The sequence below is a fragment of the Numenius arquata genome, chromosome 1 (assembly GCF_964106895.1).
Source record: "Numenius arquata chromosome 1, bNumArq3.hap1.1, whole genome shotgun sequence".
Classification (NCBI taxonomy): Eukaryota; Metazoa; Chordata; class Aves; order Charadriiformes; family Scolopacidae; genus Numenius; species Numenius arquata.
Genome location: NC_133576.1, coordinates 5,451,990 through 5,581,887, shown reverse-complemented (window position 1 = coordinate 5,581,887; position 129,898 = coordinate 5,451,990). Strand labels below are relative to the sequence as shown.

Genomic DNA, 129,898 nt, shown 5'->3' with positions numbered 1-129,898 from the left:
AGGCAGGAGAGAGACCGCATACAGGCACAGCTCACAGGAGATTATTTTCTTTTTACAACACTTTTTTCACAAGCATCAGCGAGCGTAGGGGAAGGCAAAAGGATCTGACCCAATTCCTGATGCATCTTCCCCCCCGCCATTGCCACCTCCTCCTCCCAGCTCGCCTGCTGCCCTCCGGCCGGCCCCAGACTCTGGGAAACGACAGCTCTTGCCAGCACTGCAGCACCTCGCTGCCGAAAACCCACAGTCAGGGCAGTGCACGAGAGGGATTAGCCCCACCAGGAAGCCCTTATGGTCTCACAAAGCACCCAGAGCAGCCACGTTTTCTGCCCCATCAAGCTGATGCTGATTTCTGTGCTGCTGCTCCGGCTCTTTGGGACAAAAGCAGGTGACCTGGCTTCTTGCGAGCCAAATCAGGGAAGGCCTGAGCAGAAAACAGCTTATCTCACCATGTTATCGTCACTGGCTCCCTCAGCCATGAAGCGTTACCTTTCATAGATTGGTCCAGGCCAGAAGGGACCTCCAAAGGTCATCTAGTCTGACCTCCCCGCAGTCAGCAGGGACACCCCCAACTAGACCAGGTTGCCCAGGGCCTCGTCGAGCTTCACCTTGAATATCTCAAGGGAAGGGGCCTCAACCACCTCCCTGGGCAACCTCTTCCAGTGCTCCACCACCCTCAGAGTAAAGAACTTTTTCCTAATATCCAATCTAAGTCTCCCCTTCTCCAACTTAAAACCATTGCCCCTCGTCCTGTCACTGCCGGCCTTTGTAAACAGACCCCCCCCAGCCTTCCTGTAGGCCCCCCTCAGGTACTGGAAGGCCGCTATGAGGTCTCCCCGGAGCCTCCTCTTCTCCAGGCTGAACAACCCCAGCTCCCTCAGCCTGTCCTCGTAGCAGAGGTGCTCCAACCCCCTGGTCATTTTGGTGGCCCTCCTCTGGACCCGCTCCATCAGGTCCATGTCCTTCCTATATTGAGGGCTCCAGACCTGCACACAGTACTCCAGGTGAGGTCTCACCAGAGCAGAGCAAAGTGGCAGAATCACCTCTCTGGATCTGCTGGCAACACTTCTTTTGATGCAGCCCAGGATGGGATTGGCCTTCTGGGCTGCGAGAGCACATTGCCTGCTCATGTCCAGCTTCTCGTCCATCAGCACCCCCAGGTCCCTTTCCTCAGGGCTGCTTTCTAATACCCCATCCCCCAGTCTGTATTTATACCGAGGATTGTTTCGGCCCAGGTGCATAACTCTGCACTTGCTTTTGTTGAACCTCATGAGGTTCATCTGGGCCCACCTCTCCAGCCTGTCCAGGTCCCCCTGAATGACATCCCGTCCCTCTGGTGTATCGACAACACCACACAGCTTGGTGTCATCTGCAAACTTGCTGATGGTGCTCTCAATCCCTCTATGTCGTTGATCCCCTGCCAATCCCCCACCTGCCAATACCTTTGCCAGGTGAGGGAGAAGAAGCAGTGGCATGGGGGCTTCTCTGGCTTGGCTTCAGAAGAGCCTCTTTGCTTCAAGGGTGTTTTCTCCTCCTGCTTTGAAGACCAAACAGAGGCACTGAGAAACCAAGCATGTCTCCAAGGCCACCAAATCAGCGAACGGCTCACACTGATCACAGTCTCTGCAAGGCTTTATCCGATGCTGGACCCGGGCAGCCCTGGCATCTTCCTCTGACCCTCTGCCACGCAGCCGGTGACTCTCATTTCCCTCCTTTATTCCCATGTTTTGTTTTTTTCTTCCCCAGTGCCCAGGGTATGAGCGCTTCATTCTGCCATTTTATGCTCTATGCTCAGACCAATGACCAGCCTTGTCTTTCAGCATTGTCCTATCCCAGTCTCACGGCTGCCACATCACCCAAAAAAAACCCAATTTCACGCAATGAAAAGCTCATACAGTGAAATTACTCCTCTGAAGCAATTTGTTGATGTGACCCTTACCTGGCCTCACCTCATCCATACCTTGCCCTTTGTGACGCCGTATGTCTCTGCCTGTGGCAGGGTGGTTGGACCAGATGATCTTCGAGGTCCCTTGTCACCCAAACCATTCCGTGATTCTGGTGACATTGGGCAGAAAGCAGCTGTGTAAAACACTTCGCACCCACTTAGCACAAAGAGCAGCTGGATTTCACACATTATGATAGAGATAGAGGAGTGAAGTTATTTTAGAAGGTTTCTCGACTGGTTTCTTTTCTGTTTGTTTTAAAAGGGAACCAACCCTGGAAGGCAATCAGCTGTGGGTATGAATGCAACAGAATGCTCTCGGTTACTTCAGCATATCCCTTTTCCCCAGCCCGTACCGAGATGTGGGGGTTGAAAGGAGGGGTGTTTATGCGCGGGATGATATGAGAGGCCTCTCTTAAATTGTCTCCTCTGCTCCCTCCTTAGCTGATCTTGTCTGGCCCCACAGGCATCAGGCCCCTTAATGACTATTTCATTTCTAGCACAGAGGGGGTGCAAGAAATACAAGCTTCCCTGCTTGTAAATCAGACTCCTCTGGCTCTTCACCCTGAACTGCCCAACCTGTTCCTTTCCTCCAGCCTTGCCAAGTTATTCCCTTATATATACATATATTCCCTTATCACCTATATATGCTGAAGAGCAATCACTGTGTTCCTGAGCAACTTCAGAGAGTCACCTGTAACATTATCCTTTCTTTTTATTGCCACACACTTCCAGGATGCTTCCTACCACACACCTTGCATCCTTTTCTTCTTTTTTTATGCTCTACTTTCCTAATTCCCCTCCACGCACATCCCCAGAGAGGAACGAGGGGCCTGGAGCACAAACACTACGCCCTCATTGAACCTCTCCTCTCTCCCCACAAGTCCCTTCCAGCCGCATCGGTCCTCCCTGCCCATCTCTGATCCGCAATGTTTTCCTACTCTTTCCCTGCACAGGCAACTGGGGAGGGAAACTGGGAGCAGCTCTTACAGCACCTGAGCTGGAGGTGAAGGCTTCTGGGCTTTCCTCCTGGGACAGACAGATTCCCCACCACAGGCTGCCAGCACCCCAGTAGCCATCAGAGCCGCCTGTAGCCCTTTATTCAGCAAAGCGCCAGCGGGGACCGTCAGTGGTTTGAAGCCCCTGCGTTGCGCAGGGCGACGCAGGGGAAGCTCAGTGGTGGGTCACTTGGTCACTCCTCTCCAGCCAGGTGCTCCACGGGTGGTTATTGGTGGTTATTGGCTTCTTGGCAAGGAGACCGGGCTAAGAATTTTGGCAACAGTGACAAATAGAAAACACTTACCACGTGAAATCCTTCCGTCTCCTCGGACCCAAACGATATTCTTTTACTCGTCCTCAGGGAAGCAAACCTCGTAGTTCCTGCAGAGCATTCCCCTTAAACTCATGAAAAAGGTATCTTGCTGGGAAAGCAAAGCTGGGGTCAGGTCACCGCTGTGCCACACCGAGCCAGGTAACCCCGGCGTCAGACCTTCCCTACTAAGCACCTTCTTTAGGCAACAGAGGGTGCAAGCAGGAGAGGGCCGGCAGCTCCCGGTCTCTCGGGAGCTTTCAGGGAGTTTGCCTTTAGCTGCCATCATAGATCTTGTGGTTCCCGAGGTCAAGGTAAAGCTTATTTACCCAGACATGCGGTTTCTACAGGAGAAATGAGTTTTTTGTTGCGATTGGTTTACTTTTTGAAAAGTCACTAGGCCCAGCAACACACGTCTTACTCCTGATGGACCAGGAAAGGGGATGCAGGAATAGCTGCCGCACACGGCGGGTTTGATACAAGGCGAAACTTCCCCTTGTCAGGTGCCTGCTCTTCAGCGGGCGGTTCTAGCAATCGTGCCTTGATTCCCATGCAGAGGTTTCTCAGCTAGGTACAAAACCTCCTCCGGGAAAACAGGTTAAACACGTTCAGCAGTTCCCCTCCAGGAACCAGCATGTGATTTCGCATCCTCGCTTGCTTAGGGAAGTGCTGCCAATGCCGGTGGATCAAAAAAAAAAATAAAAATCAAATCTTGTTTGTGTGCACTTAATGAAGGGTTCTCTCCACTACCAAAACAACAAGGCGGTGTGCTCTCTCTCCTCTAGCACAAAACGAATCGCAGGATTCCAGCCCTTGCCGTCACCTCTGCGCGTGTGCACACGTGCAAGGGAAGACACAAAATCACGCAGAGGAAATCGATTCTTTTCAGACTTCTGAGCGGTCATTTCTCAGACACGCAGGGAATATATATATATTTTTTTTTTTTTTTTCTTCAGTGATGGAAAATACCCCAGTGTCCTTTACTACACCTGCTGCCCCTTGGTGCCCGGTAAAGACGATTTCAGCAGCTCTGCCATCTCTGGAGGCCTTGATAACTGCTGCAGATAAGACACATGGTGGAGCTGCAGCTGAAACACAACTTCTGTTTCCCAGGCTACGCTCTCCCTTTAAAGAGTATTGGGTTGGTTTTTTTTTTCCTTCAAGATTTATCTCAAGTGGCTGATTGATAGGGGCTGATCCTGCTCTTTGTGGTGTCCATCCATACCGCCTCTCTGGATATGCACCTTCAAGAATTGCATTTGAGATGCACCCAGACGCTTAACAGCTGTATCTGGAAAAGACTAAAATTCAGGGAATCCAAAACATGAACGCTACACACAAACTTCTGCCCTATTACAACGGCACAGACTGTGTAGAAAGGCAGCAACCATCATTTACCAAAAAAAAAAAAGCAGCAATTCAAAACTGGCATTTTTAGAGAAAAAACGCAGCACCCAGCAGCTCCAAGCTAATGGCTCGTTTTCCAAGGTAGAATAAATACAGCATCTTGAAATAAAACAAGCATTGCACACTAGCTGAGAGTGAGTACCATTTGTTTTACGTCGTGAGACTGATAAATGTGGGCCCTGTTTTACCGATACGGGCAGTGATACGTGGCTTGTCCGTGCCTCCGTGGAGAAAAATGAGCTGTAAAAGAATCTTAGTATAGCCAGATCAACAGTAATACAAAGCCACATTTTTTTTTCCCCAACCAGTGGATGCAAGTGGAGCGGGAATTCCTGTGCTGAACTTATAAATTCACAACTGCTTCCTATCCAATTGCTCGCTACAGCAATGGGGGGTGGGGAATTTCTTTTATACTTTAAACACTTTTCTCTTTGTGAACATTTTGACACAGATTTAAAGATCAGCTGTCTCCAAAATAATCACCAGGCATCCGATAAGGATTTATTTGGTAAAATCGCCTGGTTTGTATTACCAATCCGAGTGATCAGTAATGGAGACTTGTAGCTTTAAAAGGTGTCCAGTTGGGTTGCAGAACAACAAGCAATCAACAGAACTGCTCGAAGGCAGCTGTTCAGTGTTTCAGGCAAACGCATCAGGGTTTGCAGAGTCTGCCTACAGCATCAGAAAACTGAGCACATTCTGGCTTTTACGGAGAGCAAAGACACACATGGACTTCTACCTCTAATTACCTGTCCTCCAGATGCTGAAATAAGATGAAGAGTACCTCTCCTTTTTCACTCTTAGTTTTATTATAAAAATCAACATTTCATTTGTTACAACTCAGTTTATAGTAATAATTGGAAAGGATTTTTGTACAAGGTTTATATACACCTTACAAGTAAAGCACTTTATTTTACAAAAAAGAAAAAAGTTAGTGAATAAGTGAATAGGGCTGACCAAATGTTGGTCATTATAATATAAATACATCCTTGCAAAGCACCATCGTACCAAAGTTGATGAACAAGAGACACCAGCTGGCTTTAAGACAATGACAAACAGTGATTAAAGCTTACAAAAAAAACCAAAAAAACCAAACAAAACAAACAAAAAAAAAAAAACAAAACAAAACCAAGATTAAAAATCTGAAAGCAGCACCAGATCCTTCACTTGCAAACAAGGCTAGTTCAGCTTAAGCCTGGTGGTATCCTCTTTACAAAAAGACACTTTCATTTTCCCTCCCTGACTCTTTAAACTGCCTGGCTTAAGGCTACAGCCATTTTAATCAGGACTTCAAAGCCGCTCCTCGTTCATTTAAAAGAGGGGAAAGAAGAGAGCTCGCCAATAGTCTCATCATCGCAATCACCCTGTGTGCTACTAAGACAACCTCTGGCCAAAATGGAATATGGACGGTTTACTTACCCTGCCTTGCCCGGATTTGGAGTGGATCACCCAGTCCCTATATAAATGTTAGGCTGGCATCACCCCCTGAGCTGCCCTTTTTAAAGATGGAAAGAAAATTGCCCATTTTGGATCACTACTGTATCTTGTTTGACTTCTTTTAGAAAGAAATGTAATGTTTGGCAGCCGTTTCCAAGCTATTAGATCATTCCTAACTTATTTTCAAGGTGTATCTGTCACCTGCCATTTGAGCTAAAGGTTAATTTTCAAGCAATAACCCCACGAAAATGCAATTTAAAAATCTCAAGGCTAAGAAGGTAAGTTTTGAATAAGAATGTTCAAATTATTTTTGCACCCAATGAAACAGCTATTTTTTAATTTTGTTGTAGAAATAATAATCTGCTACACACACAGTAGACATTCTGTCCTTAAAAATACCGTGCGACAAACGCGCTCAAGACAAAAATGTCAGGACAAAGAAGTGATTGATTACTTCTTAAGAGATATTTTGAAGAAGTCATTCAATTCAACAGCATGTGTGACCAGGGAGCTCTGTAGTTCAAGCAGTTCCCCCCAGAATGCTGGTAATGAATGAATTCGAGGAGATTTGCCAAGCAATAAGGAATGGAAATACTCAATATTCAAGAAAGTGGCCTTTCCTTCATCTTAGCACGGGCTTAACTGCTTTAAAGTAAAACAAATGAATCTGTGTTTAAGACTCAGCGGTCAAGTCAATTCTAGAGAGTGGGCTCTAATTAACAGAGAAGCAGTGCACAACTGGAGACTAGACCACCACCAAAGCCCATTAGTGCAATAAACAGGGATTCTTCTGCATGCACCTTCCCTTGCAGTGGATTGTACCATGTCAAGCAGTTTGGGTGCAATTTTCTTCATTATTATGCTAGGTCTACAACAGATTGATTTTTATGCACCTACAGAAAACAGAAGTTTTACTCATCTGCAGAATGGACTCCAAAATTAGGGGAACAATATAAACAGGAGAACGGTATAAAAAATGTGCTTCCTCTCCTGGTCTGGCTCGACAAAGCATTAACTATTCAGGTTTAAAGTAGCAAGTATTCTGTTGTCTGTCCTGCAACCTGGCGAAAAGAAGCCCAGCTTACACGAGACAGCGGGACAGCATCCAGCATTAGCACTCTGGAAAGGCAAGGAGGCTGAGTCTGTCCCCAGCGGGGGCGTGTAAATGTGTACACACGAGAGAGAAAGTCACTAGCTTTGGGTAAATTCACATTATCAAAGATACCTCCATAAATATACTCGTACACACACGGGGGGGGAAATGTTATGGGAGTAATCTGGAATTTACAATACTGAAAGTTACAACCCGCAGCAAAATGAATCCTTTGATATCAATTGGCTCATTTGCATGTTGTGCATTACTGTAAATATTTCATTTAATGTATGTGCACAGGTTGCATGAATCTATATTCATGGAAACCATTCTTTATTTCAAATACAAATGCTACGTGCGTGTTCCATTTATCGTATCTAAGTGCTTGTCAAATAAATACCTCGGTATCCAGAAGCAGTGGAGAAATGCGGAGCGCGCCTTTGTAAGGTATGAAGTGCACGCAGTGTGACGTGGCAGGTATCATTTCAAAAGGCAAGAACAGGTCCTGTTAACGTTGCCATTTAAACACGCTAAGCTCCCGCCGGCCATGCAAAGGTTAGTTTTCAACAAATTACGCTGTGATGTCCTTTTTTATTTTGTTTTGGATTTTTTTTTTTTTTTTTTTAAACTACAAAGGACTGTTCCTGATTGAGCAGTCAATCAGGCTGCTATTTCCCTCGCCAGCCAGCTATGAATACTCCCCAGGTGTCTGCAGAGAGGACAAAGTGCACGGCGAGTACCTGTGTTAATGCCTCGCTGTGTATGTACCCGATGCTGTAAGATAAGGACATCTGTGCTCGGTTTAAGAGACAAGGAGCAGTTTCACTGACATCAGTGAGACCACTTCCATGCTACTACTACAAACCCACTCCGGCGACCTCCAGAATTGACACGTGTGCGTTACCTACAGCCCTAACATCTCAGTCAATTTGGGAAGCGGGAGAAAGCATGATCCTTGCGCTGAGGGAAGGAGGGAATACGAATCACAACTGGCTCGGTGGCAGAGAGGAACAGAGAAGAATTGTTCAGTCTCAACGTTCAATCAGTCTATCCCTGGTGAATCCACAGGGAACATGTCAGGTGTGCAAGTTGCATCAATGCTTTTGTAAGCTGGAGATCGGCCCAAGAGGAACTTCACAGATCATCAACTCTTTCAGAATTTTACTCTAGATTTACCGGGAAAATACATGTACTTGCAAAGGCAGATCACAGCTTCCCACTAAATAAATTCTTTGGTTAGTCCAGACGAGAAACAGCCTGCTCTCTATGCTGGTCATCTTCAGCAGGAAAACATAAGTCTATCCACTTTCCCCTCTTCACGTGAACCTCCCAGAGACAGATCACTCAAAAGATCACTGGTGAGACCTCACCTGGAGTACTGTGTGCAGGTCTGGAGCCCTCAATATAGGAAGGACATGGACCTGATGGAGTGGGTCCAGAGGAGGGCCACCAAAATGATCAGGGGGCTGGAGCACCTCTGCTGTGAGGACAGGCTGAGGGAGCTGGGGTTGTTCAGCTTGGAGAAAAGGAGGCTCCGGGGAGACCTCATAGTGGCCTTCCAGTACCTGAAGGGGGCCTACAGGAAGGCTGGGGAGAGTCTGTTTACAAAGGCCTGCAGTGACAGGAGGAGGGGCAATGGTTTTAAGTTGGAGAAGGGGAGACTTAGATTGGATATTAAGAAAAAGTTCTTTACCATGAGGGTGGTGGAACACTGGAACAGGTTTGCCAAGGGAGGTGGTTGAGGCCCCTTCCCTTGAGATATTCAAGGTGAAGCTCGACGAGGCCCTGGGCAACCTGGTCTAGTTGGGGGTGTCCCTGCTGACTGCGGGGAGGTCGGACTAGATGACCTTTGGAGGTCCCTTCCAGCCTGGACCAATCTATGAATCTATGAATCTGATGTACAAACTGAAATGTACGTATCAAAAAGACTTAAACAAATCCTACACTGAACGGTATGTCCAGCCCGTTGACTCGAGTTATGCGTGGCTGTAAGCTAGCACAGAAGGCAGGCAGCACAATCCATATGCAGAGAACGTTTTTCTTCTAAAGAACCCTCGCTGTAATTAACACACTTAGGAATTTACCTGCAGGAAGTCCCCTCCAAGAGGAAGCCTCAGTGAGGCAGTCCAACCGCACCAGAAAGAGGATACCACTCCTTAAGCTCAACCACCTTAGAGTTTTTCAAACAGAAATTGGCACACTGAAAAAAGTATTTTGCAAGAAGAGACCATTGCCATCGCAGTACAAGCACTTGGACTGAGATACAACAATGCAATATTCTTCTGAGTTCATTAGTGCAAGTTTCCACATGTGAACCCCACACGGAATGCTGCACGTGAAAAAATGTAAACAACAGAGAAGTTTCCAATTCTCATCGGCGTGCCAGCCTCAACACCCCCTGCCCCGACACACCCGCCCTCCCCCCCTTCATATAAATGGTTTCGAGTTCCCTTATAGTTCACAAGACCCTCCTCAACATCCATCCTGCTGGAGAACACAAACAAGCTTCTTCACCAGCAAGGAAGAGCCAGAAGAACAGCTACCGCGATTCCTAGATACCTAGAATGAAGCTGGGCAAAAAAAACCCCTTAGTATGCCAGATCCAGAGATCAACTGCAATGGCCTGGAGACCACCAAGGCTTTTTAAAGTTTCCTCAGGTATCTTGGACCACTAGAAAGACCCTTTATTACCGCTGGAATCTCAACGCCACGGTTTTCCTTGGAGCTGAAACCAAGTGAGGCCCTAGTACTCCAGATGAGCGGCAGCACTAGCACGAATTACTTGTCACTAATTCTGTCAACAGCATGAATTAAACCCCATGCCACATTTTCATATTATTTCTCTTTTAGTTGAAACTGGCTGGGAAACAAGCAACAGAGAACAATAAAACCCAAACGGCACCTCTGAAGAGTTGTTACACCCATACTATGCCCAAAGGCTAGGAGGCAGGAGCTCCTCAGCACCTTTGTTTTGATAGAGAAGACTCAGAGGGCCAGTCTTTGAAGGCATCGAGCACCTTCAATGGATTTGATGTCAACAGAAGGTGCAAACGCATAATGCCATCTAAGATCAGGTATGCTGTGAGCTCCACTACAGTCAAAGCAAATTCAAAACACTGCACTGGAGTCAGAGGAGTTAATAATATCCTAGGTTGCCCCTCAACCCACACAAATAATGTTTTCACTTGATTATATACTCTCCCTGTCAAAATCACCATGGTGAGGCTGACGGGAGAAGGGGCTAAATATGATAATATACAAAAATAGAGATGCGAATATAAAATAGTTTGGTTAAGAATATCTTAAAATTTGACATTCACAGCGGTTAATACTAAAGTATTAAACTCACACCATGCAAAAGAGGAGGTATGTCAAAATCATACTGAGCAAAACTGGCTTTACCCAACAAAAAGAAATCATGAGCAGTTAATACAGCACGGGAACCCCTTCCAATGGTCAAAACATCTTTTTTTCTTTTTTTTTATGGACAGTTGCTCCACTGAAAGTTAAATGCTTCCTTACTAGGAAAAAATAATATATATATTTTTATATATATGATTTGTATACTGTGATATCAATATACACTGAAAGTACTGCAAGGATATATTATTAATTTACAGTAAAACTAACAATCCACGGTTAAATTTATAGTTTATAAATATGCTGTCTATATTATATGTGGTATAAAAATATTTGACATTTTGTGGGCACTAGGTCAAAATAAGGTTTTCTTTTTTAAGGGACTAGAAATCATTCAGGTATATGCATATTACCCTTGTCAATTACGTGAAAATCGTACTGACGTGGTACAAAACAGAATCCTACCGCATCGGCAAAATGAAGAAGGTAATGTATAGCATGATAACCACTGCATGACAAGGCTAATTAGGAGAAAAAACAAAACAAAAGAAAAGAAGTTACAGCAGCCTGGTTCTAGCAGTACTTTAAATAAGGATATCATGATTTAAAGTGACACGGGCAGGAAGAAAGGATGCAGAAGAGACGGGAAAAGCTAAAAAGGAAGAAAAAGCAAACTTTCAAATATTCCCAACAAAATTCATTGACATTCCAGAAGCAAGGAGAGAGCTCTAAATGCTCTAGTTTGGTAAATGCATTAAGGAAAAACAGAGGTGTATTCATTTAAAAAAAGCGTGTGATTATTTTTCTGGATTCACTGCTACGATTGCTGTATTCCTGTAGAAAACAAAGCCCTTTGTGTAAGGTTAATATCTGTCCTGACTGCATTTTCAAGTTTAACTTTAGTTGCTGGCCCTCCGTAGTTAACATAGAGGTTATTTGGCTACTTCCAAGTATCTATGGTATGCTGCTCTAAGACGGACTTCTTTATTATTAATTACTTTAAACATTTTTGGTATTGACAAACCCCACATCTCACCTCGCTGGACAAGTAACACATCCCGGTCCTTCCATTTCCTTATGTGCTCAGTCACTTCACTGGATTAAGGCATGTTTTTGTGTTCCGTTTGCAAAAATAAAAACTTTTTGTACAAATGTCTGGGTTCTTTTATACAAAAATTTTTCTTCTTATGGCACAAGCAGCAGTTGCTGTTTAAGAAAATATATAAATATCCTTTTTTTTTTTTTTTTAACTTCTGTACAAATATCTTCAGTATTCCTCCACCCCATTTAATAACATTTAACTGTACACTGTCCTACCTCATCCTTCGCCGAGAGCTCCCTCCCCCCTCCCCAATAGAACGTTATTTTGTATTTACACTTTCACGGCGGAGGCAGATAACGGGGCGGGGGGGCTACCCCTCATGAGGAGTCCGTGCAGGGGGACGGCGGCGGCGGGTAGAGATGGTGAGAGTAGCTCCGCTCCGTGTACGGGGAAGGCGGGCAGCTTTCGTAGTTCTCCTCCGCCGACAGGTACTGGCTGCGTGGAGTGGGTGGTGGGGGGACGGGCTCTGAATCATAGTTCAAGTCACTGGTATAGCCCTTGGCCGTCGCTGCCGTGACCCTTCGGCTGGGGGCATAGTCACTGTCACAGACATCCGTGCTGCAGGGCGTCGTGGGAGGTGCAAAATGCCGGTAGCTGTAAGGCCTGTAGCTGCAGCGGGGAGATAACATGGGAAAAACGTCAGCATCCGGGCTCCCCAGTTCAAGAGAGACAGGGAACTACTGGAAAGAGTCCAGCGTAGGACAACTAAGATGATTAAGGGATTGGAGCATCTCCCTTACGAGGAAAGGCTCAAATAGCTGGGGCTCTTTAGCCTGGAGAAGAGAAGGCTGAGGGGAGACCTTATCTATGTTTACAAGTACCTACAGGGTGGGTTGAAGGATGATGGAGCCGGACTCTTTTCAGTGGTTGCCAGTGACAGGACGAGGGGCAACGGGCACAAGCTGGAACATGGGAAGTTCCATTCAAATATGAGGAAAAACTTCTTTAGGGTGAGGGTGCCAGAGCCCTGGAACAGGCTGCCCAGGGAGGTGGTGGAGTCCCCTTCTCTGGAGATTTTCAAGACCCGCCTGGATGCAGTCCTGAGTGATGTGCTCTGGGCAATCCTGCTTTGGCAGGGGAGTTGGACTAGATGATCTCTGGAGGTCCCTTCCAACTCTGACAATTTCCGTGATTCCGTGATCTAGGCTGCCCAGCACCACAGGCTGCCCAGGGAGGTGGTGGAGTCTCCATTTCTGGAGACATTCAAAACCCACCTGGACACGTTCCTGTGCAACCTGCTCTAGGTGGACCTGCTTTGGCAGAGGGGTTGGACTAGATGATCTCCAGAGGTCCCTTCCAACCCCATGTGATTCTGTGATCTAGAAAGACTGTGCATTTTGAGCAATGCGCCCACAAACAAGCAAGCGGCGGATAAGCTACGGTGGAAACGGAGAGTGGGTGAACCTCTCCGCAGGAGATCCACAGCATCACGCTCTTTCCCTTACACCGCGAACTCCCTAACTGCCCTGCAGAAAGCCCACCTTTGCACTACAGCATCAAACTACAGCAACGAGTGAAAGGGCTGCTAATTATTCATTATCTACAGTCAACAGGCTCCCTAAGGACTTAGTTGAGGTAGAAAAAGTTGCTCGTAAGACAGTGGGGCAGGAAGGGCACAGAGAGGGAGGGCAAAAATAGCTCTGCTGCAATTATACGGAAAAGATATTCCATTTCCTTTATGCAATTTATGGATACTAACTTCTAAGCCCAGACAGGGAGACTGAAAATCGCCTGGCGCATTCATAGCAGTCAGGAGAATCGCTCCCCAGAGCAGTAACTGGGATGGAATTCCCAAAGGCTGCTACCACAAAACATCTTTCAAAACGAGTCCAAGACAGTTTAGAGAAAACAAATTAGAAAGGGAGGTGGCTTGGTGGCTACAACTACCAGCATCACAGTCAGCTGTTGGGGGAGGGCGGGGATGCAGCTCCCCTTATTCAAGTCAGAATGTTAGGAAAGATAAGAAGCAGCAAGGCCAGGGTTTATTTTTGGATGAGGGAGCATTCGGAAAACATTCAACCCTACGCTCTACATCCCTAATAGGATTTATGATACTAAAAGTCACAACAGCTAACCAGCAATCAGCATGATTCATGCCGGTGCCAAAATTTGGGTTTCTTTCATTAGAAAATTACTCCTCATTTTAAAAGATTTTTCATATGGCTGCAAGGGATCATTAATAACATCTGGTCTGACCTTCTGCACAACAGAGGCCATATTTTCTGCTAATGGAGAAGAGATGTCTTTTCAGCCCCAGAGACCTCATTATCCAAAAGCCCCCAAAGGCTCTGTGTTCGGGAGGCATTTCTTCCAATAGACAAATACAGCGCTCTCTTCTCATTGACCAGATCTACTAGTGATTTGGGAGGGGAACCTCTGCACCCTTGGGTAGTAGGTGTCTCATTCTTTATTTTTGGTAACTAGTTATAAAATGATAACGAACTCCAGCATCTTGCAGGGAAGGTAAGAAAGGTACATTCAAGTAAACAGAGATAAAGCTTGCAAGCTCATAAAAATTAGTCAGAGAAAATAAGCAAAAGGTTAGTAATCTTTTTCAGATATTAACCCTTAATATGTCTAACTAGAATTTCTGTGGCCTTTATCTAGGCCATAATATTAATGTTAATTCTGAACTACTAGCCTCTGCACGGTGTTTGCCTATCATTTCTGATAATTACATAACATATTATTTATTACAGAAGCCTAAAAAAAAGGGCAGGATTCACTCCAGGGTAAGTATTTTTGGCTCAAAGCTATCGCAGTACCGGGTTTCTTTCGGCATTTATCTAATTCCGTGACGAGTGTTGTCATTCCCCCTAAAGCAAAACACCCAAGAGGTGTACCACTAACCCACTTACTGTACGATTTACCTCGAACAGTGCTGCACTTACACGCACGCTTCACTGACACGATGCACGTGAACCCATTTAAGCACCTGTTTTAGTTCTTGCAGAATTAGGGCCTTTGATTGCGATTCTTAGGGAGCAGAGGCTGTCTTTATTCTGCGTTTTCTCCACTAACTGCTTTGATCCTGACGGAAGCTATTGTAATAGTAATTACCTGTAGGATCTATGAGTGGATGGGCTGTTTGAAGAATAGCCGAATTCCATGGTATAATGTGAACGTTCGGTAGCTGGTGATGGTGGTGGGTTCAAAATCTAAGGGGGAAAAAAAAAAGAAAGAAAAAAGCCGCAGTTAAAAAAAAACAAATAAAGGAGACTCAAGAAAACATTAGTTTACAAATTTTCTTTTTAGTACTGTTTGATAGGAACCTTAAATTAAGAATTCATGCACAGCCCCTCCCAACAAACAGGATTTTTCTCCTGTCTATTCCCCAGTTCTTTAACAGACACTGGTAACGCCACTTTTTACCATTCCCACAGAAGCTCTTACTAAGCTCTTCTCAAAAAACGCTGACTGCTGTTGCTGTTTTGACATACCCAGTGCTAAAAAGTAAAGTTGAAGCTAGCTGCTCAATACTAGATTGTCACTAGGGATACCACCGCCCTAGGCAAACTGGCAGATGTCTGCTCCTGCTAGCTGTAGTCCCCAAGTATTATGCTGTTAATGATAATTGCAGCGTGCTGTCCGAGACAAGCATTTCTTCCCTATACCGGCATGCTCTTACTGCACAAACACTATTTTGATTAACTTAAAGATATAACATGATGGGTTGATTCTCAGAATTGAAAACCGACAGTTGAAGATTTCAGCCCGTGCTGACCGAGCACGTAACTCTTTAACGCTCGATGGTGGCTCGGTGGACTTCACATAAAACTATCTAAAACACCAACCACTGATGCTTGAAGTAAAGAGACAGGGAGCCCTCTAGGGCTGGTACCAACTTTTATATAGCACCTAGTGCAGCACACCACCCATTTGTGACTATGGAGTTGCACGACACTCATTTGCTTATCTGTCACTTGCAAGACACAGGACACAAAACTTCATTTTAATTCCTTGAAAGGTCTGTACAGAATCAACCATGGTTTTACCTTCAGAGGCACATGGCAGAGTATAATGGAAGGAGATTGCTCTGCCGAAGCTGCTCAACATTTGTAAGGAATTTTTCGTCTTCCCTGACATTCAATCTAACATCTTTTTCTGGCACTGAGCGCTCTCACGACTTTTTAAAATTCCTATACTGTTTTGGAAAAAGACAATCTCCTCTCCTTTCCCTTTCAAAATCACTTACTCCATATTCAAACAAGTGTATCAGGCTAGAAACTTAAACCAAAACATTCATCTGTCAATTATTTATCCTCAGAAAGACACTGGCACTTCCCTGAAAGTTATAAAAGATCTATGCATAATAGAATGACTTACTGGAGGAAAGTAAGTGCCTTTGGTACTTGAAGAACTACTGGAAGAGGCTCCAGTAACATGGGCTCTGTCATAGGGTGGCCCGCTGCTCCCTCCCATAATGCTGAGGGAGCTGATCACAGATTTACCTCGAGACATCCCTGAAGAACAAAGGTGTATGTCAACATTCAATTCTTTGAAACAAACAGAGGAAAAAAAAAGCTTAGAAAGAAATAATCTAGAGGACAACGGCGGTATAAGCTCAACTCCTAAAATCAAAATTAATCTTCTTGGTGTTAAGAGCAAATTCAGTGCTCCTTGATGGACAACTGGAATGAAGACTGTCAGGGAATAAACATGTTGGTTTTCTGTATCTGCTGCTCAACTGCAGGACTTGGCACTGGGCTACACTAGAGCCGTGTGAACAGACACAGATTTCTTTCACTTGAACGGCTGGAAAAGACTTGAGAGAACAAGCATTCAGGCGCTATTTCTATGCCTCAGAATAAAACATGAAACTGACTCTGACCAGCTCAACTGAGCAACTGAAATGTGTGCAACAGAAGAGAGGGTTTGTGTTCTTTCATTTCCACACCGTTAAGTGAGCTTTTGCTACTGGACTGAAGCAGAGAGTCCAAGCGGGAAATGGAGAGGTGTGCCGCTGTGCTGGAAATAATGGTGAAAATTCTCTCAAAGACTCTCTGAATGAAAGCAGGTTATTAAAGAAAGCAAAGAAATTTGGCGCATTATTTTAACCCTGTAACAACCTCACAGAACCTCCGTGTTGTGACTGGAACCTGCTGGATCCAAAGCCACAAGTTACAGTATGCATTTAATCAATATATACAGAAGCAATGCATATACATGAAGTGCAACACTGCAGTTAAGCCTTACTTTTTAAACAGCATGTGCTTGGACTGGTGTTGGAAGCTTCATCAATGAAACAAGACCAGTTATTGCTGGTCATTACAGACTTTACAAGAAGTTTCACAAGCATACAAACCCAGTCTACAAATCTAACAAGAATAATTACATAATGTTTAAAGTCCCATGAATAAAACTCTGTGTAACTTTACCCTGTACTGTCACGACACCTTGCTGATGCTATAATAGTCCAAAAAGAGGCTTCTTTAATAGCAAAAGAAGAGAATTCCCACAACATGTGTATCTATTTGAGTTTCTAAATGCTCGTGAATAACATAGGTAAAATAGCAGTTCATTATTATAAAGAAGGATGGCAACAAGCCTTGACAGACCTCGCCTTCCAACAATTACGTATCTGGAACTGACATCTCCTGTGCATACACGCACAGTACCCTCAGCTACAATTATGTGGTGACAAAGAGCAGGACAAGGATCACACCGGTTACTCACCAGGGAGAGACCCTGACAAAGAGCTTGGGTGAGGCACATAACCAAGAGGTACAGAGGCTGGTCCGTGCACCACATAATCATTGGTCATTGTTTCCCCATCTCCCTTCATGCGTGGGCACAGCACCCTCTGGCAGATGAAGTACATCGCTCCAACCACAAAAACTGTAAGGATCACACCAATGATGGAGCCGATTGTGTTGTTGGGCTGTGGCGCAGGCTCCTCCGTTGTGTCTAAAAGGAAAAAGGAAAATCGTACCGTGTAAGTTAAACCAACTGCTTCATGTACCAGCGTCAGTTTTCCTGACATCTTTCCACACAGGAAAAATAAGAGCCTTCTCTTATCTAGGCAGACAACAGCTTTTCAAATTAATATATGGGAGGAACAAACCGGCACTGGGACAGGTCTGTTTAAAGACTCAGAGTGTCCATGAGGGCTACCTGTGCACAAGATGACCTCCAGACATGCCGAGAGGTTTTTAAATCACAAATGACAGGAAACAAACAGTACATGCATGTGCAGGGGGGCTGATAAACCTGATCTTCCTTCATGCTGACAGGCAGGGCTACCCTTTGAACTTGATGAACAAGACCTGCAGCCAAGACCCCGGATGGCACTTTGCTGGGGACTCCAGTTGTGGTTTTTTTGGTCATTAAAGATAATGACAACTACTTTTCATGTTGCACCTCACCACATAAGCACCTGGGTTATCGCTCAGTGTAACAGACTGGCACTCCCTCTTCTCAACTCTGTAACCTTCAGTTATGCTGAGCAGTAGAGTTGATGCACCAATGATGAATTTGGGATTTGCTGCTATGCATTGAACTGCGTAACCTACTCCACATCTGACCCACACTGATGGTTACAGACATAGCTAAGCATCAGCTTTAGAGGTGCCATCCTTAAGAAGAACCTATCTGAAATGATTATTCAACAGTCAAACTGAGTGGCGTTCCCTACAACACCAATTCTAAGCGATGACATTTCTGGGTATAACTGACAACCCCCTGCCTGTGCTTCATGAATTTGACAAGAAAAGCAGACTTTAAAGTATTTTCTTGTTGTAGTCGGTGTTTTACATCTTATCCATTACTGAAAGTCTTTTCCTCAACGCGTTTTCTTCTCCCAGAACACCAAACCCACATTTTAACCAGCTTGTCACAGTCTACAGAGATAAGTAATCAGACTTCTGATCATACTTGAAGAGGGACAGCCACAACCGCAGTCTTACTCTGGGTAGGCTGATTTTCCAGCCACTGCTACAAAACAGGAAAATATATGAACTATAATAAACTACACATGTTTGTGCTAATGTCACTAACAACTTGGTAGCATGACGGAACACCTCCTATTACTCCTTCACAAGACCAAGGATCCAACTCTGGCTTTGCATTTTCAAGTTGTGTGTGTGTGTGTGTGTGTGTGTGTGTGTTTTTTCAAGATCTGTGATATACAGATCTCTTAACACAAGAGGAGATGTCCCTATTTACAATTTCTTTTAAAGCAGCAAGGGTGAAAATGAACTTTCAGGTTGGAATTTTAAAGGCGGTGGTTTTCTTGCAGAGCCCGGGAGATTTCAAGGTAGGGGATATCACATGTTACAAACCATAAATCAAGCTCAGAATTACATCTGTTGAAGATACAAAGGAAATTTTAGAAGGTTTACTCTATAAACAGAGTGCTCCTCTGATTCTAAAAGCACCTGCTAATAATTCTCTGGATGAGAAAACCATGAAGCTGAACAGTTATATATAAAAGCCTCATGCTGCTAGAAAGACGTTTTTAACACCACACCAACTCAGCATACTAACAGATTATAGTCAAGCAAACATTTTATTTCTTTTAAAAGTTCAAAAAGGTAAGTGGAAATTTTACTAACCTGCTCTGCCTCAGAGACTACTTGTTCAGAATACTAGTTATTTTTGTTATTCCTATTTCACCATGTTGTGCATTAATTGCGTGACAGCAGTTAGGAACAGGAGCATTCATTTTGGGAACAATTAATTCAGTCTGGTTGGCAGAATAAAATCTAACTCATAGAGAAGGTAAGAAACAAGTTTCGGACGCTGCAATCATGTCTCTAGTCTCAGGTTTTACACTTACAGCATCCTTGCTCATCTGAGCTGTCACTGCAGTCCAGGTTATGATCACATTTCTTGCTTTTCCCGATGCACTGCCCACTGGCACAGCGGAACTGGTCGGTTAAACAGAGAACTGGAAAGAGAAGCCCCCACACAACAAGAGTCAGTATCAAAGACTTCTACCCTTTAAAATGATTAAGAAAACAAGACACCAAAGCATACAATCAGGAGCATCCTGGGAGAGCTTAGCCTGCCGATAGTTTAATTTCTAAAGTAGCCAGTGGCACGCAAAATCCCACATGCCGATCATGCAGAAAAAGTGATTCAGTGTTCTGTTGAGGATATTGCACAGTGGGTACCCGGTCCTTACTGTCTATTTACAATAAGGACACTACAAGATAAAGTTACCTTGACTACAAAAACTCAGAAGCAGAAGAACACTGAGAACGCAGGCACTTATCCCATGTTCTGGGATAAGTGCCTGGATAAGCTACTGCAAAATTACTACAAGAATCGCCAACTGTAAGCTTTTGCTGTAACGTAAGAGAGAAGAATTAAGTTATTAAAAATAAATCTGCCAAAAATGATGATAAAATTGTTTAAGAAAGATAAATGAGATTTCTCAATGCCCTTGTGCTCTTCCTGTAAACCAGAAAACTCCTTGATCATGAGACAATATATTTCACTTGACATTACGTTTTTAAACTGAAATGAAAGACAGAAGATAAAACTGGAGCTTTGCCAGTACACTCAAAAAATAAACTACCACTTTGGGAAAAAAGGTGCTGCAGGCAAGGTGCTGGCTGCTGTTGTTTACACATATTTTTGCCTCCTGTTTCTCATAAATCCAGAAATTCTTTCTGACTTCAGTGGAATTAAGAAGTTAAACTAAAGGCTTTTCTGACCTGTAATCAACTTGAATACTCTGAATAACAGGGCCACTTTGAAGGTGATAAACAGCCCCTAGTCTGATATCTCCAGCCACTGGATGGCAACTGGGAAGCTAACTTGCACGACATATTTTCAGATGTCAGCATCTGATCTGGCTAACAACCACCGTTCATCACACAGGAATTTCAGCGCTGGTCTGGATGTTTTTGTTTGAACTGGAGCCCATCTTTTGGAAAGAAATTCAGCCTTGTTTCAAAGACCCTTAGACAGTCTCTTCAAAGAAGGAAATTGTACTGGAAGGATATAGGGAAGAGGCATCCGTTCAAGCTTACGAGTCATTCCTACACCTCCTCACTACTCGTGCAGTGGGGAAAGGGAGAGTTTGCTCATGTCTCACGTTCTATAGTGGTGAGGTAGTTCAGATTCCACCCGCATAACCTGTCCTTTCCAAAATTAAAAGAACCTAATGCTCATTGTGTTGACAACAGCACTTTCCTCTGTAACGATGGCTTAAATATTCTCTTTTGCTGTGCTCTACAGGAACAAGAGGTCTCCAGGAATCTCGTCTGTCTCTCACTTCCACCTACTCAGAAAAGCTTAACTTCGTTTTTTTCAGGTATTATAAAATAAATGATCCCAAGACCTTTACTTGATACAAGGCACACAAAAAACTATGACAAGGATTTGCTCCACTTTGTAATTCGCTCCTATTATCAAGTTTTTGGAGCTTAAAAATATATTATCTTTTTAATAGCATTTTTCACAAACAGAGCTTAAATCACTGTGCAGGAGATCAGTCTTATTTCTATTTCAAGTGGAAAAACGAAAGTATGGAGTTGTGAAATAACTTCCCATTCAATAGATCAGTTTAAAAACTAGCAGAATCTCAAGATTCTTCCAAATCCTACTCAACAATAACTTTGGTATCTGTCATAGTGTCCCCATGACAGCTTTATTTTCATCACATTCCAAAAGATCCTCTTTACCTTCACAGTTCTTCTCATCCGAGTTGTCCTGGCAATTTGCTTCTCCATTGCACCGGAGGGCACTGTCTATGCACTGTCCACTTTCACACTGGAACTGGGTGTCTGAGCACACCGGGCAGTTCTTTTCGTCACTGTGGTCTTCACATTCAGTGAAACCATCACAGCGCCAGGCCACCGGGATGCAGTCAATCTCACCTGTGAAACAGGTGAACTGCTGAGGGGAGCATGTTGGTGGTTCTTTAAAAATCAAGCAAACAAACAAAAATTAAAAATCCAGGTGAACAAACAGCAGGTCAGGACAGGTAAGGACAAGAAGATCTCAGCTGCTTTGATTTACCAAGCAGCTGATAAACATGCCACGTCATACAGTAACTTCCACCCCCACTGCCTCTGCAGTCATTTGTGCAGATCTTGAGCCCCACGTGACTGATGCAGGCTCACATTGATAGAGGTTCATTAGACAAAGAACAAGAGGAACAGAGACACGTGCACACTCAAAGCACAATTATTTTCTTCCCTTCCCGCTCCAGCCTCTTACACCCTTCTTTTAGTAGGGTCTTCAAGAGTCAACACACTTTTCCACTCCCCCTTTCCTGCAACACCACTGTATGCACAACCGATGGCTCACTGTCTCTCTCATGTTCAGCAGTCACTGTATAGAAAACGTTAAAAGGATGTAATGCGCTGCAGATGGATGCACTGTGACTCAATGTCTAGTTATGTGCCCTCAACAGCTCTGTTCAGTCAAAATTCTTTTAAAACAACAAAAAAACTGCTCCATCTAGTCAAGTCCCACTATCTCAACACAGATGTTAGCTGTTATTTAACATTTACTACAGCAACTGTTAATCTCATGCAGTAAGTAAGTGTGAATTTTTTTTCCCCTTTTTTAATCCCCCTTTTCTCCCCCCTCTTTTGGCCTGGTATTAAACTTGCTCTGAGAAAATATCTGGATTATGTTAGCTCTTGTTCCATTGTGAGACCACACGTCGCCTTGATGGCGAGAAGATTGCATAATAAATCCATTCAGTATGGTGGCACAAAGAGACCCAAGCACCAAAGTGCCTTTCCTTTACCCAATTTCAACCCCACCCTCGGAGACACCAGGGCGGAGGCTACAGTGGCCGTATCACCACAGAGGAGGCAACTCGCCCTTCTGGGACCACAGTTCAGAAAGACACGCACGGGGTGAGCTCGAGGAGGACAGCAGAGAAGAATAAAACGGCACAGCTATGGTGCAATACACCAGAACATGAGAACCTACCGCTATTTGAAAAAGCAGAACATACAGAGTCATAGAAAAAAAAAAAAAAGTAATAAAAAAATCACACCATTGACAAATCAAGTTGAAACAATTCGGCGGTCTTAACTAGGAAGGGCGAACAGAAATCCTTATTCAACAGTCAACTAGCGAATTTTTCTTCTCTTACTCCTTCTCAATACTTGTGGATTTAGCTAGGCAAAGAGGTAAACGTGTAAAAGCGTGTAACGGCACCTGGTGCACTGTCACACTCTTTCTGCTCAGAAGCCACCCCTGAAGTGAAGACACGGCCCCCGCATCAAGCCAGAAGCTGAGAGCTCAGTGACACAGTGACACAGAGCGTGGGAAGGACTTACCTCCGCAGGACAGCTCATCCTGCAGCAGAACAAGGTGGACTGGACAAGAGCAGCGCGTGGTGCCGTCACCCTTCACGATGCAAATGTGCGAGCAGCCACCATTATCTTGAGAACAAGGATGCTGTCCTGTGATTTTAAAAATAAGAAAGATGGCTACTGACAAGAAACCCCCACCTCTTTTACAATCTTTCAGTGATTTCTTTGGGCGCTCAGGACTCCCTTCATTACTTCCTTCCCCCTGGGGAAAGTGCTACTAAAAACAACTGAAAAAGCTATATTTTGCTGTGTGTGCTTTTTCCCTTTACGCACATCAATAATTGTCATGCACACCGATCACTGTCTGCGATCTGAAACATTATGAGAATCATGCCACGGAGCCTACGAAAACAATACACGGACTCGACGTATTTTGCTTCTTGTGCAAGGTAGAGTTAGTTCTGCAGCAAAAATAGCAGCATTAGTAATACAAAAAGATGCCTTGAATTCCATACTTCATCTTGTCTATCAAAGACCATTAAAAAAAATAAACTTTTCTAATTTATGAATTCTGAAGCTTCCGTACTGTGTCTGAAACTCAAATTAACATGCTCTAGATAAATATGTCTCTTCATTTTAATGTTTAATAAGGACAACATACTTCTCTTGGAACTCCTGACAGATTTACTGAGATTAATAGCAAACAAAACTAGTAGTAGTCTGCACTGATGCTTTAATTAAACATCCCCAGACATTTTTCTACATATTTCTCCAAGGCATGCACCACAGCCTATTAACCAGGCCCATTTCCTCCAGGATGACAGCAGCTCCACCGCTTTAACCATCCAGCTCCCGTTGTTTCAAGCATGTGTGTTCGGGAAAGGCTGTATCCTGGTAAACAGAAAACTTTTAAAAGTGCAGCCACGTTCAACAGAAGTTGTTATTTAATACACACTTCCTTTGTGCAACGCAACGTTGTTCTTTTGTCATTTACTTTCAATATGAATTGCCACCAACAAAAATTGCTCACTTTGCCTTCAAGGCAGGCAGTCCATCGAAACATTTACTCCTAATAAAAGGCTCCGAGAGCTGTGCTTGTCTAAAAGGAGTAAACACCTAATAGCGACTCACACTAGTGTGTCAAAGCTGTAATTGTCTACTGGGGATAACAGGGCTTTTCCACTGTGCCTATCGACACCCAAATGCCAGGTGCCTGTACAGGACGACCAATAAGGTTGTCATCAGCAACAAAACACGATGCTGGGTTTGTGATAGATTTCCAGACCAGGGCCAACTGCCTGAAGGAAAGAAACTTAATTGCACCCTGGTGATGTACAGACACAAAACGATACCAGCTTCTGGCCCCTTCGATCTGCGCTGATGTCGATCAGCAACACGGCAAAACAGGCTCATCTCTCTGCGGCCGCTCCTTGCCTCAAGCCCCACAGGCACCGCTTGCACTTGCAAACAGGGATTGCACTTACTGTACTCCTGAATGTTGAGCTCTTTCACAGCATGGATGTCACTGAGTTGTGCAATACGAGCTTGGACCTTTGTACGTCCTTCTCGACCGGTCATATCAATCTTTTCAATCATCTGCTGTTGCCTGTCGATCCAATACAGCCAGTTTTCAAATACAGTTAGTCCCACGGGCTGCAAGATATTAGAGTCTTCCAAAACGATCCGGTTAGCACCTGCAGAAGGGGAAGAGTGGTTTAGCTCAACTGGAATCAACTCAAGTACTACCACAAACATTTTCTACGTTACTCACACCACTATTTTCCTCTACTTCTACATTACCAGGTAAGCCTACTATAAAACTACAAGGAATCCTGGGTCCTCTGGTGCAAGACTGATGCATTTTGCAGACAGGTGATAATTTTTTTTTTTCTACTTTCACCAAGAAGACAGTTTTTGTGCCTCAAATATATTTACTGTATTTAAGAAGCATCTGGAGCTGGGGATCAGCTCTCATGAGCCTATCCAGCCTTTTATCGATACGATGGGAATTGGTAATTCTTTCCATTCTTCTATCCCTTCTTGGAGAGATTAACTGCTTTGTCTTGGCACACAACAGGGAATAAGGAGATGGATTATTAGCTTGAGTCAACTAATACAAGATAAAATCCAAGCGAAGACAAAGTAGTTAGTACTTTTCACACGAATTATGAGATTAAAGTAAGCACTTGACTTCTGACTTCCTCATATTCTTTTGTTTCAACTACATTGTTTTCATGCTAAATTGGGAACACTCCTTCCTCCCAAGCGAAGACTTATTTTCCTCAGTTCCTTTAGCAATCACTGGTAGAAGCCAAGAGGCTTTAGCCTTACACCTCTGAAGAGTATTTGTTGACTTTTATGCTAGATAACCTGGCAGTAAATACAGTCAAGAGCAACTGCCACACTTCATGGTTAACACTCCATATAAATAGAAGACAGTCTGCAGCTGTTTTAAAGGTATCGTTAAAGACTGTCCAAAGACAGCGAAGACTTTGTAACTCAGGCAGGAGGAAAATGTGTTATTCAAAAACCTGAGAGCTCACGAATGAGGTTTAATCCACGCTTTATTTACTTTACATGACATGGTCATAACACTGAAGTATTCGGTGAGGTTTATCAGATTCTGAGCATAAAATTACTCATGAACATAAGGAATCTGCTTCAATATTGAAATGCTGAAACAATATCACACGGTCTAAAGTTAGGCCACAGCTTGAAAATTTACATATAAATCCTGGTATTTCAGATATCTGGGCTCACCACTATGCTTATTTTTCACTTTTACTACAGCAGACAATAGCTTTGCGTATGCTCATCCATGAAACAATATCCAAGAATTTTTTTTTATATTTTTTCCTGTAAAAATATACTAGTACAACCGAATACCACAGAAAAATGTCTCTACCGTGCCCACACAAGATAGTGTTATGGGACAAAAGATACATATGTTTTATTATTTTATAATTTGAGCAAGTTCTATCCCTCTGCTTTGTTCAGCAGCAAGAATGTTTTTTGGCTTATGGAGAATTGAAGGAACAGTATGTCAGTGACGACAACTTACAAAAAAATTCGGCTATGAAAAGTGTATTTATCCTCTTTTTACTGAACGCATATAGAGTTCAGAAGTTAAGTAACCTTCCAAACATTTAGCAAGTGGTAACACCTAAAGCAGAACACGGAAATTCAAATATTAATCCTCAGCTAGACTGGGCTCTCGCCCACAACTTTGGAACAGCACCAGCAATGATCTGATTAAGAAAAGACGTTGATGGATTCTGAAGGAGGCTTCACCCAGACTGATGTAGGAATTAATGGACTGAGTGATGCAAGTCAAACTAAATAACTGCAGCCGTCTATTAACCCCTATGAACATGACTCATTGTATAGGGAAAAGGTAAGAAACAGCAACTTGCATCTCGAGAAAAAAAGCTTAAGCTGGGAACAGGGGAAAATGCAAAGATGACAGGGTGAAATATAGTTAAAACTAAGACCTTGACCTACCCAAATGGAGTCTGTACATGCCCTGCTCTGCCAGGCCCATGTCAATCAGCATGGCATTTTGCACTATGCTCCTAAAGCTCTGAAGCTTAGCATTTTCACTCCCTTAATGTCTTGATCTTTCTTTTTAATATTTGTGACCAAGTGTAACTGACTATTTCTGACTAAACAGAGACGCTGAAATCCCTCCTTCCATAAACCAACAATAAAATCTGAAGCTGGCTCATCAGGGTGCTGGTCCCCTTTATTGGGAATGTCAGATGAAAGGGAGATGTGATTAAGAGGAGCTTTGTCTCCTGGCATCACCATTCTCTTTGTAAAAGGTATTGCTGGAAAAAGACTTAAAAACAAACAAATAAATACAAAAATCCTGACACACCCGTAGCTCATTCTATTTCCAAAGAAAAATGACTTAATTCCAGAATCATTAGACATTTCCAAATCACACTAATTATTCTGGAATAGAAGAACTAATTTCCAAATAGTTTCCATGGTAGGGAGCTAATTCCAGTCATCTTTTCATAAACAACCCCTTAATCATGTGAAGAATCTGGTTAGCTTCAATAGGATCTCCCATTTGGGCAGCATAACCCAGTCCTAACTGCATGCCTGAAGGACAGGGAGGAAGAGAAGGACTGCATCACATAAAAGGCGTTTTAGCTCTCCTCCTTCTTTATGGGTACTGGCATCTACAGAGTCGACAGAGCAAGAGACTGTGCATGTTTTAAGAAGTTAACATGCAGAAAAATTACTCCGCCGGTCAAAAGAGCCTATTAATCAGCATTCCTAAGCACAGGAATGCATCTCAGCAGTTAGCAATTTATCGTGGTGATTATAGCAATCTATTTGTCATGCAAATGCCAAAAAGCAAGAGAGCTTTTGGAATGATTTTTCTTCATGTTCTTCAAAAACATGGCAAGCTTTTACTACACAACATTGATGATCAACAGCCACATCTTTTTAAAAAAATGCAGAATCATTAAAACCAGACTAGATTAGAATTTAGACCCATCTCCTCCTCTGGCAGATAACAGACATAAAGCACATGATATTGTGCTGCTGCCTGTTACTTTATGCATGTAGACCCTGGATCTGGGATAGCCTAGAACATAATGGGATACATCATAACACTTTTTTAAAAAAAAAACAACAATTCACTAACTCAACTTATGCCCTGTGTTTTAAAAGAGTAAATAGTCAGGATACCACAGTTCATCAGTGACCCTGAATATTCCACTGACACACTGCATTAAACACTGAAAAAACCCCCAACTATCTAGCTGAGCCTCAATTCCAATCATCTAGAAAAACTGAAATGTTTTCCAAAACAAAACCTTATTCTAGCAGCTTAATAAAAGGCTGAAAATCATACTGGTGTCAGTGGGATTATATGCTACTATTTTGAATGAAGGTATCATGTCATCAGTGAAAGACATTACTACAAACCACCATATTCTTGTTAAATTTTCAAACTCCCTCAGAGATGGCAAAGATGGCATAAGGTCCTCATTACCTTATGCGTTTAACTTATGCTTCTGACAGTAGAGTAACACTCAGCTGAAGTACAAGGATATTCAAATTGGGGATGGACTTACGGCAGAGGAAGGAGAAATTCTGCCCCCACCCTCCACTAGCAGCAGAGCGAGGGGGGCATATATCCCACCTCCTAACAGAGACGGGTACCTATGTGCTCAGAACATCCTGGCACTCCCATCAGCAACATCCAGCCCAGGTCTTATCACAACAAATTACTACCAAAGCCGCATGAGACAGCTGAGCTGATCCAGCAGCTTGATGGATCTGGCTAGTAAATAAGAAATGTCTCTGTCTCTCTCACTCAATCTGACCCCGTGATTTTGCCTCCTCTTTTGCTCCAGAGTGCTGGCTGCTTGCTGGACATTTACTGAACCAATTCAGCCTTCCAAACCAACAGAACACTGTTCTCTATTTCTCTTTCTGTATATTGTTGTTAGGTTATTGTTTTTGCTTATGTGCCTAAGTGAGCTGAATCAACTCATAGAGGAGGTCAGACAAGCAGCATAATCAACCTTAGGGAGCAGGCAAAGAATTCCACAGCTGGAAGAGGGAGGTTTTTGCCTTTTGAGAACAGAGAGATGTTAGATCTGCTCTATCCTTCTCAAATCATTTCACCTTAAATGACAGGTACGTAAGTGACCTGCACACCTGCTGCTTTAACTCTGCAGCAAAGACTTTTCCGCTAACGGGAAACTTTCCTCTGGTTGACAGTTTACTGCACCAAAACTAATGCCTTTAAAAACAACCCTCTCCCTCCCCTTTCCAAAACTGCTGCAATTTATTTGTGAAGTGACTTTGGGAAACCACACAAAGGTCTTGCAGAGAAACTGAAGTAAATAGCATGTGTAGCAATTAATAATGCAAATCACAGATAGAGGCATGAGACTGTAAAGGCACGCTGCATGAATCATGCACATTCCCTGGCTGGGAATTTAGGGAGTGATTAGAATCACAGTACAGACTGTTTATAGTAGGAAGGAAAAGAAGACACCTTTCTCTGCATTCCCCCACACCCACACCCCACAAATGAATCACTGAATTAAAGTGTTACTCTACCTGAAAGGTCACTGCTTTCAATTCTCCGCAGGTCTGAATCAGCCCAGAACAACTTGCCTAGCTGGCTGTCAATAGCTAAGGCTATGGGCTTGCTCAAACCACTGAAAAAAAGGACCTCTCGTTCAGTTCCATCCAATGCTGCTCTCTCAATTTTAGGAGACCTCTCCTGTAGGTTGGTGAAATACATGTATCTGGAACAGGTATGATTAGAGGAAAAAAAAAGTTTATTTGATCTTTCCACATTTTTGCTACATGACCAAGATATCTTAACAAATTTCAAAGATGTTTTTATTCTGACAAACAGAAACCAGCCAGCAGCAAGAAAACAGTTTGATTCTCAAGATGATTCCCCACATCACTCTTTCAGCTACATACCCCTTCTCTGGATTCACCACAATGGCCCTGGGCCTATCTTGTTCTCCTTTGAGCACCACTCCCATGGGCCTCCCATCCAGGCGCGTCACATTGATCACATTAGTAGCTTCGCAGGTCCAGTAGATATAGCGGCTGTAGATGTCAATGCTCAGGTCGTAAGGCTGCATATCTAGGTTCTGATTGGGAACTGGACTTGTGACAACAGTGAGGCTCTACAAAGGAAAGAAAAAGAACCCACAGAAGAGCATTTAATCTGATCCAACGTGAGCAATTTTATTTGCTCTGGATGCACCACATCAAGCTACTGCTCAGCAAGAGGAGGCAGCCAAATACAGTAAGGAGACACCTTGGTCCGGTTGCCCCACCAACACCTTTCATCAGATATAGACACATAGTCCTGATGGCTTGTTGTAACGGCAATCATGTAAGCTGGTTGCAGCTCATAAGACTTAGAAAGTTTGACGTTTGACCAATAAATCAAAAATGTCTCTATGTTCAAAAAATCAGGGTCAGCTTCCGTATTTCCTCTGCTTTCTTGACAACTCTAAGTCCAGTTTGCATAGACCCAAACCCAGCACATTTAGCACTCTACAACAGAAACACATCACCACTAATTCCCAAAGCGCAGCTCAACGGACTGAAGCACGGGCAAAGTGAGGCCAGACAGCACTTGAAATTCTTGCCTCGTTCTTCTCCACCATGGTTGCCGTCACACTTGGGGCATATAACATAAGGATGAATAATAAACGGGAAGGCAACTCAGCCAACAGACAGAAAGGATATCAGCTACTCTAAGACAACGACTTCAGAGCATTTCCAGCTAACGCTCTTCTGCTTCAAAGTTCTTGCCTTTTACTGGTCCAGACCTCGAGTTCGCATGATTTTTTTTTTTTTTTAATTTATTTTTTTTTAGAAAGAAACTGCATAATCTCCGTATAGTGAAAGGTGAACCTAACTGACATCTTTCATGAACTTTTCAAAAAATTTGAAGAGGAGTGACAACTCACAAAACATAGCCTGACATAATCTTTTTGGAAAACTTCATGCTTTTGAGGTGAGCAGCCTCCACCCTCTCACCCCCAAATTAAACTTCACCAGAAAATTTGCCTAATTTTTTTATTTGGCTTGTCACCTCTATGAAAGGGTGTGTCTACAAGTCTTGCATTTGTTTATTCTGCTGAAGCTGGCAAAAACCTGGTGCCTTTGACTAGTTTTGGGTGTTAAATTATTTAAATATTCCAAAATTAAAACCATTGCTAAATTGAGTTAAGGCTGAAGGGCATTTCAGCAGTACCCAACTGCTGAAACTACCACCACACCCACCACCAGAAACCACACTCTCTTACAAATTAAACTGTATACAGCACCTCTGTGTTGTTTATCTTAGTCCTCTATTCCTCCCTCATTCAAAAAATCAGGAAGAAAAAAAAAATCTATTTTAAAATGTGAAAATGAATAAGCAGTCATTGCTCACAATGTACCTCACTAAACCTGTATCACCTTTTGCCTTCTATCATCCTCTACTTCTTCTGTATTCCCCAGTCAAGTATGTTTTCCCAAGCCTGCTGCATCTCTTACGGGTCACCTGTTTCGACCTCCTTGCTCAATGCCTCCGTAGTTGACAACAGCCCTCTTCCTATCCACCACCAGAACCTGAGAGGCTTCATACACAGCCATGTGCTCACAAAGTCCCACCCTCTTCATTTCAGAATCCATGTCCCTGCACCCAGCTCATTTGCAACTCTTCCTTCTGTCTCACACACTGCATTTCTCCCAAGAACCTTCCCTTCCATGTTTCACTTCTCTCAGACAGGGATTTCCAACAGCCCCCAGCCAAAAGAGAGTGTTGAGCAAACGATGCACTGTGAACAACAGTATCGTTAAGCTGGCCTTGGTTTTCCATGTTTTATTTCCTGCTGTACCTCCCAGATTACTGGCTGAGGACTCCAGAAACTCCAGATGCCACTTGTTTTGCCAAGAGACAGCTAGTAAATCTACAGGAAGTCCATGTATCTAAATTATTCATTGTTGGGTGTAGGCCTCCCTCATCTTTTAGTAATTCCATCATCTGCAGGATACCTGGCTGCCATCTTCCTGTGCTTTCCGGATGATGTTCTGCCGAGAATCAATCCAGTACAGTTGCTTATCCAGGGGGTCATAATCAATGGCTCGAACGTTCCTGAGACTATGGATCGGGAGTATGATATCTGGACTCTGCTGCTCATCTATCACCATGCGATTAATTGCATTCTTCTGACTGAACAACAGAAAGGTTGTAGGAGCTTGATGGGTTACAAAAGAAAAAAAAAAAAAGGGGTGAAAGGTTTACACATAGCAATAAAGTTGGGTTAACAATGTATGTCCAACAACAACAACTACTATATAAAACCAGAGAGGACATATTATTTCATTCCCCTTCTCCTTCTGCTTTCGCCAAAAAAAAAATAAATTAAAAAAATCAAAACATAAAAACCCCCACTGTCTGATCAGTATGGAAAGCTTTTCAACGGGCCTCTTTTTACTATAAATGTCTGAACGTGGATGTTACAGGCAAAGATAATTTTGTAAGTCGCAGGATGAATGAATTGTGAAGGCTTCTGTCAAAATCACCTCAAAGAAGAACGGTCAACCACGCCGCTCAAGGAACTGTCAATTTTCTTTCTAAAGGGGTCTCAGGGAAATGCAGCTCCGCTATTTTGAAGTTGAACCTTTTGCTAGGTACACTTCTACTTGCAGAGGAAGCCGAGCAAAAGCCAGCACCGATTCCTTATTTAGAGGTCCCAGGGAACAGAGGTTGTCATTGGAATGGTTCAGTCCTGTTCCCACAAACTATCTTTCCGCCTGCACCGGAATGGAACAACAACTAGTTCTCAGGAAAATCTTAGGTGTGTGCAACGCTGCATTTTTATAGAAAAATCTATTCACTCTTCTCAAATGTATATATCTATCTTATTTCTAGCTGCTCACCTGTGAAAACAAAAAAATCTGCAAGAAGGAAAAAAAAATTTGATGCTCCGCTCCAGCTTTTCAGACACCCAGCAAAAATTTCTTGGACAAATGATTTTTTTCTTCTTATAAATACCATCAAACATCAGAAAACAAGACTTCCCCACCCCGTATGGCTGTAGTTTACCAGCTACATCTTACAGCAAGCGCACAAGGCATTTAATACATGGTTAAAAAGAAATTATCCCTGCATTACATAACTGGGTCAGAAAGCAAAGGAGGCAGTTAAAGCATTTCCCCCTTTTCACAGCGTTCTTTTCAATAACGGTCCACCTGGAGCCACCGCTGTGCAAGAACGGCACAAGAGCCAGCAGCCAGAAATGCGGTTTGCAGCCTCCCTGAAGTTTGTACAATCGATTCTCTGTAGGGCAAGTCTGGAGAGAGATCAGCAGTGGGGACACTGCACTCATTCAATGCAGCCTGCGAAACAGGTAAGGGCAGCACCTTGGCAAGGGAAGGTAGCAAAAGTCTTCCAGAGAACATCACCGCCTTGCCTTGTTATTTTAGGTATACACTTTGAACGTTTATTCTGGCTACTGGGGAAAAAAAAGAAAACCACCCAAACTAAAAAAAAAAAAGAGAGGTGGTGGGGGGGGGGAGTTTCCTTGGTAACTAACATTCAATCCTAACATCCTGTAACAATCAGGCCCTAATTTGCAAGGTATTCTTGCTTTCTGCAAAACCTGTATTTCCCCTCCAAGCGTTTCTCCAATAATTTAAGCTGCCTTCTACTTAGCTCTAAACTGTAGAAGAAAGCACGCAAAAAAGCAAAGCTAAGTTTATATGAACGTGTACAGCAAAATAATAGATTCAGAAAACATCCGAATTCTTACCAAGCAGTTAAGAAAGCAATGGAAAGGGAAAAAAAAAACTTAAGATAAAACAGTGCAGGTAAACATATTATCATAAGCACCTAAAATTCTTTCCACTTTTCCCCAAAGACACTCTCTCACCGTCTAAGATTGCCTGGCTTCCAACTTTGAATTGATGGCTCATTATAAAAAGCAACAGCAGAATTTCCCCCCCTTGAGTCCCCACGTCTCTGAAACAGCACCAATTTCAGAAATCCCTTCCCAGTTTTCATCATTCTCCCTCCCAACAGTCACATATTTTAACTATATTTTTGGCAGGCAAATGGAGTACAACGAGCACGTCCCCTGTGTAACGCCGCCTTCAAGCTTCATGACATGTGGTAGGTTTGATGAGATACCAGATCTCATCGGAGCTGTGTGTCCTTCCCGTAATTAAAAGAATCTATGCACGCATGAGCCGTGTGATCCAGAAGGGAGGAACTGGCCTCTAGACAGGGCTTGGACTAATAATAATGTTCAGGAGTACATAAGCAAGTAAAACAGGCAAGAGAAAGTTTAAACGATTCATGCTCCAATTATAGTGGCCAAGAGAAAAATTAAATTATACGCAGAGAAGCCTAAGTCTCCAATTACCTACAAATGAGAAGTTGGAAAGTTCCCAGGTTTGAACATGGCAGAAGCAAAACTCCTAATACCTCACGAACTGCCCTAAACTGTACTGCGGGGAAATGATTCTATTTGCTCACCAGATATTTCCTGTATTTTTCTCCTTCCTTTGTTACCAAGGGCACTTTCACAAGAAAAGACAACCTTTGATCATTTTGCTACCTATTCTCCTCTGGAAGTCACACTCCTCCACCTACAAAATCACATTCACCACCAGAGAGGTGCCAGCCACGCTTCTAACTCACAGAAAGGTGCGAGAGAGTTAGAATACCAAAATCCAGTTGTCATGCAAGCGCCCCTTGGAACAAAAGAAAAAAAAGGAAACGAGTACAGGACACACGGCAGGGTGGGAAAAAAACCCTACCGGAGTTTACCGAAGAGGATGATTTTCAAAAAAATGCCATGAGGTGGCATTCATGGAACGAGCTGCCCTGCTTTTGGCTTTAAAACAACATTTGGATCTCTCTACTCATGCATTATGCGGACAAGATACAATCTGTCTCTCAGTACCATGAATCTCTTCACCCACTGACTAATCTGAATGACACCAGTGGAAATCAGCCAGCCAGCGTGGCTGCCAAAATTATGAGAGCTTCACTGGCAGCCAGTTCTTGAGAGATGGATAAATTATTTGGTTAGAAACTAATTACACACAGCCTGAGGGGCTGTGCGGTTCATATTCTGCACAACAATAAAGAAAAATGGGGCTCGGCTGCACTGAGATCAGAAATCTGAAGTGCTGGGTTGACCGTGGAGCCAAGAGTCTCCTCACTGAGGAAGAAACACTTTTGGGTGTATGCGAGTGGCCCACCTCAGCATCTCATCAGTCAGCAGACAGAACTACTACAGAGTTAAATCCAGACCCACCTAAAGGCTACGCAAAGTCCAGAACATAGACCAAACTATCACATAACCTTTACGTCAGGCAAGATTAGAAAAAAATAAGCAAGTAAGCACTTGAGAAGGGTCTGACAGACAGATACAAAACCAAAAGAATTTTGAGCCTTCCTGCTTACACAGATTTATCTGAGTCACTAAAAAGATTCACTAGAGCCACTCTTCTTATTTTACTGTGATGCTGGTCTGCGGCAAGATTTTTTTTAATTTTTTTTTTTTCTTTCAATAGCCTATCTTCTCTAAAAAGTCAGCAGGATTTTAGTATTAGAAAATTGTATTTAAATATACCCTGCTTCCTATGGAGGAAGGGAGGCTAAGGAACCAAAATTTTTTCAAATACACATTTGGTATTAAAAATTGAAATTAGCTTTAACTTGGCCTAAGAGCAAACAAGCTTCACCATCTCTCGTAAGAATAAAATCCCTCTTTCCTCCAAGTCCAAAGCTTGCATCTGTTACTAAACACGTCTCCTTTCCTGTTTTATTTTCCTTCATTACAGCTTACCACTGCAAGTCCTGTTGTCAGAGTTCAAGGAATAGTGAGCTGGGCAGCCGCAGACGAAACCACCAACAGGGACTGCTAAGCACAGGTGAGAGCAGTGACCGTTGCTGGAAGCACACTCGTTCCAGCCTGCCTGCCTGGAAGAATGGAAGACCAAGATGTCCATAACGTAATCCAAATGCCCTTGGATGATAGTTCGGTTCTGGCCACTGGTCTTGTTGGCTCGTTCGATGCTACGCCGACTCCAGTCTGTCCAGTAAATGTAATCCTGATACTGAGTCAAGCCAAATGGGTGAGGCAAGTCATCAGCTATAATCTCACGGTCAAGGCCTGTTTCAAAAAAAGAAGGGAGAGAAAAAGCAGAATTATATGAGGACAAACGATATGCTGTTGGATGCGTCCCCTGCACAGAAAGGTTAACACATAATGACTTTAAAGTTGCTATTTCATTATTACAGAAGCAAATTATAAAGTAATGTACAATATTCAAAAGACCATCCTGAAGTCTCAGAGCCTCTCACAGAAATGGGCTAATCCTGCTTGTGGTTCACAGAAGAGAGTTTATTTTACTAAAGAAAAAAGTCTCAGTTTGCGAAATGATCAGGCTTCTCGGAAAGAGTCTGTCCTTTCCCTCCTCCTCAAAACAAACAGGTTCCCTCTGAAGAAGACGCAAGATCCTGACACTGTATTCCCAGTTCAGCATCTCTTTGCACCACACCTGGGTCTCTGCCCGCTGCTTACAGACAGAGAGTTGTTATGAGCTTAATGAAATTCTACGTTGCATTATGAGAAAAATCAAATACATAAGGTTAAACTAACCTGTCTCTGGAATGCCGTAACAGGAATGAGCAGTCAGAAACTCAAGGTAGGAAGCAGTTAATTGTGTACACTGTGGAAATGTTAGGAGACCTTAAGGAGCAGGGCAGGAGGAGGGAATGATTTCAAGCACATTATTTCAACCACTTCATTACCACGGGACGTCCTACTGTCTAGTCACAGAAAACGAATGGGAGATTATGAAGCAAGAAGTCCTTCCCTCTTTGCACAGAGAAGATGAGGATGCACAGCCCTGCACTACGCTGCCACCAGCCACAGAGAAGATGAAATTCTGATGCGGTGTCCAGTTCACAGGGGAATGCTGAGCTGGCCTCAAGAGCACACCAAAATACATGAGAAGCTGAAGAAAAGCTTTGCTAATACATATAATTTCAATAATGCATTTTCCTGTTTTGATCTTCTTCTAGCTTTGTTCCACCATTGCAAACATACTGTTTAAAGTGAACTAACTCCTTTAGCCTTAAATATTGGCTAGTGATAATGCTAATTTGAATAATTTGGCACACAACAGGGCAGTCCACTCCTGCGGGTGCCGAGGGGTTAAAAAAAGATGCTGTGCAAAACTGAGAGGGCTTGGGTCCTCAGTACAATATCCCAGGCAGTGAAAGAATAAAATAGTCCACCTCCATTTAGTTGTAATGACCAGTTTATAAAACAATCACACAGACCCCAGCGTGAGAGAGAGCCCCCCCGGTGACCAGTACTAGCCAGGAAAAGCTCCTTAGCGTGCAGGATACTGGAGAAAAAAAACCCGCCTGAACCCTGAGGATACTAACAAAGATTAAAAACCAAACCATATTAAATTACATTGTGAAAAATGTCCAATACGCCGTTGTTATCTTGGCTTTCTCTCTACCTTTCCACAGATGATGAAGTGTTTGTTATGTATTTGCCAGTGCTCTTCAGAGAGGCAAAACAAGACTCTCCAAAACGCTGAAAGTTGACAGCTTTGTCCTACATATAACTGCAACATGTACGGCGTGTATAATTTTAACTCTGTGAGCAACTATATCACCTACAAGAAAAATCGAGGCCTCGCTAAACGCTGTGTTGCATAAACATCAATTATAGAAGCAAATGTTAGAGGCGTGCGAGTTTGGAAAAAAAAAATATCTATTTTTGTCTTACGTCTTAACGTTATCTTTGCGTTATTTAAGGAATAATTTGCCGCAGGGAACTGTGAAAAAGCAGCAACATCCCCACGACCCTGCCTGGGCCTCTGGGGCTCACCTAGCATGTTGGAGGATTCTATCAGGTTGGTATCGAGGTCGGTCCAGTAGAGTCGTCTTTTAGCGTAATCAATAGTTAGGCCGTTAGCCCGTCCCACGTTCGGTACCAAGGTAGTCCGCTCAGTGCCGTCCATAGCAGCTCTATCAATCTTTGGTTTACCACCCCATTCAGTCCAGTACATAAACCTGATTAAAAGGGCAAAAGGAAAAAAAAGTAATCACATTTAATCCAAAAGAGAGCTCAAGGGGAAAAACAAAGCAAACCAAAAATGCTTAGAAGGAACAAAAGAAAAATAAGAGCTGTAAATTCAAGCATTTATTAAGCCCCATTACACGAAATGTTTTTTTCAGAATACAAGCAAGGAAGTGAGTCAAGTTTCCTCAAAATGCTTCCAAATTTATTTTTTTCCACTTGGAGCTGGATTTTCACCACTGCAACCTTTTTCAGCACTGCAACCTTCACTAATCCATGCACGCCAGCTAAGAGGCAAAAGGTCGGCAGCTGGGCAGATTCATTTGTACCTGGCTATTTAGCAAGGTATTTTCCATGGCACTTGGCTCCTGTTTCTATTCACGTGTCCATCAAATGAAGGAATACAAAAAGGCTGGTGTGCAGGGTACTTTTGTTGATAAGCGGCCCCACTCGTCTTCACACAAGTAAATTAATCAGCTATATAAAGTGTGTGACATTTCAGCCAAGGGTAGAATAACACAAAACTGTAGGGCACTGCCACTGGAGCAGAAGTACAAACTATTACACACTCACACGCCAGTTTATGCCTCATTTGACAGAAGGACAGACTTGTACCCGGTCACATTTTCTTTATGCATCGTACAGTAGAGAGGGTTGTATATTTGACATTTGGGGGCTAGTTAGTCACTTCTTCCATACTGTAAAGCCAATACCACTTGTTTTTAAGGCGAGACATAGCTAGCCAACGTTTACACCTTTCTGCTTTAATCCCTCTGGAAACAACCACCTGTGAAATGCTTTTAATTTCAACCAACCACACAGTGGAAAAGGTTGCTTCAGAAACTGATGATCAAGGGGATGCTATTCTTTAGACACAAGGAATGCTTGCAAATTTTTCTTAAAAATTTTGCAAGTATTTTGTGTGTAAGTTGTGCACAGCATGGACCTAAGTGTTAGAAATACCCCCATGACAGCAATGCCATGAAAACTTCCATACGGAGTACAATGACATAGCTCAGCTACAAAACAAAAGGGAAAACAGGCATTTAGGCTCAAAACTGAAGCAAATTTTTTTCTGGTCTGTGGTGAAGAGACAAAGCATTGAATTATACTAATCCTTGGGAAAAAAAACAAAAACAAAACAAAACTATTCCCAGTGTAAAACTAGAGTAATCTGTAGCAACCTTTTGTTACAACTGAGCAAGTGAATCTAACAATCTGGCTTTGGATGCCATCTGAGGTACTTGCCCAGGCCACCCCTGGCACATCAGGGCTGAACCCCACCTACGTGTCCCACTGGGGGCAGCGCAGAACTTCCCACTAAGCACTGCCACAGTTGCCACCACCTTGTTGAAATGGAAGCAGGACGACTGTGTTGCAGTCTCTGTGTTGCTGGAACCCTTGCAGTGTCGCTGGAAAATGTGATAATTTCTTAACATTTTCAAATGAGGTGTTCTCATTTGTAAAATAAGACTAATACAATGCTGGTGTAACCTCAAAAAGGTTTTGCAGTAGTTAGTTAATTTCAAATGAGCATTTCATGGTAGAAGAGCTATTTTGGAACCTAAATAGTTTTACCTTGCTTTGCCCCACTCCTTCCTCCCTCCCCCTGCTCACTGCCCTACTTTTGCTATTACATTTGAATCCAACTGAGAAGTTTCTTCTCGGGAAATCTTTCATTTTGGGGATAGGTGGGTACAATTGTTTCCACTCTTTCTCTGTCCTTGATTCCCTTGTCCATACCAACTAAAAAAGCTCCCTTATCTGAAGGAACAAACACCTTCCTTATTCTCAGACAATAAAGCTTCACTCCCCCACTCTCAAGTTAAATCATTTAATACCTTTATTGGACCCTAACTTTGATAAAAAGGATCCTCATTTTTAAAAGGACAAATATTTTCTTTTCAATGCTATAGTCCTTTTCTAATTAATGAATTCCATAAACCTAAAACTACTTTGATTCTGTGGTTAATTAAAAAACGAATTATAAATCCCTTTTTAATGAGCTGCTCTGGTTTTGGTGTTGGGGTTTTTTTTTTGTTTTTTTTCGGTTTTTTTTTGTAGTATTCCTAATGAGTATTCAGGACATTAAGAGCATATTCCTCCAGCCCTCACACTCTAAATTACCAGGTTGTATTCCCCAGCTGGGTTCTCTCAGGATTTACATGCAGTGCCTAACTAACATGCCCTAGAGGAAACATTATCATGTTGTTTTTCACCGTTCACAAACATAAAATTAAATAAGCAAGTTACCCCTCAGCAGGGTCCAATGCCAGCGCCCGGGGACTGTCAAGATCTTTCCACACCAGCACTTGGCGATGCTGTCCATCCAGCTTTGACACTTCTATACGATTTGTTCCAGTATCAGCCCAATACAAGTTCTTCCCCAGCCAATCTACAGCCATGCCTTCCGGGTAATCCAAGCCAAACTCCACAACGTGTTCCAGTGCGCTGCCATTCATAAACGCTCTGCTGATGGTCTGCAGGGATACAAAGATACACAGGCAAATTAGAAATTTTACCAGTCTGTCATTGGGCTGGTTGTTTTCTTTGTTGCATTTTAAACACTTTCAGATTTTAGGCATCTCATAGGAAAGAGGACCTTACAATACGCTACTTATTTGCAAGGCGAACAATGCTGCTATTCAGAAGTAATGATTTACTGTACTCTATGAATGTATTCTGTGTCAATTACAATAGCATTTCACTGGGGAAATAAATGGGATAACTAGTCTGGTTCAATTAAGTAGTCTACATGCCAAAGTGACCTTAGTAACTCAGTGCCAAGTTCAAGGGGGAAATATTCTGGCTCTCCCAGGACTATACAAAAGCGTCGATGTTACAGCACAGAACAATATTTAAAGCAGCCTAATGAAAAAGTTCAGGACAGAACAGCAAATAGAAGAAAACAACCTAATGACCGATTAGCTCAGGAGCACAAGTGCTTCAGTAATGGTGCTTTAATTTAATTTCACTAAGCATCATTTCCTCTTGGTCTTTTATTCAAAAGACGTCTTTTAACTCTTGCCATCATGGATGAGCCTCTGATAGCAGATACAGCCAGAATTATATTCTAATAATATACTGAAACTCAGGCATTCCCTGATTTAATATGACCACTTATAAGCCTGAAAGCAAAAGAATAACATTAGGATAGTACCAAACTCTTTTTGCCAAACATGGGCTTCGTTTCAGTGTCCTTAATATTCCCCTCCACACATCCCCCTCATACTCTTAACCCATCAGATGTTTACACAAAGATTGATTTTTTTGGTTATTTCCTAGTGTGGATGCTACCTGCTAATTATGCCTGTTTGTGACAGTACACAGCAGGGAAATTTGCATCTCAGTCTTCATCTGTATCACCCTTAAAAACCAATCAGACCTTTACTTTATTTTTATTTCAAACACAGCTCAAATGAATACCATACCTAAAGAGTTCAGCCAAGTCACCCCTCTCAAACTCACTTAAATGCTGTGGTTTGAACTTTTATGACTCTTCAGTTGCAAAGGTCCACGAGTTATTGTTGGCACAGCTCTCAACCCAATTGCAGAAAACTTTCTTTTATTAAAAAACAGGTTTTGGTGCTCACAGTTTTGACTAAATCTACAACCCGTGAAAAACAAAGGGAATAATAACTAGACTCACTGGTAACAGAGATAAGACAGACAATACACAGATTTCTGTGACTCCATTAACCACCACATTTAAACACCCATCCTCAACTTTTTCCAATTTGTCAGTCTAGACCCTAGACCTGTTTTACAAAGCCTGTGATTCATAATATGTCTTACGTGCAGTAGCTATATAAGTTAATGAATAGGTAAGACCCATTTTCACTTCCTGACCCCAGACAAGGCTTTCCCCCATTAAACATATCTGGCAAACATCTGGGATCCCTGAAACCTTCTGCCATATGGCATTTTTCTCAGCTTTCTGCCAACAAACTTATTTTCTGCAACTTACTCTTGATGGGAAAATGTATACCTTAGATTTGAATGGTCTACAGAAGAAAATGCTACTAGTATAACGAAAACGTATGACATTCTTAGTTAGAACAAACTCCTTTACCTATCCCTTGCATCTTGTAAATTGCATTTGTCAATCCATTCTTAAGTATCTCAAGAACCTTGTAACAACTTAATAGCCACCATGGAATAAACCTCTACCTTCAGTGAGATGTCAGTCCAGTAAATCCGATTGTCTGTCACATCAAAATCCAGAGCAGAAGCCTCCTTGACTCCGGTGAGTGGAATGGCAACGTTGTTGTTGTTGGTTTCTAAAGAGATTCGTCTGATATCTGCTCTCCGAGAAAACAGCAGGAAAGCTTCTGGGATGATGCAGGTCTTCATATCATTGATGAGCTCTAAGCCTATGGGGCAAGCGCAGCGAAGGCCTTGCGGTCTGTACAGACACAGATGGCTGCAGCCACCGTTATCCTCTGCACAAGGGTTTGTACCTAAGCATGCAACAGAAGCAAAAGCGATCATTGCAAACCGTCTTCAGTTGGAAGATGAAGCCAGTTCTCACATGTATCAACGACACTACGAATCCTTTAAGAAATACATATAGTTTTTCACCTTTTATTCTCTGAATGAATTAGTTTTCGTTCATTTCCTGTAGTCCTTTAGATGGACGTTACTCTACTTGGCTGGAAAGCCAGTGCTTGTTTTCCTGATCCCATGAAACAAACCCCGCATTAGGGAAGGGGATCTGAACTCCATCTGAACTACTGATGTTCCCGATTCGCAGCACAAGCACTGAATGGATGTTAAGTATGTAAGTAAGCAAACGTATGTTCTGCTGCCTTTTACAGTACACTGGTCCAGTTACATACCCCAATTGTGTTCCTAGAGATGAAAATTTGCAGATCTATTTTCACGTCCATTCAACGGTCTCTTCTCTCCAGGATGCTAGTAAAGCAGCATTTTGCAATACTAACCTGTGTACCTGCACATGCTGGGAATCCACTTACTATAAGAGAGTCCCAGCATTACCAAGCTCAATTAGCCAAACAGCTGGAAAGAGGGCTGCATTTAAAGGACATGTACCTCAGGGCACCTTGTTAATGTGGCAGCAGCAACGGAAAGATACACCTCAACTTCATTTGACTGATTTCCTGGGGTACAACCCACACATGGCAGCAAGAAGTTGCAAGCCCTATCCACACACAGCAGGACATTTAGGGAATGTGATCAGTACTGTGATGCTACAATTACACCGCTCCCAGTGTTTGGATAGCCAATGATAGCCAATTTAAAGCGAGATCCTGCTTTGTTTACACCACAGGGCAGAAAGCATTTCTAGTTATTTTTAAAGATGATTTCACAGTATTAATGTGAAAAGCACCGAACAGACTAAAACTGGCTCATTCTTAGCTTTTGCATACCGGGAGCACATGTTCCGATTGCAAGATGAAAAGCTGCTACAGCTGCAGTCCCATGAGCAGCTGGGCTAATCTAATAGCTGGCTGTTACAAAGAGAACTTCTCATTTTCCATGATCCTTCTTCTCCCCTTACTGGATCCGGGGCTGCTCAGACCTACGCTCCAACTCCCTGAGAAGCAGAAAAGTAGCAACTTTGGGGGATGCCTGGTTGGTTTCCAGCTTGATATTCTTCCAAGTTAGAGAACTGAAGCACCTCACATAAGACCTTCCCCACCCCATCAAACCGCAGCCTGCTGTTATCATGCAACAGAACTGGATTCTGCCCATTTCTAAAAATGTGACCTGGAATAAGGTAGTATCTACAGAAGAGCACTGCTGAATTTTTCTGTTTTATTTTACTTGCCTGATAAGCAGTCTCACTCACCAATTATCTGGTGGACATTTGTAGCTTTCAGACCCATTAGATCAGGCAGTTGATCTATGATGATCTCTCTTTCTGCTGTGCGCTTATGCACGCGTTCAATACTGCGCCTTTGCCAGTCTGTCCAATAAACGTAGTCTCCCAACAACGTGAATCCAAAGATATGAGGCAGCTTATCCTCCACCAGAACTCTTCTCCCAGTTCCATCAGCATTCATGACCTATGGATATACACAAACACAAATTTATTACATATGCAGAGCAATTCTATCTCTATTTATCACAGATTAATTAACTACCTGCTCCACACTTTGACTTCAAATTAAAAAACAATCTCCTAGCCATTAAAATGCTATCAATGTTACACAGCAGTCTAATAAAAAAAGACTGTATTTCAACAGGTAGTTATTCTAAAAGCCGCAGAGGATCCCTTATGTATAAGGCTAGTCTCATAAGCACAGCATAACATGAAATGATGACACAACATTCCTTGTATTTGCTTTAGGAACTAATGCTATGTGTGCCTGTTAGACATTGCCTCTCTCGTTTCTGACTTGGGTCTCTTGCCTTACTTGTAAATGGGAGACGTTGTGTTTCACAGGAATGAAGACAAGCTTACAATGTCAAGGGGTCTTGGTTCAGTACCTTGTAGTCCACAGTCCCTCCCAAGTGAGCTTCATCCAGGTTACAGATTGCAATAAGAGGAGGCCCCACATAAATTCTGGGAGGCAGACAGTCAAGATGATCTACAGAATATCTTTACATTCCCAAGTCTGTATAAAGAACCAGTTTTACATTCTTCAAAATTAAGTTCAGTATTTTTTGTAGCAGAAGAAACACTAATAGTCTGTAAATAATTGCACGTCTTTGATCAAGACACTTGAATTTAATGTGTCATTTTTCTCTACTGCTGAAAAGTAATACCTAACTTCCTCAAAGAGGCACTGAAAGGATTAATTAAACATACGTATGCATGTTCAAGTGATCAAGTACCTTATGAATGCCAAGTATTTTTATAAAAAGTATCAGACCGACAGGAGTGAAGAGTCCTGTGTTTTAAGAGAAGCTTAAAAGTGATTCCGCACTGCAATTTTATAGAAAAGTTCCTTCTGAAATATTTCTGCTTGGTGTTAAGTTTATAGTTTAAGTTCGCATGTGTACCATCCTTTCAAAAGAAAAGAAGAAAAAAAGAACCTTAATGTAAAAACTTCCCCAAAACCTTTCTCAGCATATAGTGCAACGTGCACGTTAATAAAATAATTTTAAGTTCACTAAAAAAGTGGAAGAAAATGCTATAATCTTCACAATAATTCAGTTTTTCCTTAAAACTGGTCCCTGTCATAAACTTGCTGACATTACTGCACTTACTCTGGGTATGTTGGAATAGGAATTGAATCTTTATGTGCCCATTTCCCGCAGAAAAAATGAAAGGGGGTCTGCATACTTGCTGGTTTGTAGGAATAAGATCCATATTTACTTTTTTTTTTTAAAAAAAGCTCATAATTACTCCATGGAATTGGCTTACCAAAAAATCTTCAGTCCAATAGCATATACGGCACACTTCTACAAATGCACTAATGCACACGTACCACAAAAATAAGATGAGCATTACTGGGTGAAATAATGGGTTTTTTCCCCCTGCATTCTCACTAAGATCCTTTAGAAAGCCAAGCGCAGTGCTTGCGGCTTCACTTTGCATTATGGTGCATTTACCATCCTAAAGCTGTAACTTACATCCTTTACACTGATAACCAAATCCAAACATAGCATTTCCTATCACGGATTGTTTAGCTGGGCTCAGAGCCCAGCATAATTGCCTAATTTCTGGACTTCCTTTTGAAAACAAGCTCTGCTATTCCACTTAGTCTACTTCAGAAAATTTCAGCATCTGCTGCATTTCTCAATTCCTAGCAGTGTGCCTCCTACACTCTGTTTTGACAAATGAGGTTGCTAAATAACAGATTAATGGTTAACTTTAGAACCAGGGACACAGATTTAACATCTGTAAGATAAACTGTGAGTTATAGTCCTTAAGCCCACCATCCCTTCAAGAAACCATCACCGCTACCAAGCAAAACTGGTCATACCCTTTCCTCCTCACCCCTTTCTAACCGTAACACAGTCCTCTTACATTTCTGCAATGACTTGTTTTCCCCTCCCCCTTACACTACAGAGATGAGCCATTTGCTTGCAACTAATTAATATATGGCAATTAGCGCTCGCTAAGCGGACCAAACAGATACACAGAATGGATGGATGTTGCAAAATGAATTGACTAAAACCACACAGTAATAACCACTAAAACACCACCATCACAAAGCAGTATCTTTAGAGACTACACTTTTTGCCTTGTACTTATGAACAGAAGAAGCTTCTGTATTTAAGGGGGAGCTTAGCTACAGGCAAAGAGAGCTACTTGGAAGGTGTATGGCGTGAGGTGAACGTTCTTTAGCAAACTTTAAATGGGGAAAACGAAAGATGTTCAAATCAGCTTCCTCTTACTCTGAAAGAAAGTCAAGAGAAGAGAAGGGAGGAACTTCAGTATTAAGTATCTGCTTTTAATTACTTTTTGTTTTGCCACATACAGGTTATTTTGAAAGACAACTTTATGCCATCTAGACAAAACAGATGCCTATCTAAAAGTACTTACACATACCTGCCACCCTACTCCCACTGCAATCTTACCTGAACCCATCTGTTACTACAAACATCTGCCCCGTAGCAGCTGGGTACCACCATAGGAATAGTTCCATGGCACCACGGTGTCTGCGTTTTAGGAGATTTGAATAGTTTCATCAATAGGCTACACAACCAGCCTGGTGTAAGGCAGACGGAAAGGGGCAAGCGATACAGTAATGATGCATATAGTAAGCACAAGGAAAAAGAAACAATCACTAACGAATCAATTCCAAAGGATTTCAGTATCATCTTTTCACGTACTGAAATTCAGGTGACAACTAAGTCCCAGCCGAATGCTTTATGCATTCATTCCCCTTTCTCCAGCCCCAGACGGATCAGCTCATGACAGTGAAGCCTACCCCCGCAGAATCCCCCATAGGAGAAACCCACCTTCTGCTGTTATGAGGCAGTGTCTCCAGCGGTTTGTGCTGCTTTAACCACAATGTGGTGTGGGTTTCACATTCTGAGGCCGTTCGGAATACTGCAAACCACAGTGAGAATACAGACTACAACAGGAAACAGATGTGGTGCAACCACAAACACTACCTTTACTGAAAGAGCGAGTAGTTTCACAAAAAAAAAACCCAAAAACAAAACCCCTAAAACGAAGTAAAAAAATTCAATGGCCTCAGAAAAGATACCAGATATCCTGCCTGTAGGATAAGGGCTTTTCTTATCTTAGAACGATAACGAACGCAAGCCTATGGCCTCATGAAAATACAGCTTATGCAGAATAAATGAATTAATAAGACTGAAAATGCGGTCATATTGTAAGATGCTGTACTTAACGGTCGGCAGAAACAATAAAAAAACCCTAACTTTGCATGTAACTTCTATTTTAAATTTACAGACTGGATTGCAGAGTGATATATTCTAAGGGTCTTTCTTGCTGTCAGTTCCCCTGGATTCAATTCAATCTTGAGTCCCGTAGAACTGTGACAAATAGGCTAATGCAGCGAATTTACCTTTTTGATAATCTGGGATTTGAATGTACAGTAGTTCACACTTGTCATTTGATTGGTTTAAGTCTAGAGCTCCATCATGATACCTATCCCATTTGTGAAAATAACGTTCAGCTCCGGTTAGAGCTCGTGCTGGAACCCTAGCAAAGCTATGCAGACCAAGGCCGGTGGCAGCAGAGACCAGACAGAGGTACAGAAGCTGATATCCACAGCACTGAGATGTTAATGGCCCCTATCAGGCCATACTTAGATCAGTATCAAACTTAAGAGCCCAGCTCTACAAGGTGCCAGACAGTCTCAGGACTGACTCAGACGACACTAAGTTGGGTGGCAGTGTCGACCTGCTGGAGGGTAGAAAGGCTTTGCAGAGGGATCTGGACAGGCTGGATCGATGGGCTGAGACCAACGGGATGAGGTTCAACAAGGCAAAGTGCCGGGTCCTCCACTTGGGTCACAACAACCCCAGGCAGCGCTACAGGCTGGGGGCAGAGTGGCTGGAGAGCTGCCCGGCAGAAAAGGACCTGGGGGTGTTGGTGGACAGCCGGCTGAACATGAGCCGGCAGCGTGCCCAGGTGGCCAAGAAGGCCAACAGCATCCTGGCCTGTATCAGGAACAGTGTGGCGAGTAGGACTCGGGAGGTGATCATCCCCCTGTACTGGGCACTGGTGAGGCCCCACCTCGAGGGCTGTGTCCAGTTTTGGGCCCCCTACCACAAAAAAGACATCGAGGTGCTGGAGCGGATCAAGAGAAGAGCAACAAGGCTGGTGAGGGGTCTGGAGCACAAGTCTTATGAGGAGAGGCTGAGGGAACTAGGCTTATTCAGCCTGGAGAAAAGGAGGCTGAGGGGAGACCTTATTGCTCTCTACAACTCCCTGAAAGGAGGGTGTAGAGACGCGGGGGTCGGTCTCTTCTCCCAAGTCACGGGCAACAGGACTAGAGGAAACGGCCTCAAGTTGCACCAGGGGCGGTTCAGGCTGGATATTAGGAAACATTTTTTCACTGAAAGGGTTATCAGACATTGGAACGGGCTGCCCAGGGAGGTGGTTGAGGCACCATCCCTGGAAGTGTTCAAAAGACAGGTTGACGTGGTGCTGGGAGACATGGTTCAGTGATGGTGTTGCATTTTGTTGTTTTGTGGGTGTTTATTTTTGTCAGTTAGGTTGATGGTTGGACAAGATGATCTTGAAGGTCCCTTCCAACCTAGAAGATTCTGTGATTCTGACGACTCCCAGAGAAGGTAGTATGCAGGCTCTGGAAAGAACACACTTTCCAATGTAAATCTGGGAGACTGTCAGACAAACCTGATATGATTTACTTGTAATTAATCTAGTGCCATAAGCAGGGTGACAGTGTGCAACCTGTTACCTTTCACCTTAACTCATGAGCAGTTTAATTTTTGATGTAGAACCACAGAATCATAGACCAGCCCAGGTGGAAGGGACCAACCATCTGGTCCAGCCTCTTGTGGGAAAGGGAGCCTAGATGATATTATCTAGCATCTTGTGCAGTCACGCCTTGAAAACTTCCAGCGACGGGGACTCCACCACATCCCTCAGGAGGTTATTCCAGTAAATGATTGCTCTCACTGTGAAATATTTCTTTCTTATATTGTGATAAAACCTCTTCCAGTGCAACTTGTACCAGTTGCCCCTGTCCTCTTCATGTGGCTCCTTGTGAAGGGAGAGCTTCTATCCTCCTTGTAGCTGCCCTTCAAGTACTGGAAAACACTGATGAGGTCCCCCCTGAGCCTTCTCTTCTCCAGGTAGAAAAGATCTAAATCCTTCAGTCTTTCCTCATAGGGTAGGTTCTCCAGCCCTTTGATCATCTTTGTGGCCCACCTTGGGCCTTCTCCAGCCTGTCTGCACCTCTTGAATTGTGAGGACCAGAGCTGGACACAGTACTGCAGCTGCAGCCTGACAAGCGCCGAGTAGAATCATAGAATGGTTTGGGTTGGAAGGGACCATAACAGATCATTGAGTTCCAACCCCCCTGCCATAGGGGAATTGAGTAGATTGATCACGTCTCTCTCTCTGCAAGCAATGCCCCTGGGGATGCAGCCCAGGATCCAACTTGCCTTTGTTGCTGCAGCATCACACTTGACTCATGTTCAGCTTATTGTCCACCAGGACCTCCAGGTCCCTTTCAGCAAGGCTGCTCCCCAGCCACACAGCTCCTAGCATATACTGGGCTCTTGGGTTATGTCATCCCACACGTAGGACCTTGCACTTGTCTTTGTTAAACTTCACACAGTTGTTGCTAGCCCGCTCTTCCAGCCTGTCCAAGCCTCTCTGTAAGATGGCTCTGCCTTCTGACATGTCCACCTCACCACCAGGTTTAGCGTTACCAACAAACCTGGTTGAGGGTACTTTCAATCCCATCATCCAGATCATTTTTGAAGGTGTTGAACAGCATGGGGATCAGTCCCCTGGGGGACCCTACTGACTGCCAGATTAAGTAAAAACCACTGATCACCACCCTCTGAGGTATGGCCTGTGAGCCAATTCTCTCCACTCATCCAGTCTGTATCTTACCAGTTTGTCTAGGAGGAAGCTGTGGGAAACGGTGTCAAACGCTTTGCTGAAGTCCAGGCAAACCACATCCACCGTTCTCCACATGCCAACACAAAATATTATTTTGTTGTAGGAGGTGATCAGGTTAGTCTGGGATGATTTTCCCTTGGTAAATCCGTGTTGGCTTTTCCAAATCATCTGCTTCATTTGGCTTGCATGTTTCTAGGGGAACTCTTTCCAGGGACTGAAGTAGGACTAATAGGTGTGTAGTTTCCTGGGTCTTCTCTTGCGCCTCCTCTTTTGGGTGTAGTTATAAATAATCAGGGAGCGGGCAAGTATCACGCATGCTAAGCTCTCTCAGGATGACTGGCACAGAGGAAGTCAATAGTCAGTGAAAATTTATGAATAACGTCTGGTAACTTGTCTCTTCAAAAAATTAAAGATCACTTATGAGAATGGAATAAGCCTCTGTGATGGACCGAAAGCCTCCAGCTACACTACAAGATGCTTCCAGAACTTTATTTCACGGACACACACATCAGTAAAACAAAAAGCCAAAAAACCCAAAACAAACAACTTCCTCCAGTAAAATCCATAAGATGCTCTAATTTCTGATACAAGATAAGAGTAACTTGAACCTAAGCCCTGATTTTTAAAATTGACAGCAGCCACTTTTTGGACAAATGACAGAGACCTTAGCTGTCTACCGGTTCCTGAACTTCATCGCTTTTACCAGTGCTAGTTTACTAATCCTCAGAGAGACCAGGAGATCCCACTTAATATATAGGACCTCAACTGCCCTGGCTCAAATACTACTGCCATCACTGTGTTAGCTCCACAAAATTTCTAGCAGGGACCACAGCTGGAAACCATCTCTCTCCACTGACTCAAAGGAAGGATGCAATTGTAGCATTTATCTTCCTTTTGAAAGGATAAGGAATAAGAGAGTGTTTTGACTCAGTGGCAATGCTTTGCATGTGGTGTCCCACAAACGCAGAACACACTAGCTTGTTGTTGCCTTGGTACATGTTGAAATATACTTTCAGATATCTAGTTACGGTTTACCTTACAGCATGAAAAAACCCCAGTCATTTGGCACAGACTTATATGAATCACAGAATCTTCTAGGTTGGAAGGGACCTTCAAGATCATCTTGTCCAACCATCAACCTAACTGACAAAAATAAACACCCACAAAACAACAAAATGCAACACCATCACTGAACCATGTCTCCCAGCACCACGTCAACCTGTCTTTTGAACACTTCCAGGGATGGTGCCTCAACCACCTCCCTGGGCAGCCCGTTCCAATGTCTGATAACCCTTTCAGTGAAAAAATGTTTCCTAATATCCAGCCTGAACCGCCCCTGGTGCAACTTGAGGCCGTTTCCTCTAGTCCTGTCGCCCGTGACTTGGGAGAAGAGACCGACCCCCGCGTCTCTACACCCTCCTTTCAGGGAGTTGTAGAGAGCAATAAGGTCTCCCCTCAGCCTCCTTTTCTCCAGGCTGAATAACCCTAGTTCCCTCAGCCTCTCCTCATAAGACTTGTGCTCCAGACCCCTCACCAGCCTTGTTGCTCTTCTCTGGACCCGCTCCAGCACCTCGATGTCTTTTTTGTGGTAGGGGGCCCAAAACTGGACACAGCCCTCGAGGTGGGGCCTCACCAGTGCCCAGTACAGGGGGATGATCACCTCCCGAGTCCTACTCGCCACACTGTTCCTGATACAGGCCAGGATGCTGTTGGCCTTCTTGGCCACCTGGGCACACTGCTGGCTCATGTTAAGCCGGCTGTCCACCAACACCCCCAGGTCCTTTTCTGCCGGGCAGCTCTCCAGCCACTCTGCTCCCAGCCTGTAGCGCTGCCTGGGGTTGTTGTGACCCAAGTGCAGGACCCGGCACTTCGCCTTGTTGAACCTCATCCCGTTGGTCTCAGCCCATCGATCCAACCTGTCCAGATCCCTCTGCAAAGCCTTTCTACCCTCCAGCAGGTTGACACTCCCACTCAACTTAGTGTTGTCTGCGAACTTACTGAGGGTGCACTCAATCCCCTCGTCCAGATCATTGGTAAAGATGTTAAAGAAAACAGGTCCCAGTACCGAGCCCTGGGGGACACCACTCGTGACCGGACGCCAACTGAATTTAACTCCTTTCACCACCACTCTCTGGGCCCAGCCCTCCAGCCAGTTTTTAACCCAGCGGAGGGTACTCCCATCCAAGCCATGGGCAGCCAGTTTCTCCAGGAGGATACTGTGGGAGACTGTATATCAAAGGCTTTGAAGGAAATGTCACAGAAAAAAAGGTAAACTCTTCCAGAGCAGACCTTAAAGTCTTGAGTCATTCTAACGACAAGTTGGGTTTATTGCAATAGTTTTAAAGACAGCAGAAAAACATCAGAAAGTATTACCACCTTCACAATTTCAACAGGAGTGATGCCAACACACTCTAGGAATAGACAAAACTAAACAAACAATGAGGTGAAAAAGTGAATTTCTCGTTTGATCATTAACACTGATCTGCATAAGATGATTGCAAACAAGTATTATTGTAAGACAGCTGTGAAATACTTAATTCAATACATATATCCCAGGTATTCCAACATGCTGCAGAAAAAGATCTTGAACAATGCCTGCATTACACCTGAAATAGTTCAGGAATATTCAAGGTTTAGGCTTAGTTACTTCAGCCCCCATCCTCCAATGATCAATACTTACACGTGCTGTTTGCTTGATGAAACACATACTCAGCTTATGACACTGCTAATCAAGGATATGACTGTTCATCTTCCACCTAAGTATACATGATTCTTACTATATCAGAGACGTGAAAAACAACACTAACTCATTAAATTTGTTTGGTTAAGGAAAAAAAGGAAACTGGGACAGCACCTCTCTTAAAAATAACTCTAAAAGAAAGCTAGAATACCTTCTGAACATTACATTAGCATTTTTCAGACTGGGTTTGAGAAATACGTATTTTCAATTTGCTTCTTGAAGCAACTTCAACAGAACAGACCAGAATGATTTTACTGCTATGGCTGCAGTAATATCATATAATTAACACACATATAACACCATAAAACAGCAGCTCTAAGAGAGTAAAAAAAGGGATATCTTGTCTAAATTTCCAGTTTTATTATTCTTCCCCTCTAAGAAAAAAAAAATGTCCTGATCAACTATACCTTTTTTGACTGAGCCATCAAAACTTTAAACTGAAGGCAATTATTCTGTGTCATTAACTTACTGTCATTGACTAACTGTCAGTTCCAAAATGTAAAGGAAACTTTTGGATATGAAATGGGAAGCTATCTCTACCCTGCTTTGAGATCCTGAGAAATCAGTAGAAGGGATACCTGGAACCCTTTTTTTTTGCTTCAGCAACCAAATGCCTCCAGCCAACTCTACAATTTCTAACTGTTAATTGTTTTATAATAGCCATTACCAATTTCTAATTTAACAGTTCCCCAGCACCCTCAATTTCCTTTTGAGCTCTAATCATTTTTCCAAAGTATTCAAAGTATATTTTTCCTGAGCATGAATAATATCCCTAATAGGGCTGCAGTGAAGATAAATGTGTAAAAACAGAATAGAGATTAACGTCATAAATAGCCCTTTCTCTCATGCTACAGACACAGTTATAAGCTGATTTCTTTCACAATAGGACAACTTTCCTAGCTCGCTGATCAATCAATGCCAACAACAGAACTGTTTTCTCAGGGATGGAATTTAATTTTAGAAACAATTGGTTGGGTTTTCAATGGAATGTCTCAAGTCAGGTGAAGTGACAAGCAGGCAGGGAAAGGAGTTTATAACCATTGTGACAATCAAATATGACATCTCCTAGGCACTCTCACGCAATACAAAAAAAAAACCCCTGCATTTGTAAAGAACAGGCTAAGACAAAAAATTGAGATGAAATGATGAACAGGATGAGAAGAGAGGTTTTCACAGGAAAAAAAAAAAAGATGATCCTCTGAAAAGATGCAGTGGTAAAACAGGTGAATAAAGATGCTTGGCTATGGAAATAAATTTCGGTACATTAATACATAGGGTGGTGTGGCAACAGACAGAAGGTGTTGTGTTATGTGGGTATAGGGGTAGAGAGAAAGAAAGCTAATTACTGTGATTTTGCAACTTACCATTTGTCAACTAAGTCCTAGCAGCAACCGTACACACGCTTCGCAGAAACAAAGGCAACTAGCCAAGCCCACACTGGTTTTGGGTCAGTGGTTTGGGGGACAGTTTACAAGTTCAGCAACACAACTTCTAATGCTCCTGCACGTGGACAAAAGCCTCTGTTCTCTCCTCTTCTTTCCAAAGGTACTTTCAGTACCTTGCCCCAGGAACTTCCAATTTTTAATTTGTTCTCTACCCAACTTGGTGCTTTCCAGACTCCTCCATAAGCAACTAAAATTGATTTTTTTCATAGAAGGAAAAAACGTGGAAAGTTTTCTGCTGTTTTGGCAAGTCCAAGTAGTTCAGGGGTAAGTCCAATGAGGGACTTGGCCAGTGCAGAGCTGTGGGGGGGTGGCTCTGGGATACTTTCCACTTCTGGTGGCAGTAAGCTATTAAGTTGATTCAACTGCTCCCCTTGCTAGATCACTTCAATTCCAAGGGTCTTTGCATGTCCAAAACCCTTTTTCCCCACTATATGTATTCACCTGCCTAATAAAAGGTATTACGCTTTTCTCACAGACCTTTGCAAAGTTACAACACCACGAATGGTATCAGAAAAAAAAAGTTTAAGTTAAGAATACAAAATCTCAGAGAGAAATACAAAGCTTGCATGAAGAAAGATGACTAATTATTGAGAGGGATCACAAGGTCACACGAACACTTCTGAAGAAGCCCGGGTCCAAGATCAGTACAATCTTTCTTGTATGGTAACACAATTAAGCTTGAGAGAAGACAGAGACCAGCCAGAATATTGGAGGGTAAGGGATAACAGCAGACTTACAAACAGCACTCAGCTGCAGAAATGCAAAGAAAGCTCGATTGCTCTTCACATCACTCCCCAGCTTGCCTTCAAATATTATTTTAGGTATGTCACACTCAGTGAGGTCCAATGATGGCTCTAGTTATCTCAGTTTCAGAGATTTTTGTGTTTTCCCCTAGGTAACCAATACTGACTGCCAGTAGAGGCTTGTCACTTTCTAGAAGAGACAAAAGCATAAACTAAAGTGCAATTTCCTAACTCTGATGGAAAAAATCTAGGACACATTAGTAGAATCCAAAGGCTGTACTTCAATCGGCTCCATGCTAGGCCATTGGGAGCCATGAGGTTTACAGAGCTATCATTAGCAAAACGGAACTGCTCATCCGTAAGCAAAGCTCGTAAGAAACCTCTCCGCACTTCCAACAAGGACAGCCTCAGTAGAGCTGCACAGATGTAAGCAAGAGCCAAGTCTGAGAAAGGTACACTTTTACTATTAGCAATGATGTGAAAAATGGCTGTAGAAGCCAACTCAAATGTGTCTTGAGTGTGGGCATCTGCTTCTGACGTGGCGCTCCAGGCTCTCCTTAGACTTAACAGAAAAGAATAGGTGCTTTTAGAGTAGGACTCATCCAATCTATTCTAAACGTTTACGTTAGGTTAAAGCAAGCCACATGACAGAAGTACTGATTTCTGACATTTTCTAGAAGGCAACTTACAGAGCCGGAGATCTCTACATCTCATTAGATGAAAACCACCCCCAGATTTCAGAGAGAAATGCAGATCTATGGCAGAAGAACCATTTTAAAACAATGTCCAAGTTTTCTGTAACATCACATATTTTTTAGGGCAGTAATTTCACTTCTTGGAAAAATACTGTGCTTGGTATCCAGATCACAGAGTCAAATTAGTTTTGGACAAGAGTTCTGGCTGTATCTACCCAAAACCTTCCCTCAGTATCCTCTTTCTACTGCAAGGTGCTGGGAGCCTTTCCCTGTTCCGTTAAGGATGACAGCCTGTTGATAGCACGTTCCTCAGGACTCCTCCGAGAACTTGTCAGCACAAGTGGTTTGTAACTGGTGTCTCAATAGTCAAACTTGTCACATTTTAGTTTTACTTAGATATTCTCCATTTATCAAAGACAATAAAAAGTTGACTTTTTAATGTTCCTGTATTGAAACTGGCATGGATATTTTAAATATGTTTCTTCTTTTATATTAAAACGCTTTGAACAGCTGCAAAACGTACATGCCGAAGTGACAATTCTGTAGCATCATGCTCAAAAGCCAAAGCAGAAAAGGGAATTTAATTTTTTATTTTTTATTTTTTTTTAAAATAATAACAAGCTTACAATGCCAGGAGGTCCTGGCCCAAATTTTGGGATCCACAGACAAGAGGCCACTCAAATGGCCCTTTGAAAGTCAGGAGACTTTACTAATATGTTATGGCTGTTTGCCATATTTGTTTGCTTTGTAATATATTTTTTCTATCTTGGTCTGCATCATGAAACTTAATTCTTCCCTAAGTTCATTCAGAAGTTCATAAGAAACCTCCCAAATGGAAATTATACAAAGTATAAACTTTTTTTTTTTTTTAAAGCCCTTACTATATTACTACTTTCAAAAATGTGTAAGTTTTCTTAATGCAGGTCCAGCAGGTAATAAGAAATAGCTGGAAATTCTCTGACAAAGTAAGCTTTACGTTTCTGAAACGGGGATGGAGAAGACAGATTTGCCCCTGCCCTCTGCAGCACATACTTGTTCTTTGCTGAATGAAGTTCCCAAGTGCCACAAGTATCCAAACAAGGTGGATAATGAATTATGGCCAAAATTAAGCAGTAAAGCAACTTCAAATATTTGTTTCAACTGCCTTACTTCTCATACCTGCAAAAGCTTAATGGAAGTACACAAAAGCAGCTGTGTTCTCTGCTTCTCAGTTTTCAAACCTCTGCTTCAAACTACTGATCCTACCTCATCCACCTTTAATCAGGTTTATAAGTCCATCAGCATTTCACAATACAAAGGCTAATGCTATGAGACAAAATTTCTCAGTCGGAAAATAAATGGTGAATGCTTACAAAACAAAATTTCCTTACTAGGGTGGCAGTAAAATTGCGGGAGTTGTCATCAGAGGAAAATGTAGCCCTGCAATTTCAGGATTAGAATATGAATTAGAGCATTCTCTAGATGCCAAGCTATTAGCTCCTGGGTCAAACACAAAAAGGTCCTCTCTGTTCAAGATTTTTGTGCTCAGAAAAGTCTTAGCAGCATCCGCTTTCTGTTGTCCGACAAGGCTGCGTTCTGGAGACTTGTGTGTACTTGTGCTGAAAAACAGCGGGATATAAGACTTTCCATATTAATCATGAGGATTAGAGACCGTAATGCCAGGCACAGCTAATAGATTTGGGAATGCAGAAACACTTCAAGTTAGAGCTGCACTCAAAAAAATCACTAGACAATGGTTGGATCTGTACAGGAGGCAGTCTCTCCTTTCTTTAAACTCACCACTAGTAGGTGTAAGTGGGTGTCATCTCTGGCTCTGAGAATGGAGAATAGGAAGGAAGATGAATAAAGAAAAACGAAGCAAAGACTGAAAATTTGTGAAAAATCAGCCATATCATCATTATTTCCTCTTAACACACACATATCCACGCATGCATGCAGCCATTTATAACTGCTTTATCAACACGAGCTTTGCTGACCATTTTAAATCCAACCTATGCCTTAAAACAGGTAGCGTACGTGCTCAGAAGACAAATATTCACTTGTGCAGGAAAACATAAGACCAATTCAACAGAACAGATCATACATTTTTAACCTCATAGCACGGCAGGAAAATGCTTTAAACCTGTAGCAAGTCAATGAGAAATCTTCCCTACTGGTAAGCACAATAGCAGCCATCCATTTCAATAGAAGTTTATCAGCAGTGAAACCTGACCGAGATAAATGACGAAGCTGTTGAGCCACAGCCTGCTTCTGCCTGCTGCAGGCTGCCAGATAAAATGGGAACAAAAGCTCCCTGCTGTACCCCCTACCAGTCTCCATTAACCCCTGCTGATGCTTTATTATCGTCTGGGGGCTCCAGAACAGCATAGCATGAATCAGTGTGTAAAAAAAATAAATAATAAAAGCTCCTACGTGGCACAAACAAACCAGAAACAGAGCTGGCAAGAAACATTCATTGTGGTAGTGCTGTAATTAAATAATGGTTCTGAGGAATTCCACGTACTAGGAAAAAAAAGAAAAAGCACACAATGTATGTAATATTATGTATGAAAAACTACTTAAAGGCAATAGAATGCAAGTACACCACCATGTTTCTCCTGCTTTTACCGCATCCCCCCAAATATATACAAACACATACAAGCAAAGCAGGGATCAGGCATCGAATTCTGCTGTCTTCATGTCCAATTCCAAGTTTCACCTTTTTATCCTGTCACAAATACCCTTTTTGTTGCATCTCCTCCAGTGTCCCTTCTCCAACCGTAAGTTTAAAACATTTACTGAAGTCAAAGCATCTTCCACTAAACTGATATTAAAAAAAAAATGGATGGGAAGGGCAGGGAAAGTGTTACAAATCTCCTCAGGATTCATGGTTGCCATAGGAGAGAAAGGCAGTGCGAGAATAAAGGAAGACTTGAAATGTTAGTAATATTTTAGCTATCAGGGATTTAGATAGTGCCATTGCAGCCCGAGATTTCTGCAGCCTACTATGACAAAGTCAATCTCTCATAAAACATTACAGAGAGGCCACACAAGATCCTGGGGCAAATTCGCTAAGATTCATCAGTAAAGAAACTCACTGCTATATTTGCATTACTTAGCACGTTGGGGGTGGGGGCTGGAGGGGAATCTACTTTAGCCTGAACCATGCTCTTGGGTGAACACCCCCCTCTTCATCCTACGGAACCTTTCCCTGCTTTACTAATTACAGAAGCTGTACTGAACTCCAGCACTGATCTATCACTATCAGAGGTCATTGATTTTCAACTAATTTCTGCCCCTCTGAAGCGCAGTTGGCAAGCAGCAATATTACATCTAAGGGAGAACATGAAGTTTTTCCTACAGCTAATGCAACAAGCCAATAGAATAAAAGACTGTCCAAACCTCCAAGGAACAGAATGGCCTCAACACAGGAAAACAGGGAGGCTCTATGGGTTTAATCCAAAGGTCCACCCATCCCAGTATCCTGTCTCAGAGAATTATCAAAACTCACACTTACAGACTAGCATAATAAAACAAATACATACAGAAGCTTTTCAAGAAGCCTTTTTCATTCCATAGCAATTTACAGTTCAGCGATTGGTCGTTCAGAAGGCAATTTTATTTTCTAGTAAACTGCAGTGAAATTCCCTTCCAGAGACTTACCCAGTCTTCCCAGTAACACATGTAAATTTTTAACATCCACAGCCATTTTCAGAACTTATTACCTGCTTTTGTTTGTTCTGCACCCATCACCTGCCAGTATCATTTATGAATGCCAATTTCTTCTACCAAAAAGGTGGGGAGGGTGAAAACCCTGGTGACCTTATAAATAATTTTCTTCATTTTATAGATCTTTGTCACAGAAGCCTAAATGAACACCTTCTGCAATTAAAAAAAACCAACACCCAAATCCCTCAAACAAAACTAAAATTGAAGAACACCAAAGAAATCTGAGAGAATTTCTTCTCTGTTGCTTTAAAGGTTTTACTCAGGCTTTTTAAAGATTGTCTGCACATTAATAAGTTAACAAATATTAACTTTTTATAAAAAGCAGCAGCAGTAAAACCCTAACACTTGGAGCCTCATAGGAAAAAAATAACTAGTGATTCTGAAACCTTAAGATGATAAATCTTCTCTGATGCCCTGCATAGATGTTACATGACAACCTGGAACAAACTCATTCTGCTGGCTCACATTGGTTTAAAAACAATGAAATGGAAATTGTCCCAGCAAACTTTTTGCCAGATCAGATATCTTCTGTCCTGCCACAGACATTGTAATGTTGGCATAAACATTATATCATGTGTTCTAGCCAGTCTGACAGAATTGCAGCAGTGAGCTCATGCCTGATCTAGATGAAAATTTCTATCACAAACCGATCCAGCACTGAAAAGAATCATTATTAATGAATATGAAACCACGGTCTGAGCAAGACTGAAGCACATTAAAAAATACCAATGTTTTGGCAAGTGTGAGAGTGGAGAATGCCTAACTTTCCTGTTGCAAAATACATTCAAGTCCAAGACAGTATCAGGACTGAAGTGCTCAATCTGTTATAAATAAATCGCTAAGTGTAGCTAAGACTCTTTTTTTCCCCCTCTTTTGTCAGAGCTGGAAAAACGTTAGGTGAATTACAGACTATAAATCTTGTTTTCAGGACAAAGAAAACTGTGCTCCCTGAGGCTCTTCCAAGGAGTGCTTCAAAGCAACTCACCTTGCAGGACTGGAGTTACTTTGACTCTGAAGGAGAACAAACAGTTACGTGACCTTCCAGCACAAGACTATGACTTCACATTGACTTATTTGAAGTTAGAAATAAACAAAAAAAACCCAATTTCATAAGGCTAGAGTAGATATTGTGCCTAATGATCTTTAAGGTCCCTTCCCACTAACCATTCTACGATTCTAATGTGATAAGTGCTGAAAATTATTTGCGATGGTAAGAATTCACTAAGGAAAGTTATAATTCATCAAAAGAACGGTAAATCTACCAAGATACAGCAAAGGTAGATAGTGCTACTATGCACCAGGAGTAGCCAAGTCTCCTGCTTCCAGATAAACTTCTACCTTTTGATAGTAAACTGAATACTAAACAACCCTGTTTTCTCGAAGACTGTCAAAGGGATAAAAAATGTCAAATTTGCTCCATAAATGTTATATAACAAAATAAACACAAGATTTTTTTCAATGTGGGAAAGAAGCAAAACAGTATTTTTGTTTGTAATTAAAAATTCCAGCAGAACATACCAGAAAGAAAGGAAAATTATCTCCTTGCTGGAACCCCGAAAAAACAAGGGAGACGCTAAGTACAGAGGATTAGTGGGAGTCATAGTCATATGTGAAATGAGATTTACTTCTTTAAAATATGTTCTGCATCTAAGCTGAGCAGCACAAAGAATAGAGTTGGGTTTTTTCAATCTAAAAATATTACTCCCAATAAAAATCTTTTTTTCCTCATGACCTAAGAATCGACTTATTTAACAAATCCTTAACATACATTCTTAAAAAGAATGATCTACTACATGGATATCATTTCCATTTTACACACAGAAAAAATTAAGGAAGAATAGTGAGCAAGTTGCCCAAAGACAGAGAAGAAACTGAATTGTTTCTTAGAGCACAAATCAACCATTATCCCATTACCCTTTTAAGCTGTATCAGAATTTAAACAGCTAGAAAAATAGAGTAATTACATTCTATCACTCCATGGAATTAAAAATGCAGGTGCAATTACAAACCTCTATTTTGTCCGTTTTGGCATCTCCCCAGTATATTTTACTTTCTGCATAATCCAAGGCCAGTCCATTTGGCCAGCCAAGCGAGGTATTCACCAGCACAATTCTGTCTGAGCCATCTAATGCTGCCCTCTCAATCTTTGGGATTTCTCCCCAGTCAGTCCAGTACATGTACCTGCAATGGAAACAAAGTCTTAATAACTTATTAAGCTAAATTTTCAATATTCACATAGCTTCTTATGGACTACCATTCCCTGAAACACTGCATTTCTAAGCCAAATACATTTCCTTACCTAAGTAAGGATGCCCAACCCACTCAAAAAGCAATGACACGTAAACACAAAACTCATATCAGTTGGCTGAGCAAAACTACATAACCAGTGCTATTAGCTAGAATAAACAAAATAGATCTACACAGTTCCCAAAAACATTTTTAAACAGGAGAATAAAACAAAGACATACAGGATGACTACCCAGGCAGTCAAAATGGAACAACAGTTCCTGTGCTTCAGAACTTTAACTTTCAAAGAATCCCAGTATTTTCATTTTGAAGGCACAGAAGTTTATCATTGCACCCCATTATCTACATACAGGTAGACAGAGGTACCCTCTTTATGTGACTAATATCTAAAAATATGCTCACGAACAGCTCCTCACCCAACCATAGGATCCAGCACAATAGCTCTGGGTTCTTCCAGGTCTTCTGATATCAAGATTTTTCTCATGGTCCCATTAAGCCTTGTAACTTCAATACGGTCTGTGCCAGTATCAGTCCAATACAGATTTCGGGCAACCCAGTCCACAGCAATGCCATCAGGATGCGCGATCTGTGCCGTGACAACAAACTGACTACCTGACCCATCAATGAACGAGCGGCGAATGGCCCTAACTTCATCGTCGGTCCAATAGATGTACCCTTCCAGAGGATCAAAGTCAATGGCGATGGCATGACGAATGTCCTCCAGTGGCAAAACGATGTCCGTAAAATCTGGGGTGTCTAAGGATATTCGCCTCAAATCTGTCCGGCGGGCCAGAAGCAGCAGTTCAGTGGCACCTACATGAACAAGGTAAAGACACAAGCATCTTACAAACACCGTGCAATAAGCCTGTAAATAGTGAACCTGATTCTGCACCACTTGGCACAAGCTAGTCTAGCAACCTTGGTTTCACAGGATCTCATCAAACTGATGGGCACCAGCAGGGAATTCCACTCAAAGGCTTCAAATGTGAGGTTATTCTTCTGCAGAAAGAGTCAGATGTGTTTATAGAGAAAATTCAGTGGTTATTTTTTTGTCCAAAACGTATTACGTTGACATGTTTTCTATCCATATCATTCCCTTCAAAGGTACTGAAATAGATATGCAGTGACTATGCTGCTATTTTATGCAAATCAGCAGATGGCCTGCAGCCTCTTAGATGAAAAATTAATTATATAAATAATTTACTGACTATTTGCTGTTGTAGGTATGGGGGACAACCACGACAAACAAGCAACGACACCCTCTGAAGGAGAAAAATATAACACAGAATGCCACAAGTAAATCTCCTTTGAGAAACTCCTATCGGAGGAATCAGATTTGGGAAATGACAACTGTCCAGTGACCACACGAAGCAGGAGGCCTGTCAGCTTCTCCTACATTTCTTAAAAACAAGCTTATTGAAGACATGGAGATAAATAACAGTGTATCTTATAAAGTCATTTTGAGCTGAAGCATACAAAAGCCTTGCTGGCTTTTAGGTCAAAAGTCAGAATCACAATAAATAACTAAGATGAGCTTGCACTGCAGAAGATGTTTTCACATAGGGCAACACAAGCTGTTTAATGGTCCACGTGCTGGGCATCTGATCAATGACAGATGTACTTATTGTCTATTCTAATTCATTCTCATTGCATTTTCCATTCTATGTCACTAAATTTCAGTGTAATGAAAGATAAACGACCACCACACCCCATTCCAATTAAATTGGCTTATCAGTTTGGAGTCTCAGGGAGATAAGAGCAGCTCAGGCCTCAGGGAAGCTTGAGCTAAGGTGAAAAATGCGTGCAATCCTAAATGCAAGGGAAGTGTGTTGCAACGGCTCTCCTCAGACAGTGAGGGGAAAGGGTTTGGCAGGGACTGATGTAGGTGTGAGGACAGAAGGCGGGAGGTTTAGGAAAATAAATAAATGCATCAACATTGCAGTGAAAAAGAGCCAACGCCAAGCCGCATTCTGTCCACCTCTTGATCTTGATCTTAGAGGTATAAACAAGGGTTAGAAGACTAAAAGAGCAAAAATTAAAGCAAGTAGGTCGCTGACGAAAAAAAAATTTTGATGCCTGGTGCCAAATTTCTTTTTTAAAAAAAGTCAGTAATTGCTGTTGGTGCTAGCTGAAACCTCACCGCATGCCAAACTTTGGAGAGATGCCAAAGCAGCCATTGCTTCATTTACAGCAAGTAACACATTAAAAACATCTAATGTGCCTTCACAGTGCTGCAAGAAACAGCACCTTTTAACAACTGAAGTAGAGAAAAATTATTAAAAATGTTCGTGATTGATAGTCCAGAACGGATTAAGATCAGCTTTGGGATCCTCTGGCCGAAAACACCTTGTGTTCAGAAACACATGTGCACACTACTCAATTGTTCTTCTAGTGAATTAATTAATATCAGGAAGGGGGAACCTGTAATTACATGTCTATGCATACTTCAAAATAATGTGAAGCATGTGACATAGTAAATGGAAAACAGGCATGTTAATAAGATTTTTTTATAATTACAGAAGCAACTAATCTTGTCACAGCAGTCTATATGTACAACTGTGTTTGTTGCCACTAAGTATATCAAACAATTCAGCATTAAGATCCAAGCATTCAGCTGCATTATGGTCATTAATACGTAAGTAATCCCAACTATTCAGGTTCAAGTAAGACAGAAGTCCCTAGTACTTTCCTTCTTACCAACTTCATGGTGATTTAGCAAACTCATCTTTTAAACAAAACTATGAAAATCATATTTAAAAACCCAAACAATAACATCTTTTTTGCATTATCTAGTAAAGCTAAGGTTGAGCAGATGCACTAACCTCAGATTTCTAAACCATTAGAAAGCTATATATAGTTTACCATATACAGAAAAAGTGTAAGGCATAATGTAAAAATAATATGCGTGTTCTAGCTGAAGCTGACAGTCATTTTGAAGGACCAACGCCAGGTCCCCAAAAAGACTCAAGTACAACCATGCCTTTGCTGAAACTCACCCTTAAAATTGACCAATTGACCTTCCAATTCTTCTCAAAGATGACCCATTTCAACAGCTTCAGTATCCTGCTTTCGGGTTGCAACACTCTTGTTTAGTCAAAATAACCCAAGGTGTCTAAACTTTAATTCAGCATTGGGAAATGCCTGGCCTTCAGCTAATCCATGTTACGCTCTGCATCCCTGAGCTAAGAATTTCATGGTCTTTATCTGGGGGCTTAACTAACATTCCAGCCCCCACTAAAGCACCACCCCTCGCCCCTCCAATGAAGCAATAAAAAGTTTAAAGCTTACTTTAGAGCTATTACCCACCCATTTGCAAACCAACACCTCAGCTGCTTAGTTAGATCGCCAGTGATTCTGTTCAGGAGAAAGAAACCGAGTAGAAAAGAAGCATCTCACCTCCGGGTAGGTTGAGGGAAAGATCCCTCAATACCTTCAGGCTTGTCCTGACAATAGCACAGATAGCAAATGCAAGAGATGGGCACCCATTACCACCTCGATAGCAGTCAAGAAAAAAAGGCCTCAAAACCAAACCAAAGAATTTGCACCTGTAGCAAACACCAGCTGTAGAAAGTATACCTGGCTAGGCATGGACCACCTCAAGGTATTCAAGGTTGCCAGGACATTACAGAATCAATCAATTTTGTTCACTGCTATTCCAAAGACCAGTTACGGTGCAAAAGACAACAGGATTTCCAAACTTCTTCACTCTGCCTCCCCAAGAGAAACCCTACCTCTAATGATGAGCGTGATGGAGAACATGATGGATATGGAATCATATTTCAAGAAAAGAATGAAAAGGCAGGATAAGACAACGCAGGTTACATGCCAGCATAACTCTTTCTTTTCAATGTATCAGCACTTACTGAGGAGACCGGGAGACTGGAATGAGCCACGAACATATACAACACCTCAAACCTCAATTGGCTCAAACACTTTCCAAAGGGCGCAGCGGGGCTGCAACCAGAGCTCTGCTTCAGCATGCGTATGCAAATCTGAGGCATACGCATGCTTTTTCCTCTAGACACCTTGGACTGCACGTACGAGGAGGATGAAGTAGCCTAGATGAACACTCAGGGGACTCGGAGCGGAGTTTACTGCCCACACTGCTGTCTTCTCTCTAACCACCGACGGTCTCTACTGCACCCAACGCAAGCATGCCTATAGACCCAAGTACATCCTGAATACAGTGCTGGCTTTGAGGGCACAGACCACCAGGTATACTGGAGTACGTGCTCACAGCCTTCAAGCCACCGCGCGCAGAGCTGCCACGCTTGCAGGCAGGGCAGGCATACAGCTGTCCCGTATTTAAAGCCACATCCTTCTGCTTATCCCCCTTGCTGATCTCCCAACACAATCCTAAGCGGGATACAGCAACCCGTAACCTATATTTTAAAAAAACATTTCCGAACTATTCAAATTGGGGACCAAGCTCAAAATTCTTTTTAGCAGTGCCTCAAGTCATGGTGTATTCAGGATAGTTAGTAATTTTTCTAAAATCAAGTCCCTTACTTAAGATGTCTAAATATGGACATAAAAGCTTTACTCCAGACTCTTATTTTTGAGAGCTTTAGCCTACTTTTATTAAGCACTTTGAAAGCTGGGATTACAAGCTCACGGATGGTGCATTACATTAGTCCTGGAACTAATACTTTCCTCAAAAAGTCACTATTAAAAAATCAAAATAATTTAAATCTACGCGCAAGCTAAAGTGAAGGGAAGGGGGGGGGAAAGGGGAAACAGAGCAAGCCTGCAGATACCTGCAATGGTGTAGCTTTAAAGTACAACGTCTAATGCCCTGCTAACCTTTACAATTAATTACATCTTCTCAATGATATACTGGCCTCAGTCATTTGTAAGTTATTGAACTTCAAAACCATCAGCGGTTGCTGAGGCTAGTGCAGCTACACAGACACACACTCAGGAACTCATACACAAGAAGTGCTAGACCTAGGACATGTATAATGCATTCTCCGTATCTGAGAAATCAAGATTATTAATACACCCTCAATACAATTACCACACATTTGACTAAAATATTTATTTCCTAAATGTCTTTCACCAGTGGTAATGTCACTGTTGTCAGAGAGCTCCTGACACTACAATACAAACGAGATTATTTCATCTAGACAAGCTCAACCTTTAAACTACAGAGGCAAAACGACATCTAGTATCTGAAATTAGTCACATATTTTTTCCTCTCCTTTAAAAGAAATGAAAGAATTAGGGTGTTAAATTAACATCTTGATCTGTGCAGGCAAATCCAGATTCTGGCTATTCTTGACAAAGCAAACTTCCCACTGAGCAGACCTAAAGTGCAAAAGGAAATGCAAATTTCTGATTACTGCCTCCAGGCCTACCATGGAAATAGGATATGAGTGTCCGTGGGCAAAATAGACTCTTTTCCTGGAAGAGAATGGAATGGCTAAAGCAGGGCTGAAATGAAAGTCTGAAGCAGTGCTTCTTCTTCATGAGGAAACTCACTTCTTGCTCAGCTGAAGTCACTACTGGTTTTCTGAGTACAAACCACACATCTGTATTGGCAGTAGCAAATGTGGGAAATAAGTAAAATGCACTACAGGCAAAGGCAGAGCCTGAGCACATGAGATCTTTGAGCACTAATAAGAATGTAACTCCAATGGCAAACCCATAAGACAAACCTAAATTTTCTTGTAAAAACGACAAAACAGGTCATTGAAACGTAGCACTGCCAAACTCAGAACAGCAGTGCCTATAATATTGAAAAAGAGAAATCCCAGTATGTCCTGCAGAAGAGGACAATAAATTACCAAGAATATGAGCTCCCTCGTAGAAGTGCCTGGGTGCTCAGACAGGAGTCTTTGCTTTGGGCATTACTGACTGAGGAATAGCTGTCCATGAAAACTGCTTATCACAGAATTGTTGGAGTTGGAAGGGAACTTCTAGAGATCATCCAGTCCAACTCCCCTGCCAAAGCAGGATTGCCCGGAGCATATTACTCGATCCAGGCGGGTCTTGAAAATCTCCAGAGAAGGGGACTGCACCACCTCCCTGGGCAGCCTCTTCCAGGGCTCTGGCACCCTCACCAGAAAGAAGTTTTTCCTCATATTTAAATGGAGCTTCCTACGTTCCAGCTTGCGTCCATTGCCCCTCGTCCTGTCACTGGCAACCACTGAAAAGAGTCCGGCTCCATCATCCTTCAACCCACCCTTTAGGTACTTGTAAACATAGATAAGGTCTCCCCTCAGCCTTCTCTTCTCCAGGCTAAAGAGCCCCAGCTCTCTCAGCCTTTCCTCATAAGGGAGATGCTCCAATCCTTTAACCATCTTAGTTGCCCTACGGTGGACTCTCTCCAGTAGTTCCCTGTCTCTCTTGAACTGGGGAGCCCAGAACTGGACGCAGTATTCCAGCTGTGGCCTCACCAGTGCAGAGTAGAGGGGGAGAATGACCTCCCTCAACCTATTGGCCACACTCTTTTCCCTACGCAGCCCAGGATTCCATTGGCCCTCTTGGCAACAAGGGCACATTGCTGGCTCATGGATAGTTTACTATCCACCAGGACTCCCAGGTCTTATTCTGCCTCTCTTTTCTTTGAGGGACAGGGACTTACCAACTTCAACCCAGGCAATGTGGGAACCAAGAGCTTGCTACAAGCCCACATCTCAGTTAAATAACTGTTTTGTTTTGTAAGAGGAAGAGCAATTAAGACATGAACAACCAGCCGGTATTATCAGTTATTAGAAATAGAGCTAATTTTATTCCAAATTATCACCCTTTCCTGAAACACTATGGAGAAGTGTTTCTAAATGGGGGGTAGGTGGTATTATATTCATAGCTCTCTCAAAGAAACTGTAAAACTCCTCTAAGGTGTGATGAAAAAAACCCTACAAAACCCAGAGAAACTAACACTGGGAGAGAGGGGAGGGAGGCAAAGATTTCCTATAAACCAAGATTATTCAAAAATGCTAGGTTGTCATGGAAACTGCTCAGGGAGGGTCAGCCAGCCTCACCTTTGGCTGCAAGGATCATCTGTCAATGCCAAAGCACTGCAAACACCACAAACACACACTCTCAAAATTCACCCGTCAAAATCCTTCCAGTCCAGGCTGGCGCTCTCATCAGCGCAGCATGAAATGAAGTTCTCTCCTCAAAAGAGGCTCCTTTCGGCATGAAAGTACTTGGTTTAGGAACCAGTGTGATTTTTGTCTACTGCTAGAAGAAAAAAAAACATTCTCAAAGAAAAGAAACTCGTAGCCTCATTTTTCACCTTTCTTCACCTGTAAGTCACCCTCCCCTCCTTCCTTCCCCCAAAGTCACGTACATGTTCTAATTGCAAACAGAGATTTAATCACTCACTGTTTCAGTTTCTTGCGGCATAACGGATATATACTGAAATGATCCAAGGTAAAAATGTTTAGTTCTCGGGGTTCAGCTCTACTTTCACTGCAGATCTAGTAAACGGGCAAGCACAAAGGGGGAAAAAAAAAAACCAGCCCAAGAAAGCAGAACCAATCCCCCCAACTCTGAAAAAGAGAAAACAAATTTACATCCACAGGGTCACTGAGCAGCCTAAGAAAGGAAGGCAACACACAGACATGTACGGATTTACATTTCAACATCTTGTCTGTGGCTAGTCTGGCTCGGTTCGACTGCCATGCTCTCCTCCCTTCCCCGAATCAATAATTGCAGCCTTCACAGCTATGAGAAGGAATTCCAGTGAATCTCTGCCTCGAAGAGCTCTGGAAAGTTGTAGGTCACTCGCAGAAGCCCTAAGCCTACCACCTGCACCTCTCTACAGTGAGAGGAGTGAAAAGCCAGTCAGAAATATTTCATTATTTTGGGGTTAGCTCTGGCTCTAAATGCTGAACCTGAAGCTCCCTCGTGCTCCTCCCAGAAGTTAGCTCCGCACAGGACCATCAAAGTTAAGCGAGGCCAGTGGATCTGATGCATAGTTTGAGTAGGTTGTTTCGCTTGGGTTACGTGCTAGCTTGTTTTTAAGTCCCAGAAGCAACACTCACTGAGCTAAACAAACACAGACTCAATTTTCTCCCCTCCTCACCACGCATTTTTCTTCTTGAAAAGGGATGGGCGGAGTATTTTGGAAAGACACAATAAGGGAACGGTGGTTAAAAATGCAACATTATATTGACATGCATAAGATAACGTTCTTGTATAAAGTTTTTTTTTTTTTGCATACAGACGGACAACATACTGTAGTAAATTGGTTAAAATTTCTGATAAAATGGGAACTATATTTTTTGAGCCAAACATACTTCATGGCTGACTGGGAACATACAATTTGGCTTCTAGTGTTCGGGGAGTGGGAGAAAAAAAACAACAATTATAAATTTTGAGACATAAGGAACAGCTGAAAAAGTGGCCTGATGATTTTGAGTATCTCTGCATGAGAAGTTAAAGTCCCTGTGATAAGGTTTTGGATTTTTTAAAATACCATTCCTCTACTTGCCTTTGGCAATTTACATTGATAGGCTAAAAAAGGTGCCATTCAGCACTTGGGCACAGGGCAGTTAACCTGTGTGGCAGGTTGCCTTCATGAGGACGTGGGGCTGAACCTGAGCAGGGGAGCAAAAAGATACAGCCCCCTCTTGCCTGAAGTCCCCGGCCCTTTTCCTAACAACAGTAAGTCAAAGGGAAGCAATTTATCACTCTCAGTCTCTCCAGGGCTTGTTCCAACTGTTGGCCTTAAGTCCTTCAGCCTCTGCTGCCTTACCTTTCTACCTCTGCTTGGCAAGTGACCAAACCTTCACCACTCCCCGTCCCCCACATGGACTTTTTGTGCAGCTCTGCTTTTGGAAACACGCCTGTATTGGGTAACAACTGCTTTAGCTATCTGCTGCCACAAAGGAGTTCAGCTGTGCTTACCAAGTATTTTTAAAAAAAAGCACATGAATTGGTGTCACATTCTGACCAAATACGACCAACTCATAACGGTATTATTAAAGCTTGTTCCTTGTGCTGTCACAAATGGAAGAAAAACATCTTGTGCATGTATTGGTAAATTCTTACAAACAATCCCGCAAGGCTAACTTGGGAGCTGCTTTTGCGTTTGTCACATAAAAGCAGCAATTTATTTTAACAAGGTTCACACAGACACAAATAGCCACACAAAAATAATCAGCAGAGAGCATGAAACAGCATGAAATTAAAGAAAATTCTTAACAGTAGCTGGCAAGCCTAGAAGAATTTTTAAAATATAAAATGACAAATTAACAAAAATTCTTTCTGTATACATTTTATTTAGCCTATTTACAGTAAATTCTGCTGTTTCTGTTTCTTCTTCCATTTACCTTTGTCACAGAGAGAAGATCTGTATAAAAGATGGTTGGTTATGAGCGAGCTAATTATCTGCCAGTGTTTATTTTGATACTGCTGAAGTACTACAGCAACCACAGCACAACGTCACAAGACCTATACTTACAAAATGCAACAATTAAAAATCGTATATATTAGCCCACAACGAGACGCTAAAAGCAGTTTTGGGTGAGTGCTTGCAGCCCTGTCTTGATCACGTCTTGAAACACTTTCAACACCTCTAAAAACATGCCATGCTTTTTTCAGTTCCTCTATACAGATGTAGGTGCCTAACTTTATTATGCATGTGAACTGAAAGAGATCCCAGGTGTATGTGTGTATCATAAACAGACATCAGATCTTTAAAAAAAAAAAAAAAAAGAAAAAGAAAAAGAATTGTGTGTTTATTGTACAATCTTATTGGCCAAATACTAATTCATGAACAACAAGGTTAGAAACATTTTATGGACAACAGAGGAGGTAGGTATTATTTTTTCTAAGAAAAGAGAACAACAGAGCCCCCAAAACACTTGCAGGGAATTAGTGACAGACAGAATTGCAATCTAATTTTCTAACTGGAAGTAACCTGCTCACCAGCCATGAGACTCACTCTTTTTTGAAAAGTAGAAGGCATTTTCCAATCACTTTTATCTGTACTGCAAAAGCATGCACGATTTCACAATTTGCCACCCTTATGTACATCATATAGTGAAGCTGAAAGAACCCCTTTCCCTCCAAAACCCACTTTGTGCTTAATCTAAAAGGATTTTTAAAAACAAAGCCTACCATCTTTGCAGGTCTTTCCATTCTCAAGAAGTTTCACACCAGTGGGACATGCACACTGATAGGAAGGCTTGGTAGGAGACATCAAACACAAGTGGGAGCAGCCACCATTATTAATTCCACATGGGTTTGTAGCTGTTAAACATAAATCACACAGATTAATGCTTCTGATAACGAATGACCTCATCTCATGTGTTAAGACACATACGGCGTTTGAGTGGTAGAATCGGTGGCAGCAACACAGATTAAAGAAGGAAATGATAAACACAGAACAAGGAAAAATTAATTCCAAGTGTTGAGTAGCGGGGTATTTATGGTACCAAAATGCACGGATGTTGAATGTTTCCTTTCTTGGGGAAGTAGCACTTAGCTCTATACAAGAGCCTTGTTTCAGCTCTGCTCTTCTCATTTTAGCAAACTATTCAGCATGTTGGTGCTGAATGCGTAGTAGGTAATATATATAAAAACAAAATGCAAACACAGCAAATTAACACAATGGTTAAGACACTGGTTATTACACAGAGCTAGTCTTGCTTAATATCATCTGCCAAATTAACACTACTTTCCATTCAGGAACTACTGCTTGGAAAAAATAAAAATACCGTGTTGCCTAAAGTTACGGCACATGAAACAGAAAAAAGAATACGACAACAGGAGAAATGTGGCAGGCAGAAAAAAAACAAGAGATGTTTTTTTTGCACTTAAAAAAAAAAACAATGTAGAGAATATTTGATTTCTCTTTGGGTCTTTTCCCAATCTCTTCATTGGAAAAACTGCATCATGACGCGAGTGAAGCCACCCACCGCCATACAGAAAGACTAATTAAGATTTTTGCAAATCGGTTCCAACTTGCAGTTAAAAAAAGAAAGCAAGACAGCTTACCATTTGGCTGCCTCTTTTGGCTGAAAGCGTGGATATCCATGGGAGAGAAGATGTTGGAATGTATTTCACGCAGGTCCTCCCCGGAGTACTTGCTGCAGGCCAAGATTGAATGCGTGTTCCAGTCAGTCCAGTACAACGTGTCCCCAAACAGCGTCAAAGCAAAAGGATGTGGAAGGGAGCCTTTAACCACTGCTTGCCTGATAGAATACAGGGGAGAAAATGTAAGCTTAAATGCAATTAGTGCTACGGTTTTGCCTGAACATAGCTTTTGTGAAAAGAAGTTTTACACTGTAAGTATGGTTGATCGGAACTTTCCATTTATTTATGGAGAACAAATACAGTGCACCCCCTGTGGGGAATGACAGGACTCCTTTGTTGTTCCCCCATGTTTCCAGGCCGCCTACAGATGCTGAGATGGCTAAGAGATGCCAGCTGAAATGCTTGCTTAGGTCTGTGGCTATTTCCAGCACCTTTTTAACACTCTCTATCTGTGAGGCTCTATGGCACCACGCACAAGTGAGGGGAATGCCAGCTGATTTTATGCAAGCCTGGCTGCTACCTGCTGATACACGACGTCCATCATTTTCAGCCTCAGCAGATTTCAAACTGAGACAGCATTTGGTCAATTAGTAGTCCATCCATCTCTGCCAGTTTCACTCTTTTGAGCCATCAGAAAAATACTCTAATGGCAAATAGCTTCACTATAAAGAAATCCTTAAGTTACTTTTCATGATTCATTATTATGATAATTATTAAGCTATTGTTTTTATTATAAGCAGTGCCATTAAGCAGAGTTCTACTGATCTTCTGCCATGGTAATCGTATCATTTCTGAGCAAAGTGGGTCACTGCCTGTCTCCAGGTTCATAAACAAAATTAAAGAGTATACCCATATATTTTATGTATATATACACAAACACATGCTCATTAGCCATCACAAAAATGCAGCACAAACATTACTGAAGACAGTTTTTCCAGGTTCTTGTGATGTAGAAACTAATTATCTGTACCCAGGTTCCTCAGAACTGGAATTAAGTAGCTCATTTTTTACAGTTATTTTATTCAGAATCATAGAAAAACTTAGTATGGAGAGGACCCTGGAGGTCATCTTGACCAACACCCTCCTCAAAGCAGGGCCATACAAGTATCATTTACACAAGTGCTTCTTCCCACCTCCTTTCTTCTTAAATCTGTGGGTGCACGTGCATTCCCACATACTGAAGCTCCCACCAAACAGCGGGAATCCCTCTCCCGGGCTGAAAGCGTAAGGGACTGACACACAGCTCTACTACTCCTTCAATACAGGGTACACTATGAACACCAGTCTCCTAATGTTCTTCTTGCAGGGAAGAGAGTCATTAGCTGTATATTTACTGAGAAAACACCCCCAACACTGCATGCATCACTTTTGCAAGGAAGTTGGTAAGTGAAGCGGTTTAGTAGAGGACAAAAATACTCTTATTTTCCAAATATTTTCTGTTAAAATATAACAGAAAAGTATATTAAAGCAAGAAACTTGAAGGTGTCTTCTGCCAACGATTCTGAATAGAAAGAGACTGCAGTCATTACCACTTTTTCACCTTAGCTTCTGGAGAAAAGCTTCTATTTTTTTCTACTCCCGAGAAAAACAGATGCATTCCTTCACTTGTCAGTCTAGCGTTCCAATTCTACACCAAACAAAATTTTCTATTTCTTGATATTTTGCAGTCGAAAGTAGGACATATTATCTTTTCTTTCTTATCTCTGTCTGGAGTCAGGTATATATTTGCTTCTAATTAAATGCACCAACTAAGCATCTTACAAGAGACTATTGTAATATAATTTACAGCTGAAACCTACCAGCCAAACAGTGAAGCCAGAATGACACAACATGCTCCCGTACCAAGAATAAAGACATTCTAATTCCACAAACATTTTTACCAACCCCACCCCCAAACCCTAAATGCCTTCAGGTTTGAATAATTTTAGTTTGTAGCAGGTTGGGAGACTATCTAAGTCTTTATGACAAATTTATGACATTTGTCATATGGGACAGACACAATAAAAGTTCAAAGCTCTCACTATAACCAAACCTGCACCAAAGACAGCATTCTCATGCACAAGGGGAGCCACATTTTTTCTGAAGCGTTCTGGCTATCTTGCAATTCCCTTTTAAGAAAAAAAAAAACCACAAAAACCCAAGTATTTTTAAATGCCATTAGTATCCACCATTCCTGGTGGGAATAAATCTTTGAGTATAACAGATGCTGTTCGATGTGCCCAACTTCTGGGCAACCATCTATACATATGACAACGCGTAAGGTGAACTGGGACCCTTATTTAAACCAGCCCTTACCTGGAGAGATTCAGGAGCACTTCATTTGACTGCACCACCAGCCACGGCCTTGAAGAGATTACTCTTAAACTTGTATAATTTTTCCCAGCAGATGCAAGGTCACCGTCACATGAAAATGGCTTTGGACCCAAATACAACAGCGTGTATTTCTTGCATCTCATTAAGATGAGCATTACCAGTAATGAGTACTCCATATCCCCTGTTTTCAGCCAGCATTATGAGGTGATTGCTCACTTCCCATCAGCAAAACGGCTTTTTTCCCCTCTGAACATACTCCAAAGACTACACCATCAGCAGCATGAAGTGTGACAGCACCAAAGCAGCGGCCAAGTTGTGCTAAACGAGCCTCCACAGCCTAATGGGGTGGGGAGGGAGGGCTGGAGAGCCAAGGAAAAACAGGAAAAGGGGAGAGGGGCCAGGAAATGTCCTTCTGGTGGCTGCTGTGAAGCAGTTACGCTTTAGCACGATCTGCTTTAGGAACTGCAGAGATCTGGTTTTGGTGGGTAAGAAGAGGGGTCCCGACTTCACCTGGGTGAATGAAGGGGACCAGAATGTCACCCACAGCACTTCACCGCGGTGCACGGTTGACAGGAGCAGGTGCTTCCCACCCACAGGGTGTTTCACAAGCACCCATGAGGGGTCGGGGAGCAGTCAGGTCTCCACATTTCCGGTCTCACTAATAAAGCCACTGACACGGGTACCAGGTACGGTGCTGCAGGTATAATTGGATTGACATGACCTGACAGCTCTTTGGTGGCAACTACCTTCAGCCTCTACGTTATCAGCCCAGGCTTGATTGGAACAAGCGATACAACAGCAAAAAGCACTACATCCTATTATCCTTCACTAAGCTCTTCAGTTCCTTCAAACTGCTGTCCTCGTATCATTAGTCTCGTTAAAAAGAGACACCAGAGATGACGAGGAAGTGAGAGGCGAGAATAAGGAGTAGTGTTATTTGTTCAGCAGACATCTCTAGGGCTTCAGCAAGATGCAAATTGTCTACGTATTAGACGGCACTACGAGCACACTAACTTTATTAATCTTCCCTGTGCCAGGCAAACAATCACACAAATTTGCCTTAAACATTTTGATGGCAATTGACATTTAATTAAAGCATCACCATCTCTACTCTGTTTAGTTGGCTGAGAAGGGAATGCAGAAGGAGAGAGGAGAAGAAAGGAAGGTGAGAAGAGAAAAAGAGAGAGAAAACAAGCAGTTTCCACAGAAATTAAATTTCATCTGTGTCGTGTATCGTGATTTCCTAAATACAACTATTTATAGTATCATCATGGTAATCAGAGATGCAATTACAGTAAAAATTTGTTATAGTAAAGAGTTTTCTACTGCCTGAAGAAAACATAGATCCAATTTAAATACATTTACCTTTGTTCTATTCTTATTCTGTTAAAGAGGCCTGTGAAATATTTTGTGAAGATAAAGAAAAAGGAAACAAATAATAAACAAGTTAAAGCAGGCATTACAAAAGGGGCTACTGAACTCTGAAACTGAATACATACATGAAAATTCATAGACAATCTATCCATTTGTACGCTAACAATGACAAAAAAGCTCCTGCTTCAGGATTATGTGCATATCAGACAAAGACTAAACTCGCTTGACATAAAAATTAACAGTAAAATGACCAAAAAAGATCAACTTGAAATTCATATCCTTCATCACAACCAGGATTTCCTCAGTCTCCCTTTATTTCTTTTTGAAATAATAGTAGCATTCAAATCCAAAACTAGATTATAGCTATGAAATTTATGAATTCTTCACACCAAAAGAAAGCCACCAAAAATCAAGATAATTTAAATTCAAAATATCATCAGAATTACGTGGTTTTTTCCCTAGAATTTTAACAGATAATGTTTTATATTCAAGCATAATAGCATTTCTCCATAAAAAGAAACAAGCGCCTTCTATTCTAACTGCATTACAGCTCTCTAATTTCAAAAACTGATCAGAACACCTGCAGAAAACCTGGGGTACTTTAGACATCCTGGCCCGTACATCTCTAAACCATTAACATTCCAGCTTCACAGTAGCAAAACTCCTTTCAAGCGACCTCTGAGGCTGCCTGCATTCTATCTCCAGAGCAGGGTGCAAGAGTTTTCACGTTTACGTTTCAATCCATTTCTCCATGTCCCTCTGGAGGATCCTATACCTATCACCATCTCCTATGCAATCAGACGGCGGAAAAAAATAAATCAATCTACTGTTGTATCAGTCTGTTTGCAATTAATTTTAATTACTGTTTGCAATCCCCTTTTCAATAAGGCTGGGAAAAAAAATGAAGGTCATTCATTTCAATACCACATTCTCAATGCTAGAGAGTGAGTATAAAACTGTATTAAAGCTCTCCCTCATACCTCTAAACACCACTCATGCAAAATAAGAAGGGCAAGTAAAGACATATGATGAAAATGGAGGATTAAATCAACCAGTCAGTGAGACACTGCGCACATGGACAATTCAGTTATCCAGCCTGAGGATACAGCAGCACCTGGATGAGAGACCATGCTCAGCAGCTACGGGCAGGCTCATGGCAGTGACCTTTTCCACCAGTGGGACAAGTTCTGTAGTGGGATGTACATCCATAGCCTGTGACAGGGAGGATCAACCACCATCCCAAATGGGTCGTTCAGAAAGCACAGAAATGCCCGATGTTTGCTTGATCATTTCCGCTGATCTGAGATGCCTTAATTTCACAAAGATAATCCAATTCTCCAACAGTAAGGTACAGGGACACAACCACACAGAAAATGTAAAATGAATGGGATTAGAGCATCTCCCTTATGAGGAAAGGCTCAAAGAGCTGGGGCTCTTGAGCTTGGAGAAGAGAAGGCTGAGGGGAAACCTTATCTATGTTTACAAGTACCTAAAGGGTGGGTTGAAGGATGATGGAGCCGGACTCTTCTCAGTGGTTCCCAGTGACAGGACGAGGGGCAACAGGGACAAGCTGGAACATAGGAAGTTCCATTCAAATATGAGGAAGAACTTCTTTAGGGTGAGGGTGCCAGAGCCCTGGAAGAGACTGCCCAGGGAGGTGGTGGAGTCCCCTTCTCTGGAGATTTTCAAGACCCGCCTGGATGCAGTCCTGAGTGATGTGCTCTGGGCAATCCTGCTTTGGCAGGGGAGTTGGACTAGATGATCTCTAGAGGTCCCTTCCAACTCTGACAATTCCGTGATTCCATGAACTTATGTAAGTATACACACATTCATCACTGCAAAGATCTCTGTTTCCCTAACTTGAAGAATGAATGCAAAGACTTGCCTTTTAGGCTATCATAGATCATTGATCTGGGGTAACAAAGAAGGATCAAATATTTCTAGTGTAGGTATACGTCCACCTTACTTGCTAAATAATTTGGAACAGACTGATTCTGCCTGCAAAAGGAAGAAATGAATTAATGAGATACATTATGCAATCTCCGTAATTAGTGGCTGAGAAAATTGGAGTTTTAAGCAGCAAAAAACTGGGACAGAAGAATAAAATGGAGTGGACACAAGTTTTCTTTTGAAGCTCATACTCAATATGAAATAACAATGATACTAAAATGAGCGGGTGCAGTGTTTATACTGTTTGTTCAGAAAAAGCTTACACTACCCTTTTCTGCTGCATTTTCTTATACCAACTTCATTCAGGAGGGATACATATCCCTGCTAGCATCTGGCTACATGTTGGACGTTCAATCTCTAATAAGGAAAAATGATAGCTAACATTTCTTTCCCAGGGAATATTTCCATGTGACAAGACCTGCACCTTTCTTGGGATCTCTGCTTGGTCTTTTTATTCCTATCATGACAAAAACCCTATTCTGACGTGGCCAAAGCAATACTGACATTGTAGTTATCAACAAAACATAAGCAGCAGGAACTTATTGCTTATTGTTGCACTTCTGAATTCTAGCCATTACAAGCACAGCTGTGTGAAGCATGATATTATGGCCTTAGTAGGCGACTTCATATACACTGCCAAAATTTACCATATTGGCATCTAATGACAGTACAATATTACGAGCTGGAAATTCATACCATCTAGAGTAAAAGCTTTCTGATTAGTCTACACACTGTTGAAAAAGTCTTTACAGGATGCTCATATCTGCATTTACTGAATTTTTAATTATTTTCCTTCTTATGCTATACCAGATCCATTTTCAGTTAAAAATACCTGGGAGCTATACTCTTATCAGGCATGTCTTTTTTTTTTTTTTTTCTCCTTGGTATAAGAAAAACAAAACAAAAAGTTGTTATGCTACAATTATATCACATTGTCCTTCATGAAGGATTAAAAATATAAAGACCTGTCTACTGAACCTTGCTTTTAGTGATCATCATGTTAAAGAAAACGTGTAACAGACAATGGCTTGCACAAAGCAAATTACAATATTTTTACACAAAATGTTTCCCTCCATGTACAGATTACTTAATGCTTGAGCATTCAGGGAATTGCAAGAATTAGACATCTGCGACTTGTGACAATTGGAAATATTAGCAAGTAGCCAAAGCACTCACAGCATGAATCCCGCACACCATCAGATGAAGCAGGATGAAAGACCAACAGACAATTGTATAACACCACACTGAGGATGCCACAAGGAGGGCAGGTAGCTCTGGTTCCTTCAGAAGCTTATAGCTCAAAACATTTGCAAAGCAAACCTGGAAAACTATGCTGGATTTTTTACCACAAGTGCTTGTTCAAATATTCCTATCAAAATACAAGTCTGGCTGTAATTACCCGAGAAAGTAAACGGGAAACATGATGTGTGGGATATAATACTGTCTTTTAAAACCAAAATATTTTCTCTTTTGTCACTTCTTTAAGCCAAGATTGCCATGTGTTTCCCAAAAGAGTGTTCCAAGGAGAAACTGCCCTGCATCCTGATGAGTAACATCCAACAGCTGAGGGTGCAGCTGGAGAAGATGTTTGAAGCCATGGGTGGTAAAGAGGTAAGAGCACTAAGAGACTGAGCATTGCTTATTTCTACTGCACTGTTACTGGGTTATTTGCATCATATTGATACTTGCAAACTGCAGTCATAAGGAGAGCCCCGTGACACCTGGCACTGTAAGAGGTGTGAGGGGACAGCCATCCTTGAAGACTTTTCAAGAAAATTTATCATAAGATGTAGGAGCGAATCTTTTGAGGCACAGAATAGCGTGGAGGAGGAAAGAGAAGGATATGTTCTTCTCACAAGCAAATAGTGATAGAACAAGAGGGAATGGCTTCAAGTTGCAACAGGGTAGGTTTAGACTGGACATCAGGAAGAAATTCTTCACAGTAAGAGTGATCAGACACTGGAAGGGGCTGCCCAGGGAGGTCGTTGAGTCACCATCCTTGGATGAGTTTAAGAATCATTTAGATGTGGTGTTGGGGATATGGTGTAGGGAAAAAACTTTGTAGAGTAGGGTAGATGGTTGGACTCGATGATCCCAAGGGTCTTTTCCAACCTACATGATTCTGTGATTCTGAAAAGTATATGTAACATAACCGGTCTAGACAGGTCTAGCAATGACATTTCAAATCCCACCTTCAACGCCATTCTGAAAAAGTCAATCAGAAGTAAAACCATGGTTGAGAAATAAAGTTATTATGTAGGTCATTTTTCAGGCAAACACCATCATGACAGGCGGTGTAGATGAAAGGCCTCTGAGAGGGGAGGAGACTGGGAAGCCAGCAGGAAGACATGAGGGGGTTTAGAAGGAAGGCGCACCAGTAGATCCACTGGCTGCAGAGTGGTTTATGGTGCTTCCTGACTTGAAGCTGCTCCTCCTTTGCTTTCAGCAGGGCTGTGATCCTGAATAAATTCTGCATTTGCCATCTCAGGTCTTCAAAGCAGTATGGATGAGCTGCTCCACTGATCCACCCGGGTTAACCACCCTGTATTAAATATTTTTATTTAACGTCTAGAAACATGCAGAGACCTGTGACCTAGTGACTCTAGCTATATACATGGTGTCTGTGTATCACACACAGTCAACTACAGATGTTCTGAAGCTCCACCTTTCCAGCATTTTATTTCAGATGCACCTTGGGGAAGAACCAAGAAATTCACCCTAGCTCTGTGTCCAAATAATCTAATTAATTCTGCTTTTGCAGGCTTCTCTAGCAGTTTTAATTAGGGCCCTGTTCGTCTTCTGCACTGGCCTGTAATGTGTTGGTGAGGAACTGAAACAGGGTTTTGGTTCCTCTTCACTCCTTGAGGGTATTAAACATTTTTATCTCACAGAAATATACACAGAATGCAGCATTTTATACCTTGCACGTAATGTCATATATTGTACACATTATAGGCAAATAATGAAAAAGAAACTCTTCTAAATGCAGGGACGCAGTATTTTTAGCGTTTCATCAAATCTGCAACTAATCATCTGGCAGACAGACATGAGCTGATGCTTGAAAACAGAAACTAGAAAAATCAATGCTCAAGTGCAAACTTAAGACATTCACCTCCTCGCAAGAGCTTCCCAGCTTTCTGACAGTTGCTGAAAGTATGTTTTCTTACAGTGGCCTCAAAACCCATCTCATTAGCACAAACGCTTCCTGGGGGACCTTGTAAGTGCATTTCCCTTCAGCCAGTAACGTGTTAACTTATTAATTAGAACTGCTGCTGCAGGGTAAAGGAAGAGAAAATTAATTCAAGAGCTGCCTTAGCAGGCCAACCTATCTCCGTACTCTACTCACAGGAGAGCTGTCTGCAATTCAGTTTTGTTTAATTAGTCCCACAAAAAGCAACTGCTCTCTCTGATAAGAGCAGGGCGAGAGCTGCAAAAAAACAAACCCATCTCTTCTCTGCACCAATTTAATTTTTTAATTATTACATTCTGACATGAAAAACTGTTCGTTCCTTTCTCTCACTGGCAAACCAAGGGCATTAGTCATCAACTTCTGTGCTCTTCCTCTTTGTTCTAATGAGCCCATCGCTGGAGTAAGCTAGGGCTAACAAGTCCCAGGGCTAGCAGGTAACGAACGATACATCATCCCCGTAAAATTTGCTGTAGAGGTTCTCTCATGAATTTACGACCCTGCCACATATTTACTGAGCGCTTCTGCCAGCGCTGTCATGCTGCTTGCTAGTTTTGATGCGGAGGCTCACCGACTCCAAAGGGAGCCTATCTGGGTCCTGTCCGAAGAAGTGACAAAAAAAAAAAATAATTAAGGTCTCCTTTTGTTTCTCCCCCTACATATTCCTCCCATCTGCCTACTGTACGCTTCTGCTATCCAAAACCCTGCAACAGTATCCATGCGTATCAATATCCTTCTCTGACACATGAATCTTTAAATTTTAATTCATGTGTAAAGACTTGATAGACTACAGGAATAAAAAGAAAAAAAGTTATGGATTTCTTATGGATTTAGAAATATGCCAAGAATGTTTCCCTTTCACTAATTCCAAATTTTAGACCACTGAGGTCTGAACCTCAATACTTTAATCCTGTCAGTGACACTAATTAAAATCTTTTCCTATTTTCATTGTATTCTCTCTCACTATCCAAACCACAAAAGCACTTTTCTTGGAACTATTTGTAATTCTTTTTTGATATAAAGATGTTACTTCCTGTTAACTATTTCTCACTTCCCCCAAAGCAATTAAAACTCATGTCATCCTGCTTTACATGAAGCTTTTACAATCACATTTATCTGCTATAGACTCTTTCCCACCTCATGTTATGCAACACTAAAAAATTTCAGACAGATAAAATCTTTACTCATCTGCTTCCTTTGCTAAAAGTTACCAAAATTATTCGGATCTAGAACATCTTATTTTTATGAAGCTATATGTCTTTCAATAACTCAACTGCTTTTTTCATTTCTTCAATGGCTCCGGCTTCCAGAAGCATATTTTCCCAGACAGGTTGACAGTAGGTAAAGCACCAGAAAAACTAGTTTGCAAAGGTAAAATAATTAAAAAAAAAAAAAATCTGCTTTAATCAAAAGAAATTTAGATAGCAACAAAAAAATTAAGCCTACTTCCTAAATATAAAACAGCAGTTAGAAGAACAGTCCAAATATCAAGAACAAATCACTAAAAGTAGGAGTTTGTAAATAAGCCAAAAAGTCTGTTTTAAGTTAGATTATGCACTCAATTATGATGATCTTGTCCTCCCCCCCATTCTTAATTCTTAAGCAAAATTACTCTAAAAGGTATCTTTCACAGAAGTAAAGCCATTTGATCATTCTGGGTGTGTCTGTTCAGTTCCGTCTCCCTCCAACCCCATACCCAATGCACCTTGTATCTCTTGGCCAACCATTCAGGAAAGCAGGGATCACAAAAAGATTTGTATTTTTACTTTTTACAAGTTTTCCTTAACAAATTGATGGCTGTGAAGACTCGAGCGACCCTAATCCCCACCTTGTATTTGACCCACCTGACAAGAGGAACAGCTGAAATAAACTGCCCAGGAACACATTGTTGAACTGCAGACCCAGGAAGAGTGAACAGGGGACACGGGTAGGGAGAAGGGATAATGCTGGGTGAAGGAATGTAAGGAGCCATGGGTCCATCTGAGGGATGGCAAGGAGGAGGGATTAAAAAGCAGGGGGTGTGTGCGCACAGGGCATAGAATTATACAGAGAGAAGCCAGAGGGATTGTTGCCAGGGTGGAGGGAAAAGTAGAAATCCTTCTAACCCCAGATATTACTAGTTCTACTGCTCACAGAAAAATCTGGTTGTTTTTTCTTTTTTGGGGAGCATGAGGATGACTACAAGAAAATACTGAAGGCTTTGTGGGTTTTGGGTTTGGTCCGCGTCTCCCCCACCCCCTCAACACACACACTTAAAAAGGAAGATCTTGAGGGGTTTTGTTTTGTCTGCAGAATAAGAAATTGTCTTTTCTTTTTTAGTATTAGAAAAATCAGTTATTGAAAAAGATGAATAAAATAATTAAGAGCCAAAATCCAGAATTACAACTGCAAAATATGATATTGAGAAAGGTGAATTGCTGCATAGCTGAAAGACACTATTTAAGAAAAAAGAATCACTTTAGACAGCCCCAGATCTTTTTTCTTAAGACAGGCAGAGGCTAAGAGGTCATAGCAGAGAAAAAAAAATACATAAAATCCCAATGTAGAACAGTTTAACTTCTGCAATTCTTTCCTCCCCCCTCCCCATGATGTAATTGAAAAGAATAAAAAACAAAACAAAAAAATGCTTGAATACAGAGGTTGACTATTTTCTGAATCTTCAGAACTTTCTCATGTGCCTTGGGAAAAACAGGTGCTGTTAGAAGTGGTGTTAAAGTGGTTAAGGGAAGTCATATGGGCTTTCCTTTCTGAAGACCATTTCCCTTTCTCCTCCTAAAATGGTAACATATTAGCATACTGCCATGAAATATTTCTGATACATTTCAGTACCAGTTTAAAAAAATAAACAACAAACCCAACAACTTTAAATTATTAGACTTTTTTTTGTGTTTTGTTTTCATGAATATGTAAGAAAGAGTTAGCAGATCTAAAAATCTAAATTACTTGTCTATACAGGTCTTTATTACAGGTTTCACTGATTCCAGAGAATTTACTCTGGAATGAGGTAACTGCTGGGACCCAGGTGACTTCACGTCTATGTCATGAAACAGCTGTTCGATTGCATCTCTGCAGACAAACAAGGTTGGTCTGCCCCTCACACCAAGAAATAGCAGCACCTTCACAACCTCATCTCTAGAATGAATCACTTCCAGGTTAGCCAAAGGCTGACCAGGGAATAAACACCATTAAAATAAAACATCAAACCCAAGTTTGATGAGAAATCCTCCTGGAATCTCTGCTAAGGCCCATGGAAAATAAAGAGGTGATTGGAGACAGCCAGCGTGGCTTCACCAAGGGCAAATCATGCCTGACAAATTTGGTGGCCTTTTACAATACTGCCACAGGCTTGGTGGACAAGGGCAGAGCAACAGACATCATCTAGCTGGATTTATGCAAAGCGTTTGACACTGTCCCGCACAACATCCTGGTCTCAAAATTGGAAAGTCATGGGTTCGATGGATGGACCACTCGGTGGATAAGGAACTGGCTGAATAGCCGCACTCAAAGGGCTGCGGTCAATGGTTCAGTGTCCAATTGGCAGCCAGTGATGACTGGAGTTCCTCAGGGGTTGGTACTGGGACCAGTGCTGTTCAACATCTTTGTCGGAGACATGGACAGTGGGATAGAGTGCACCCTCAGCAAGTTTGCTGACACCACCAAACTCGGTGGCACGGTCGACACACTGCAGGGAAGGGATGCCATCCAGAGGGACCTGGACAGGCTTGAGAGATGGGCTTGTGCAAATCGCATGAAGTTCAACCAGGCCAAGTGCAGGGTCCTGCACCTGGGATGTGGCAATCCCAGGCACAAATACAGGTTGGGCGGAGAATGGCTGGAGAGCAGCCCTGAGGAGAAGGACTTGGGGGTGTTGGTGAATGAGAAGCTCAGCATGAGCCGGCAGTGCGCACCGGCAGCCCAGAAAGCCAACCGCATCCTGGGCTGCATCAAGAGAAGCGTGGCCAGCAGGTCACGGGAGGTGATTCTACCCCTCTACTCTGCGCTCGTGAGACCCCACCTGCAATACTGTGTCCAGCTTTGGAGTCCTCAACACAGGAAGGACACGGACCTGTTGGAACGGGGCCAGCGGAGGGCCACGAAGATGATCAGAGGGATGGAGCACCTCCCCTATGAAGACAGGCTGAGAGAGCTGGGGTTGTTCAGCCTGGAGAAGAGAAGGCTCCGGGGAGACCTCATAGCAGCCTTCCAATATCTGAAGGGAGCCTACAGGAGAGCCAGAGAGGGACTCTTTGTCAGGAAGTGTAGTGACAGGACAAGGGGTAATGGTTTTAAATTGGAAGAGGGGAGATTTAGATTAGATATTAGGAGGAAATTCTTTCCTGTGAGGGTGGTGAAGCACTGGAACAGGTTGCCCAGGGAAGTTGTGGATGCCCCATCCCTGGAAGTGTTTAAGGCCAGGCTGGATGGGGCTTTGAGCAACCTGCTCTAGTGGAGGTGTCCCTGCCCATGGCAGGGGGGATGGAAATAGATGACCTTTAAGGTCCCTTCCAACTCTAACCATTCCATGATTCTATGATTCTAAGTGTATTTACAATGCTGTCCAACACACCACCAGTAAGGGAAAAACTGCAACGAAGTTTGTAGCAAAGGAAGACTGAAAATGCAGCAGTGCCAGCAGGAAATGCTGGAGTAGGTCTGGAGCCAGAAAAACTGGATAACACAGGGAGGTTTGTGCTCCACGGGAAAAATGTAAATACAGATTTGGATGGTGGTCGTGTCGATTTTTGATCGGTGGACACTTTTCAAGCAATTAACACTTCAAAAATCATCTCTACATCCTTTTCAGGGGATGCTATTGAAAGCAGTACCATTTAATGCAGCACCAGATACATGCTCTCTTCCTAGAAGGGCATCGGCCAGACTGCTGTAGTGTGTTGTTATATTAAGGCAGTCCTTTCCCTCTTACATAAATAGAGGGGCACAAAAAGGGGTGACGCAAGAATAAAACAAGCCACCAAATTATCCTGTTGGATAAAGCCAGTGAAGTGCATTTTAGGTGTGATCATATTGGTAACCATTTCAGAATGGTACTTTTCTTCTCACTGGCGTTATTGTTTGGAGGGTGGGGTTGTTTCGGTTTTGCTTGTTTCTGTTACTCCCACAGCAACTGTAAGCATTTCCTGTGTGTGTGAGAAATTCACACTTGGACTGCAGTTTTTCAGGTGGCAAGCTGTCACATTGAGCCCCACGTGTGATTGCTTTCAGTCGAGCTGACTCTTTTTGAAGTTCTGTTACGCATCTGGTTTCATGATCTCTCTATTCTTGTCACAGGAGATATACAACATTATAAATAATTTTTAACAGAGAAAGATTTTCGGGTATTCTCGTTAACCAGCACCAATTAAAAAAAAATACTCAACTTATTATTGTACATGACAATTCCTTTCCTTTTCTCTCCACTACCTGAAAACTTATGGAACAGTCTTCCCATTTTAAATAAAGCATCACCATAATGTATTTATCTGTTTTTTGGTACTATTCAGTTTTCTTTCTTGTGAAATAAACAGTAAACGAAGGACTACTTCAAAATAGATATCCCTATCTCCACGCTTTGAATTAACAAAGCTACTCGCAATATTTATATCCAAAGACACAAATATAAAATTGCATCCAACTCTTGTGACCTTCTACAAACAAACACTGTTCGAAAAATACTGCATGAACTTTTCATCACTTAACAGGCAGAATTTAAGAAGGAAATGACATAAACTTTCAAACCAGCATTACAAGAAACTGTGAAATTCAAAATAAATACAAGATGACAGTGGGCAGGTTTCATGCGTGCTGACTATGTTCCTACTCACAAGTCCACACAAAACACCGATCGTGTCAATATGATTGATTTCTTTATACCAGATTAGCATTTGTGGTGAAAGAAGGGACAAGTCCCTAAGAGGTCAGAACGAAGAGCATAAGAAAGGATATTTCATACCTAGCTAAACCAGCTAAAGCATCACAAAAATTTGCAAAGGATGACCTCAAAAAATCATCTATCTGCATGATACCTTAGGCACAATCTGTGATTCATTTGTGTGGGCAAACAGTACTTGTCAAAGCTCTCTCATTTAACAAAGAGGTCATCACCCAAATTAGGGATAAATGCATATATACAAAGTAGCAGTTACACCCTTCATTAAGAAGTAGCCATGACTGGATCAAAATGAATTACTTCATCACTATAAAACTGTTAGAGGAAAGGAGTAATTTTAGCGTAGTTCTCTGTAAAGACTGTCTTCCACTAATTTCCCAACCCCTAGGGATCGATGAAACTGAAATACTAGTATATGATGATCCATTTATTCAGATTATTTTCTGCATTTCTGAATATCACAGCAACAGAGCACAGAAGACCTATTGAAAAGGGACAATTTTGCTACATAGTAAAACACAATTAACAATAGGATCCAAGTATTTCTTTATGGGACTGGTTCTGAGAAAAGACTTAAAGAGTTACAGGATACCCCAAAGAGAAGCACACATTCAGCTTCACAGTGTTGATAAGGGGAGGATGGGGAAGGGTAAGTTTCTGATAGCACTGGTTTGCTTAAAATTTTGCGAGTGCCAACATGACAATTCATACATTCATAGATTGGTCCAGGCCGGAAGGGACCTCCAAAGGTCATATCGTCCGACCTCGCCACAGTCAGCAGGGACACCCCCAGCTAGACCAGGTTGCCCAGGCCCTCGTTGAGCTTCACCTTGAATATCTCAAGGGAAGGGGCCTCAACCACCTCCCTGGGCAACCTGTTCCAGTGTTCCACCACCCTCATGGTAAAGAACTTTATTCCTAATATCCAATCTAAGTCTCCCCTTCTCCAACTTAAAACCATTGCCCCTCGTCCTGTCACTGCAGGCCTTTGTAAACAGACTCTCCCCAGCCTTCCTGTAGGCCCCCCTCAGGTACTGGAAGGCCGCTATGAGGTCTCCCCGGAGCCTCCTCTTCTCCAGGCTGAACAACCCCAGCTCCCTCAGCCTGTCCTCACAGCAGAGGTGCTCCAACCCCCTGATCATTTTCATGGCCCTCCTCTGGACCCTCTCTATCAGGTCCGTGTCCTTCTTATATTGAGGGCTCCAGACCTGCACACAGTACTCCAGGTGAGGTCTCACCAGAGCAAAGTGGCAGAATCACCTCTCTGGATCTGCTGGCAACACATCTCTTGATGCAGCCCAGGATGCGATTGGCCTTCTGGGCTGCGAGAGCACATTGCCTGCTCATGTCCAGCTTCTCATCCATCAGCACCCCCAGGTCCCTTCCCTCAGGGCTGCTTTCTAATACCCCATCCCCCAGTCTGTATTTATACCGAGGATTGTTTTGGCCCAGGTGCAGGACCCTGCACTTGCTTTTGTTGAACCTCATGAGGTTCATCTAGGCCCACCTCTCCAGCCTGTCCAGGTCCCTCTGAATGACATCCCGTCCCTCTGGTGTATCGACAACACCACACAGCTTGGTGTCATCCGCAAACTTGCTGATGGTGCTCTCAATCCCTCTGTCTATGTCTTTGATAAATATGTTAAACAGTACTGGTCCCAGCACAGACCCTTGAGGGACATCACTTGTCACTGCTCTCCATCTGGACTTCAAGCCATTGAGTACCACCCTCTGGGTGCGAACATCCAGCCAATTCCTTATCCACTGAACAGTCCACCCATCAAATCCGTATCCCTCCAATTTGGCAAGCAGGATGTTGTGAGGGACTGTGTCAAAGGCCTTACTGAAGTCCAGACAGATCACATCCATAGGTCGTCCCTTATCTACTGACCTAGTCACTCTATCATAGAAGGCCACTAGGTTAGTCAGGCAGGACCCGCCCCTAGTAAAGCCATGCTGGCTATCTTGAATCATCTCCGTGTCCTCCACGTGCCCAAGCATGGCATCTAGAAGGATCTGTTCCATGATCTTCCCAGGCACGGAGGTGCACATGTGTTCCCCTGCAACAGAGCTTATGATGTTGCTTAAGCAACATCTTCTAAGACAACCACTGTATTATATAGACCAAACAGAAACTTCTTACCTATGACTTCCATCCAGATTTGATTTGTGGATGAAATTCAGCTTAGCATCTGCCCAATAAAGTTTCTGTTCCTCATAATCCAACGTCAGTCCATTTGGCCAATATATGTCTGTGTTGACTATAATAGAGCGGCTTGAACCATCCATCCCAGCTCGTTCTATCTTTGGCACTTCTCCCCAGTCTGTCCAATACATGAACCTATATTTTACAAATAGAAAAGAAAAAAAAAAAAGAAAGTAATCACATATAAATCTACAACTGGAACACTGGATACAACTTTCAGCAAAGGCAAAAGCGCTCTCTGCTCTGCAGAGGCAATGTCTGTGAAGCTGCGTTTACTACTGGGTAAGGTACACGTCCTGTGAAATACAATAGAACAAAGTTACTTTACAAAAAGCTGAAGAAAAACAACATAAGACAAACCCACAGTACTATGTCACCTTATACTTCCATACGTTTCTTTCTTTACTTGGGTCAAGTGAGAAAGTTGGGGATATCCAACAGATCTTGACAATAATCTCAAAATTCAGCATTAAAGAGCGAAGACAGATACTACAGATTATCATAAAAGTACAACCTCTTTAACATGGATCAGAGCACTGGAGGGAAACAGAAAAAGAAGGTGTGTAGATTTATAGTGGACATAGCAGTTGCATGCAAGCCAGTGAGGTGGATTTGATGGAAGACCAACTCATGTCCATTTTTTCCAAGAGAAATTCAGAGACAGGCAGCTAAGTCAACATGTCTAGAAGCACATTTTGCACCCATTGACCACGCAAGACACTCCATAAAATCTTTTAAGACTGGGGAAGCAAGTAAGTTTTAAAACACGTTAGGAAATGCTGGCACACGTTTAAACATTATTTAGCAAGTAGTAGGGGAAAGTTACCTAGTTGCATTTAAGACTGAGGTGAAGCAAGGAAACCACTTTATTACGGCTGGAGACTAGTGGGGGGTAAGAATATTTGTCCTTTCTCTGCAGGTGGTAAAAAATGTATTTACTTTTGTGGGTTGTTAACAGAATGCATAACTAAACAGTAGTAACATATAACATAAACAGATCAGACAAAGTGGTGCTTGCTCTGTTTTGTTATTGCAGCTGGGACAGACAAGAGGACTACTGTCCTAAATTGCTTCTCATAACCTCATGACATCTGCCAGCATACCTGCTCGTATCTGTGCTCCCTAACCTGGCTCAGTCAAAACAATCCAGATTAAGAAAGATCTGAAGCCTTTAAACTAACCCAGATCATCACACAACCACAATATGTCACTATATGGTGCCCACATGTGAAGAGGCCTGGCCACCCATCCTTTAAAGAAAAACAAATGTGCAACACATTTAAGAAACATTTGCAGATGAAGTTATTCTTGGCACAGAATTATTTTTTTTTTTTAATTTTAAAAAGTCAGGAAATTCCATGTCATATTTTCCCCCTTAATTCATGTCTACAGCGTGTTTGTTTTAATGCACAGCTATATCTGCGGACAGAAATGCAGCTGATTAACACAAATATTGCCCTATTCAATCCCAAGTGAGTCATTCTTTACGGAGCAATGTGCCTGTCAAACACAGAGCACAAATATCCAAAAAGAAAACGTGAGTTTTCTGTAGGCATGAACGACTGCTACAGAGAAACTGGTTTTCCATCAGGAAAAAGAAAAAGAAAAAAAAATAAAATGTTCAGGTAGGCAGCACAGTAGCAAGTCACCTGGTCAAGCTAAGCAGTAAGAGAAATATATACTCAAAAAAAAAAAAAAAGAGAAGTTTAAAAAAGTCAGGCAGCATTTCACCAGCAAGCACATGTAAAAAAAGAAGTGAGAAAAAGAGAGATTTATCTAAACTTCTTTAAAAAGACCTTTCTTTGCCCCAGCTGTCAAGTCCTAGCCTTCCAAATACTTCTTCAAGGTTAATAGGTTCCAAGGCCCTGGCCACCCTGCTAGACTGATTTTTCAGGCTGAAACAGCTCATTAGTTGCTGTACAGCCTCATCTTCTTCCCCATCTCCCTCTCACCTCTCATGCACGCTGCAATTACTCAAGCAAAAACAGGTAAGGGAAGTTTGGTAACAAAGAAAAGCCTTCCTGGACTTCACAAAACCAGCCCTATTTCATTTGTCAGAGGAGCACACATGCACACAGAGAGGGCTTTAAGATTCCATAACACTTCCAATCAGCGTCAGTGACCTTTGCTCAGTTCCTCCAGTGTTGTGTTGGTTTTTTTCCCCCCACTATCACCTGTTTGTTTTCCTCCACCTTGCTTGAAAGCCTAAGGGTTTTAATGTCTCCATTAAAACTCTTTGGAACCAGCCATGCTCCAGTGGATGCCATCAAGGGCTGTGTTTCACTTGGGAAGCTGGGCTTTCCATCACTGCGGAAGCAATGCAGGTTATAGCTTGATGACTGTTTCTTTCAGTAACAGTTGCTTTTAAGCAACTTCTTGCAGATATCTTTGTTTCCAGTACAGGGTTTATATGGCCATGGAGGAAACTGGATTCAAGGAACAGGTCTGGGCTAAAAATCAGTCGTGAGTCAGACTGCATTCCAGCGCACAGCTCCACAAACACCTCCACTTGCACGCAGGGTGCAGGTTTCTATAGCTGCCTCAACCAGCACAGGTGCCAACAAGAGCCACTTTCTTACTCAGAAAGTGCACTTAGGCCCTTTTCTGCAAGAGCTGAGCAAGCACAGGGTAGAGGCACCAGTTATAGAAGCAGGAGGGGATGGGAAGAACTGGGTAAAACAGCTGGAAGAAACGCTCCCGTTGTAACGGTGCTTTAAGTTAACTGCAACCGCTTCAAGGTGAGGGAGACCTGGCTAGCAACCAAGGGAGGCTGGGGGGGACGGATGGACACACAGACACGACTATAAATTCCCATTACTGCAGAGATCTCTCTACAGATTTTTCTACAGAGATCTCAGATACCTCTTCCAGGTAATGACAAACTCATGTATGTGTGCCGATTCCTCCTTTCTGGAGGGCTTACAGATTCTTGTTTCATTATATAATGGTTGATAAGTAATCCATACAGAGACCATACAGGAAGATGTTATGACATACATACTTATTGAACGATGGTAAGTCAGTCATACAGACAAGGTAAGGGTCATTCTCCTTCCTCTCCATCCTCTTCAAATGTGTTTAGGTTTGGCTTTGGTTTGTTTTGTTTTTTTCATAAAAGAACAGCCACCACCAAAACCCACAGGATAGAGCAAAATATTAAAAGTAATGTCTTGTGCTAGATTATAACATCCGGGTATCACCAGAAGACTACTGTTCCATTTGCTTCTCTTCTCACCTAGTTATACCTTGCAATAAAATTTAAATCCAGGACTCACAATTTTAATTCTAGCCCAGAAGAGCAGAAAATAAAAATTTAAAGTTAAAATCTATACCAGCCTTTGAATTTTAAGGAAAAAAAATCCATATGCATGTAGTACATTTACCGTACAGTGGTACAGGCACAGAACTGGGCTCCATGCTGGGCAATCCCAAATCCTTAAGATCCAGAGGGCAATAAATAGACACGCTGTAACTGACTTCAGCAAGCCTGCTTGGGTCCAGAAACAGGAATGCTTTCTCATACTTAACTTTGGCTGATAGTACTGTTATTCCAGGAAATTACAACCAGGACAGGCTGGTACTAAAGTTCTGGACCCATCCAGCTACTGCCTCCTTGCTGACGGTCACCCCCCCACCAGGGTTAGCAATGGGAGCCGCGGAGCCCAGACCTCCCTGCTGTACTTTACATAGAATCATAGAATGGTTAGAGTTGGAAGAGACCTTCAAGTCATCGAGTTCCAACCCCCCTGCCATGGGCAGGGACACCTCCACTAGAGCAGGTTGCTCAAAGCCCCATCCAGCCTGGCCTTGAACCCCTCCAGGGATGGGGCATCCACAACTTCCCTGGGCAACCTGTTCCAGTGCTTACATACCAGTACATACCAGTAGCTACATACCAGCTACTTCATCCAAACTCGCCTTTGCAAGGAGTTTAAAACTAGTATGGACAAGCTGTAGCGCAGCAACATAATCAGATGTAAAAAAACTGCAAAATTGAATAAAGGTACCCTATGCCTAGGGATTTTTAAACATATATGGCATACTTTCTTACCTACTGGGAGAACCAGACTTAGCAGGAAGACCTTTTATTTAGTATCAAATCAATCCGTATAGAGCCAAATCTCTTTTCAACCTAGCGAGAAATAATACCACAGCTGATTAAAACTGATCCTGTTAATCGAGTCTTCTTTTTCCTATTTAAATAATTAACCACTGTATGTGTAAACTTTGGTTTTAATCAAATAACATTAATATTTTGAACTGCTTCATTATTTTTCACCTGTTGAATTTTCTCCATACTCTTAAATGCCATGCTTGCCAGACTTTGGAAAAGGCTGGGAGCTCTTACAAAAATCTAACAGAACAGCAAAGCATATTTCTGTTTATCAATGCTTGTAGTCTTAATATTAGCTACTCGTGTCAGGAAATGATACAGCACCTTCCCCCTTTACTGAATTAAGGCACACCAAGTATTTGAAATATACTTGTAGAAAAGAAGAAGGTTCTTAGATACCAGTACTTAGCTGGTATTTTGTTTGACCATGGCTCAGAACATCGGTTTATCTTATAAGTTATACCATCTATACAAATTAGGAATACATAGAGGAAGAGCTTTGACGATTTCTTCCCTACAAACTTTTTTCTGTGCATCTTTATAGAGTACTTTTTAATTTTTCCCTCTCGGATAGGTAAGGTGAACCGAGGCAATAAATCTTCCTCTTAAAAGGCATGAGAAATCACTATGCATTGTACAGCTGTACCTCCACAGTTTTGATTTGCCCCAGATTAAAAGATTTTGCCACGGGGGGAAAAAAAAAAAAAAAGGAAACTGTTTTTTGGTTCCATTCTGTGCGATGAACAAATACAATAAATAACAGAGCTTCTTTTCTAAAAAGCACGTAAAGTCTAGGCACACTGATGGCAGAATATCCCACATACATAGAAAAAAGCTTGCAGAGTACAAATGCCAAGATTAAATGCTATAATTTAGCAGTGATTTCCGACAGTATGCACAGAGGGAGAGAAATTCATCGCCAGCACCCATCAGCTTCGCAACTTTCTGATCCGCAGCGCTCCCCAACACCGATGCAGATCCCTTCAGCCCTACTATCCCGCACGAAACTAGGCTCCTGCTAGGAGCGTCATTAAAACACCAGCCCCCATGGAGATGCATGCAACTGTTTCACTCATTGAACAGAGATACCCCACGCGACACTTAGCTGATTTTAAGGCAGTTAATTGGGACACCTTACAGGGCAGGCAAACGTTTACCTTCCTGAACGTTATTCAGTGGGAAGAGCAGCTGCTTAATTGGGACAGCCAATTATTTGGCGAGGCCCTTCACAGTGAATGCTCCAACTTTGCAATTACGCTCGTTTCAGCCCCTAAGAACCTCTGAGCTCTACAGGAACCCAAACAGCCGCCAAACTTCACAGCCTACAAAGGTTTCAGAAGTGCAGCAACCCCTGTGGAGCTCATCAGCTCTGCAGTGGTCCTTGTGAAATGCAGCCTGTTCCCGCTCCGGCACTAGCAGGACTGGCACTCATCTAATGAAGAAATACAAAGTTAAATGACAGGTGCTGGAGTAGTTCGGGAAAATAAAACACAATAAATATGTGTTTGGCTATCAAAAATCACTCTGGACTTAAGAAGAAGTAGTGTTCGCAGCCCTTCAGGAGTTTTAAGAACAGACATTGGAATCAAGTGACCCTTCAGGTATTCTTAGCAGAAACTTCTTGAGGCAGACTGACAGAAGGATGGAAACTGCAACCTAGAAGGACATAGTAAGTAGCGAACGAAACAGAAAATGGATTTTTATATAAGGTGACTAGAAGTACCTAAAGACTAAACAGGAAGGTTTTAGTACAAAGTTTCTCAACTGATTGCAAAATTCAGTAAATATTTTCAGTCCTCCAAGCAAAAAATACATAGCAAATTAAGTATATCTTTCATAAAAGAGAGGAAGAAATATCCCTTCGGAATACAATCAAGATAAACATGAGAGAAAAAAATGCTCTTAGCTAGCTGAGGACTGTACTCTTTTACAATAGCTTGTCTCTGTGAATAAGTAAGTGTGGACATCAGTTGAATACCATTTTCACAGTTGCCCTACAATAATTTATGATGTTGACACTCAATGCACTCAAGACTATTTTTTGTGCGCATTAGCTGCCTGTACAACATTACTCTTCCACATACTAAGAGCAGCTACGTGGGGAATGGGTGTGAAGTAAGTAGCAAGCTATTAACATCCTAACGCTCTGAATTTCCTTGCCTCAAATTTATTGATTTTAGTAGCCCACAGGCTCCCAACAAAAAGCTGCAGTTTCTCATTTAAGCTAGGCACAGCTGGCTCAGAACCACCTGTCTTAAGCAGTGCTACGTACACCGAACAAAGACAATACAAGATATTTTTCACTGAAAACCGAGCCTTTTTTATTAAGCATCAGTGTGCCTAGCAAACGACTGAACAACCCAGATGTGCCCAAAATGTTTGACAAGCAAGCCACCAGTGGACTGAGTCGCACCTTTTTAACTCCCCCCCCCATTCCCCTGCATCAAGGTGAAGGCTGGAGGCCAGGCAGAACTCCACACAGGTGCTTGCACCACAGCCCAGATTGGCAGCACTCAGACCATCAGAACCAGACATGAGTCTGTCCACTGACTTTAACACAATGACCTGCAACAGAGACATCTGTTCTGCCACCGCTGCTTACAAAGCAGTAACCTTGGGCAAAAACGAAGGTCAGTAACGAGGAACTACTGCAGTCTCCATAGCTGATCTGCCAGCTGATCCCTGACAAGAGGGAGAAATCAACGTGCAAAATTCCTCATCTATTTATGCCTACCATACACTAGAAAAAGGTCTACTAGAACACATATATTATAAGGCATACAAATATTTTTCCCAGTATACTGTACACTGGTTCCCTCAAGATGAATAAGCTATTCTGGTGACAGTACTTTTACGCAAATGACTGCATTTATCCTAGGACATCAGTCAGCATACTAAATAAGCAAAGACCCACCTTTGTAACCAGTATGGCAATATAAGGATGTCCACTTGAGGTGGCTTTAGTCTCCTATTTAGGCCTTATCAGGAGCCTTTCTCTAGCAGGAGAAAGAAAATTATCACCAGACCTTCTGTTTCCTTGGATTTCCTTTCTAAAATAAGGGATAAATGCAAACACTCCAGTTTTGGAAAGAAGAAAACCTATGATGAAGTGATCAGAAGCTGATGCTTTGTTTCTAGCTCAGTGTCAACAACACAGTATAAAACTAGAATGAGATTTTGGAGATGTTTTTCACAAGCCCTGAAAATAATACCTTAAGCAAAACCCTGAAAGTCATTCATGAGAAATCAACATGGAAGCACAAACTTACATGATATTCTCATTTCATAAACAGAAAGAAACAATTCAGTACACAAAAGTACCTTTCAGCTATCACACCATTTGTTTTCAGGTATTCTAGTTTAAAGAATATGCCGGGCAATCTGACAAGAAAAACACAGAGGAGAGATTGTCTTTCATTTTCACCCAGACATTTCTGAGCGTCCGTGAGAAGGAAGATTTGACTTAACTGTCAAACCTATGCTGATGCACTGCGAAGTCAGATGCATACGGTTGTCCTTTCGGTCACAGCTCTCAAGGAAAAAAAGAGGTTCATTAAAAAACACGAAGCAGCTATTTTTGCTGAATGCTCACAAAGGCAGAATTTCAATTGCTTGAGCAGGTGGAAAGATCTCTTGCTCCTTGAACTTGTGAATTAACCTTTCCTATCTCCAGAAACAAGAGGTCTACTGATATGCCTTCCACAGTTACAAAACAGAACCCGTTTTCTGTTTTTTCCTAGAGCAAGCAGGAAATATAAAACTTGTCAGAACCTAGCGTCATTTAAAAACAGTATTTCAACAACAATTTTCCCACTTTAAGCCAAATAAATATAGAAAGAAACCATTTCCCCTCTCTGTTACCTATTTAACACCATCCCTAGACCCTAGCTGACTGTAAGATGGAAGCAAGATGCAGATGCGCCTTGGAAGGCCTCAGCCAGCCAGCCCTTCCCAAAGGAATCCCTCCCGATGTAATACACCAGACCCTGAGAAGTTTCACCAGCCTTTTAGTGACAAGTAAACCAACAGAAAACTATAACGTAAGTTAACGTGACGGACACATTAACACAAGGAAAATTCTTGCTTTCCAACCTACCTTGGTTCTTCAACTAGCTGAGAAAACCAAACCAGCTGGCAGTTTTGATAGACTTTCAAAAAACAAATATACTAACAAAACTAACCCAAACAACTGCACCACAGTATCTCCAGAGGCCAGGAAAGAAGCTGAGCCAGGACTGCCTCTTGCCACTGGGTAGCTCTTCGGGGCTGAGGAGTCTCCGTGAGGTCTGCCCTGGCAGCGCCTGGAGCTGCAGTGGCTCAGCATTGCCCTGCAGGAGCCGGTGCACGCAGATCCACCCATTTCAAACAGCTCTTTTGAGATCCTATTAAAAGGTGCAGATCTACGGACCTGTGAACTGCAGAAAATGCTGAAAGCAAGTATAAAAGACTATTTAGCTACGTTAAAAATAGAAGCGGTGGAGAGCAGCGAGAAAATGGTGGGATCACTGTTCACCGTCTTTCCCAAATAAAATTTAAGATTTTTACACAATGAAAAATAATATGTTTCCTTGCAGGGACTTGCACTAAAAACACAAACATTCGCACTGTAAATATTTAGTTTGTAAATGCAAATTTAGAATTCAGTAATTTCAAAGAGCCTTGGGCTGAAACTGGACAAGTCAGCTGCTACCACGAATTTTTCACTCCCCGCTTTGACACACAAGAATCTTTTCAGTACAGTCATAATCAAACTTGTTTCTTATCTTTCAATAAAAAACTGGGAGAATTCTTCTCCTTATCTCCCTATACATCCTGAATACAGGAAGTGGAGAAAGATTTTCCCTATCCTAAACTGAAACCCTAGGAACACACTCACTTCTCCACAGCAGGAAAGCACAGTCATACATCCCAATCACGTCACCCAGCGCACGAGGGAGAAATCTGCCATTTGGTGTGCCGGGCTTTTTCTTACAAGTAGAAATCTAGTCATCCCATTGTACATCGCTGTGCAAAATTTTGAGTAAGAACTGCGTACAGGGTACTACACAGATACATCAATTACACTCACATTAAACAGAATTTGCTGGTATAACTATCCCAGCAATCCTTAATGCAGACGCACCTTACAACAGTAAAATTTTTTTATCCAAGACCTACTCACTTAACTTTGTTCTCCGTTTTACTGGATTGAGACAGGGCCCAATCAATTCCCTGAAGCAGCTCACGATACTATCAAGCAGGTACCTGTGCTAAAACATGAGCGGGAAGGACAGCGCTGCCAGGAACAAGAGGAGAAAAAGGATTAAATTAACTGAGAGAACTATCAGGGAGATGCCCTCTCTTCCATCAACTGAAATCGGGGAACAGCACGTTCAGTATCATGAAATCCTCCCGCAATTTTTCCTCACTGAGATTTTTTTTAAAATCTTTCCAAGTAAATCACCAGTAAAACATCTCTTTGTTATTCAGCCCTCTCAGTACACTATTACCACCTGGATCATTTTTATGTTCTTGATTCCTGACTCCTCCAAGGAACCCTAATGAACTTTAATGCTCTATCAAACCAAGCTGGCTCTTACCCTTCGTATCACATTTCAGGCATTCTACTAAGTCGTTTTTCATAGTTTCCATCCTGTTGTTTCATATGTAAATCAGACTTACTTATGTGTAACCATCATTCCTTGTTTGGTTTTTTTTGTTTGCTTGTTTTTTTGGGGTTTTTTTGGTTGGTTTTTTTTGTGTGTGTGGTTTTTTGTTTGTTTGTTTTTTATTAAATGAACTTATAATGTCATTTAGGACTTCAGTACATTTTTATTCAGTTCCTGTCCCTGTGATTTGTTTATCAGTTTGTTGATATGGAAACCAACCTGATACCCTCAGTAAGGAACACGCAGGCAAGCAATTCATTCATTTCAGCTTTTCTGAAATGGCTTCATTTGCCTTGACTGTCGAGTTGGGTTTTTTTTCTTCTATACTTTGATCATCCACTAGACTCACTAAATCACTTACTCTCCTGTAAGGAAGCAGCATGCACCAATTAGTCTTTTCATACTAGAAAATTACCAAAAATAAGGCCTTATTTTTAACCCATCAAAAGCTATATGATGTTCACTACAAAATAAACAAAAAAAAAAGGAAAGAAGAGAGATTGCTCTATGGAGGGTAAAAGGAGTAGAAATAAAGGGACATAATGTAATTAATGCATAACAAGACAGGCTACGTTACACTGGAGATTTGGTTAGAGCCCAAATTCTGGAGATGCAAACCTAGGTGGGCTTGGCTTTTACTGAGAAAGAGGAATGTTTTCACAGAGAATTTAGAAAGGCCTACTAAATGAAAACTGAATACTGGCCAAAGGCTTCACACTTGGATGAAACGAATACCCCTTCATTTTTATATTGAAAACATTATTGTCAAATAACTGAGATGCCTGAGATTTCACTCAATCTTTTTCTAGGTTAGAATTGGCAATAAAGGAAGTAGGACCGCTTTTACTTTTCCATTCCTAGTTTAAACAGCTCAATATCAAGTACTCAATTTTTATGGAAAAAGTGGCTATGCATTCTACAGCAACTACACTTCTAGTGTTTATGCACCAGGCATTCTAAAATTAAAACTCAAAACAGCTTTAAATCCAAGTCATTAGCATTTCTCCCTACAAGCTTCTTGCAGGTCATTCACCTGCTCTTCTGGTAAGAGCCAACATTAACCATGCACACTGCATACATAATCACATGGGGTTGGAAGGGACCTCTGGAGATCATCTAGTCCAACCCCTCTGCCAAAGCAGGTCCACCTAGAGCAGGTTGCACAGGAACCTGTCCAGGCAGGTTTTGAATGTCTCCAGAGAAGGAGACTCCACCACCTCCCTGGGCAGCCTGTTCCAGTGCTCTGCCACCCTCAAAGTAAAGAAGTTCCTCCTCACGTTTAGGTGGAACTTCCTATGTTGCGGTTTGTGCACATTACCTCTTGTCCTGTCACTGGGCACCACTGAAAAAAGACTGGCCCCCTCCTCTTGACACCCACCCTTTAAGTATTTATAAGCATTGATCAGATACAAATCACTTCTGGCATAGAGATGCATTGAAAGGGGGAAAAAACTCCAAAATCCTCCCCCAAGGACAGGTCTCGCTCACAAGACACTTTCTAAAAAGGAACAAAGAAAATGACCACCAAACTATTACACTAAGGGTGGGAGGGGGGAACCCAAGCATGCTTCCAATCACACAAAAGTGTATATTTAAAACTTTCAGCTCAACTCTGAATTGCTTCATAAGCAAAAAAAAAAAAAAAATGAGAAAAGACAAAAGTGCTGATCGTTTGCCACCAGCTCACAGAATTTAAAATAATTATGCCGAATGCAATTAAAAAAATACAGGCTGTTTACAAAAAAGTAGCTCTTCCCTGTTTTCACCACAGCACCTGGAAGAAGATACACAGATTTAAAAAAAAATAAAAAAAAAAAAGATAAAAAAAGGATCAAATTTTGAACAATTTAGCTAGATAAAACCACAAGTTTTGAATCTCAGCTGGTCAGCTGGTGCTTGGGAAAGGGAGTGGGAAATGGGTACTACAGAAATGATACAAGGATGTACTGATAAATGTTTTGGGAAAGGGAAAGCTACATTTATTCAGCAACAATGTGGAGAACTACTGCACATAAGAACAGCTTCTAGAAACTCGCACATCTTATTTAAAAAAAACAAAGATTTTGAAAATCAGCAAAAAACCAGTTTTCTTACTGTGAAACTCTGACATTCACAAAAGCAGAAAGTAAGATTCCAGCAATATTTTGCGTATTTAAATAATGTTGCTTTCCTGCCCAATAAACACTATACTGATAAAGCTGATCTGTCTGTTTGCAGTTGCTTCTGCCAGAGACCCAAGCACCTCAGGGCTGCCACTTTTCCACCTCTCCTGCATCAATGCAGAAGGCAGAGAGTTGAGTCACTAATGCAGCAGGGACCAACAACTCCTCTCCTTACACCTACTGGCTGGCTACCTTCCTCTGCACTAATAAATGTGCTTCAGGTCCTCTCTGAAGAATACGTGTCTCTCTTTTCCCTTATATCTCACACACAGTCTCCAAGCATCTCAAGCAAGCTAGCTATTGCCAGCCCAGGCAGAAGAGATTGGCACCTCTCAGCCCAGAGGCCGTATCATCTGGCCCAGGTTTTGTGAAGCATGGAGGATCTTCTTGAGCTGTGCAAATCCAAGGGGATAAAGGCAGCGCGAGCAGGGCCCGTTTGCTCTATTTCCATTCAGAAACCCTCCAGAGAGGTGAAAAAGTGATGTCAGTGACAAGACAACAGCAGAAAAATGGAGATACATGCAGAAGTCCCCAGTGTAGTGCTGATACCGAACAAGCCCACCTAGACAAATCCTATTAGCTTCTGTTTTCAAAATTATGTGTTTTACTTGAAGTTCACCTGATTCCAAAAAAGCTAGCCAAAGTCAACATTACGTGGCACAGTTCAGAAGAATGCAACACTAGAGGGTATTAAACAGTAAGAAACCACACAAACATAACACAAAAACACAAGATCTGTCCGATTCAAAGCTTTTCCTTACAGAAAAACTCATAAAACTTTTTTGGAGCATTTTAACAATGAAATTGTTATTTGCATTTAACTTGCAAAATCAGCTGTCCCGGTAAACAAAGCACTAACCACATATAAAGTAAATTATATGTTAATAAATGCAAAACAAACATAAGAAAAAAACCTCAGACACAAATAGAAAATCTTTTCTAGATCTAAATACATTGTGATTTTAGAGTCTAGTACTTTAAAGACTCATGTTATCAGAGATCTTTCTAGCATACAACTGCGTCGTATTAGAAAGCTGGTGGTCTCTCTTATCCAGCTATGAAACACTCCCCAATTTTCCATGTAGGAACAGAAAATGGCAATTTTAAACATATGATTTAATCTGATATCGTATTTGTTGCTGTGTTTCCACTCCCTACAGTTCATCTGTTAAAAGTTTGCAGAAAAAAAAAAAAGCACAGAGAAAATAAAGAGTAGGGAACACAAAACTTGGACATAGCAAAAGCCAACACGCATAGGTGGGGAGATTCCATCCTGCTCTGAATCAGTGGGAGAAATCTGCTTTTTGAACCCAGGAGCACAGAAGGAGCTCAGGCACTAACTGTGTTTGAACAGGCTGTAAGAGAGGAGGAGGGAAGTTTTAGAAGGCCTTCTTTTACTCCACTCCTTCCCTACCCAAGGCCTTAACGCTTTTACAGGAGGAAAACAAACAAAAACCCCCACCAAGTTACAGCTTGTTCAAAAAAAGATCAGCGCCTGCTACATTTGTGATTTTAGTAACACCGTTCTTTCTGACCACTGACATACAACATGGTGGGTTTCACCCCTTTTTCTACTACAGGAATTGCTCTAGTGGGAAGGCTGAAAGGACACAAATTGTCTGTCACATTTCTTGCCGCTCAAACTACACTTAATCATTGGTGCTCTCCCACCATTATCACTATATCCCTGTTACACCCAGGAGCAGAGGTTTGAGTTCTTCGTATTACGCTATTTCTCTCCACTATTAATTAACTATAACTTCAGATAGGAGTTTCTTAAACTGACTGAACACTGCATCTGTTCACCGTCAACCCAAGTCCGCCAAGCAACTGTGTATCACTAATAAATTCGGAAGCAGGACAGCTTTAGTATCCTTTTTTTTTGAAGGGGACAAAGCATTTATACTCCAAAACTCTTCCGAGAGCCACAATTACAATCTGAAGGGTGAAAAAGATTGGGGCGGAAAGATAGCTTCATTAATAGAGGCAGCACTGAGCACGACTGCTGACAGCTTGAGACTTGTGTCCAAGCCATGCATAATTTACAGGTTCTGCTGTGTATGATTTCTGTCCCAAGGCAAAGCGCGATTAATTCATCTAGGGTCTGGGTTTTCCTTTAAGCTTACATTTTCCATGGAAATGCAGTAACATGCTCGTACAACCTGACCCCTCCAAGTTTTGCATCAGCCAGCACTCATAACAAAATAAAAGAAAGTAAAATCCCAGATTATGTATGCGGACATATGGATAATCTTTTCTCCCAAGAGCTAAATTTATGTATACGTCAAGGATGCACTCAAATCTCAAGCGCAACAATTTCTGAAAACTGACTGTGTGCACGTCCAAAAAAATTGTATTTTGCTCTAAATTTAATTTATTCCTTTCATATCAGGTCCAATTTAGCCTGTCCATTCTGTGGTCGGCTTCAGATAACAATACTTTCTTTTGTTATAAGTCACGAACAGTAATCCCTTCATGCTTGTTATCCAGTTTTACCAAAGGCTTTTATCTGCTTTATTGACAATTACTGTTCAACCACTCTTCTCTGAACTGAATGTAACTGTAATAGAATGAGTCTCCAGTTCTGTAAACGACACCCCAAAAAAACAGTTTGGAATTACCACTGAGGACAAAAATATGTTTGGAAAAGAACTATATGAAGAAATTAGAAGAAGAGAACAGAGTAATTCTAATAATAAACGAAGTAGTGAGAACAGTAAGACTTTCCCCCAAGTGTGTGAGAAACGCTAAGTGGCGAATTTACTCAGGGGACATGTAACTCTTCGTAACCTCGCTCCTGTGGTTTTTTGTGGACTGCATTGTGAGCTGCCAAAATAGGTTGGTTTTGCACACTGGTAATAGTGAGGAGGACCCAGAAAGAGCAGAGAACACTGATTCTATGGCACCTGACACGGACAGCTTGACAGAACCAGGCCAATTGCACAAAAGGTATAGCTAGACCAGAAGGATTTGCATCCAGCTCTGAAGTCCTCAACATAAGAACATGGACGTCTTGGAGTGAGTCCAGAGGAGGGCCACAAAGATGATCAGAGGGACGGAGCATGTCTCCTATGAAGACAGGCTGACAGAGTCGGGTTTGTTCAGCCTGGAGAAGAGAAGGCTCCAGGGAGACCATATAATGGCCTTCTAGTACCTAAAGGGGGCTACAGGACAGATGGGGAGGGATTTTTTATCAGGGGGTGTAGCAAGAGAATGAGGGATAATGGTCTTAAACTGAAAGAGAGAAGATTTAGGTTATATATTAGGAAGAAATTCTTTCCTGTGAGGGTGGTGAGGCACTGGAACAGATTGCCCAGGGAAGCTGCGGATGCCCCATCCCTGGAGGTGTTCAAGGCCAGGCTGGATGGGGCTTTGAGCAACCTGCTCTAGTGGGAGGCGTCCCTGCCCATGGCAGGGGGGTGGAACTAGATGATCTTCAGGGTCCCTTTCAAATCTAACCATTCTATGACTCCATTACATGCTCTGTTACTTGAAAAGGGAAATAAAGGATTATTTACCTTAACCTAACTAATTAAAAATCCAAGAAAATAGGCACTGCAGCTTTTCACAGCAGTAGGACTGTTGGACTTATCAATGGCAGTAGGGCTAGCCCTAGCTGCTGAAAGCTTCTTCTAACCAGCTCCCTTCCTACATCAATAACAATGCCAATCCCTAGCTCACAACTCAAATTTGAAGAAAGGAAGTGGGGGCCTTGTGGTATTTTTTCCACCTTGAGTCTAATTGTCTAATGCCTTCATTCAGTATCAACTGAATGAGCTGACAGAACTACCCGAGAAAGGGCTTTTCCAGGCCAGCAAGAATTCATTCTGTAAACAAGCCTTTTTCTAGGATAGGAACTTGAGCCATACTCAATACCGTGCTCTGTACTCAAGGAAGCAAAGAAGCTGAAGTTCCAAGTAATACATAAAATTACAGAGTTATACATATTGATGGCTTTATTATCGCCTTATGATTTTCAGTACGAAAATCTTCTCTACTCAGAACCCTTCAGCGTTCCTCTGTGTTGGGCTGCAACGTCTGATAGAAGATTTTCTGAATTGGAAACAAATGCTGTATCAACCACAAGGACTTCTATTAAAAGGAAAAAAATGAAGAAAAAGAAGAAAAAAAAAAAGAGTATAAGGCTTCAATTTGCTTCATAGATAAAAAAAAAAAATATTTTAACTGAGATGAAATACAAAGACACTTGCCTTCATCATAGCTTTATCAGGAGCAGTGCTTTAATGACTGCAAGAGGCTAAAATATATGCAGGTCAGTCTCGTGTTACTGAATCAAGGTCAATGTCCACTAGGGAGCCTCCAGCGCAGGAATTTCTCTGAAGCTCTAGTTTCTTGAACTGGAATAGGAGAGCAAGAGGACCCTTTTGCTCAGTCTTCTACACCACATTAAGGTATTATCCAATAAACTCACATTTACAGTGTTTTGTTTTAGGGGGCGCATTTGTTTTTAAACTTGATTGTTAAACTATGATCATTTTTCCAAACAAGAATGTACATTTTTGCTTCCTTCCTTTTTACGGTCCATAAAAGCGATTGTGCTCACCAAGTTTGGCACTGAAACGAATCATTATTATTTCTAAATAATCAGAGAGTCTGCTGAAGGGACGCAGCATTAATCACAAGGTCCAATTTTAGAACCCAATTCCAAAGGATGAGCTCAGCAGCTGGGCTCCTCAAACAAGAGAGGTGGAGAGAAGTGGCTTCCTGCAGGGGTTACAGTACTGCTCTGACTCAGCCCAAAGAGAAAGCCACCCTTTCTCCAGTGACTGTAAAGGGAGTTGAGCTGGACAGGTGGGTAGCTACGTACGCCATGGGAGTTATTTCCCCCTCAAAGATTGTTTTCTGGCTAACTTCCAAAGAGAAAGGCACAAACTCTCTTTTTTTTTTTTTTGGAGGTCCAGGTCAGTGCAAGAAATAAGGCTTGCTCAGCTTGGCAAGAACTCAATTTTCACTTAAGGCCCAACAAGAGAGGTTACTACGGGGGGTTTTTTTGTTCTTTTCAGAGGCAACCAGTCACCTACCCAAACTGATGTCAATGAAGCAGTTAGAACTAAGACTATGCAAAGGCACCAACTTCTGCTATTTAAGTAGGGACATCATCTCCTCTGTAGGTAGCTCCTCCTAGAGAGATATGAAACTTCTGTCAAAGCAGAGACTGGGGTTTTTCTTCAGCGCAAAGAACAAGCAAGCTTTTTCTAGGTCATTTAAATAAACTTCACACGCACTATCTGTTACCAAAAAAAAAAAAAAAATTAGTACCAGAGATCTATGTGCTGCTTTTTCTGTTGTGCATTCCCTGCAATGAACTGGCATCTGCCTGAGCCCTCTCCATCAGCCATATTTCTGTGACAAGACACAATTCCTCTAATGTTGACTAATGGGCAAAACCTATGGAAAAAAAAAACCCCACAACAAACCACCAGGTGAAGCTGGGGCCCAACTTGATTGAAATTGAGCAACAAATTGCAAAGACCAAATTGGGATTTATTTTCAGACTTAGGCTCAGATACCTATAGTATTCACACACATCTCACACATTAGCTACAAACGGTGCTTGCCCCTAATTTTTACACTATTTTCAGCTTCTAGATCCACCAATTTTGTGCGTGTGTGCTCATTGCTAGCTTAATGTAACCCCGTCTCATTCGCTCAGTGTAAAGAGCTGTGAACATTGCTCTTCTCAGCTACACAAACCTCAGACGCATAAACCTATAACCTCAGAGGAGCTAATTAAGAGTACAGCAAAATTCTGCAGCAACCCTTTTCCTTAGCACTCGTACACGTGACCCAAGGTCAGGAGTGAAAAGTGAGACCCATCGCCGCTCTCCCATACTTGTAACGTGTTTTGGCTTTTAATCACATTGGCAGAGGTATCAAGAGACACCAAACATCCGTGGCATGAAACACGTGGAAAGCTAGATAGCTAACAGAGCTGTTGATAAAGCTTCTTGTACAGAGAAGGATTAGTTCTTGTAGTACCACTGAAGGAAATGGTCGTCGTGGTTTGGGCTGTGTTGGCCAATGACAAGATGACAGATGCTCTCCCCCGGCTCTCGCTCCAAGGAGAGGATGAAGAGAGAGAAAGAGATTTACGAATTTAGGAAAAAACTAAACTACTTCAATGAAATATTAATTATAAAAAGAAAATAGTGACATAGTTCATAGTTATAAAGAGAAAATAGTTCCCAGGATGATGTCACCAGTAGGCACTGAGGAAGTTCCAGACTGGATTCCAGAACTCGCTGATGGAGATGAAGGTAGACAACTGAAAGGGTCCTCCTCCTTGAAGAACCCTTGAAGAAGAACCCTTGAAGAAGAACCCTTGAAGAAGAACCCTTGAAGAAGAACCCTTGAAGAAGAACCCTTGAAGAAGAACCCTTGAAGAAGAACCCTTGAAGAAGAACCCTTGAAGAAGAACCCTTGAAGAAGAACCCTTGAAGAAGAACCCTTGAAGAAGAACCCTTGAAGAAGAACCCTTGAAGAAGAACCCTTGAAGAAGAACCCTTGAAGAAGAACCCTTGAAGAAGAACCCTTGAAGAAGAACCCTTGAAGAAGAACCCTTGAAGAAGAACCCTTGAAGAAGAACCCTTGAAGAGGCGCCAACTTCATACCCTCTGATCCCTCAGGTCTTACACTCAGCACAGTCAATGGGATGGAACACCCTACTGGTCAGTTTGGGTCACCTGACCCGTCCACTCCTCCCTACAGGTTAACCAGCCCAGTCAGCTGACCCTGGTTGCCACGGCAACAAGCATAAGGCAAGAGCCTCTCTCCCTGAACAAGAAAGTTGGCTCCGCTCCACCCCAACCCAGGACAATGGCTTACTGTTCATTTGGTTAAACCCTCCACTGGAAGCACTAATCCGTACCAGGACCGTTTTTTCAGCTGTGCCTATTTAAGCCAAAATTATCAGAGAAAACAGGTATTAGTTTGCAGCACAACCTGCCACTAATTATGCTGCCCCACCAAAACAGCACCCAATCCCCACACGGTTAAGGGGGTCAAACCTTTGGTTAACAGCCGTCTTGATGGGATTCGAGTGGTAGATGAGGCCCACGAACTATTTATTTTGGCAGTCTAATGCTGTTACTTCTTTTCTATCCTCCCAATACCACCCGTAGAAGCAAGAACGCATCCTGTGCTGGAAGGTGACGGAGGAAGAATTATCTACCAAACGATAACAAGGGTCTGTTAAGCAACTGTGTACATCTCCCCTTTTGCATCTGCTCATGTATTTAAAGATAATACCGCTTAATATTCAAAGGATGAACAAATCACAGGGTGGATTAGAAGGTTGCTGGCTGCAATTTAATGACAGTGCTTTTGACAAGTAATAAAGAAAAATGCTTTTGCGTTTTGTAATGGGGAATTCAACATGTCACCATGAAAACCAGACCTTTAATAGAGGTAACACAGAACTTGAAAAGTGTCTTAATTTGTAATAACTTTAGAGAACAAACACCAGTCAGCAAAAATTAGAAAACTGATAGACAACTTAGTAACTCTTAAAAAAAAAAAAAAAAAGATTGCCTGTGGAAACAGTTAATGGATAATTGGCTTTCCTATATGATAACCAGAATCTACAACAAGGCTATAGAGGTCAACCAACACAGGAAGCTAAAACTTCTGACAAGGGGGAGAGAACCCATCTCTCCTCAGCTGCTCTGTTTCCATCTCCCAAAATAAGTATTTTTAATTTTTTTTTATTTTTTTTTTTTCACCCTCCTCTATATTCTTTTTACCCTCTCGCCTTCCAGGGTCTGCAAGACAGGTATTAGAATTCTGGTGACCCAGACAAGCATCACTCCTACCTTCCATGTAGGCAATACCCAGTGTAGCACAAACCATAGTGCCAAGATGAAGAAGAGCTGACAAAAGGATGAAAACCGGGGATGTGGAAAGAGCAGTACTGTTTGTTTTTCAGTAAGTGTTTGGCTCTCATCTAAGTCTTGCTATAATCAATGAAAAACACCCAAAATTTACAAGTTATCAGTGAAGTGGAATAATATTTGATAGTAACATTTGAAACGGAAAGATCTACCTGGATAGAAACACCCAAGAACAGTGAGAAAAATCACGGCACTACCTGCAGCTGAAAGTGCTCAACCATTTTACCAGCGGACAGCCAGCTACTGTGGGATGACTGCAGCAGAGCTGGAAGCTCAAGGCTCCAACCATGCAAAGCAGGATGACAAGTTGATGAGAAGTTGTCAAAACATATGTTTCCACAAAACATTTCCATTTTGATGAATCAGCATTTTCTACAAAAATAAACCATCAGATAATTCCACACCAACTTCAACTAACTGAAAATCCTTTAATGAAAGCCTTCACCATTTAATGCAGTTTATATAATTAATCTCCCCAAATTAAGGCAGCAGGGCAGCACCTCTGTTTCTTTATAAACAGTTCAGCGGCACGTTAGCACTATGGGTTTTGCATTCGGGATGCCGCAATGCAAAGGAGTGCTTCTATCACAAACATTCCTTGGGTCTGTCTCGGCCTCCCCCAAAGTGTTTGCAAAAGTGTTTATACTTATTCTAGGTTTTGAAACAGATTTTTGCTTTTTCCTTTCTCATTTGTCTAAATTGTTTGACAAGCAGTGCTGCTATAATGAACGTGCAACAGCACAGCTGCTGCTTAATATGTTTTAAAACACAATCACAAAAAGCTGGCCCAGACCTACACCATTCAGGCAGACAGAATCCTCTTCCAGTGGAGGAGGGCAAAGGACAAGCAGAGAACTGCGCTGTGCTCACAAACCAGCTAAGTAACATCAAATGCCTTGAAAAAGAAAGTTACGGCAGGAATAGTGATTTGCCCAAGATTTCTCATCCAAACAAATAAACAGAAGCCAAAACCACACCACACAAAGAAGAATCAGAAACAAAATCCTCAGTCATCCATCCCTTGAAAAATGTTGCAGTAAGCAGTGTATTTGCTCCGTAATACACAAATCATTCATTCCACCCAACTATAGTGATAATGCAGACTGAACCGCTACCAGAACTCTTGTCTTTTTAGACACATTACACCACTGAATGTGCGATGCTTTTGCGAAGCTGCATGCTTGTAACTATTGCCTTTTCATGGCATAGAGTCTTCAACTAAATCTGTACATAAACATTCCTTACCTGAAGAAGTGAGGTTTGCAAGCTTAGATGAGGTAACCCAACCCTGCCATTTTCTACACACTGACTTTACTTGTGTAAAATATCTGTTGACGTTTTAAGAAGAATGACCACGCTGTCTGGATGCCTGTTACTTGATATCATACCCTGATTTGCTTCTAAACACAGGAGTTTTCATTCTATCAAGTTTTTTCATTATATCAAGAGTTACACACAGAAACCTTCCCTTTGAGAGACTGCCTATTTATCCATATAAGTGGTTTGAGAGCTTTTAGCTTTAAATTAAATGGCACCTGACCCTCAACTAAAATATCCAGTTGCTAGGTTTCCTGACTCCATACTACCATCATTCCCCAGGCTACATTTAGACCTGTGCTACACTGAAAACTCACACAGCTCATGCCCTTACAGATGACAAACTATCAATTAAACACTGACCCCTAAGTGATTGCCTACTTTAGGCCTTGTGTAGTGTTGTGATTTTTAAACTATCATCTACATGCTTAATGACAGAGGAGAAATATTTCCCTTATAAACAAAGCCAGACGTATTCCACACCCACCTATATGTTGTACAACACCAATAGCCTTCTGCAGAGTAAGTATCTTCACACCACACAGCTCTCACTATGGTCTAGTTCGGAAAAGAGCCACAGAGAGGAAATACAACCCAGCCGTATGACTTGCAGCACTGCTAATACCACCCCAGACCCTGGGCAACCTGTACCTGCTTGTTCAACCGCAGCGCCTGGGGAATCTTCTTAGCACCACGAGGTGACAAGACCAAAACACTCAGCTGCAATAGTTTTTGCCATCTCCAAGAATCAGAACACACAAGACCCAGATGAAAAGGGAGGCACTTTGCATTTCTTGAAAGTCACCATCTTCAAACTGTCCTGGCTTTGACCCTAGTCTGTGAACATGAGCATTTTGAACAAGCTCCCTACAGCCTAGACAGACCAGATTCGGCCATCTCACGCGTGAAGCTGTTGAGTCAGTTCTACTCAGCTGGAAAGAGTCAGTCAAGTGGTTCTGTGCCATGGGCACTCATACAACCCTGCCCACCAACTAAGCAACCAAGTGCACAAGACAAGAGATGCCTCCAAGTGGACTTTGGTTCCAACCTAGCAGTTATTATTTCTGTGTGTTGGTGTACACATTATTCACACAATCATTCCACAAATCATACAGTGTTCTACTTAGAATCATAGAACAGTTCGGGTTGGAAGGGACCCTGAAAATCATCTAGTTCCAACCGCCCTGCCATGGGCAGGGACACCTCCACTAGAGCAGGTTGCTCAAAGCCCCATCCAGCCTGGTCTTAAACCCCTCCAGGGATGGGGCAGCCACAGCTCCTCTGGGCAACCTGTTCCAGTGTCCCACCAACCCTCATAATAAAGAATTTCTTCCTGAGATCTCATCTAAATCTCCCCTCTTTCAGTTTAAAACCATTACCCCTCATCCTGCTGCTCCAACTTAAGTGTTTCTATGCAAAAAGCAGCTAATTATATATATATATAAAAAATCACCAACTAAATCACAATCTATTAACAAGTTATCTCAGTACAGTACATTTACCCCACTCACAGTCACCTTGGAAATTGTCACAGGCTGGGGAAGACAATTTCATAACTGCATACACACAGTGTTACCATTAAAACGCCAATTCAGTCGAGTGGTATTTTTCTTCTGGCAGCAACAAGAGTTTGTCTGTGGGATCATTCAGCTTACTTCTGCTGACACGTTTTGCCCACTCTTACGCTTCTGAAGAGACACAAAGGAAAATAAAAGAACCGCTTCTCTAAACAAATTCATCCAATGCGCTCTGAAATATGTCAAGAGTGACAAAGACACAACACTACAATGCAGATTAAAGGCTGAAAAAGCAGAGGAACCCTTAAAAAAAAGTGATTGGCAAAACAAAAAAAAGTTTGCTTCCTTTTATGATATGCGAAACCAACTCTCTTTCTGATAAGAGGAACAGTAGTAAAACATTTTGGTTGCAAAAAAGTGGTAGAAAGGAGAAAAAACAGAGCCTGGTGTTCCACGTGTTTTTGTTGAAAACATTTTATCAAGCCACATAGTCCTCACTAGCAGTCATTTTTATTTAAGTTAGAACCTTCTATCTTTCCACTCCACTGTCATACCTTCCCACTTCAACCGTTAGCGTAGTGCTAGACAAAACTCTGTCAAACCTGTGAAGAAGAGACAAAGACTAAAGCAAAACTGAATTCTGAAAGAACCCATAGAACTCTTCCACTATTAAACCACAGTTACCCTTACTGAAGGGCAACTCTGCCCCAAACCAGAATGCTGCCCATACCCGCTACTGTGTCCGAATTCCCTGCCTGACCACAGAGGATTTAGGTTTTCGAGAAGAACTTCAAGCACCTCTAATCCTAAAGAGGGTAACAAATATATCCATGAAAAGAGGTCTTGGATAAATATGACACTTAAGCTCTGAAATGGGGCATGGCCATTCTCGTCAACAGTTCCTATTGCTGAAACACTGCATCGGGTGTTGTAATCAAATTAACTATATAACAGGGCATGTGAATTGCATAACTCAGCCTACAAATGTCTAGGTGGAGATTGCACCAGGCCATAAATTACCACTTTATTAACTTACAGGATTTCTTGTCATAGATAGAAACACTACTACCTTAAAACACTGTTGTCTTCAGTTACGCAAAACAGGGTAATTCTAGGTGAAAGAAAATGATTTAAGGCCAAAAGCTTTGTTCCGCACATAGTTTGCCTACAACTTTTTTTATGGACTCCCTGGATACAGCAATTGTTCATACCATTTTGTGATTTTGGAGCATTAAAATTTTTTTAAAGACTGACAACTCTACAGTTAGGCACACAAAGAAAACACCAAACTATCTCTGTGAAGATTAATACACAGCTCTCGACAGTATTGAGAAAATAGATGCCAGAACTTAGTGACTTCATAATTCCAGAGGGACAGGCTGAAATGAAGAAACAAGTCATGTAACATCTTCAAAGTCAGTCATAAAAAGGCTAACTGTTCCCATAGATTTTTCTTATTGTTTCTAAAAAAAGGAGCCAGAACTTTTCCATCAGAGAAACATTAGTCAAGCACTCACTGAACATATGTTTGACAAGCTGTGTCTTACGTTCATGTGAACTTCTTGACCATGGTCACACCAAGGGAAACTTACCTGGAAGCAACAGAGAACGGTAAAAATGGCAAGTTTAATGCTTCACCAGAACAGTGTATTTGCCAGGAAGATACACATGCAAGAGAAAAAGGCAACCATTCTTTTCACTAAAAATAATAAAAAATCATCAAGCATAAAATTAATCTGGCACTTGTTCTCACTGCCTAGCTTGCGCATTTTTCAAATTCTCAGCAAAACTCCATTTTATTAACCGGATTTGGCATATACTTACATAGGGGAGAGCGGTCATTCCTTACACTGTTTTAAAAATTATTTTGGTCTTTCCTTATTTAACAGAAAAAAATACATAGAGTAAGCTTACTCATATCCTTTACCATCTCAAGGGAAAACATTTGACGTTAATATTCAGCAGCTCCCGAAAAGAAGTTTTATATAATGTCTAGGTCCTGCACTAAGAAAACAATCATTTCAGTCTGGATACTGGAATGCCACAAACTTTTTGTGCAAAAACCACTGTTCTCTACCTAAGCAGCATACTCAACACCGCTATGGCAAAATAACAATTAATGCTGTGATTTTATCTGTCTGAGCTTCACGGTCAACCACAACAAGCCAGCCTGAAAAACCAAGCAGTTCACAAGAGAGATTCTAAGAACCATCTTTAAGACACTTTGGAAAACAGAACTCCAGGAAGAAAAACACTTAAAAGCCACAGCCCCAGAGGATATGCTTAATGTGTACATTATATACATTCCCTCAAAAAGCTGAACGTAAAGCATACTTTGAAAATTGAAAGTCGGAAAAGTGGATGGTGTACGTGGTGGGGGCAAATATTGTGGAGAGGGAGGGGAAGAGAGAGAGAGAGAGAGAGAAAAAGAAAGGCACAAATAAATAATCTTGATAAGTATATGGGCTTTTTAAAGTCTCATCTTCCTCCATTTCAAAATGCAAGTATTTGCTTCTAACTATCATTTTTAATGCAGAAAACATCACCGAGTACAACTATTTTCACAATACTACTGACTTTTCCATTAGTACAAAAGGAATTTTTTGGTTTTTTTAATATATTCACTTCATAAATTTTCTTTATAGCTAACTGGCTCTGCAGATCCTTTCATTGGCACAAAAGAATTTTTTCTTACTTGAACAGGCAATTGTGAATTCAGGAATGACAATCCCTAAACAAACTCAGTCTCAGAAATCAATAGAAGAGTCTTATGCCAAATAATTCATGAGCAGGAGCCTAAGATTAGACTTCTTAATCTGTAATATAACAGGCAGCACTCAAGTCAAGGTTTAAGTAACAAGTAACTACCATAGATGACCTTCTACTTGATTTCAGGAGTGTTCTTTTTAAGCCTATTTAATTTTCAGGGTCGCCTTCTTTCCTTTCGTCTAGTTTTAAACACAGGACTTCTGCTAGTCTATAAAAGAGCTGTCAGGCAGCTTTCCCCAATATGACAAATTTTACTTGTCATTTACATAAAGTTACTTTTAAGGCATCTTAAAAAGTTTCTCTCTCCTCCATATTCTCACCCTTCAAAAAAAAAAACCATACTGATAGCTACTTCAGTCTCTCAGCTCCAGGACCACGAACTGCTAAGCAAGTATTCAGCCTGGGTCCTACAAAATGTTCCAATACGCTTTTAATTTTGAATAAGCAGTCCTGTCAAGATCAACGCAGCAGTCACAAGTAACGCATGCTTACGAGGGTCACCAGATACAAGTCCAAAGGCTTTAGCCTCCGGAAGATCTACGCCCAAACCAAGTTTTTTTTGTAACTCCATTCAGTTTTTAATGGGTCGACTTCTGTAACAGATTTCAGGCACTTCTTATTTGTAGATCATTTGGTGTACGTACTGGTAATATTTATACTGGTGAACTCTACAGATAAAATATGCATACACATACTTACATATGTCAACAGCCACGTGCACGCACATGTGGGTGAACATAACGTAGTCCACCATCTTTACAAAGTCACATCTCTTTATTCAAAGTTTTGGCTGAGGTTATGTATTTCTAGGTCGCCACATGTCAAATTCTCTAAGGAAGCTTTTAATATATCATTTATAAGGAGGATGAAGGGAACGGGCAAGATGCTTTGAGAGATTTTACAAACCATGAAGGTGGATGGGGGAAAGAGTCCCAAGCTACGCAAATTCAGAGTCTGTCTCATGTTGCGTGTTTTGGAGAATCATAGAAGACAACTAATACTTTCACAGCCACATGAGAAATTCAGCTCATAAGATTTCAACTTCAGATTACTAGCAGTTGTTTGCAGAGGGCCAGGCTTCAAAAGGAGAAGAGTGACAAAGAACTTAAATAGGAACCAGAGCTCAAAAATCCTAATCTTCCCACCCTGTTGCACGGGTGGCCCTTTGGCATCTGTAATCCTATTCTCACTGAAGAAAATGGGAAGACTTTTGTCTCTGTACAGCCTCCGAATGACCATAAAGCCTATCAAAACTCAAAAATCACTGAGCCTTTCTTCCAGTTGTTGCTTGGCTCCATTTCAGGTACGTCCTGCTGGACATTTAAAAGTCGATGCATGGAAATCCTCTATGTTCTGACGTGGATTTTCAGTTTTTAACCTTCAGTTTTTAACGCTTATTATCTGCGTGAGACCAGCTGATAGCATCTATTTTATATGAAGAGAAGACAAAACATGCGACAATATGGCCATTAGCCACAGTTCATAGCGAATCTGCTCCAGGCAGGGGAACTTGGGACTGGGAGCAAAGAGCCTCTCTTTATGTTTCACAGTTATCACCAAGACTGTCCTTTGGCTACTTACTAAAAGTGGGCAAATAGCTGTGGTTACATAAACTGATGAGATCTCACCCATTTTAGTGAGGCTAAAACAAATATATTAATATAAAAAACCCTTGTTAGGAACTCACAGTTTTCTCAGTCTCATTTATGCCTTGAAATAGAAGAACATTTTTATGCAAGGAGACAATTCTTCTCTAGTTAAGTAACAAATTTCTGTCAAACCTCAAGAACACATTGTACTTTCATGCTTTCATAGTATCCATCTCTTTAAATCCAAATTTGGTTTGTAGCTATAAAACGTTGATTAGGACTATATAATTTATTTAATGCTAAAGCTTTTAGTGGTTATGAGCAGCGATCAGACCTTTAGTAAAACAAATCTCTGGTTTCACTATTGACTACTTAGCCAAGACGTACTGCGCCTGCCAACTCAACGATGAGCGCTGGCTCGAATACCACATCCAGCAATCCTTCTCCTCAGTCAAGCAACTCCTTTTATGCATGTTCAGGGGCCAACAGAAATTCGCAGTCAGAACCTTCTGGCCACAATAAGCACGTTATTAAATGCTGTTTAGAATAGCATGTCAGGCTATCGCAATAAAGCAACAAATTATTTAAATCAGGAAAGCACAGTAAAATCAACACACAACCCATACTTTATACAGTTAACAGAACATTTGTGTGAGATCTCATGATCAGGTGAAGCACCCGTTTACCAACATACACAGGCACAATAAAACCAGACAACTCTGGACCGCTACCAGCTGCTCAAGCTCCATCATATTTCAAGTGTTTACTGTAAGAAACAGGCAAGTTTTTGTTTTGCACATCTGAAAGCATTCTTCCAAGATCTTCTCGCAGTTTGAGACCTACCAGAGCTCACTACTTGCATGTACCTCTTGAGCAATTCTGCCCCCACCTTAATTTTTGCCTCGGACCAAGCATGCTTATATCTAGATCTAAATCTGTACTTCACAGATATTTTTTTTTTAAATGTACACAAGAAAAACGCATGCTGAAAATAAAAAAGAAATATCAAAATAGCAAGTTTTATTTCAATTTACTCAGAAGTTTGCCGGAGTTTAACCTAAAAGTTAGGTAATAAGTTATAGTTTTATTCTACAATAAATAAATGCATTTTTAGTAAAAGAACCTTCTGCTTGAGAATTGAAGATATTTCTATCCATCACTACAATACACAGCAAAAGAATCTTGCAAGCTCAACTTGCAATACGGTTATCTTTAATTTTAGGATAATTTTAAACAACCTGCTACAGCAGAGATAATACTTATCCTTTAAATAAGAAAAATAAATTTCACACTTACATAGATTTATTTAGGAAAAAGCTCTCCGATTTAACAGTGCTCTTAGCTGCATAATCTCCTATCTTTACCACTTCTTGCTTGAAGTGACAGAGAAAACTTAATACAAGTAATACTTTATGCTGAAACATGGAATTAAGATGTAAAAGTGAGAAATGACAAGGTTCCCATGAGAAATGAAAATGTAAAGTATGTGTTAAACAACCCTGGGGAAAGAAAGGAGGCGGGGGGGAAGAGACAGACCCAGAATGGATGCTGCTTTTTCTTTTTTTTTCTTTTTTTTTTTTTGAAAGAGAGTGGTGTTAGAAGGATTCTGATTAAAGCATTAAGATCCAGAAAATAGGTTATTATTCTTTATATTTCTACTCATCTGTCCAAGGGAAAAAAAACAGTTTCCACATTTATGGGGGTTTGGGTTGTTGGGGGTTTTTTATGGGTGGGGAGGATGTTTTGGGCTTTGGTTGGTTAGTTTTTTAGGTTTTACGGTACAACACAATTAGCATGTTTCAAGTTTAACATACAACTAACTAGACACAGACACCACAAATACATATTACATATACATTCTCACCCACACATATGCATTTAAAGCACACAATTTAAAATGTAGGGTATTACTGTGGAGCAGCATCCCTGGCCCATCTGAAGTAACTCTGCTCCCACAGAAAAGGCTCAGGTTTTCTATTGCTTTCTTTTATTATGAAACACCCACAACTGGGCCAGATGTTTTCAAAACAGCCTGGAAGACAGACCAGAAACTCGGCAGAGGCTACAGTAATACAACAAAGAGTTAAAAGGAGTAATTCTCCAAGCATCCAGCTGAAATCCAAAGCATTAACTTTTGCTTTGTTCAGCTCATTTTCAGGTCTTTTATACGCAAGTCCTGAAACAGGAGAATTATATTGCTTCAGACACAGGCCCAACTAACAACCCTGGCAGGCTGACTGTGATGTGAACCAACTTCTCCAGTCCTGAGGCCACTGCACAAGTCCTAGAAACATTTATTTAGATATTTTATTAGGCTACCTCACAATTTATATCCCTGGTATGCCCTCCTTTCTTACTAGCTGCACTGTAAAAGCTGCATTTGCTTGACACACTCTGTATAATGTATTATCCCATGCCATTTTATCTGACAACTCTACAGAGAAGACAGTACTGAAATACACTCGTTCTCCACAGTGATAGTCTTATTTTTTCCAGGAACACAGCCAAATAAAGATGATTATTCTATAGACTTTTTTCTTTGCTAATCACGCTGAACTTTCATACAGCCGAGTGCTATGATTTTCATTTTTAAAACAAACTTAATCCATAGTTTATTTAAAGAATATTATCGGTCTGTTTCAAATCATGCTAGCAAGTGGATTTACCGGCTTTCTTGAAGAAATGAGCCATAAATCAATCTTTTTTTTGTCAACAACATAAATCCAACTACCAACTTCCTCCAGAGGAACAAAGGCGTTTTTCTGCTCCATTTCCTACAATGCAGATCAAAACCTTTGGTCTGAAGTTCGGACCAAACTTTAAATCCTAAAACGGAGACATTTCAGTCACTCCCTGAAAACACTGGTGTGGAAACCCAACCCACAACCAACCAACCTTATGTTGATTTTAAATGAAGAAAACAAAGATTTTCAGCATTCCTCCTTCCATCTGCACAGTCCACAAGCCCATGAACAAGCAGACGGGTTAACGATAAGGCCAGACAATAGCACGCTTCTCTTATCAACAGCCCGAGTCTACATTATACATTTCTGCTACAAATGCACTTGTGGGATGCACAATGTGTTGGCTGACACTTTGCAGCAAGAACTGAGAGTATCATCTCAGTTTACAGCAGAAAGTATGTTTTTGTCAGTGAAGCTTATTTAGAAAGGGACGACGGTCACAGGATGAACAAAAAAGTTTTAACCACACTGCAATGAGCTATATTCACTGAAAACTAATTTTGCCAATGAATTTCTTATGGTGTGGATCTGCTTTAAACACAGATTGTCTCTAAGGCTCACCATCATTTCCAAAAAAAAAACAACCCCTCTTAAATATCCTGCCTTGAAATAGTAAAGAGATTACAAACGAAACTTTTTTCTAAGATGAATTATAATTTCTTGCAGTAATTTGCAGTTGTTAAGCTGAGTCAGTTTTAGTGAGCAATCAAAAGCTCTCTCCTACAAGTCTTACTAGATGTCACGGACTCTGAAGCAATGATTTCCTGACAAACACCACCGAGTTATGTAAATTGTATTTGGGGGGAGAGAAGGATTATTTGTTTGGTCCCTCCCCCAGAAACAGCACGGATGTTCCTTTAAAGCCATTCTGCTTCCTTAACAGCAATGCTACTTCGAACTTCTCAAGAAAGAACACAGAACCAACAATATATCAGATTATAACTCTCTGCTGTAAATTAATATAGCCCCTTTGAGTTCCTGTTAATAGTTATTAAAAGTCGTCTTAGGATTATTTTAATTTTTAAAAGTGTGTGAACAAACATTTTTAATTAACATCTACCTTGTAATGCTTACCAGAAGTCTAAAATCATGATTTTAAAAATCATTTTCCTTGTGTTCTCTCAGCCTAAAGCCTCATTCAAGATGTTGTTAGTGAAAACTTGTTTGTTCACAATTTATTTTTTTTTTAATACAACAGGTCTTCATAGTCTAGACTTGGATGCTAAGTTATAATTGCAGGGACTGAAAATGCAGATAAACAGAAGCATGCCCGAAGACTCATCACCAGAGGTTATTCAGGCAGACCAGAAATTACTATCTCAGTTTAAATACTTGGTTCTAACTTATTAAGCAAACACTGAATGCAAATACCTGAAGTATACATTAATACGTAACAGCAAGTGGCATAAAATTTATTAATTCTGATCACCCCTATCACTGCAGCACTGACGTACGCGTTAAGAGACAGGCCAAATCATTCCCTTGAATGTTACCTTAAATTGTGAACACACTATCATTTAACATACCATATTCACACGCCTCACCAGAACAAGTCCAAAACTGAAGACACAAAGTGAAAAAAAGCCACTGAACTTAGTGTTTTGACAAACTCCATGATGTTTCAAGATGCTACTAGCCTATTCACAGGTAAGTTGTCAGAAGGGAAAGCACAGTCCTCAACTGATCCAGTCCATTGAAAGAAGCAGGTAGAGATGAAAAGCTATTTTCAAACTTGCCTACAGCTAAAAGCATCTCCAACTTTAAGACATCTGAGTCTATAAGAAAAATGTTTGTCCTGCACAAATCAATTCTGTCCACTCTAATTTGATTTCTAGTAAGCCAAATCTCTCCCATCTCCTTCCACAAAGCAAAAAAAAACTAGGTAAAATGCCTGAAAATTAAATAAAATATAGCAGTGAATATGTTCCTCGGAGTTCCTGGCAACCTCTGGCAGTAGGGTGAGGATAGGCAGTCAGTGGCAGTAACACCTAAAACCAGCACAGCAAGATTTACAAGAGAGGTCACCTTTGCAAGCCTTCACTCTGCTTTAAATATGTGGGTTTCTGGTTACCTTCCTTCACCTCCTCCTTCAGATGAGGCAAAAAGAGAGGAGCAGAAAGAAATTAACATTTTGAGCTGTGCAATAAAATGACACCTTTACAATTTTAGCATCTAGCCACATGGAAACATCCTAGCATTGGACTGGAAACCAGCATCACATGAACCATACATGACAAATCTCCGCCAAACCTTGCAAAGTTTTGTGAAGGAACCTTTCAAAATGAACAGACTGTCAACGAGATTAAAACAAAACAAACCCAAAAACCTAGAGTTAATATTCAACGCTATTACAGTAAGTGAATAGTCTCTGATCTTGTTCCCAGAAGCCACAAAGACCTTCATAGAACCAAGAGCCAAACCCCAAAACACCTTATAATTCAGAAGCAGAGGGAATTATAGTAGGTCTGAGGCAGAAGATAGCAAGGACATTTCAGATGCCACGCTAGCCATCTCTTGCAGGATGAAGCGCTGCTTTGCATGCTGCTGGGTTTTGAGTCACTAAGATCCTGGCTAGGCAATCTTCTCTGATTTGTAGTCTCCCATACCTAGCGATTCAGGTCACCCAACAGTCCCTGTGTTAGGATCATCCAGCTACGAGCAACACCGTCGCTGCATTTTAGATCTTCCCAAGAGTTACACACAGCTCAAGAGCCAAGGCAGGCTGCTCCTGACACAGCGTCATCAGGTCAACCTGTGCAATACTACTGCAATCTTTTGTGGTAGCTTCATTAAGTCAATGGAAAACACCTTTTGGTTTGTTTAGTATACTAGCTGTTACCAGAATTTAGTGATGCGTTTGCAACCAACAACATCTTCTGATGTTGTTCACCTCCTGAGGTGAAGACAGATTAAATACACCTTACAAATCTATGTGCCAACACCACAGCAGCCTGCAGAATTCGTTATCAGTTTAACACTTGCATATAAGTCACCTATAAAATCTCAAAATTAACTCCTTACTGCACAGGCCAGGGTACAGAGCAAACGATTAACTGATCTAATTAGCACACTAATCTACTGCCTGTGAAATATGTTAGCAGAAGAGCAGCAGAAAGATTTTCAGCCAGAAGCAATCTGCTCAAGGGAAAGGTGGCATCAAGGAAGAGAAGCTATGAAGGCAAAGCCTTCAGTTATTTGCATTATTTTGGGAATTTACATCTAAGGTGCCATTTTATATAATACTGACTTGCATGCAAACAAAACCCCCTTCACTGAACGGGTGAATTTACAAAGAAATTCTGAATTTTTTCATTTTAAAAATGTTTTTCCCCTAAATCAAAGATACTGTAAATGTTATTAAAACCGTCCATTTTCCTTTCCTTGTATTGTTGTTTAACATCTACCACTCAGCAACAAATACTACCAGTTCCCATGAATCTTTTGTTACGATGTACAGATGTATAAGGCCTGTACTACGATTGCTTTTGTGCTTGACATGCTCAGATGGAAGTTTCTGACTTTCAAAGAAACAAAAGTAGGTCCATAAAGAAAGTATATGTATTCCCTGCAAAGGTTTTGCATGAAAAAAAGTAAGAGAAAAGTCTGCTGGGGGAGGGGTATGCATGAAATCTGAAGATCTTCCCAAACATGCAAAGTACTTCATCCAGAAATCAACTTCAGCCATCATAAAAAGCGTTGTAGCTCTTTGTACTCTAATTCTATTCATTAACTAAAAACCTTCACAACCCGAAAGCTTTACAAGAGTTTAACAATTAAGTTAACTCTATAGAATCACTTGATTTAAAACACGTCCTGAAAAGTAAGCAATTAGTCAGCACTTCTAGGAAGCACTTAAAATTCCCTTTGTGGTGAACAATACATTTAGAAGTGAGAAAAGCAAGTTGATAGTGCTTCTTATGAAGGTTGATCAAGTTGTCTAAAGGGAAATTTTTGGGGAACTGTAATAATGATAATGAAGTCTTTTCCCTGAGGACGAGGGCTGTACAAATCAAAAAAAAAAATAACAAGAAAAGAGCAGTACAAATACACAATACTGCATTTTCAAGCAGTGCGTGCTCAAGAATCTGAATAGATATGCCACTTCTTTCCATCATGAGTGCTGAAGCAGGAAAAACTGCTTTTCCACTTGGATCAACTACCACGTGAGCAGTTCCTAAATCTGGTGGTGCTCTCTTGCACTTGGTGGTCTAACACCTGGTCTTCCCCTGGCAAAAAGTCACCATTAAAGTGTCAGAGTATGTGTTATTCCCAGACGCTGATCTTAGTAAGAGGGTCTCACGTTTAACACAGGTCAGGAATAAACAGTTTCCGAAAGGATGACTAGGACTGAGAAGCCTTCCTGAAACTTCCCTGAAACCCCCCAGACTCACTTCAAAAGAAGGCTGAACAAGCACACCATTCCATCCTCTTCATCTAAGGTCACTCCTCCTCTTTCCTGGTACACATACAATATTTTATTGAGTATCAAGACAACTAAAATAGAAAGAAGTGAAGTAAGTTGTAGTGTATGAATGTGAGAAATGAGAAGCTCAAACCTAAAATGTAAGACATAACCAGTAAGAGGAGTCACTTTAGATTCTGATGGCTTCCTAGACAAAAATAACAGAGTAAAAATTAGACTTGGCTGCTGTAGCTCAGTTTTACCAACTGAGTAATATTTTCCATTAGAAAATATACTGCATTTCTCATTATTGATAGCACCCGTGGGAACCAAGCCTAACTTCTATATTTCAGTTACACATACAACCTCACACACAATTAACAGGTGGTTTTGGCTACCCAAACCAGTTATTTTTTTTAATCACCACTACTGTTGCTGTAACATGCTCTGAAAGTCCAATCACATCCCTCCGAACTATCACAACAGCACTGAGTAGTGACCTTCAGAGAACTGTTGAGTATCCTGTAACAGATAGGGTGCTAAAAAAAAAACCAGGGTGGTGGTGAGACAATTTTTTTCTAGATGGGACACTGTATTATTCACAAAGACATATTTGTGCTAGCTTATACCATTCTTTAGATTTCATTTCAAAGTAGGCATTCTCATGTTTTCAGTAAGATAGATACATATCATAAATATACATGTACACAGAAACACAGATGCGTAGTTTGGTACTTAAATCAACTTGATGGTGAAATACTTGATGTATCCTACTTTATATCAACTGCATTTGACAAAAACTTTAATGAACATTGAACTTGTGGGGAATGGTGACCTTTGTGTAAATTTTGCTGCTAAATCATTTCTTTTCATGAATTGCAAGAGTTTATGAAACTGTATCTGGAATAACCATCAACTGAGCATAATAAGAGATGGATTAGACTTCAAAAAATGTGAGGGGTTTTGCTTTTCCAAGTTTCAGATTTTATTAACTGTTCTTAGATCCTTTTATGAATTATTCCTACCACTGTCTGGCAGGCAAAACTGTGAAACCAAAAGACATTTACAGGGCTAAAAAAATGTAAAGATTAGTGAAAGAAGCATACTTGTAAGAACAGTTTGGGGACTTTAAAAAAAAAATTATTTATTTATATCCCTGCGCTGATGCCACCTTTCCATCTATGTTTCAAGCTTTGGAGGAAGTTCTGAAACGTAAACAGATTCATTAAAAGCTGAGAGGTTTTCTGTCATAGAACTGCATAAGAGAACTGCAATTTTTGCAACGCAAGACAGAAAATTGATGTATTATTTTATTGCCTTCCTAAAACATACCCTACAACTTAGAAAATGACCTCCACAGAGATCTAGAGGAAAAAAATATTTTGTCCTTCGGTTACAGTTGTTGGAGGGTTTTTTTTGTTTTGGTTGGGGTTTTTTGTTTGTTTTGGTGAAGGGAGGGAGGTTGGTGTTTGGGTTTTTTTGTTTTAGTTTAAGTTGTTTTGTTTTAAATCTAGGCATATTGAAATGTTTACTTCTACCGCCTTAACAGTTCATCAGTATGGAAAAAGTTATGAGTTCACTTTACCTTTGATCTATTTCATTTTTCTTCTTGTAGTTTCCTCTTCATGTAAAGTATTATGAAAGAGTGCAAGAGTACGCAATCATCTAGTTTTGATCAATGAGCATATTACTGTACATATCTGGAAAATACAAATACTCTTCTAAAAAGGACCAACTGGCTTGACAACAGTGTGTTATTCCTAACTAACAAGAACCTCTGTGTCTCTCTGGCTACAAGCCAAATCAAAACCTCTTTGATTGTGTTTTTCCTCCTTTTTCTCTCTCAGTTTTGGGATGGTGGGTGGAAAGGGCATGAGCATTACATCGTTTCTTGCATTCTTAAACGGGTTTAGAATCTAATAAAATAAATCTAATGCTATCATTGGCTCCAATTTGTAAGTTGTAAAGAGACAGGAAAAGCATAAATCCATCATTTTGTTATTTCCAAAGCTGGAAATTTAAGTAATGCAAAAGAAACATCTTTCCTATTTATATATTGTCAAAGGCCTATTGAAAGTGTGGAAGAAAATATTCAAGAGATGGTATTTCTATGAAGCTAGGAAGGAAGCCATGTTTTACAAAGACCTCCTTCTTTCCGAGGACAAGACCTAACCACACAAGTTCAACAAATTATAATGTAAAGAAGCTAGAAGCAGCTAAAACAGCCCTCATCTTTCCAGAGAAACAATGCCTTGATTTCTCCCTCAAAAAAGTTGACTGAAAAAAAAAAATAAAATATGCAAAATGGCAGTACGATAGATTAATTTTCTTGCCTGTTCAGGAAAAAAAAGATAGCATAAATATGATGTGTACTATAGGAAAAAAAAACCTATAAAACATTACACAGCATCAAGTATATTCCATTAGTTTTTCACTTTGGGAGACTAGTCACTTTATCACCAATGACTACCTCTGGGGGTAACCTCAAGCTAGCCATTTATGTAACGTCACCAAAACCACCACTGAATTTAGCATTTCTGGCAACCACAGCTTTGTCTCAAGAAGAGAACAGTAAGACTACACTGCAAGTCACGTCCAGGGACTGAAATGAGAGCTGAGAAGAATTAGACCTGTTCTAGAATGGGCTGAGCCAAACATAGGACCTTTTTGAAACAAAAGTTCCCTGAAGGGTGGGGAGAAGAACCCTTCTGTAAGTTTTCTGGTTAAGTGCTAAAAGAAGTCTCAAATTGTTATTAGTACAGTGTATTGATTTCTCTAATTTATTCTGCTATTTCAATAAAGCATAAAAATCAACAATGAACCAAAAAAATTCTGCTCCGTGACACTGCAGAGAGGCACAAGCCTGTCCAGAGGCAGCTGATGGCCTTTCAAGCAGATTGTATCTGATTTCACATTAGAACTTCTCCATGTCTGTTTATTTTCTGCACTAATGCCAAAATAATGCTCTAGTACTTTTTTAAAATGTCTGATGATTCCTAGTTGTTCACAAACCAATATGAATGTAATTTCAGCAGCGCAAATTGTTTTCAAATCACACCAACAGAAAGAGAAGCAAATAATGCAAAATGGCTTAGGATAAATTCAACAACAGTACCACTGCCTATTTAAAAATCATTCAACAAACAAGAAGTAGCAGATTTGTAATTGTTTTCTTTTTTAAAAGACTTACCCTCTTGCAGGATCTAAGGCAATTGCTCTGGGTTGATCCAATTCTTGCCAAAACAAAACTTTTCTCAGTGATCCATCTAAATTAGAAACTTCAATCCGGTTTGTTTCAGAATCTGTCCAGTATAATTTCTCTCCCAGCCAGTCACATGCCAGCCCATCAGGTGACAGAAGTCCAGAAATGACCACATTTTGTACGCTCCCAGATTTATTGAATTCTGTTCGTTTAATGGCTTCTTCACTTACGTCACTCCAGTATATCAACCCCTTCACAAACACGAAGTCCACTGCTGCTGCGTCCTCTAAGCCACCCACAATCACCGTCGCGTTCTCCTTCCCGTTTGCAGCATCCACCAGTCGCAGATCACGTCGGTTTGCATACAGCAACAGTGGGGCAGCTTTAAACGGGAGAAATAAGGGGTGGGGGGACAGACAGATGCATTAATACCACTCGTATTAAGTACAACTTGCACTATGATGGTGCATCAGACAATAACTACTATTTTAAGAAGTTTTTAAAAAAGAAGAAGAAGGTGGGGGGACATTTTGAATTTTGACTAAAAAGCACCAACTCGAAGCTCTTCAACAGCGCTACAACTCAAGATGGCAAAACTTCGTAATGGGCAGCTCATTATTCTGGGCTGTGCATTATTAAAATAAGATTAAAGAAGAAGGGAGAGAACAAAGAAAATGAAGGTTTGAAGTGCCCAAATGACACTGTTCTGTAGAGAAGGCTGCTTAAATAAGAATCTGAAAGACAAGGTTAAAACAGTCTTCTAAGCACTCAGTGCTGGCCCATCTGAGCAAAGATGCTTTTTTTTTTTTTTTGCTAGAATTTAGTAATATACACCCCACTTCTATAAAAGCATAATTGATGTCAAAGCCACCTGTATGTTGATACTCTCCAAAATTATATATGCCGGACATTTTACATATAATACATACAAATGTCATTGCACAGCATGAGAAGAACATTGTTTTACAGTGTTGACGTTGGTCTGAGGAGGCAGGGAGAAAAATAAATCTACAGGAATGGACAACACTGAGTTCTTTCAAACTCAGCTCTATCACTCCTGCTCAGTTGTCTAACACAAAGCCTTTATTTTCTATGCTTTATTTGCTTAGTCTGTCAGTTTGCACGGTCTGTATATTTTTCACACCCAACACCCAAGATGGCTAAAGAAAAGTAGTAACCATGAAAACAGACAGTTTCCTAAATGTAATAGGGCTGTTTAATTGCCCTTATCCATAGCTATACATAACATTATGAAAATCCCAGCCTCATTGCTACTTCAACAAAATGTTAAGAAAAATACTACCATTGGATAAAGCTGACAATCACATCCTTTGAACCCACTACCAGAAAACATTTCTACCTTTTCCTGTATTTACTCAGGCACCATAGCAACAGAGCTGTACAGCAGCTTCTGGATACATACAATGATTGGCATACTAAATGCTCCTCTACCTGTCACCACACAAATTTAACAAAATTCTTGCAGGTTTATTCATCAGCATAGGTGGGCACATTAAACTTCTAGCATGATATATGTCCTAACAGAAAGGCTTACATTTATAGGACCAAAAACGTGCATGGTTGAATAATGTCAAGGGCTACACTGCAGAAGAGATACAGTTCCTTGTATGAGAAACTCACACCGAAATTAGAAATACTAACACACACTTCACAACATCCAAAAGCCAAGATCAGACTACTCCCCTCATTACCACAAAACTGTTTATTGAAGGCACTGCCACATGCATATTGAGAGAAGATGAAGGAATTAAGGAAATAAGAAGTTCCTTAATCTACCTCCAAATGAAGAAGTTCTGCTATGTATGTTTGGAAGCTTTTTACTTTCTTTTTAAAAAACAGAACAAACTAATGAAATTGTTTAGGCTATCATCCTAATTTTATAAACACTGAATATAAATTGATTTATGACAATCCGTACATAGAAAGTTACCAAAATGGGGGGAGAGGGGAAGCTTTGTTGTTTTTAATAATGCTAAATTTTTATTCCCCACTCCAGAAAGCAAGTTTTTACCGTGCAGCAAAGCATTCAGTTTAGAGATTATATTCCCATAGAGAAAGGGTAGACTTCTTTAAATTAGAAAACAGCATCCTTATATTAAGTAGGTTTATTACCTTAGTTTGCTATCTCCTTCCCTTCCTTGCATAATTTCCCTCCCCCTAAAGATTTAAAATTCATTAGAGTTTCTTGAAGTGCAGGTTGCTTACGATGAATGCATTTTCCAGAAAAAAAAAGTATGCAATAAACTGAAAGCGATAAAAAATAGATATGCAACAAAACCCTCTACTTTTTAAAGCCTGCATACAATTGTAACCTCAAAAATCTAGTTAATAGGCAGCTCAATGTCATCTAGTGCACCATAGGAAAGTGTGCAGCCAACTGGCAGAGCTCTCTCTAATAAGACAGCATGCCCAGCATTTGAGAAAAGGTAAATTCACGCACAAATGAGCACAGGTTCCATTATTATGTGCAACACGGAGCAAGAGTGCCCGTGCACACAGCATGCACTGAATTGGAACCCCAGGCATGTCAAGTGTAATCACCGAGGCTTGAAGACGCTGCTGAGCCTAATACAACTGCATCACATAGGTTACTCACTCCTGGCTGAAGCTCAGATCTGGCTGAGGAAGGACAGGAGAAAACCTCCTTTTCATGAATGGTATAATGTATTTGAAAGACGGCTCAGAAGAAACACAGCTACACATAAGATGTGTAGTTTCATGCACATTGATTCAAAGCCACAACTTATAACACATTCCGTGGGGCTGGCAGATGAGGATATTAAGCTTTCCAGTTTGTTGCGACATTCAGGAATGAAGCATGCATCACCAAAATAATAAAAAACAGGTTGGTTCCCTCATCCCTCCAACGCTTCCCAGAAAACACGAAGGCTTCAATATCCTATAAAACCCAATTACTAAAGTTGGCATCATTAGTACCTACTATTATCTTTGCCATTTACTTGACTCCAACAGCAATGCTAAAAGGAAAATCCTGGCAGGCGATCCCATCCTGCCCCATATAACCCCCTTTAAGTAATCAAAGCTGAACTCTTTATGTATGTTTCTGTTTCCCTTTCCATAGACATCATAAAAATACATATTTTAACAGCAACAAACTATAATACATTGAAGAGAAATATACATTTTTAAAAGTAGAAGAAAAAACACCCATCTTGGAAACAAACAACTGAAATAGTAGTGACTATTACCATGTCCTCTATCACCTGAGAGGTCTACATGAAGTTTATTCTTCTAATTAAAGTACCCAATACAGAGTAAAAGTTATGCTTAGTTATAAAATAAGCTTTTTCTGTACCCACCAGCAGGACCAAACACTTGCTTAGACAACACAAAAGTTCCAAAACCTAAAGTTTAACACATTTCAACTGCAACAAAAATAATTTAAATCTTAAGAAGCTCCTGCCAATAACAGGTCACGAAGCCTTAACTGTTTCTTAACTCTGATATTCACATAACACCTTCCCTAAGCTTACCACATTCAATATTAAAATCCAGGCACTGCCTTTTCCGCCCTGCCTTTACAAC

At 41.5% G+C, this 129,898-nt stretch overlaps 1 protein-coding gene across 6 annotated transcripts; it reads right to left on the bottom strand.

Annotated features, from left to right (window-relative positions):
• Positions 1 to 11,796: 11,796 nt before the first annotated feature.
• LRP6 (LDL receptor related protein 6) lies at positions 11,797 to 126,705 on the bottom strand. 6 transcript variants are annotated; one of them, XM_074154115.1, is made up of 22 exons: positions 126,320 to 126,705; positions 88,895 to 89,092; positions 72,002 to 72,198; positions 71,123 to 71,254; positions 61,465 to 61,861; positions 60,811 to 60,982; positions 43,294 to 43,510; positions 41,652 to 41,941; positions 39,735 to 39,961; positions 37,290 to 37,474; positions 35,226 to 35,552; positions 31,420 to 31,622; positions 29,341 to 29,552; positions 28,966 to 29,156; positions 24,360 to 24,569; positions 22,900 to 23,025; positions 21,283 to 21,519; positions 19,428 to 19,538; positions 17,327 to 17,557; positions 15,977 to 16,113; positions 14,711 to 14,808; positions 11,797 to 12,259 (listed from the first exon to the last, which is right to left on the bottom strand). In XM_074154115.1, exons 2-22 carry the CDS (start codon positions 89,086 to 89,088, stop codon positions 11,968 to 11,970), a joined length of 4,386 nt encoding a protein of 1,461 aa, XP_074010216.1. In that variant the 5' UTR covers positions 89,089 to 89,092; positions 126,320 to 126,705; the 3' UTR covers positions 11,797 to 11,967. The 6 variants fall into 6 exon arrangements, with proteins under 6 accessions (XP_074010216.1, XP_074010244.1, XP_074010253.1 ...); XM_074154143.1 differs by having other exon boundaries at positions 21,283 to 21,384; XM_074154124.1 differs by having other exon boundaries at positions 11,968 to 12,253; positions 19,422 to 19,538.
• Positions 126,706 to 129,898: the final 3,193 nt, after the last annotated feature.

Bases quoted from the DNA above. Each gene is read 5' to 3' on its own strand.
- LRP6 (XM_074154115.1), bottom strand. From the start codon at position 89,088: ATGTATTGGACAGACTGGGGAGAAGTGCCAAAGATAGAACGAGCTGGG. The intron at 35,553-37,289 runs GTGAGCCCCAGA...TTTTTGAAACAG, and splicing joins AGAATCCTCCAACATGCTAG to GCCTTGACCGTGAGATTATA. The intron at 29,553-31,419 runs GTATCCTGCAGA...TTTCCTTTGTAG, and splicing joins CACAGGAAGATGGCAGCCAG to AGCCTCACTGTTGTCACAAG.